Consider the following 144,179-nt stretch of genomic DNA (forward strand, 5'->3'; position numbering starts at 1 on the left):
GACAGCAATGATTTTGCTTCATTGTAGTATAAAATGAGATAATGGAATGAAGATATTTACAGTTACTTAGGGATAGAGTACGAATAGTTTCATGTCAAGACCATCAAATTTCATTTAGAAACATAAGCCAACAATTTTCATCCCATTCATCATGGTTAAAAAAGTTACATAGTCATAACTGACCAGTTACTCACTGTATTTTGAACTGAAAGCTACATCTGGGTTGAATGAACTTATTTTATTATATTCCTCAATATAAGTATTTTGTTGTGCTAGTTGTCTGATTGTGCACTTTTCACTTGATATTACTCTTAACAAAATATATATATCAATACTCATACTTTGTGTCCTAACAAGCAGTTCATAGCTTGTAACACCTATTAAGTATGGCACATGAGTATAACGGTTTTCTGATATCAGCTTAGCTGGGAGCTCTGTCAGGAATGCACCTTCATTTTCTGGTTCCACATGTGGAGCCCAGACACAGATAAAGGTATTTCTGCAGTCCTGAAAAGAAAGTATGTCTTACTTACTTGTTTAGATCAAACAACAGGAAATCCAGGGTGGAATTGTTTATGTCCATGTCTGTGGCTTAACATCTAAATTACTTATTTCTTTATTATCTATGCCTGTACATTATGTTACAAGCACACTAGCTGAACTTAACCCTTTGGCTGCTGCAGCTGCACATCAGGCTGGCTCAGTCGAGCGCACCCTTGAGGTTGCCTAATCTACACTCCTGGAAATTGAAATAAGAACACCGTGAATTCATTGTCCCAGGAAGGGGAAACTTTATTGACACATTCCTGGGGTCAGATACATCACATGATCACACTGACAGAACCACAGGCACATAGACACAGGCAACAGAGCATGCACAATGTCGGCACTAGTACAGTGTATATCCACCTTTCGCAGCAATGCAGGCTGCTATTCTCCCATGGAGACGATCGTAGAGATGCTGGATGTTGTCCTGTGGAACGGCTTGCCATGCCATTTCCACCTGGTGCCTCAGTTGGACCAGCGTTTGTGCTGGACGTGCAGACCGCATGAGACGACGCTTCATCCAGTCCCAAACATGCTCAATGGGGGACAGATCCGGAGATCTTGCTGGCCAGGGAAGTTGACTTACACCTTCTAGAGCACGTTGGGTGGCACGGGATACATGCGGATGTGCATTGTCCTGTTGGAACAGCAAGTTCCCTTGCCAGTCTAGGAATGGTAGAACGATGGGTTCGATGACGGTTTGGATGTACCGTGCACTATTCAGTGTCCCCTCGACGATCACCAGTGGTGTACGGCCAGTGTAGGAGATCGCTCCCCACACCATGATGCCGGGCGTTGGCCCTGTGTGCCTCGGTCGTATGCAGTCCTGATTGTGGTGCTCACCTGCACGGCGCCAAACACGCATACGACCATCATTGGCACCAAGGCAAAAGCGACTCTCATCGCTGAAGACGACACGTCTCCATTCGTCCCTCCATTCACGCCTGTCGCGACACCACTGGAGGCGGGCTGCACGATGTTGGGGCGTGAGCGGAAGACAGCCTAACGGTGTGCAGGACCGTAGCCCAGCTTCATGGAGACGGTTGCGAATGGTCCTCGCCGATACCCCAGGAGCAACAGTGTCCCTAATTTGCTGGGAAGTGGCGGTGCGGTCCCCTACGGCACTGCGTAGGATCCTACGATCTTGGCATGCATCCGTGCATCGCTGCGGTCCGGTCCAAGGTCGACGGGCACGTGCACCTTCCGCCGACCACTGGCGACAACATCGATGTACTGTGGAGACCTCACGCCCCACGTGTTGAGCAATTTGGCGGTACGTCCACCCGGCCTCCCACATGCCCACTATACGCCCTCGCTCAAAGTCCGTCAACTGCACATACGGTTCACGTCCACGCTGTCGCGGCATGCTACCAGTGTTAAAGACTGCGATGGAGCTGCGTATGCCACGGCAAACTGGCTGACACTGACGGCGGCGGTGCACAAATGCTGCGCAGCTAGCGCCATTCGACGGCCAACACCGTGGTTCCTGGTGTGTCCGCTGTGCCGTGCGTGTGATCATTGCTTGTACAGCCCTCTCGCAGTGTCTGGAGCAAGTATGGTGGGTCTGACACACCGGTGTCAATGTGTTCTTTTTTCCATTTCCAGGAGTGTATTTACCTGTACTAATAGCCATCTCTGCGGTGCTGTCTGTGCCTGAGCTCTTCACTCGGGTGGCCTCACCCTGTGCTGAGTATTTCTGGAGCCAGAAAAGTTGTGACTGCCTGACCATCTGACTGTGATCACCGACATTTCAAATAAACACAGTGTATCTTGATACTTGTTCCATAGTTTTGAATCTGGAGATGAACTGGTCAACGACAGACATAATGTACACTGAATCTGCTTACGGTGCTAACATGTAACTCCTCATCACAGACTTTCTTTGATTTGCTATTAGTTCTTGTGAATCATCATAAGGTCTCCGCATACATCTGAGTTTTATTTGACATACTGATAATTATCAGCTTTTTGTACGTAACACTGGAGAATCAATTGACTTTCATCTGTACTAGTGTGATAATTTGCCCACAAACAACTTTTTGGGAAGTATTTGGATGCTGAGACACACTTTCAAAACTAATCACTATATTTTGAGCTCATTAACTGAATAAATTATCCTCAGGGAAACTTCAAAATCAAAAAGCCAACGTTTCTGAATTCTTTTTGTATGGGACACAACTGTTATTAAACAGTAGAAATAAATGATGATGTATAACTTTTGTTTAAGAATTCTATAAGGAAATGCCAAAGTTTCTACACTGCCTAATTAAACATCACTTTTAATTGCTAATGACCTTTTGTGCCTCAGAAATGGGCAAGTGTGTGCAACTGACAATCACTTAATGGAGTTAACCTTTATTTTTATATATATATATATATATATATATATATATATATATATATATATATTGTGTGTGTGTGTGTGTGTGTACATAACACTCTGTATATAAAAATGAACTACTTTATGTTAGTCTCACTAAACTTAAAAATGGCTTAGCCAATTACTGCTCGATTTCCCCAACTTATAGACTTTAGTTTCTGTTGTTGTGCCTGTGTATACAATGAAATCCAAGGCTTACCCAGTTTTACAGTCTCAAAACACTAATGTTTTCATCCCAAATCTACTTCATTTCAATCGAATGAAATGTTTAAAAGATATGTGATCTTTGAACTATAACAGGCTTTTATCGACACAGAGCTTTTTATTTGGATTAAATACAAGAATGCCATGTGAACTGTATCAATTGTTTTCCTAATTTTAAGCAAACTGTCATCTCCATGACTGGAAGAGTTGTCACTAAAATCCAACATTCTCGAAATTAACATAAAACAGTCAAGGGAGATAACTTCGCCGAAAATTAGAGTGCTCAGAAGTACATCTCTGGACCAATATTCCCTTACTATCAACTTTTTGACATGTTCTGTGAGTAGAGAAATGCCGATGAATCAACACAGCTCCTCAAAACTAGTATCTTTCCAGGTGGATAGTCAAGAATGAATTGATTCTAATGTATCTGCCATGGTGAAAGTGTCCATTTCAAGTTCTATACATATGATCAGAATTTCTGACTGATATAGCATGAAGAAGGATAGAACAGTTGAATGAGATGCTAGTTGGCAATTCTGTCATGAAGAAAAGTTATGAAATGTATGTAGTACTGGACTGAAATCATGCTTTTGCCAAACAAATTTGTCACTAACGTGAGGCCTTTTACGGATTGCTTTGTCTCCACTTTCAGAAACTGAAGACCTATGCTGATGAGCTGTACTAGGTGAAGTACGTGGATGCATATTACTACGAGGTTGTTCTGAAGGATGATGATGATGATCATCATCATCACTACAGTCATTGAAGATGCCACACTCACTATCACTGTCACTCCTTGTGAGTATCTGCAGCATCTGTTTATCAGTGCAACCACACTGATGTGCCATTCTTTTGTGGAACTCAAAAGTGATAGCACTCTAAAACTCCTGATGAATAGGCAGAAAGTTAAACATTACCATACAAGCAGAGTGCAGTTGATCAGATGAACCGATTACCCTGAATGTCGAACAACAATTATGAAATCCAATGGAAACACCACTTAAAGTAAACAACACCACATAGGTGAATCCAGATGATCACACGAACCACCTAGCATGAATGTTGAACAAAACTGTGAAATCCATTGGGAATACCGCAGAACGGCTTTAGATGTCCACAGGACCACAGGTAGCAGAACTGGCTGATGGTAAAAGCCATCATTAGGACTCAGGTACCAGCTAGACCATGACTGTGAATGCCATCTGCAGCCCCCATTGGAAATACCACTGCAGCAGCTAATGACATCCGGAAGCCTCTGTGGAAAGGACGAGCATGGCAGCATTTCATGTCTGCGGTGCTCAAAGCGTTAAATCTCTATGATCTTACTCATTCCTGTCATCTATACACAAATATTAATCTTAATTTATATTCGCAAATGATTCTTGCATGAACATGAAACTATTAATAAAGACACTGCCACACTTTACAGAATCATGAGCTGTCTTATATAATACAAGCACTATAAATTTCACTATCTGAATAGCATTTTCTTAAATTTTTATGTCACTAAGTGACTTTGTGCTCAAAGTCAGTTTGCTCAACATTCTGTTGCTCATCTCATATAAATACTTGAGAAACCGGTATGTTCAAATGTAAATACACCTATCATGTTACAATTGTGAGAAACATAATTCTTGGCGGCTTACTTCTTTATCAGTGATGTTTTGCTTTATCAAAAAGCACAGTTTTGCTAAGAATAAATATCTTGGTGTATAGATATGAAGGCCCAGCTTCTGTATCTGAGAGGCCATTATCACTGCCATGTTGATGAGCAAGGTTCATCAACAGATTTTTCCATTGTTGGCAACCCTGAAGCAGTTCCATACAGCCTTATGAGACCCACTGAGGAGCTATTTGAATGAATAATAGAGCCTGAAATGCCTGCTAGACTGACAAAAGCTGAGAGAGTGTTGCGTGACTCCACCCCTTCCATTCTGCACACATATGGCGACATACATCAGAGGCTGATATTGGGGACAGTCAGTATTGCACATTTCTCTGGTCCTGGTCACAGGATGTTTAAAATATATATTAAGGACCAAGATACACTACCATTCATTAATTGAAATACACCCAATCATCTAGTTCTCTGTAGATAAGTTCTAATACCATGGGTATGGTTGAGGAAGCAAAGGAATAGTACAACAGTTGTACACATGTCATGATTTTTGTTTATGGTCATCAAGATACAATAGTGACCAAGAAACAATGTTGTGCACATAAATTTTATTATACACTCCTGGAAATGGAAAAAAGAACACATTGACACCGGTGTGTCAGACCCACCATACTTGCTCCGGACACTGCGAGAGGGCTGTACAAGCAATGATCACACGCACGGCACAGCAGACACACCAGGAACCGCGGTGTTGGCCGTCGAATGACGCTAGCTGCGCAGCATTTGTGCACCGCCGCCGTCAGTGTCAGCCAGTTTGCCGTGGCATACGGAGCTCCATCGCAGTCTTCAACACTGGTAGCATGCCGCGACAGCGTGGACGTGAACCGTATGTGCAGTTGACGGACTTTGAGCGAGGGCGTATAGTGGGCATGCGGGAGGCCGGGTGGACGTACCGCCGAATTGCTCAACACGTGGGGCGTGAGGTCTCCAAAGTACATCGATGTTGTCGCCAGTGGTCGGCGGAAGGTGCACGTGCCCGTCGACCTGGGACCGGACCGCAGCGATGCACGGATGCACGCCAAGACCGTAGGATCCTACGCAGTGCCGTAGGGGACTGCACCGCCGCTTCCCAGCAAATTAGGGACACTGTTGCTCCTGGGATATCGGCGAGGACCATTCGCAACCGTCTCCATGAAGCTGGGCTACGGTCCCGCACACCGTTAGGCCGTCTTCCGCTCACGCCCCAATATCGTGCAGCCCGCCTCCAGTGGTGTCGCGACAGGCGTGAATAGAGGGACGAATGGAGACATGTCGTCTTCATCGATGAGAGTCGCTTCTGCCTTGGTGCCAATGATGGTCGTATGCGTGTTTGGCGCCGTGCAGGTGAGCGCCGCAATCAGGACTGCATACGACCGAGGCACACGGGGCCAACACCCGGCATCATGGTGTGGGGAGTGATCTCCTACACTGGCTGTACACCACTGGTAATCATCGAGGGGACACTGAATAGTGCACGGTACATCCAAACCATCATCGAACCCATCGTTCTACCATTCCTAGACCGGCAAGGGAACTTGCTGTTCCAACAGGACAATGCACGTCCGCATGTATCCCGTGCCACCCAAAGTGCTCTAGAAGGTGTAAGTCAACTACCCTGGCCAGCAAGATCTCCGGATCTGTCCCCCATTGAGCATGTTTGGGACTGGATGAAGCGTTGTCTCACGCGGTCTGCACGTCCAGCACGAACGCTGGTCCAACTGAGGCTGGAAATGGCATGGCAAGCCGTTCCACAGGACTACATCCAGCATCTCTACGATCTTCTCCATGGGAGAATAGCAGCCTGCATTGCTGCGAAAGGTGGATATACACTGTACTAGTGCCGACATTGTGCATGCTCTGTTGCCTGTGTCTATGTGCCTGTGGTTCTGTCAGTGTGATCATGTGATGTATCTGACCCCAGGAATGTGTCAATAAAGTTTCCCCTTCCTGGGACAATGAATTCACGGTGTTCTTATTTCAATTTCCAGGAGTGTATATTATATGTTTGTTTACCTATTTGCCAATGGACGCCACATTTGGTGCACCTGTGTTGTTTCCTGTAGTGATGTGATGTCCACTGCGAATGGCAAGCATTGCTACGATACAGGACATGTGGTTGCTGCACGTCAGTTCCTTCATGACACTGAAGTGTGCACACCACTAGTATGGCTTCACAAGTGGAGATATCCATAGAAAAATGTGCTACAATTGTAGCACTTAGACAAGCAGGTTTACCTATTCACCAAATTGTGAAACAGTGTAGTGTGTCTAGAAGGGGAGTGCAATTCACCTGGGAGTGCAATTCACCCTTCACTGCCAGAAGACAACAGGTAGCAACAAGGACAAACCAAGACCAGGAAAACCTTGTAAAACAACTAAAAGTGATTATAAATATATCAGAATTAGCAGTAAGAGAAATAGATTCAAAACAGCACCCCAAATTTGTGCTGAATTGATAGTAATGAACATGACAACTATATCTGTTGCAACAGTAAAAAGGAGACTGACTGAAGCCTGCTTGAAAGGATGTGTTGCAGCAAGAAAACCCCTTCTAAGGCCAACAGAGAAACAGAAGAGACTTGAATGGGTTAGAAAACATTGTAATTGGACACCGGAAGAGTGGACAAAGGTGTTACTCATTGATAAATCAAAGTTCGACATTTTTAGAAGCAGAATGAGAATATTTGTTCGCTGATTTGTAGGGGAAAGCTGTGTGTTCTACCTATAGTTCTATTCTGGTTTGGTGATGTTTTGCCAGACATAGAGTTGGTGACATTGTGAAAATAGAAGGTTGTATGGATCAGAAGCAGTACCACTGCATACTTCAGTATCAGGCAATATGAAGTGGATTGTGTTTAGTAGGGTCTGTGTTCATCTTACAACAGGATAATGACCCAAAACATTGGTCTGCATACTGTACGAACTAAACTGCATGAAAGGAAAAACAGAAAGTACTGAATGATATGGTATGGCCATCCCAAAGACCCGACTGTAATCTCATACAAGTGGTCTGGAATGAAGTGGACAGATGTATCAGGGAAGTCAATATATCCAGCAAAGAACATCTCTGGAATATTGTTAAGGATATGTGGAATCATATAGATTCACAATACCTACAAAACTGATTGACCGCATGCCTCATTAAATCCAAAGGAGGATACTTCGATGAAAGTAAAATATAATGATTGTGATTGTATTATGTATGTGGAAGTTAATATAATTATATTTTGTGAGTAATAATGTTTGCTTTGCGTTGTAAATCTGAAATACCAATGTGTATTGAAATTAATGAGCAGTAGTGTATCAGTCCACATCTGCTCATTTTGATCTTAATAAACTTGTCAAAACATTAGAAAAGATTTAGGATTAGTCTGTTTTTCATACACTATAAGTTCAATCCAGTTTATCTACTGTAAATATATTATTTCACTTCCATAAGTGAGCATTGGACATGTCCTTTAGAAACAACTGGTTCTTTCTTATTTCTCTTTCTGGCTTGTAATGTCTTCATCTACAAATAATCTCTCCATATTAGTACCACAAGATAACTACAATTTATAAAAATAGAATCTCCCCCTCAAATATATGTTGTGATCTAGTTTTAGTTTCATTCGCAATGAAATATTTGAGTTTTCAGAATCAGAAGAAAAATTTAGAGTCTGGTTGTGATAACTGTAATGATCTCCACATCATTATAATTTCATCTGTAAGTAATTTTTCAATCTTTCATTCCATGACACTTCCATATGAAAACCAACCCTTTATTAAGCCGTAGAAACTAAATCTAAGGATTCATATGTTTTGTTTTGTAACTGAACATTTTCTGGGAATTCAGAAAGTATATATGTTATACAGTATTCCCAACTATTACAAGACAGTGTGGAAGAGGTAAACTGGAAGTACTGTATAAGCCAATGTCATCATATCAGAAGCTAGTCAGCAGATCAATCACAAATGAATTAACATGTCAAGGGTGTGATTGAATCACCTTATGTAAAGTGAGTAATAGTGACATTTCTAATGTAACTTTCAGTTTTAAAAATAAGGTAATGTGAATCGTTAATTGGTTCTCCTATTAAATAAGATAACATTCTTTCATAAATTATCCTGTATCATATTGGCTGAAGAGGTTTTAGAAATTATTCTTTGTCATTTGATTCAGTACATTTTGGACCATACTTTCTCACAAAACAGAGAATCTCTCTCTCTCTCTCTCTCTCTCTCTCTCTCTCTCTCTCTCTCTCTGCCCATCTTTTTATCAGTGTCTGGATGGACAAACACATGGAAGATAAACACAGACTGTACTAATTCAGACTACTCCTAAACAAGGTTGTTTGAATCCTTTGCTAGTTAAATATAGTGTAGGTTGTTCAGATAAGTGTAATAAATATGTTAACTTGTGCCTATTAAAACTCTCAACATCATTACCACAGGATCCAGAGCTGGCCCCCTTGCTTTCACAAATTCCTTTGCATCAACAGTCATCAAAAACTCCATAAGTTCTGAAGTGGTCTCTGCAATAAATCCCAAGTATGAAGCATAACGGAATGTTCTATCAGTAGCATTTGTAGTAACTGCCCATGGACAAAGTGCAGATCCCCTCTGTGCTATAGCTCGCTTGAAAAGACCTGTGAATATACAAAAATTGCTTATTCAGCATAAAGAAAGGAGAAAATAAGAATGTTATGTCAACTGTAGACCTTTGCTTCATATAAAAATAATTTTTGTCTTTGTTAATTCCTGTCACAGTAATTTGTTACTGCAAGCATTAATTAAAATTTTGGTATTCATTCACAATATTTGATTCACATTATACAGTGGGTAGCTGGAAAGTAGGCATGAGAGAAACATGATTATTGGTGGTGACTGAAATACAGAGCCCAGTGATTAAAAAAACTCATATTCCTGTTGCGCTTTTTTTTTCTTTTTTTTAACTATTTCCCAAGAAGTTTAATAATGATGCATATTTGCGTACACATATAGATATATACAATTACTAATTACTCTGGAATATGTATTTTGTGGCCACGAAGTACTGATTCCTGACTGAGGATAAAGAGAATAAAATAAGAAATGAAAAAGATTACGCAGTAACAGAAAGATGAAGATTTCCTTATTCAAAATTTCTTCAGTGGCATTTTAAATTACAGAACTTTAAAACTATGAGAAAAGTCAAACAGAACAGAAAGATATACTAGTTTTATAGGACTTGTTATGTCTCAAGGAAAAGCTAGAAACTTTTAGCTGTGTGCATGAACACTTAGAGGAACTGTGGCTCAGGTTTAAGAAAATAGCTGTCCATGCACTGGATTTATATGTACCTAGTACAAAAATTTATGATTGAAGGGACTCTCCCTGGTATCTGGCCTCTGTAAAAAAAATATACAGAAACAGTGATGCAGTACAGTAATTGGCATAAAAGGACAGGGCAATAGGTAGAGAAAATATGAATGAAACACATTTCTGTCAAAACAGCATGCATGACAATTTCAACAATTATCATTCTACAGCCTTAACAAAGAGCCTATTACAAAACATAAAGAAATTCTGATCATTTTTAAAGGTTATCAGCAGAGTACAAGTTTCAATTGAGACACTCATGGATGGCACAGGAACTGAAATTGAGGAAAGCAAAGAAAAGCGTAGTAATGGTAATTGTTTTCAAATGTTACTTCCCAAAGGAAGATGTAGGAATACTGTCCAAGTTTAACTCTTGCCCTACTGTTAAGAAGGGTTGTATAGATATTAACAGATGTGACAGTGTGTAAAACTTGATTGCTTTTAACCAAATATACTACAGATCCCTAGAACAGAGAAACATGGACAGTAATTGCAGGAAAACACAGGTCACATCTGTCTACCTGGAGTGTACCAGAAGTCATCTGCAGAACTAATTTTCATTATCTTTGATACCCATTGTAGAACTGTAACATATTCTGAGCTAAAGCATAATGATGTATCTCAAACGGAGTGACATTGTCCATGCCAATCAGAAAGTGTTTTTACTCACATAAGCCATGATTCAAAGTAATCAGATGGCTGCAGTATTCTTTGGTTTACAAAAAGCAGTATCCAATCAATGCTTGTTAATGAAATTACAGTCAAATGGGCTACCAAACATAATGTGTGACTATACCAAGGATTTCTTGGTAGGGTGGACACAGCATGTTATCTAGGATGGAGAGACTTGGACAGATATATGAATTATACATTATTTCATATGAGGGACAACTGCAGCCTTAAATAAATTATTTACAAGAGCAGCCCAATGATTATTATTCAAGATGTATAAATAACTTTCTGTATGGCCCAGGAAAATACATTGGGACCCCAGGTTGGTTTAAATGGTTCAAATGGCTCTGAGCACTATGCGACTTAACTGCTGAGATCATCAGTCGCCTAGAACATAGAACTTATTAAACCTAACTAACCTAAGGACATCACACACATCCATGACCGAGGCAGGATTCGAACCTGCGACCGGAGCGGTTGCTCGGTTCCAGACTGTAGCGAGACTGTAGCGCTTAGAACCGCACGGCCACTCCGGACGGTGGGACCCCAGGTATTCATGCTGTTTATTTGTGACTTGGCTAATTATGTTAATACTAATCTCAGACTTTTTGCAGATGATGCAGTTCTCTTTGCATTTTTCCATGTTTTATTGAAAACATTTAAATATAGTTTTATTTCATTCAGCTTGTTTTGTCATGCATAATACTTCACTTGAAGCTCCAGTCTCCTTTTTTAATAGTTACACATTAAAACATATTTTGTTTTCTTTTTTCTGATCCGGTTCTTTTTACACAAGTATTTTTGCTAAATAATTGGTCTTTTTATATACAACTGTATAACCTTTGTTTCTGTGGAAGTGGGTCCTACTTTTAAATTTAACCTGGTGTACCACTCTGTTTCTAAATGAATTCTCATTTTCTACTGTTTTCAGTTCTGAGTGCTGAGTTTGTTTCATTCTACATTTGTGCTTATTTTTACTCTAAATCCTACTAACCCATGTTTATTTAAAAGTTTGAATTAATTTTAAATCGTCACACTGTGTTCAATATTTTTATTAATGTGTGAACTTTGTCAAGAAAGCACACACACACACAAATTTTTGGCTTCCAATTGATTTTACATCCCTTATTATCATACTGCAGTGGGATTTACTTCCTTTATTTGTTTCTGAAATTTTCTGTAAATGTCTTCCACTTGCACATCCGTATAAAAGTAAACAGCAGAGAAAAAACATACTGGAGAGATTTATGCTAATTAACAGGAGTTACAAAAGAAGTTTTTACTCAAAAAGGTTTATTATTACTTTCTGTTACTAATTTTGACACATGGTGAAGGGGCATGGACTTTTAATTTGAAAATCATTTGACATTAAGAGCTTACACAGCAGCCGGCTCATGTGGCCAAGCGATTCTAGGCGCTTCAGTCTGGAACCGCGCGACCGCTACGGTCGCAGGTTCAAATCCTGCCTCGGGCATGGATGTGTGTGATGTCCTTAGGTTAGTTAGGTTTAAGTACTTCTAAGTTCCAGGGGACTTATGACCACAGATGTTAAGTCCCATAGTGCTCAGAGCCATTTTTTAGATTACACAGCAAATAATGCAGAGCATATGATGCATAATGCATCATGACTATGATATTACAGTGGTGACTGACATTCCAGCAGCTGTTAAAATTCTTTTTAAACATATTTGTTGTTCAGCACAATCTCATACAATTTTAGATAGAAATTAGTGATTTTGGTATTCGCTTGCCATCCTCATGTTTAAGTTATGGAGTTTTCTAGCTTTTAAAAATATTGCAGTGGAATGACAGCAAAAAATGTCTAAAGGGATAGTGCAAAACAGAGTCAAAATCATATAATTTTTCATTGTTAAGGATGTGTTCAAAAATGGCTCTGAACACTATGGGACTTAACATCTGTGGTCATCAGTCCCCTAGAACTTAGAACTACTTAAACCTAACTAACCTAAGGACATCACACACATCCATGCCCGAGGCAGGATTCGAACCTGCGACCGTAGCAGTCGTGCGGTTCCGGACTGCGCGCTTAGAACCGCTAGACCACCACACCCGGCTAAGGATGTGTAATGGAGAAGGGTAGAGGGATGCATTTCCATGGGTGGACATAACACTGAACACCTCTATGGAAAAGTTCATCTTCTACTGTGAATTAGGGTTCAGATTTCAGACAGGATGTTTTCATTTCCTGACCCATGTTTATTGGACTTTTGTTTGATGTTTTGGTGTATATCACCACTTCTCACATACTTGGGTGGCAATGTCTTATAGCTTTACAACTAAATACAGTAATACTATTTCATTTTAATGAATCTCAAATCTTAGATTTTACTCCAATACCTTTTGATAATGGTGACAGCAAGCGGTAACTTTTGATAATGGTGACAGCAAGTGGTAATGTACTACAGATCCTCCTGAACTTTGACCAGCAATAGTAACTTCATCTGGATTACCACCAAATGCCTTAATGTTTTGTTTTATGCACTTCAGTGTAAGAACTTGATCTTTCATTCCAAGATTTCCAGGAAGAAGTGAGTCACCTGTACTCATGAACCCTGTGTTCAACAAAAAGTCTTTCAGCAGGGAACAAAATACATGTCTTTTGAAAAATAAACAAAATTCCTTTGCAAATATGCTAAACAATTTAACTGGATAGATAAAAAATATACCCACCAAGCAGTGGCAGAACACACATGTAAAAGACTGTTGTAATTTGCAAGCTTTCAGAGCCAGTGGTTCCTTCTTCAGGCAGAAGGGTTGAAGGGGAAGGAAGAAGGGTGAAGGAAAAGGCCTGTAGAGGTCTAGGAAAAGGGGCAGCTTTCAGGAAAGTCACCCAGAACTGCAGGTCATGGGGACTTATGGTACGGGATGGGAAGGAAGGACATTGTTGGGGGAAGGAAGGACTGATTGTTGGGGACTGCATTGGACGTGATTTGAAAATCGGAGAGCTTAAAGGTGGAAGACATGGTAATATGCAAGACAGAGATTACTACTAAAACAAATTTGCAAATTATAACAATCTTTTATGTGTGTGTTCTGCCGCCACTTAGTGAGTAGATTTATAATCTATCCAATTAAATTATTTTGTCACTAATTGATTGTTTGCAAAAGTACTGTTACATATGGTTTAAAAAGACAGAAAATTACAGTTTTTATCAAGTGAAGTTTAAATTACATTCTACAAACATAAAAAGTAAGAAATAATTAATAGGGTGCATGAATTATTAGTTTTAAGTTGTGGAGGGAAATTTGGGAAGAAAGATTCTCTTGTACTGCTGTATTTTCCTTTTCTCCAGAGAGAGAGAGAGAGAGAGAGAGAGAGAGAGAGAGAGATGTGATGATGAATTTTTTGAATAAAGAAACTAATGCACAATTTGAAGAAGGATGTATCATCCTTAAACTGTTATATAAAGCAAATTATTTTAGTAGAATGAGATAAATTGTTAGTAAGATCATAAATATTAATATTTTAATTATAAAGATATAAATCCTGCAAAAGTGTTATCAATAATGTACTTAAATGTATTACTAGTTTGTGTGGAATTTTCTGTCCCCTTTCAGCAGATGAGGGAATAGTAGCACCAAGACACATTAACTTATTTAAGACTTATATCTGCAAATACTGAATACACAAAAACAAAGAATGGGAACCAGCCAATGCATGAAAAGAACAGGTCATTTAAACCAAAGGATATGTTCAGTTAAAGCACAAAGGTACTTTTGCATGGTCAATGGTTACCACATATGAAACAGTGTCAACATATTCGTCATGTTTGAATAAGCTTTTATATCACTGAGACCATACATTAACACTCCCACAGTAAGAACTCCATCATGAACCAACAGTATTTCTAACGATAGCATGCTGGAAATCTACATTACTTATGAATAATCTAAAATGCAATAACTTTACAATGATCATGAGGTATGGCAATTGCTGCACACCTGGTTATTATTGTAGGAAGGCTGTCTGACTACTACAATTGTTATACACAATGTGAGATTAAATGTTTACTATTAAAATAATGAGTATTTTCTTTTGACAAAAGGCATTTGACCTCTTGTTTTATGTACTCCTTTTCTGTACCATAAGTCATAGAAAAAAAATTATTCAAAAAAACATCTAATAGCTGGTAGTGGAGTGATAATTAGTTGTATCACATTACTGACACACAAAAAAGAGGCATTGTGCAACATGTAGAATTTATGACTGGTCATCATTACAGTGAATACAAAAAGAATTGTTCAAGACAGCTGTGGACTGTAACTGAAGGCAGCATAGATAGTGTCTCAGAGCACATAACACGGGAACTCAGATGCATTTGAAAGTACTCCAGAACAAAAATGAGTACTGGATATCCATGGATCATAACCTACAAAGAAAGCATGTTACATTCACTATTACCAAAAAGACTGAACTGAAAAATGAAGTGCACATCTCTCAAGGAGGCATGTGTTCTGGGAGATGCTTGTGCTGAAAATATGACTGTATGTTAATTTTTGTATGAATATTATCTGTTCTTCTTTCACTTTTTTTCATTTAAGGTTTTATAGCTACAAAAACAGGAGCTCAAGATCAGAAGTAAAGCTAGACAAGAAAGAAGTCAGGATTATAAATAAACAAAACATGACTTTGTTTTAAAAAAATGTGGGTTATGAATCAGGACTGGAGTGAAGGAACTTTGACAAACTGTGGCTGTGGGAACATTTGAAAAACATCAGACAATTAATAAGAGAACAAAAAGTCATTTCAATAAACAGATCCATAGCAAATTTATATCTTGAAAGTGAAACTGCATGAAACATAACCAACACTAAAAGATATAGTCAGAAGAAATGGTTTAAATAACAGATTCTTTAGGAAGCAAATGAGAATTGAGAACAGCATAGTTATAGATGGAATGGAAATTGCTAATGTACTCAGCAACTACTTCATAGATGCTGTACAAAATGTAAAGCAGGAAATAAATCATCAGGGATCAAAGCTATCTAGAAACTTCGCTCAACCATCCCACTCAATGTTCCTGGAATCAGAGACAAAATGGAGCTCACAAAAATAATTCAGAAATCAAAATCCGAGAAGTCTACAAGAGATAATGAAGTATCAGTTATTTCATAATGTGTGTAAATGAAGAAATAATTAAAATCTTCTGGATATAGCAAACTACTTATTTGGACCAGCAGTATTTGTATGAAAAGTGATACCGGTACCTAAGAAAGGTGAGAAAGATAACATGAATAACAGTAGACTAGTGGCTTTAACCAATGGTTACTCATAAGTACAAGAGATGGTCATGCATAGCAGGATGGCTACATTCTTAGAGGAACATAGTATTCTTATTCCAGCACAACATGGTTCCCAAAAAGGGAAATAGGCAGCAGGATACGTTATAAATGCATTAGACAAAACAAACTCTGTATCTGCAATGTTTCTTGATTGGTCTGACACTCTAGACACAATCACTCAGCAACACTAACTAAAAAACCTGAAACAGAATGCGGTGTCTGAAAAAGAGACCCTGGATGCAGATCTGAAACTGACATACTATGTGCAATGTACCTTAAGAATTTTTACTTGGCTCACTTCTGTTCAATGTTCTTATAAAAATATTGACATCAGTGAGAAGGATAAAAATTATTGTATGCTGAGTTATGACATTACTGAATGTAGAAGGAAATCTTGAAACACTGGAAAGAAGCATATTTATGTCAGCAAATAACAAAGAACACTGGCTCGTAGAGAATGACCTTACCATAAATCTAAAAGACAACAGTATTCATGGTCATTTACATTCTCGTAAATAACTAGAAAAAGCAGTACAACATCATTTGAAAAAAATGTTCTTGGTGTTCACAAATAGAGAAAGGGAGGCTCACATAGATACACTCATAGATGAAACAAGACTGAAAGAAGTTACCTCAATCAAATTTTAAGGGATTACAGTTGACAATAAACACCAATGGAGACAAAACATAAAATATGTCTGCTGTAAATAAAATATTGTGGTATTTATTATGAAATAATTTGCACATTATTTTGATAAAAAAAACTTATATGTGCAGTGTACTGTGCTCTATTTGAACCATACTTACAGAATGGAGTTACTGCTCAGGGAAACCCCAGTAGGAATAATACAAAAGCAATTTTTATTTAGAAAGAGACCATTAAGACCAGCTTGAATAAAAAGGCAGCAGATTCTTTCAGATCTGCTTTGCCTAACCTAATTGTATTGACATTTTCATCAATGTGCATATAAAGAACAATAATTTCATTAATCAAAGGAAATACATTACTAGATGAAGATGTAAACTGTCATTCATATGACAAGAAATAAAGACCAACAGTGAAGTATACCATGCAGACTGATAGCTGCTGAAAGATATCCTTAGTACCCAGGTGTGAAACCATTAAATCATCTTATCAAGAGTCTACAGGTCAGTGTAAGTGAAAAAATGTTCCATAAACTTCTAGAGAAATGTTTAATAGAAAAAGATTCCTACAGTCTAAGAGGAGTATATTTGTAAATAATGGGGAATGCTACTTTTATTTGTATGTGGATATTGTAATCACTTCCACATGTTGTAGTATGTAAACTGAATATCCAAATATTAACCAAGAGGAAAAAATCCAAATTACCATCATTGTTGACAATTTACTGTTTTTTACTGCAATACGTAGGCTAAATATTTTAAAATATTAGTGTAAACTGACTTGTCCTGTGTCAAGTAGACACTCTTTACATAATGTAAAGAAAAAGAACCAATTAATAATTAGTCAATCTTATAGTACTATTATATTTAATACGAGAATTATCATTTTGAAATAATTACTTTAAAGATTCAAGATTTTATGTTATATTGTCAATGATCTTACCTAAGGCTCCAAGATGGTACTGTATGAATACAACCACTATTCCCTGATCAGTATAATAATCTAAGTAACGTTGCTGAGCATAACCAGTTCTGAAGCAGCCAACATGTATCAGGACCAATACTGATCTTGGGACACTTGTATCACATGGTAACTACAACACAATAACAATCATACATTCTGAAATGCTTGGGCTCTGTATTTCAGTCTTTAATATTCATGTATACCAGAATTGGGAATGAGGAAGTATTGAATAGGATTGGGGCACAACTTGACCAGAAGAAGGGATCAGTTGGTAGGACATGTTCTGAGGCATCAAGGGATCACCAATTTAGTATTGGAGGGCAGCGTGGAGGGTAAAAATCGTAGGGGGAGACCAAGAGATGAATACACTAAGCAGATTCAGAAAGATGTAGGTTTGCAGTAGGTACTGGGAGATGAAGAAGCTTGCACAGGATAGAGTAGCATGGAGAGCTGCATCAAACCAGTCTCAGGACTGAAGACCACAACAACAGCAATCAGAATTATAAACAGGGAACAATCAGAAAAATGAAAATGAAAGTCCAGTATATAATTGCAAGGTTAGTGCTTATGTTCAGTATGCTACTTGGAGCTGATACGAGCTTTACTTTGTCAAATAATGCAAATCATTGAATTTAATATGACTGTAGTACTTTTCCTTTAGTTTTCATGCATTTCGTCATTTTTTCTGTATATATCATATGATTTCACAGGTTTTGTACTCACGTATGGAATATACGTGTGAAATGATTTACAAATTACAATCATACTTGCTTAGTGGTAGGCAGCATAACATGAGACATAGGCAGTTTCAGTTTCTTTGTGGTAGACGGAATGCCACTGCCTTGCACAAGAATTTTCCAGTCAGTAATTACTGACAATCGAGCAACATTTAGATATGAAATACAATTAGTGTAGTAATTAAACTAGGAACTTTATGAAACTTTAGGGAAAGAAAGGTCAACAGAAAAAAACTGGATGTAGCTCTTTTTCTCGGCACTCTCTTTTGTGCCATACCACTGAGTACATAAATGTTGTGTTTCCACATCTATTTTAAACAGTAGTTCATTTTTCTTTGTACAAATTTGTAATGTTTGCAACAGTCAATTAGACAAAAGATTTGCTCTATTTTTGAGTTAACACAAACTACAATTATTAGATAATCTCTTGTGAAATTACCTCTGGGCTGAATACATTCAGGTAGAGGCAGTTTTCATCTCCCTTTATGTTTCCCAAACCATCCATCTGTATGCATTGATTTGGTGTTTGCAAAGCATCTTTTTGCTCTGTCCAAGAAGACACAGGTACTGGTGGCTGCAAATCATGATAAAGTTACAATCAGAGTAATATACTGCATTATCAGTATGTTTACTGCTAAATGTGAAGTTCTTCTAAAACTTATAGTTACTTAGTAACCGCACTTGAGACACAAGTGTTTCATTCACAGAAAATGATATGTCAATTAACCTTTTCTTTTACTGGTCTGCAAGACGAGATGCTACTCTGACATACTTTCTCAGTCCTTAAAAGGAGCTTCTGTACTCTAAACTACCCACTTATGCATGACTCACATACCCTGCTTACATAGTAGGTTGTTTATGCATGTGTCACATGCCTGACCTCTTAAGGAGGGACCAACAGTTATTCACTTTATAAATGACATTTACGTTTGGCATCCAAAATCATCACAGAATTGTTTGAGTATCTAGTTTCAAACCTTCACTTCACACTAACCCAAAGAAAAGTAATTGTTTCTGGGAATAATGTTGCAGATTACATCCTATTTGCAAAACTAGCTGTCTTTACCAATTCAGTCACTGCCTGTAAGAACTGCTAGCAGATGCCATTCAGTCTCTCATGGGTCATTATTTGGAGCTGTCTAAGACAAGTGGAATCAATAGCCACTCCTCCGCCATACCTCACACGGATCATTCAGCTATCATCCTGAGCAGACACTGGCCTTCCTAGCCAACCTCCCTGCAATTTATTCAAGGGATTCCATCACCTGCTTAAGACTGGAGCTCTCAATAATCAAGAAATGCACTCTCTTCACTTGTCCAGAATTTTCAGTGAGACTGGCTGTGTCCCAACAGATAAGGCAATCTTTACTGGCTCACATTATGTGCAGCAATGGCCAAGGCCTCAAAACTGTTTTTAAGGCACAAAGAGCAGGATTGCAGCCAGTATCTGCTTTTATCTCCTATTCACAGATTTATGAGCCCATCACCCTTTGCTCTTCTTGCACAGCTCAATGAGAACTGCCCATATTGAATGTGTTGTAAGCCACTGTGAAATCATGTATCCCAGGCAACATTAGTCGAACAGTGCTTTCAAGTTTTCATCTAAAGTGATCAGCCTCTACCCGCTTCTGTAAATGACAAGTACAAAGGATACTCATCTTAATGAGAAATATAAAGTAACCCAAGCAATCACTAGATACAACCTAAGAACTCCAGCTATGCTGCTTCTGATTATCGTTACACAACAAGTTCACTACTCCTGAAACCAATACTAAAATGTCTTAAGGAAGAAAGTTATCTTGTAATAATAAATAAATACCTAATATTCAATTTTTCACAAAATCATCAAAGATAATGTCTAAATTAAACACCGTATAGAAACTAGGTACAGACGCATGTTAATGAAAAATATAACAATAACTGAAGCAATAACTAGACACACCCTATGTACTCCTGCTATGGTGTTTTTGGATGTCAATCCACAAGCTCATTACTTCTGAGACTAATGCTAAAACACTTTGAAAAAGAAAAAACTACCTTACAATAATAAACACACACATTAACTCTCTCACACAAGCATGAAAGATAAAGACTACAGCAAACACTGTGTACAAATTATGTATTGCCAATGCTAGTGGTTATGCATGCCTCTGCAATTGGAGAATTATTTACTATTTATGACACTATCTGCAATGATCACAAAATTCAAAGTGAATCAGATGATAGTAGCATGCGTAAGTGATTTGAAACTATACAATGAAGTCCATTCATTCAATACAAATGATCATAAAATAGGCAAACAGAAGGAAATTAATAAAAATACCCAACAGATAAATAGTCAAGTATTAATTGCAACTTCACAGAAGCATCTAAGAAAAATAATAACCGAAATGCTGTGTATGAACTAGGTACTATTGCCACTGGTGGCTGCTATCATCTTGATAACTGAAACGCTACTATGCATATGTTGAAACTGACAAATTTTCACCTTTATAAATGATAATTAGGTTGTTTCTGTATTTAAAACTCCATTGGTATAATGGTTTTTAGAGTGAAATGTAAGACTTTTCCCATGAGAACTATGAAGTCCAATTATCAGAAAGGAAAAATAGCGTTATGAGAGTGTTTACATCATCAATTAGGACCTTTCATTTTGATCTTTATAATGTGAAAGTGTTTCTAAGTTTGTTTATGTAACAGCCAAATCACAGTTATATGCATTCAGAGACTTAATTTTCAATTTAAATGGTACCAGTATTAATAGAGATGAATGTGTAATCCATTAATCTAATTATTCTTCTCATCTAGTAGTTATAGATTGTAAACTTTTCTTTTGAAGAAACTAATTTGCTAAAGTTTTGCTTATCTTCTACAGGGTGTGGTAATGCTGCCATACACTACATTATTATTGTGGGGATTCTCTAGGAGTGGATAAAATAGAGGAATAGTACATATTACTAGATGGAGTGCTCAGTTCTTAGACACATGATAAATTAAATTAACTGAGTTGTTTAAATTGGTGGGAGAGGAGGGGTACTGATGTGTGAAATTGAATAAAAGCTTCAGTACACTCAAATAAATGTAATACTTAGCATTTAATTAATGCTTTCCACTTCAGTATAAAATAACTACAAAAAATTCTGTAACACTTGTTTAATAAACCAAATGCAAACACAACACACCTGTCCCCAAAACTGTATATTATTGCAGTTGTCGTCTAAGTGTGTTGACCTAAAAGATGTTAATAAATGTTTATGTAATACAGATTAACCATGACCAACAATTATAGGTGGAAGGGTATAGTTTGCATGTGATTTCAACATCTAGGACTTGATTTGTTCACCAAGGTCTATGCTAACACTTTTGAAAATATTAAACTTTTGAAAACAATAATATAGTATTCTCTTCATTAATAAATGATAGACAGTGAGACTATTATTGATAAGATTATCATTGAAAAGTTTACTTCTTTGTATACCTATTGAAGCACTTAGCTTATTTGGTCTTAACTGAAATGAGAAACTTTCTAGTTTCCCCTCAACCTCCTCACATCTTATGTTGGAGTTTGAGTTCTCCTAACACTTCTAACCTTCCACAACCTATCCCTCTTTCTTCCTTTAGAAAGGAAGGGATAGTTTCAAAAGATATGAACAGATATTCTTCTTCTAAGTGTGCCTATTGGTAGTACTAGAATTCTACCTCTTGAAGATTTACCTCTGTCTTCATAATTTTACAGTTCTCTGAAGTGAAGTTTCATCTTGATATACAATAGTGTACAGCAAGTAGGTAACGTAGACGGTAATACTGTATTTACCACATGTGCCATGGGTTTGTCTAGTAGAAATTGTATTGATGTAAATAAATGGTATTGTGATAGAGGTATTACAAAGCATATCCCTTAGAAAAAACAATACTTTGATCTTTACATTAAAGTTGATGCTTCTGATGTAACATTCACAAGGTAAATTTTAGATACAGTGCAACGAGAGGAAATTATGCCTCTAACAGTTATAAACATTATCTATTCAACATATGAAAAAACAGTGAAAACTTATAAATATTAATTATTTATATAATATTCTATGATGTAATTGGACATATTGATGTGTATCAGACAAAGACAATGATAATTGTAAATTCCTTTTATGATCTGTGTTTGTCTTCCTTTGTTTTTACCTTTTGTTGGATGGCTTTTGTTGGTTGCGGACACATATCGAACTGCGGTCTGTTAAGAAATTGTAATTATTTGTTAATTATTACTTGAGAATAGAGTTTATTATTATTATAAATATAAGTGAATAATTATTTGTAAGTTTAATTCCTCTCTCAGTAAGCATTATCTGTGTTAATTATTTCTTTCCGCTGCAAGCAGCACAGCCATTGGTGATAGCGATTTGTATCACGTTTTTGTCTGTGTTTTTCTTAGAAACAAATCAAATGTTTGCTTGATGAAGTCTAAATAGTGCACAATATGAAAGTAGATTTTATAGTGTTTAATAAGCATTTTAAATATTTACTTATTGGCTCTAACAATAGAAAGTCTCTATCAATTGTCTGCCGCCATCTTAACAATTATCTCAGCAGCAAATTGAAATTACGCAACTCTGCAGACATAAATGCCGAACGTAATACAAATGTGTAAAAATAAATGTGCACCAGTGGTTCTGAACTCATTTTAATGAAAATAGTTCGAATCAGATTGGTTCTTTAAAAACAGTGCTCATAGCACGATCCTTATAAGAAACTTTTCTAGCTGACGTATGGAGCTGAAATTAACTACGCACGAGTTGCAAAGAATATTGTTTCAGGTAACATATGTCAGTCTTGTGCGCGGCTGATATTCGGTGGTTTTAATGATCATTTTTCTGAAGATAACTGCTTCCATCTTAATCAATAGTTGTATTGAATCTGTTGTATGAACTGTGATTTAGTGACACTTATACAACTTACAGACAACACTTTAACATGACGTTAACTTGGAGTTCTTTAGCAACTTGATCAAATCTTTAGCCGGGAGAAAAATTATTTAGTAATTACTCAATGTAATGAAATAAGATTATCATTTCCATTTACAAATTAGTTAAATACCAAACCACTGAATAACCCAGCGAACACCACACTGACATGGTTTCATTAGGAAAGCAAGGTACTAATAAATGTACATTTGTCAAGAAACAGTCTGTATCAAAATAAAATGAAACAATAAATGGTAGTGCTAGAATGAGAAATGTTTTATATGTCCCCATCTAAGTGTTCATTTGTTCTCAGCCAGAGCAGCTGCATGTAACAGCTATGATATAACGTTTGACAGAAAAAGTGTTAGGATTCAGGAAAAAGCCAGTGACAACATCGTCATGAGAGGCTATGTGGAAAATGAGGTGTTTGTTTTGAATGCCCTTGTTGTTATGAGAGAAGAAAGTAATCAAGTGAACTTAGTGACATCTTCTGAAACATTACACATGTACCACAAAAGATTCAATCACCATAATAAACAACACTTCAACAACATCTTCAAAAATGTAGCATCAATATAGAAGGTTGTACAGCCGAATTTTGTAAGTGTTGTGCATTAGGAAAGATGCCTAGACTACCATTCAGACAACAAGAAAATCACTGCACAGTTACTGGCAAATTAATTCATGCAATTGTCAATGGAAAAATGAGTACAGAGTCATTTAGAGGTGCTCAATATTTTGTATGTTTTACAAACAGTTTCAATCAATTTCGTCAAATTTTCTTTTTGAGATACAAAAATGAGTGTATGACATGCTTAAACAATTTTCAAATGAAGCTCAAACGCAAGGTCATACTGTTAAACAGTTCATATGAGATGGAGGTAAAGAATTTAATAACAACAGAGTTGAGGAATTGCTCATAGATAAGGGAACAGAGTTACTGAGTCCTGCACATAATACATCTGACCAAAATAGCTTGGCTGAACATGGAAACAGAACAATTGTTGAAGCTGTATGTTCAGTGCTGAATGTAAGCAAACTACGAAGGGGATTGTGGTCAGAAGCTTGCAATACGGGACCCAATATTTTAAATCACACTGAAAGGTGTTTTTTTGCAGACAATTTTCCTTATGAGCTGTGGTACTATCGACCAGTTGGAAAACTTGATCACCTTATAATTTTTGGGATGAGTCGCTAGGTTCACTTAAACAAATATTTTCATTCAAATTTTGATGAGAAGGCTCTGTTTGGTCAATTTACTGGGTATGTCAGTGACAAAGTGGATTTAAAGCCTGGATTCCTTCCAAAAAGAAAGTGGTCTGAGTCATGATGTAAAATTTAAGCTAGAAATAGTTTGTAATTTACATAGTGATCGCATCAAATATGACATTCTACTTCCAGAGGATCAAAGTGAAGAAAAATTTAACACACTTCATTCTAGTGGAAGTCAGAAATAATCAATAGTATAGTATCAACAGGATTCATGAATGCTGAAACACATGAATTATTTGATGAAGATAAATTGGAGAGTAGAAGACAAAAGAAGAAAACCAGGCTGGATACAAAGTGGCGACTTCTTGAAACAGAAAAGTTAGTGTTGGCTAACATAAGGATACAAACTGTTTTACTGACGTATTGCAGTCAAATGAAAAGGAAAAATTGATGCAAGCTATTAAATAAATAGAAATAGAAACACCAAAGGGAACCAATGCATGTGTGTTGGGTGGATGTCCCACGAATGTCAAAGTATTGTAAAATTGCTGGGTTCTTCGTTGAAAAGTAGCAGCTCATGGAAACACTCTCTAAAAAGCCAATTAGCTGCTAAAGAGTATATTTAGCAAGCAGGAACTGATTATGAAGAAGCACATAGTCCTATTGCACATTATGATGCAGTTCAAGTTTTGCTAGCAGTAGCTGTTTCAAAGAAGATGGTGTTGAAACAATTTGATGTGAGGATGACCTTTTTGAATGGAATATTCAAGATGAAGAAGTCTTCAAAGATAGTACATGTTGAGCATGTCTCTTGAAATGGAGTCTCTATGGACTCAGAGAAGCACTGCATTGCTGGAACAAATGTAGATGGGAGTCATGAATAAGGCATGTTTTCAAAACAGTGCTGCAAATCCTTGTTTGCTTTATCATCCATACAATGTTAACAGACTTTATGTAATTTACATTGATGATGATCTAATTGTTGGCAACAACAAAGAAGAAATTACAGCTTTCCTGGCAGTTTGCAATGTGAAACTGACATAACAATGGGGACCCTTCACAATTTCCTTAGGGTAAAATAATGCGAAATGAAGATGAACCAATTATGATAAGTCAAGAAAAATACATATAACAAATATTGGAAAGATTTTGAATGGCAGAATTGAATATGATTTCCACCCTCATTGGTTATGAAGAAAGTGATCAAAATGAAGCAGTTTCGTTCTCTGTCCCCTATTGTGCAGCAACTGGATGTCTCATTTATCTCTCAATAGCAATGGATCCACTTTTGCAGTGAATAAAGCTGCTGGAGCTATGTAAAAACCAACCACAGAGGACTGGAATCGAATGAAATGTGTATTCCAGTATCTGAAAGGTACAGTTATTAATGGCATTATCTATGTAAGGGGAGGAAATTTGAGAATTATAGTGATGCTGATTCACTTGGGACAAGTGAACAAGATGTGCAACAACTGGCATTATGGCGGTTTAATATGGAGGGGCAATGTCATGGACAAGTCAGCTGCAGAAAGTTGAGGGCTACATTTACAACCGCAGCAGAAATTATTTCAGCAACTGAAGAAACTAAAGAATTAATTTGGTTATGTCGTTGATTAAGCAAATTGGTTGAAATGGTGAGACAACACCCAACACTTTGTATTGACAATGCCAGTGCATCAAAATTAGCAAGAAACCCTGAATATCATTGTCAACTTGTTGCCTTGATCTACTCAATCACCAGATCTGTCTCCAATCAAACACGTACAGGACATCATCGGGTAACTCCAGTGTCATCCACAACCCGCATTAACTTTCCCCATATTAACTGACCAAGTGCAACAGTCATAGAATTCCATCCCACATACTAGCACAAGACACCTTTACACAACAATGCATCTAAATTTGCATGCTTGCATTCGATATTCTGGCTGTTACACTGGCTATTAAATAATGGACCAGCATTTCACATTTGTAATGTCTTATCTCATGCATCTTAAAGTGTTCTTACTGTGTTAATAATTTTAATATGTTATCTAGAAAAATGAAGTCCCAAAATTTCATTACTATGAATTAATTATGTTTTGGTGTTCCAATGTTTCTCCCATCAGTATATTTCTATTTTTTTTTTTTTTTATTGTGCCTATCTGTGGCTCAGCACCTCCTGTATATGATGATTAGCAGTCTGTCCTTTCCATATTGTTGTCATTCCATTCTGGACGTTTCATGATTTGATTTAGATCCTAAAAGTACTAGAAGAGTTTGTTCTTTAGGCGGCAAAATAACAAATGTTGGCCAAAATAGAGGAGCTGTAAAATGCAGACTGACTATAGCATGAAAATCACTTTTCAAAGGGAGGAATTTGTTGACGTCCAACATCAGTTTAAGTATTAGGAAGTCCTTTCTGAAGGTATTTGTGTGGAGTGTAGCCTTCTTTGGATGAGCAGTTCAGACAAGAAGTGAATAGACGCTTTTGAAATGTGATGCTACAGAGGAATGCTGAAGATTAAATGACCAGATTGAGTAAGTAATGACGTACTAAATCAACAATGGGAAAAGAAATTTATGGCAGAACTTTACTAAAAGAAGGGTTCAGTTGATAGGACATGTCATGAGGCGTGAAGAAAAGAGTTGATTGTTTCAGGGCCATACACTCGAATGGACATATGTCCGATGGACCACAAAGCATTATTCATCTGAAAAAGGCCACCTGTCCCTACTCTGTGGACATCCAGTTGACATGTGACACATTTGTGCTTGTGAAAGTTTTTTGAACGGTGAAATTATGTTGGGACATATTAATGGAAAGAACCAGTTGGCTGATCTTCTGACAAAGCCACCTTAAATTGCTGCATGCTGATTGGGTGCAGGAAGTCAAGCAATAACTTGACCGATTTTTTTTATTTTTCCTCTTGGAGGAAGTGTTGTGACAAAAGGAAAATATTTTAGCGCACACTGTAAAGTGTTATTACTTGCCATTTTCTGAAATATTCTTATTTTTATATAATCTCTTTGAAGTTCATTTAAGTTATGAAGTAAAGCTGTATTCTGAGAAAATATACAGTTCACAAACAGAATTGTGCTGTTCAGATTTTATAACTTGCAACAGATTAAATCAGCAAACCAGATCAAGGGTATCGTCCTGTGTTTACTCTAGCACTCTAGCAGATAGAAGGCCTAAATTCTAAATTCTGCTTTCCAAAGTTTTGTTTTCAAAATGGCTCAAATGGCTCTGAGCACTATGGGACTTAACTTCTAAGGTCATCAGTCCCCTAGAACATAGAACTACTTAAACCTAACTAACCTAAGGACATCACACACATCCATGCCCGAGGCAGGATTCGAACCTGTGACCATAGCGGTCACGCAGTTCCAGACTGCAGTGCTAGAACCACTCGGCCACCCTGGCAGGTGTTTTGTTTTCATTAAGGAACATTATAGTATGGTACTTCATTTTAAAGATGACAAATAAGTGATAACAGCAAGGAAAATCATCTACAGTTGTTCAACAGAAAAAGGGTTACTGAACTTAATGGGATGGCTACAAAAATCTGAAAGTACTTTCTGCCCTTCTAGTGTCAATCTATAATAGGTTACTAGCAGAACCATGTGTTGCAAGAGATTAGAAATATTGTAGATCATTCACATACTCAAAAAGTATCATGAAATGGATGCACACAATTACAGTCCTACATCACTGACTTCTGTAGGATTTTTGAACATGTTTTATAACCACATGTTATAATGATTCTGCAATCCAGTAGAATACTTGGTAGAAATCAATGTACTGATTCAACAAGCAAACATTGTGTAAAACACAGCTCAGCCTGTTAGTACGTAACACATAGAAGGTAGCACATATCAGTGCCCAAGTTGATGCTTTGTTCATTGATTTCTGGAAAAAATGTGTTAACCTATAGATATTCATGATGAAATACAAGCGAATGGAACATCAGATCCGGTTTGTAAAAGGATTGAGTACTTCAAAGAATGTGATTTGTACCATTATATTCTTAATGAACATAAATCAACTGAGTCAAAAATAGCTTAGAACGCACCACAGGAGATTGTTATAGCCACTACTGATTACAAAATACATACAAGGTGGTTATAAAACAGTATTCAAAGCTTGTAAGGGAGTTGCAGAATAGAATGTACTGAGAAATGATTGTCAGTAAAATAATTTGAAATGTTACACCACTGAATTAATTAGTCTTTAAGTTAGCCAATAAGGCCACTGTATGAACAAATTCAAGTGGACCACCAGAGATGGTGTCATGGAATGTGTTCTATGTTTGTTTTCCTAAAACTGAAGAAGAGAGAGATACAAAAATTGGACATGGAAAGGTAGTAAGGACTTAACCTGAGCCAAAGGCTGAGCAGTATTGTGGTCTATTATCTATGAACAAATTCAAGTGGACCACCAGAGATGGTGTCGTGAAATGTGTTCTATGTTTGTTTTCCTAAAACTGAAGAAAAGAGAGATACAAAAATTGGACACAGAAAGGTAGTAAGGACTTAATCTGAGCCAAAGGCCGAGCAGACTTGTGGGCTGTCATTGATACTAATTGTATATGGCACACCACTCGAAATTGTATACACAATGGCCTGATTGCCTAAATTCAACGCTAATTAGCTCAAGGTGCAACATAACAAATTTTGTTCTTTACAGTTATTTCTCAACACAACCTACTCTCCAACACACTTACATGCTTCTCTGACTGTTCTGTATATGAGGAACCTGAAATGGTAGAAAACTGTAGTGACATGCAGGAAGACCTGCAGAGGACTGACACCTGCTCCAAAGATTCACCATCAGCTAATTTAATATATTCTACATAATAGAAAGAAGAAACATTTACTGTTCAATGACACTATGAACAGTCACATCTATTAAATATATGGGAGTGCATGTACAGGGAAATTTATAGTAGAATCACCAACTAAGTCTAATTACAGGAAATAGAATAGGTGTCCACACACCAAGCAGATAGCTTACAGATTCTTCTTTTGACCAATAGTTGATTATTTTTCCTCGTTCTTGAACCTATAGCAGGTAGAATTGATAGAAGAAGTAGAGGTCATCCAAAGAAGAGATGTAGATGACTGCATTACATCAAGTGTTAATTTAGTAGGTAAACATGAAAGTGTCACATAGATTCACATCAATCTCAGGTGTCAGATACTACAAGAGGGGTGTTGTGTGTCTTCGTACCCTTTACTGTTGAAATTCTGAGAGAATAAGTTCCTAGGACAGTTAACCAATATGTTATTTTTTGCTACAGATATCTCATAAAAAGACCATGAAGCTAAAATCATAGAGCTCTGAGCCTAAATGGTTGGTTACAAAATGACATTCTCCCTGCAGTCAGTTTCCAACTAAAACAAGAAATTAGGGAAATGACCAAAGAATGTAAAGTGTCTTGTGGGATATGAAGGTAGATGTACATGTAGAAGCAAATATGCAACAAATACAGAATTGAAAAGTTGCATATTATGTTTTAATGACAATATTTACAAAAAGGATAGATTGCTACTTCCAACAACAAACACACACACACACACACACACACACACACACACACACACACACACACACACACACATTTATGCAGGCACAACTGACACATTATATTTTATGAGTCTTAATCTTGGGTATTTTGCTATAACATAGTTAGTTCCAAAGTAAAAAGTAAACAATTTTAGCCATTTTAAATTAATTGAATTTACTTCTTGCAAACGAATATTCAACACTGGTATAATACTGCTCTTGTACTACTTAATAATACTGTTATATTATACACATATAAAAAATTAAAGTATTTTGAAGAATATTTCTACTTTCCTGAAAACGTAGTGATCTAACTCGTGGTTCAGCATATGGAATTCCTTTAAAGGTATAAACAAGATTGCTAGTTGTGGTATTAAGTTGGCAACCTCTTATGGGACCCAGGGGTGTGACAACTGTTTTGTATATTCGTTCTGCACCCTACACAAAATATTAATTTCAAGTTTGTTAGGAAAGTAGATGCATATTTCAAATAATTAATCAAAAGAAATTACTATTGTTCCATGAATTCTACAACCTTTGTTGTGACTTAGCTCCAAAAAGCAGTTGAAAACTAATGACACAAGAATATACATAGTCATTAATAGAGTACCATGAAGTTACTATTTATTTTTATTTTTTTATTTTTTATTTTTTTATTTTATTTATCCATCTGTTGATAATAAATATTGTATGGATGTTGTCAAGGGTACATGTAAGCCATTTCAAAGAAATGGGACACAAACAATATATACGTAAAAAAAGTACAAAACAAAATAATACAATGAAGTTAATAATAATACAATGAAATTAATATAGCCTATATACATCCCTGCTTGTTATTTTAAATGCATAGTCTGTTTTTCATAAGGCTTTAGTTTTGTCCTCCCTATACGGCAAGTCCTTATATACACAACACTGGTTAAGTATATATTTACATCACACAACAGCTGTCCTTTAAGTATGTAAATTTAATGAATGATTAGGTACAGATAGAGTATTTTCCATTTTTCCTTTATAAATATCATCAGAAAAAATTTATTGACCTACATAGTCACTTACAGAATAAAAACATTGTTCTACTAGAATTTTTTTAAATTCTGTTTTAAACTTGTTATCATCTTCTAACTGCCTGATGTTGACTGGCAGTGCATTGTACAGTTTTGCACCGATATGGCTCACATGCCTTTGTGTATTCGTTCTTTTTGTTCGCTGAGTGTGGAGTGCTGCGCTATTACAAGTATTGTAGTTATGAAAGTTGGCATTTGTCCGAAAATCTGCAATGTGGGTCCTGATATACAATACACATTTGTATATGTATAATGATGGTATAGTAAGTATTCTAAGCTTTTTGAATATGGGTTTGCAAAATGTCTGTGGATGACTGTGTGTTATTATTCGGATGGCCCTCTTCTGCAACAAAAAAATTTGTTTTAGGCGCCCTGTTGTGGAACCCCAAAATATTATTCCGTATGTGGCAAGAGATTGAAAATAGCCGAAATATGGCATTCTGGCACCCTATGAGGTACAAACATTTGCAATAATTCTGAGGGCAAAACAGGTTGAATTAAGTTTCTGTGCAAGTTTTATTACATGGTCATTAAAATTTAAGTTTTCATCCACATGAATCCCCAGCAATTTTGTGGATGTCACTCTGTATAAGGCTTTGTCACCCCACACCAGATCGAGATTTACATTTTGACATCTTTTCCCAAACTGCATATAATTTGTTTTATTTACATTCAATGTCAACCTGTTTGCCTTGAGCCAAGAGTGGATGTAATTTAGTACTTTATCAGCAATTGTTGGTAGCAATTGCTTTGATGCACTTATTATCACACTAGTATCATATGCAAATATTATTGCTTTGGCTGCATCATCTGAGGTGTGCAAATCATTTATATAGACAAGAAACAATATGGGCTCTATGGTGCTGCCTTGTGGTACTCCTATTTCTACATTTTTTGCCTCTGATACCGAATTTATTTTGTGGTTGGAGTATGTTGATGTCAGTCCTACAACCTGTGTTCTGTTTTTTAGGTATGATTCAAACCATTTCTTTCCTATCCCATGTATACCCAACACTTCCAATTTTTCTAAAAGAATGTCCTGGTTCACAGTGTCAAAAGCTTTGGAGAGGTCTAAATTTACTCCTACTACACTATAATCTTTTTCTAGATTTTTTTATTATTTGTTCAGTGTAGCACATTACTGCTGTTTTGGTATTTTTATGTGCTTGGAAGCCATGCTGATTTCTGTTAAGTAAATTATGGTCATTTAGATATTTGTTGATTTGGTGCTTCATCAGTTTTTCTAACATTTTTGAAAATGCTGGGAGGAGAGATATTGGGCGATAGTTTTCCACCTTATACTTGTCGCCGTTTTTAAATAATGGCTTCACTTTTGAAATTTTCAGCCTTTCTGGAAAACCTCCTTCACTGAATGATAAATTGGCTATGTGTACAAAGGGCTTTGTGATTTGTGGTGCTGTCCTTGTTATGATTGACACAGGCACCTCATCTATGCCAGCCGACACTTTGGGTTTCAAGTTTTGTATCACTTTCAACACTTCACCCTCATTTGTTGGCTCTATCCTCATCCTCCAAGCTGTTTTTGGATATTCAGGTTTTTCTTCGTTTGTAAATTTTAAGCTTAATGAAGTTGTTGCATTTACGAAATAATTGTTAATATAATTTGCCAAATCTTGTTTATTAATATTGACATTTTTTAGATTTTTTTGGCTAATGTCCTGGTTTTCACAACTCTTCCCCATTTCAGTCTTCACAATACCCATATGGCTATTGATTTGCTTTCAGACTGTCTTATAAAACTATCATTACTCATGAATTTTGCTTTAGCAATTACTTTTCTATATACCCTCTTGTAATTCCTGACATATTCTATGAATTGTGGGTCTGTGGATGTTTTCATTTAAGATATTAGTCTCTTTAGAGTTCCACAGGAAGTTTTGATGCCAGCTGTGATCCAAGAACTTGGCTTTGTATTGCCATTTGACCTGATTTTTGACAGCTTTTTTGGAAAACACATTTCAAAATATCCCATGAAAATGGAAGAAAATGTGTTGTATGCATCATTTGTATTTGTTCGGGATAGTACTTCTGCCCAAGCCTCATTAGTTAGCATATTTATGAATTCTACACAGTTTTGTGTAGAAAAATTTCTTTTATACATGAAGTGTGTTTTTTTTCTCTTTCAATGGGCTTGAAGGAATTTTGAGGGCAAGAGCATTATGGTCTGATAATCCCAAATCGGTATTTGTTACTTCAACTTCGGTGTGTCCTACATTTGAAAATATATTATCAATAAGACTGACTGTATTATTTGGATGTGAAACAAATACTAACAAAGAGATAGAGGGGTTGGCCAGTACTTATCTCAGCTCAGTACAGCCGATAGATACACCAAAAACAGAACCAAAAATTTATGTTCCTAGCTTTCGGAACAAATGTTCCTTCATCAGGGAGGAGAGAGAGGAAAGAAAGGGAAAGTGGATTCAGTTACTCACAACCCAGGTTATGAAGCAACAGGGAAAGGAAAACAGGAAGGGTAGCAAGGATGGAGGCAGGGTTGTCAGAGGGAAGCCAAAGATATTCTACTGTAAGTACTGTGCCAGCTTCAAACCAAAGAGGATGCATACAGAAGTAAAGAGGTATATAGTATAAAGATAAACACAACTATGTAGGATGAAAAGATGCATGCATGGCTAAAGAGGAAAGGGAAAGAGGAGAAGACTGAAGAGTAAATGGGAGTGAGGTTGTTTAACGTAGGTTCAGTCCAGGGGGATGGCAGGATGAAAGGATGTGTTGGAGTACAAGTTCCCATCTCCGCAGTTCAGAAGGACTGGTGTTGGGTGAGAGAAGCCAAATGGTTCCTAGGTCCCTAGAATTATGCTGGAGGGCATGCTCCGCTACTGGGTATTGGACATCTCCTAGCTGGACAGTTCGTCTGTGTCTGTTCATGCACTCAGCCAGTTTAGTTGTTGTCATACTGATGTAAAACGCTGTGCAGTGCAGGCATGTCAGCTGATAAATGACATGTGTAGTTTCAGACGTGGCCCTGCCTTGAATTGTGTATGTTTTACCAGTAGTGGGGCTGGAGTAGATGGTTGTGGGGGGATGCATGGGGCAGGTTTTGCAGCGGGGTCGGTTACAGGGGTAGGAACCGCTGGGTAGAGAAGGTAGTCTGGGAATATTGTAGGGTTTAACAAGGATGTTACGGAGGTTAGGGGGGCGACAAAAGGAACTCTGGGAGGTGTGGGGAGAATTTTGTCAAGGGATGATCTCATTTCAGGGGTTGACTTGAGAAAGTCATATCCCTGGTGGAGTAATTTGTTGATGTATTCGAGGCCAGGATAATATTGGGTGACAAGGGGGATGCTTCTGTGTGGTCTGGGGGTAGGAACATTGTTGTTGGATGGGGAGGAATGTATTGCTCGGGAGATCTGTTTGTGGGGAAGGTCTGCAGGATAGTTGCGGAAGAGGAAAGCACTGGTCAGGTTATTGGTGTAGTTGTTGAGGGATTCGTCACTGGAGCAGATACGTTTGCCACGAATACCTAGGCTGTAGGGAAGGGAGCGTTTGATGTGGAATGGATGGCAGCTATCAAAGTGAAGGTACTGTTGTTTGTTTGTGGGTTTGATATGGACAGAGGTGTAGATGTGAGCTTCAACAAGATGAAGGTCAACATCCAGGAAGGTGGCTTGGGTTTTGGAGAAGGACCAGGTGAAATTCAGATTCGAAAAGGAGTTGAGGTTATGGAGGAAATTAGGGAGTGTTTCTTCACCATGAGTCCAGACCACAAAGATGTCATCTATAAACCTATACCAGGCCATGGGAAGCAGCTGTTGGGTCTTCAGGAAAGCCTCCTCCATGCGGCCCATGAAGAGGTTGGCATAGGATGGAGCCATCCTGGTTCCCATGGCCGTTCCCCTGATTTGTTTGTATGTCTGGCCTTCAAAAGTGAAGTAATTATGGGTGAGGATGAAGTTGGTAAGTGTGATAAGGAACAAGGTTTTTGGAAGATCTTCGGGTGGGCATTGGGAGAGGTAGTGCTCAAGGGCAAGGAGACCATGGGTATGTGGGATGTTTGTGTAAAGGGATGTAGCATCTATGGTGACAAGAAAGGTTTCAGGTGGGAGAGGAGTGGGAATGGATTTGAGGCATTCTAGGAAGTGGTTTGTGTCTTTGATGTAGGATGGGAGTCTGCGGGTGATAGGTTGGAGGTGTTGGTCAACGAGAGCTGAGATACGTTCTGTTGGGGCTTTGAAGCCTGCTACAATGGGACGGCCAGGATGGTTCTCTTTGTGGATTTTGGGTAATAGGTAGAAGGTAGCGGTACATGGCTCAGGTGGAGTGAGTAAGTCTATGGAAGCTGTTCTGAGGCCATGTGAGGGACCTTGGATTTTTAGGATTTTCTGCAGCTCAGTCACTCCAACACATCCTTTCATCCCGCACTGAACCTACGTTAAACAACCTCACTCCCATTTACTCTTCGATCTTCTCCTCTTTCCCTTTCCTCTTTAGCCATTCACGCATCTTTTCATCCTACATAGTTGTGTTTATCTTTATACTATATACCTCTTTACTTCTGTATGCATCCTCTTTGGTTTGAAGCTGGCACAGTACTTACAGTAGAGTATCTTTGGCTTCCCTCTGACAACCATGCCTCCATCCTTGCTACCCTCCCTGTTTTCCTTTCCCTGTTGCTTCATAACCTGGGTTGTGAGTAACTGAATCCACTTTCCCTTCTTCCCTTTCTTTCCCCTCTCTCCTCCCTGATTAAGGAACTGGCCAGCCCCTCTATCTCTTTGTTAGTATTTGTTTCACATCTTTATATGAGATTTTCCATTAATCATTTAGATCACCTATATGGTCCACATCCTTCATTGTTTTGTCCCTTTTGTTAGCTATCACTTACATCTGTCATCTAAACAATTTCTCTTCTTCAGTGTTTATATATATATATATATATATATATATATATATATATATATATATATATATATATATATATATATATATATATATATATAGTTATTTTCGTCACCAACTGTGCTAGTTTCATTTTCCTCCTATTATCTTTTTCCGTTTATAGTCCACTTCTGTTTTTTTATTTATTGATTGATTTATTTAATATTCCATAGTTTTAACGTTCGTTAGTCGCTGTTTTCCAGCCAACAATCACTGCCAACAATCTCATCCACACCTACCAGTATCATCCATTTCCGTCGATTTCGTGTTGCTGGCGATATTTTTGTACCAGTGGCCATCTTTCTCTGCCACAGAAAAAATTTTTTGGGACATTTCTGCGCCATCCGCGAACTTTTTTGGGGCACGCACGATCTTTTTTGTGGCACGCGCGATCTTTTTTCGCCACTCGCTATCTCTGTTTTTGAGCAATGTGTGTTCTTTTCCCCTGATCTGGACACACTTGTTTCGTCTGGTCAACTTTCTCCGTATTTTTCTTATTTAGTGGATCTTTTTTGCGGCATGCGCGATCTTTTTTCGCCACTCGCTATCTCTGTTTTTGAGCAATGTGTGTTCTTTTCCCCTGATCTGGACACACTTGCTTCGTCTGGTCAACTTTTTCCGTATTTTTCTTATTTAGTGGTCTTCCTTTGGTATTGAACATTACCAACACAATTTCTTTCTTTCTCGTCCTTCCCTCTGTGTTTTATTCCTTCTTATGATTACTATTTTAACTTTAGTTATTTAATTTCCCTACCCACCAGTTACCCACTATGTACCCTAATCCTATACCACATTATTTACATTCATTCCGGAAACATGCATTCACCGTAGTCAAACTGCAATCCCACATACTTTTCCTCCGGTCCTGCTTAACCTTTGGAATTACCCCTAAAGGACTTACCTTAAAAGTTCCCATCTCTGGGTGCAATTCCTCCTTTCACCAGTCTCTCCTGGACTTCCAGAACCTTCAATCCTTAGCTCTTACCCAACTTGTCCTGAATCTCTACACTACTTCATGTAACCACCACTCCCAACAGCTCCTACCTCTCTTCAAAGTCCTCCACCTCTCGAACCCTTGCCTGGAGAACACACTCAGGAACATCATCCTAGAAGCCATCTGCAAACTTGAGTTCCATGCCACACACCACCTGAAAAAACTATCCACAGTGCTAGTGCAACACCTAAGAAGTGGGGTCCCACTCCCTATCCCTCACAAACACCAACCACAACAGAACCTTCAACAAACCCGCCTCATAGCCAAAAAACCTAGCCTAGCCACCCTACTCAATCTCCCCATCCCAGCACATACCCCACACAGACCAAACCTCAACTATAACCACAGTCAAATGCCATGTATCACCAGTCCCAATTCAGTTCTAAACCTCTCATCCAGATCCCTCTCTCCTCCAGAGACATCTGTTCTATCAAAAGGCTTAACCTTTAGCCCCACGCCTAAATTCAACCACACTGCCCTGGTTAAAGGTCTCCCTTCATTCACCCGGAACCTCAACTGTAAATATCACTTCACTACCCAAACACAGCCCCCAAATAGTAGACCCAGTGTTGAACCCTGTCTAGAACAGTTTCGACTGCCTTCTCAAAGGTATCCTCCTCCCCTCCACCAAAACCATCCCTTGCAGACATTTCAGGAATTCCTCAGGTCCAGTGTTGCCTCCCAGCCCTTCTTGAAGAACAATCCGACAACCCCCAACATCACCCCAGCTGAATCCCGTGCCATTAAGGAGCTGAAAACAGATCGCTCTATTGTCATCCTCCCGGCGGATAAAGACTCCACAACTGTGGTACTTGACCGTGTGGAGTATGTGGCAGAAGGACTGCGTCAACTCTGCAACACCTCAACCTACAAACCTGTTACCCAGGATCCCATTCCCTCCATCCAGACCGAGCTGCAGAAAATCCTAAAAATCCAAGGTCCCTCACATGGCCTCACAACGGCTTCCATAGACTTACTCACTCCACCTGAGCCATGTACCACTACCTTCTACCTATTACCCAAAATCCACAAAGAGAACCATCCTGGCCATCCCATTGTAGCAGGCTTCAAAGCCCCAACAGAACGTATCTCAGCTCTCGTTGACCAACACCTCCAACCTATCACCCGCAGACTCCCATCCTACATCAAAGACACAAACCACTTCCTAGAATGCCTCAAATCCATTCCCACTCCTCTCCCACCTGAAACCTTTCTTGTCACCATAGATGCTACATCCCTTTACACAAACACCCCACATACCCATGGTCTCTCTGCCCTTGAGCACTACCTCTCCCAATGCCCACCCGAAGATCTTCCAAAAACCTAGTTCCTTATCACACTTACCAACTTCATCCTCACCCATAATTACTTCACTTTTGAAGGCCAGACCTACAAACAAATCAGGGGAACGGCCATGGGAACCAGGATGGCTCCATCCTATGCCAACCTCTTCATGGGCCGCATGGAGGAGGCTTTCCTGAAGACCCAACAGCTGCTTCCCCTGGCCTGGTATAGGTTTATAGATGACATCTTTGTGGTTTGGACTCATGGTGAAGAAACACTCCTTAATTTCCTCCATAACCTCAACTCCTTTTCGAATCTGAATTTCACCTGGTCCTTCTCCAAAACCCAAGCCCCCTTCCTGGATGTTGACCTTCATCTTGTTGAAGCTCACATCCACACCTCTGTCCATATCAAACCCACAAACAAACAACAGTACCTTCACTTTGATAACTGCCATCCATTCCACATCAAACGCTCCCTTCCCTACAGCCTAGGTATTCGTGGCAAACGTATCTGCTCCAGTGACGAATCCCTCAACAACTACACCAATCACCTGACCAGTGCTTTCCTCTCCCGCAACTATCCTGCAGACCTTCCCCACAAACAGATCTCCCAAGCAATACATTCCTCCCCATCCAACAACAATGTTCCTACCCCCAGACCACACAGAAGCATCCCCCTTGTCACCCAATATTATCCTGGCCTCGAATACATCAACAAATTACTCCACCAGGGATATGACTTTCTCAAGTCAACCCCTGAAATGAGATCATCCCTTGACAAAATTCTCCCCACACCTCCCAGAGTTGCCTTTCGTCGCCCCCCTAACCTCCATAATACCCTTGTTAAATCCTACAATATTCCCAGACTACCTTCTCTACCCAGCGGTTCCTACCCCTGTAACTGACCCTGCTGCAAAACCTGCCCCATGCATCCCCCCACAACCACCTACTCCAGCCCCACTACTGGTAAAACATACACAATTCAAGGCAGGGCCACATCTGAAACGACACATGTCATTTATCAGCTGACATGCCTGCACTGAACAGTGTTTTACATCAGTATGACAACAACTAAACTGGCTGAGCGCGTGAACGTACACAGACGAACTGTCCGCCTGGGAGATGTCCAATACCCAGTAGCGGAGCATGCCCTCCAGCATAATTCTAGGGACCTAGGAACTTGCTACACTGTATGTGCCATTTGGCTTCTCCCACCCAACACCAGTCCTTCTGAACTGCGGAGATGGGAACTTGCACTCCAACACATCCTTTCATCCCGCCATCCCCCTGGACTGAACCTACGTTAAACAACCTCACTCCCATTTACTCTTCAGTCTTCTCCTCTTTCCCTTTCCTCTTTAGCCATGCATGCATCTTTTCATCCTACATAGTTGTGTTTATCTTTATACTATATACCTCTTTACTTCTGTATGCATCCTCTTTGGTTTGAAGCTGGCACAGTACTTACAGTAGAATATCTTTGGCTTCCCTCTGACAACCCTGCATCCATCCTTGCTACCCTCCCTGTTTTCCTTTCCCTGTTGCTTCATAACCTGGGTTGTGAGTAACTGAACCCACTTTCCCTTCTTCCCTTTCTTTCCCCTCTCTCCTCCCTGATGAAGGAACATTTGTTCCGAAAGCTAGGAACATAAATTTTTGGTTCTGTTTTTGGTGTATCTATCGGCTGTACTGAGCTGAGGTAAGTACTGGTCAGCCCCTCTGTCTCTTTGTTAGTATTTGTTTCACATCTTTATATGAGATTTTCCATTAATCGTTTTGACTGTATTATTTGTTATTCTTGTGGGTGTGTGTATGTGCGGAAGCAGGTTGAAACTGCATAACAGAGTTAGGAACTGGTCTTTTAACCTACTTTCACTCATAAGATTAATATTGAAGTCCCCACACAACACTACAGTGGCTCTATTGGTGAACAGAGTGTTAAGCAATATTTCTAATTGGTTGAAGAATATGTCTGCATCACCAGTAGGTGGTCTGTATATCGCTATGACTATGATTTTTCTTTGTATTTCATTCAACTGCACAGCTGCTGCTTCACAATGATTTCCACACTCAATGATTCAGCTTCACACTTTCTTTTACAGCTGATACATGGTTTGGTAAATATACATACACCATTTTTGGTATTTTTTCTACAATATGGGCTTGCCAACTTAAACGGATGAATATTAATGCTACTTAGTTCAAAACTTCTGCACCAATGCTCCACAATGCACATGCAGTCAATATTTGCACTTTTCATAGCTACCTCAAATTCTAATGATTTATTTCTAAGACACTGAATGTTTTAGCTTAGAATCTGCAGGTGATGAGGATGAGAACTGGTTACATTTGTATTTACATTTTGTGGTGTCATACTCCGGAGTGAAGCTGAAAATTACAGATCACATAAAAGGCCTGATATATTTCAGTTGTTATAAAACAATACATAACTTTCTCAAGGCATGATATACATTAGCTGATCGCTATCTTAGCTCAGTTTGCTTCACTAAACCAAAAATGAAAAGAGTAAAAGCTAGATACACAATTTTTATATGAGACATTTCTGTGTGTGACAAAATGTTAAGCACAGACCTAGGTAGAGAGGTGTACCACTCAACGTCTACATATACAGATGGATATCAGTGGTTACAATTTTACTCTAAGATAAAATAAACATCAAAAACCCATGTGTGAATCTGCTCTGCTCACTCAAATGCTAAATTATTCAAATGCATTTTTGTAAGATAAGACTTGTGATAAAACAATGCTTGAGTTCTGCAGGAAATTATCTGTTACAACTAAGATAATTTTCCACTTCAGAAGCAGATGAATTAATAATAAGTGCCTGGGTATTTGCTGATTTAAAAGAATCAGTTCTTAAGATTAAGATAATGACATTCCTTTATTCTTAATGCACAAGCAATTATATCTCAAAATAGATTAACTGATGATGAATTGTTCATTTGACTTAAGAAGACACATATTAGCCTAATGATAAATCTGAAGTAGGTAGATAAGTACCTGAAAATATCTTGATTCCAGAAAGTGTCATCACCTCATATTATTCTTGTTGTAAAGACAATTAATTCTCCTCAGAAACTGGTTTGTGCATAAAAAAACAGATATTAAAAAGCTTAACCAAACTGATGAAATTTTTGCTATGATTGTCATTCACAAAAACGCAATTTTATTTCAGAAGGCCTTTCATAAGAATAGAAACAGAGAAAATAACTGTGCAAGAATGTAGACACTCATAATACTATGAAGAGCATACAACCATAATGTATAGGTACAGTGTCTTGTAGCTACACTCGTGAGTCTGTATATTATGACCAGCTAAACAGCAGTGATTCTACATGACATGATATCAACAAATGCTTGGTAAGTTCCCAGTAACATGTAGCACCGTATGTCTACACATATGTTATGCAATTTATGTAAGTTTGTCTCTGGTCTCTGGTCCTCTTGTATACTTTCATTATTATGCCACATGCCTGTAACACCACCAGATAGCTTTTAGTCTAATGTTGGACAGTGGCCATCGTGTCTTAGCACTGGCCCAGATATTATGTAGAATTCGGTTAACTATGTGTTGGTCATCTAGTTTTTATTTGATTTCTTCATCTTTCACGTTAAGTGAAACTGAATATAAAGTGCATTGATGACTGCGGACCTTTGGTACAGAGCCAAGTGGAGGGTCTGAATCAGAGGCTGAGACGGTTCTGCAACTGTGGGCTGCAGATTCCTCAACTTGCGCCATAGGGTGGTGGGGTTTCGGGTTCCGCTGGATAGGTCAGGAGTCCACTACTTGCAACAAGCGGCTACACGGGTAGCAGGGGTTGTGTGGCATGGGCTGGCCGGTTTTTTAGGTTAGATGGCCTTGGGCAAGTACAGAAAGGGCAACAGCCTCAAGGGGTGTGGGGCAAAGTCAGGACATGCGGGGAACAAGCAGCAATCGGTATTGTAATTGTAAACTGTCAAAGCTGCATTGGTAAAGTACCGGAACTTCAAGCACTGATAGAAAGTACCGAAGCTGAAATCGTTATAGGTACAGAAAGCTGGCTGAAGTCAGAGACAAATTCTGCCGAAATTTTTACAAAGGTACAGACAGTGTTTAGAAAGGATAGATTGCATGCAACCGGTGGTGGAGTATTCGTCGCTGTTAGTAGTAGTTTATCCTGTAGTGAAGTAGAAGTGGATAGTTCCTGTGAATTATTATGGGTGGAGGTTACACTCAACAACTGAGCTAGGTTAATAATTGGCTCCTTTTACTGACCTCCCGACTCAGCAGCATTAGTGGCAGAACAACTGAGGGAAAATTTGGAAGACATTTCACATGTGGCTTAGGTGGAGATTTCAATTTACCAGATATAGACTGGGACACTCAGATGTTTAGGATGGGTGGTAGGGACAGAGTATCGAGTGACATTATACTGAGTGCACTCTCCGAAAATTACCTCGAGCAATTAAACAGAGAACCGACTCGTGGAGATAACATCTTGGACCTACTGATAACAAACAGACCCAAACTTTTCGACTCTGTATGTGCAGAACAGGGAATCAGTGATCATAAGGCCGTTGCAGCATCCCTGAATATGGAAGTTAATAGGAATATAAAAAAAGGGAGGAAGGTTTATCTGTTTAGCAAGAGTAATAGAAGGCAGATTTCAGACTACCTAACGGTTCAAAATGAAAATTTCTGTTCCGACACTGACAATGTTGAGTGTTTGTGGAAAAAGTTCAAGGCAATCGTAAAATGCGTTTTAGACAGGTACGTGCCGAGTAAAACTGTGAGGGACGGGAAAAACCCACCGTGGTACAACAACAAAGTTAGGAAACTACTGCGAAAGCAAAGAGAGCTTCACTCCAAGTTTAAATGCAGCCAAAACCTCTCAGACAAACAGAAGCTAAACGATGTCATAGTTAGCATAAGGAGGGCTATGCGTGAAGCATTCAGTGAATTCGAAAGTAAAATTCTATGTACCGACTTGACAGAAAATCCTAGAAAGTTCTGGTCTTATGTTAAATCAGTAAGTGGCTCGAAACAGCATATCCAGACACTCCGGGATGATGATGGCATTGAAACAGAGGATGACATGCGTAAAGCTGAAATACTAAACACCTTTTTCCAAAGCTGTTTCACAGAGGAAGACCGCACTGCAGTTCCTTCTCTAAATCCTCGCACAAACGAAAAAATGGCTGACATCGAAATAAGTGTCCAAGGAATAGAAAAGCAACTGGAATCACTCAACAGAGGAAAGTCCACTGGACCTGACGGGATACCAATTCGATTCTACACAGATTAGGCGAAAGAACTTGCCCCTCTTCTAACAGCCGTGTACCGCAAGTCTCTAGAGTAACGGAAGGTTCCAAATGATTGGAAAAGAGCACAGGTAGTTCCAGTCTTCAAGAAGGGTCGTCGAGCAGATGCGCAAAACTATAGACCTATATCTCTGACGTCGATCTGTTGTAGAATTTTAGAACATTTTTTTGCTCGAGTATCATGTCGTTTTTGGAAACCCAGAATCTAATCTGTAGTAATCAACATGGATTCCGGAAAAAGCGATCATGTGAGACCCAACTCGCTTTATTTGTTCATGAGACCCAGAAAATATTAGATACAGGCTCCCAGGTAGATGCTATTTTTCTCAACTTCCGGAAGGCGTTCGATACAGTTCCGCATTGTCGCCTGATAAACAAAGTAAGAGCCTGCGGAATATCAGACCAGCTGTGTGGCTGGATTGAAGAGTTTTTAGCAAACAGAACACAGCATGTTGTTATCAATGGCGAGACGTCTACAGACATTAAAGTGCTTTTCACAATATATATAAATGACCTAGTAGATAGTGTCGGAAATTCCATGTGGCTTTTCGCAGATGATGCTGTAGCTTACAGAGAAGTTGCAGCATTAGAAAATTGTAGCACAATGCAGGAAGATCTGCAGCGGATAGGCACTTGGTGCAGGGAGTGGCAACTGACCCTTAACATAGACAAATGTAATGTATTGCGAATACATAGAAAGAAGGATCCTTTATTGTATGATTATATGATAGCGGAAGAAACACTGGTAGCAGTTACTTCTGTAAAATATCTGGGAGTATGTGTGCGGAACGATTTGAAGTCGAATGATCATATAAAATTAATTGTTGGTAAGGCGGGTACCAGGTTGAGATTCATTGGGGGAGTCCTTAGAAAATGTAGTCCATCAACAAAGGAGGTGGCTTACAAAACACTCATTCGACCTATACTTGAGTATTGCTCATCAGTGTGGGATCCGTACCAGATCGGGTTGACGGAGGAGATAGAGAAGATCCAAAGAAGAGTGGCGCGTTTCATCACAGGGTTATTTGGTAACCGTGATAGCATTACGGAGATGTTTAACAAACTCAAGTGGCAGACTCTGCAAGAGAGGTGCTCTGCATCGCGGTGTAGCTTGCTTGACAGGTTTCGAGAGGGTGCGTTTCTGGATGAGGTATCGAATATATTGTTTCCCCCTACTTATACCTCCCGAGGAGATCACGAATGTAAAATTAGAGGGATTAGAACGCGCACGGAGGCTTTCAGACAGTCGTTCTTCCTGCGAACCATATGCGACTGGAACAGGAAAGGGAGGTAATGACAATGGCACGTAAAGTGCCCTCCACCACACACCATTGGGTGGCTTGCTGAGTATAAATGTAGTTGTAGATGCAGATGATGTGAGGATGCCATCAATCATACCTAGTCACCAGGAAGTTTCAACCTCCTGAGGATGTCAGACAGTTGAAGGCTAATTACAAAACTGAATGAAGCATGTTTTACAGAAAGGCCATTTATCTATTACACTTCACAATGTCTCCAAATTCATTTCTTAGTGACACCACAAGTTTGTCTAAAGAAATATCAATGAAAATCGTAGTGTCATAAGCAAAGATGGTAAATTTGCAATAATCCATTGAAAGAGTTTGATTGTTAATATAATTGATAAAAACAAGTCATGCATAAATAAGCCATGAGGCTGACCATTTGCAGTGGTACCATACTGTGATGCTGCTGGACACCTTCTCAGCTAACTCATACAACTTTCAGCTTTCTGTTAAAAGGATACAATAGAAGCCATTTCCTTGCTGCACCACTTGTACCTAGGTATGTAGTTTTGTGTAAAATATTTGATGACTGACACATATGAAGACCTCTGTTATGTTGCTAAATTTTTAAAGTATATTCACTTTGTATTGATAGACAACAAATTTTATGTTAGTATACCCTGTTTTTTATTATTCGTGGATTTTCAGTTTTGTGTCTGATGACTACTGGCAATCTGTTATCAAACTTTTAAATCAGATTATGAAACTCCTTTCTGAACCATACAAAGCGATGCCTCATCTGTATATAAATTATATGTACTTCTGGTACTGTGGTTGTGAACTGCTGAGTTCATCCTAAATTCAGTATCGTTATTAACCATTAACACTATTGGGGAGTAAATGTATTGACATATAAGTGTAATAATCCCTAAGTCCCTAAAGAGACAGGATGTTCTGCCAGTAACTTTAGACAATATTCTCTTTGTACAGTCTGTGGAATATATGCATTTTCGTTTTAATTACAAATCCCCAGAATATTATGCTGTGGGAAAGAACTGAATCAAGGTATGGTAGCAATCCTCTGTGCAGGTCAACACAATGAGACCAATTTCTGAGTGTAAGCAGGCAGAATTGAGCTTTTTAGTTATTCACATGCTGCAGCGCCCTCAGTTTGTCATCCATCTAGGCACTCAACAATGTAACAAATGAGGCCTCATGCAGTGTAGGCCCTTTGTTTCTTACCTCTGGTGTCTGTGAGGCAATTTCATTTGTTTGAAATTGAATTATATGGATTTTTGTACGACTAGGGGCTAAGCTTTCGGTTTTTAGTTAGCTGTAGGATCAAATTATTATTTCCCAGCTATGTCTGGTATGGATTTTTTCAGTGCTTTATTGATTGATTGATTGATTCATTGATTTATCAATAGACTTGGGTCACCAGCAAACATTCTAGATGGTACAGAAATTACAAAGCTTTATTTTGGGAGACATGAATATCTTTACTCATTTAATATTTCTGAACTATTGGCATTACTTATGAATGAGCAACTATACTACATTGTGGCACTGTGTGAATATTGTATTGTTAAGTGCAACATGCACAAGATGTGCATTGTTGATGTTGCACATTTTAGCGATATTGCCTGAGATAAACTCACTCTGCAGTGTTCTTTTTCGGCTCGCCAGTGTAGAAGTGCTTTCAGAATCAGCGAAGCGAAAAATCTGTGCAATACGCATGTTTATTTATACATCAAAGCCTTCTTAAGAATTTTCCTTTGTTTGAGGCAGCGTCTACAAAATCTGTGTGGCGATTTGAAGTTCTAGATGCACTATTTTACATTTTGCATTGCTTCAGGACAATCTTTGATTGATTGTATCAAGCGTTTGTATTGTGATATATTGTGACATTTCTAACATTCGTGAATGCCGCGATAAACTCTTATCATTATCGTCAGTTACAGACATGAATATAAATGTGGTCGTTTAAAATTTTAGAAAAAACAGTGTGCCCATCATCGTTATAGAAAACCGTTCTATAGTTTCATTGGACAATTACATGAGGAACAGGTCATTTTTGAAAATTTTTCCAAGCTTACAAAACTATATTTTTGGAAGTTACCAGTCGAGTGTTTTGCATACATAATTTATTTTGTAGAAAATCAGCGTTCCTGGTTTACAGTTCTGCTACAGAATACATCACTCACTGAATTTCATTGTTCATTAACGCAAATAATCAGGCGTTTTTGAGCATTTTCGGAAGCTACCGTCATCCTTTGCATAATCTGGTTAATCAACGTTTGTGATTTAGTTACTATAGCAGATTTTCTAGCTAACATGTAGTGTTACATCTAGTTTTCCCTTCAAGAGGAGTAACCGTATATTAACGGGTCAGTTCTAGTGTCCAATACCACCCGTCGGCTTTGACCAATGACGTAATATGTGATGTTGTTTTGTTTGTGCCGCAGATTGCTGTCAATGAACATTAAATGATTTCTCTGGATTTCCTCGTTGTGATTGTATATTAAAAATTTGATGTAGATTGTTTTGTTTTCATCTCATAATTTGTTTTCGGCATCTTTTGTTAATGAAAGTAGTCGTGATTTATAAGTAGTCGTGATTTATAAGGTCTTGATTTCTCACGCTGTTCGTTATGGATGAGTCAGTTGTTTTTACTGCGAAAATTCTGCTTCAGAAAATGAGTGACCGTAAATCAACTATAAAATTTTTGCAATCATTGGGCGTCATTGCGGGGAAAGGATTTCAGTGTTGCAGGGCCATTTAGATGAATACTGTTGGAGGGAGAATATTCCTAAAGGTTATTGTTTATTTCTTGCATTTATGAAAGTAGTCAGCAAAATGTACAGGTCTTGTTTTGTTAGTTAGGTGTTGGTGGGTCTGATACTTTTTTCTTGTTTTACGTTGCGTTTTTTTATATTACTGTATTGTGCGAGTGCTACTTTTCTGGTTTCTCTGGAGGGAGGTTTTTCTGTAGTTTTAATATTTTCTGGTTACAGTGGTGGGCCGAGGGGTATTGCTGTGTCTTTGCTGAAGGGTTTATGTGATTGACTCGAGGTTTCATGCTTTTTATTATTTTAAAATTTTGCGTCTGATTGACGGCGGAAGAACTGATTTGAGTGGTACCCCATTCGTGCCTGGACTTTGTGTTTCTCATTATTTTTTCATTAGTTCTTCTGGATTTTGCTTCTTTTGTTATAGTTTGACCTTCTAACATTATTGTTGCTTATTATGTTCTTATTTCATTCTTGTCAGCCCCGATCTTTGACTCCTTTGGAAGTTCATATGCGGTAAGTTTCTTTTTATGTAGCCACTATTATGTTTTCATTTTTGTGTTTTTGCTACACTTGTCTTATTTTTACTGTCACTCCTGGTGTATCGATTTTACTGAGTGTTATTTGGAGCTACTGCAGCTGGTGTTATTTTGTGTAGTATATCGGTTGCAAGGTTTGGTCTTTTTTGCATTTTATTTCTTTGCGTGTGCAGTAATGTGTGTAAAGATTTTCATTTTTTTTAAAGTCTAGTCGTATTCTGTAGTTCACTAACAAGATCATTTTTGACGCACGTTTCAGATACGTTATAAGGTTTTTGCGCAACAAACTGTAATATTGGAATCGGTAACTAGAAATGACCTCCCACATAGTTTGCTTCTAGTTACCGATCCCAACTATTCGACGATTAATTATTTAGATCGTTTTTGCAGTACATGTGGAAAATATAATAGGACAGGCTCTGCTAACGGTATACTGTGCCTTCCACATTGCTGGCAACAGGTTCTATACAACGCTGTTCTATTATATTACATAATATATGCACTCGTAATTGCTCTCGTGTTCTTATTTATTTCAGTCATCTTCAACTCGTTTAAATGAAATTAGCGCATAAATAATAGTCGCATTAAATGTATTATTTTATGGCATACTAAATTCATTTGTTTACGAGTATAATCATTTCCGTTCATAGATTGTCCATTGCAGTATGTTTGCCTTACGTATGACATCATTGGTCAAAGCCGACGGGTGGTATCGGACTACAGAAAAACCTCCCTCCAGAGAAACCAGAAAAGTAGCACTCACACAATACAGTAATATAAAAAAACGCAACATAAAACAAGAAAAAAGTATCAGACCCACCAACAACTAACTAACAAAACGAGGCCTGTACATTTTGCTGACTACTTTCATAAATGCAAGAAATAAACAATAACCTTTAGGAATATTCTCCCTCCAACAGTATTCTTCTAAATGGCCCTGCAACACTGAAATCCTTTCCCCGCAATGACGCCCAATGATTGCAAAAATTTTATAGTTGATTTACGGTCACTCATTTTCTGAAGCAGAATTTTCGCAGTAAAAACAACTGACTCATCCATAACGAACAGCGTGAGAAATCAAGACCTTATAAATCACGACTACTTATAAATCACGACTACTTTCATTAACAAAAGATGCCGAAAACAAATTACGAGATGAAAACAAAACAATCTACATCCAATTTTTAATATACAGTCGCAACGAGGAAATCCAGAGAAATCATTTAACGTTCATTGACAGCAATCTGTGGCACAAACAAAACAACATCACACATTACGTCATTGGTCAAAGCCGACGGGTGGTATCGGACACTAGAATTTATCCATATTAACTCAAGGAAATTAACTCTGTTGTCGATTGTAATTAACCTCAAAACGTTTTAGAAAACTAGTAATTTTTACCACAGGTTTTTGTGTTGATTTAATAGAAACCTTGGTTTTTGTACTTGCTTCATTTCTCATAGGAAAATTATCAACTTTTTAGCTCAACAGATCAAAAGATAACTAGCAGGCTTAATCTGAACTTATCTGCTTTGTAATACCTGTACACTGCACCAGCCAAAAATGCAACCCCTCTGAAAATGCTGCTCTCAAACAAGCGATGAGTTGGTTGAAGTTCGTAAGCAGGTAGAAATCTCCCTGACTACTGTCAAACGATTGGCAGCTGCTGCAAATCGGTCTGTTGGAAGGGTTCCTGAGAGTTGTGTGTTGTGATACAGGTTCCTCAAGTACTGTCCTCTCCTGTGGATTCTTTCTCCTCTGCAGGAAGTACAATATCTGTCATTGTTCACTCACTTGATGTTGAGTGGCATGTGAGTGAGAGGCCTAGACATCATGTACAGAGTGGATGGGGACCATGGAGGTGGTGTACCGATCCACCTAACCAAAGAGTATGAGGTGCTGTGTTTCACTAAATCTGAGCCAGTGGGACCCACTTCAGCTGTTTTGGGAAAACCTGTTTTGTCTGGTGTCAAGAGGGGGAAAACGCAGAAGAGTAACGGTTTATTAATCATTGGCAGTTCAGATATATGGCAAATGATGGTAGCCATTAAGGAAATGGTAGCCAGGGATAGTAAAGGACACCAGGTGTACTCAGTCTGTATGCCTGAGGGCCTTATTCAACATGTTGAAGATGATATTCTGGCAGCCACTGGGGGAACAGGGTGCAACCAATTGTACATTGTGGCACATGTTGGAGCAAATGATGCCTGTCATCTGGGCATCGAGGTCGTACTTAGGTCATTACAGTGTCAGGTACAGGAGGTTTAGAAAACCAGCCTTGTGTATGGAATTTCAACAAAGCTCACAATTTGAGCATTGTGTGCAGAATTGATTTTGGCTCTTTGGTTCTGAATCGAGGAGAAGGACTGAACCAGAGACTTTGAATGTTCTGTAACATGCTGTACTGTGGCATTCATCAAAGACACCAACCACTTTCTCGAACGCCTGGAATCCTTACCCAATCTATTACCCCCAGAAACCATCCTTGTAACCATTGATGCCACTTCCTTATACACAAATATTCTGCACGTCCAGGGCCTCGCTGCGATGGAGCACTTCCTTTCACGCTGATCACCTGCCACCCTACCTAAAACCTCTTCCCTCATTACCTTAGCCAGCTTCATCCTGACCCACAACTTCTTCACTTTTGAAGGCCAGACATACCAACAATTAAAGGGAACAGCCATGGGTACCAGGATGGCCCCCTCGTACGCCAACCTATTCATGGGTCGCTTAGAGGAAGCCTTCTTGGTTACCCAGGCCTGCCAACCCAAAGTTTGGTACAGATTTATTGATGACATCTTCATGATCTGGACTCACAGTGAAGAAGAACTCCAGAATTTCCTCTCCAACCTCAACTCCTTTGGTTCCATCAGATTCACCTGGTCCTACTCCAAATCCCATGCCACTTTCCTTGACATTGACCTCCATCTGTCCAATGGCCAGCTTCACACGTCCGTCCACATCAAACCCACCAACAAGCAACAGTACCTCCATTATGAAAGCTGCCACCCATTCCACATCAAACGGTCCCTTCCCTACAGCCTAGATCTTCGTGGCAAACGAATCTGCTCCAGTCCGGAATCCCTGATCCATTACACCAACAACCTGAAAACAGCTTTCACATCCCACAACTACCCTCCCGACCTGGTACAGAAGCAAATAACCAGAGCCACTTCCTCATCCCCTCAAACCCAGAACCTCCCACAGAAGAATCACAAAAGTGCCCCACTTGTGACAAGATACTTTCCGGGACTGGATCAGACTCTGAATGTGGCTCTCCAGCAGGGATACGACTTCCTCAAATCCTGCCCTGAAATGAGATCCATCCTTCATGAAATCCTCCCCACTCCACCAAGAGTGTCTTTCCGCCGTCCACCTAACCTTCATAACCTCTTAGTTCATCCCTATGAAATCCCCAAACCACCTTCCCTACCCTCTGGCTCCTACCCTTGTAACTGCCCCCGGTGTAAAACCTGTCCCATGCACCCTCCCAGCACCACCTACTCCAGTCCTGTAACCTGGAAGGTGTACACGATCAAAGGCAGAGCCACGTGTGAAAGCACCCCGTGATTTACCAACTGACCTGCCTACACTGTGAAGCTTTCTATGTGGGAATGACCAGCAACAAACTGACCATTCGCATGAATGGACACAGGCAGACAGTGTTTGTTGGTAATGAGGATCACCCTGTGGCTAAACATGCCTTGGTGAACGGTCAGCACATCTTGGCACAGTGTTACACCGTCCGGGTTATCTGGATACTTCCCACTAACACCAACCTGTCAGAACTCCGGAGATGGGAACTTGCCCTTCAGTATACCCTCTCTTCTCGTTATCCGCCTGGCCTCAACCTCCATTAATTTCAAGTTGCCACTGCTCATACCTCACCTGTCTTTCAACAACATCTTTGCCTCTGTACTTCCGCCTCGACTGACATCTCTGCCCAAACTCTTTGCCTTTACAAATGTCTGCTTGTGTCTGTGTATGTGCGGATGGATGTGTGTGTGTGTGTGTGTGTGTGTGTGTGTGTGTGTGTGTGTGTGTGTGTGTGTGTGTGTGAGTGTATACCTGTCCTTTTTTCCCCCTAAGGTAAGTCTTTCCGCTCCCGGGATTGGAATGACTCCTTACCCTCTCCCAAAACTCACATCCTTTCGTCTTTCCCTCTCCTTCCCTCTTTCCTGAAGAAGCAACCATTGGTTGCGAAAGCTAGAATTTTGTGTGTATGTATGTGTTTGTTTGTGTTTCTATCGACCTGCCAGCGCTTTCATATGGTAAGTCACATCATCTTTGTTTTTAAATATATTTTTCCCACGTGGAATGTTTCCCTCTGTTATATTCATATCGAAAATTATTATTATTTTGAAATAAAATTATTATAAAAGTACTTACTTATAATCTTACTACGTAGCTTTCAAACAGTAAATGTATACCATGCATCTTTGATAGCAAAGCATGGTGAGTAGTTTTCACTACCTTAAACATATTTTGTTATCCCTAATTCAGAAAATGCTACTCAAGAAAAGAAAAAATGTTTACAATCAGAAGTTTTGGGATGACAGAAATACATTTGTAATTATTGTAGGGATTTCAAATTAAACAAGCTCTTCACATAATAAAATAAATTTTTATGTAACTCATTTACATTGTAATTCTGCCAGAGACAGCAAAGGACTTGAAATAGCAGTTGAACAGAATGGACAGTGTCTTGAAAGGAAGATATAAGATGAACATCAACAAAAGCAAAATGAGGATAACGGAATGTAGTCGAATTAAGTTGGGTGATGCTGAGGGAATTAGATTAGGAAATGAGACACTTGAAGTAGTAAAGGAGTTTTGCTATTTGGGAAGCAAAATAACTGATGATGGTCGAAGTAGAGAGGATATAAAATGTAGACTGGCAATGGCAAGGAAAGTGTTTCTGAAGATGAGAAATTTGTTAACATCGAGTATAGATTTAAGTGTCAGGAAGTCATTTCTGAAAGTATTTGTATGGAGTGCAGCCATGTATGGAAGTGAAACATGGATGATAAATAGTTTGGACAAGAAGAGAATAGAAGCTTTCAAAATGTGGTGCTACAGAAGAATGCTGAAGATTTGATGGGTAGATCACATAATGAATGAGGAAGTAATGAATAGGATTGGGGAGAAGAGAAGTTTGTGGCACAACTTGACTAGAAGAAGGGATCAGTTGGTAGGACATCAGTGTATCACCTATTTAGTATCGGAGGGCAGTGTGGAGGGTAAAAATCGTAGAGGGAGACCAAGAGCTGAATACACTAAGCAGATTCAGAAGGATGTAGGTTGTGGTAGGTACTGGGAGATGAAAAAGCTTGCACAGGATAGAGTAGCATGGAGAGCTGCATCAAACGAGTCTCAGGACTGAAGACCACAACAACAACAACAACAACAACAACAACATGTAACTTATACATTGTGCAGTTATCATGTACTGAAACAATCTAAATCTGATCTGTGAAAGTCATTTGCATGACAGTTTCAATGAAACTGCATGCTGATAATGGAGTCTTCAGGTTTATAATTTACTGTTGCATACTTCACATGTACACTGAAATTAACATTGCTGTTTTTTTATATATGGAGCTTGATAGTGCTATTGACAGAATTTTCTGATGGAGTGAAGTCTTCTCTCGAGCAGGATGAATCTACTTCTTCCTCAGTTACGTATCCATCAGAAATTTGAACGCAGGTATACTTTTCGCAGTCCAGTAGTTGCCAGTACAGCTTGATATACAGCAGTAATTCACCAGTGTGATGGAATGTAAATACTAGATGGTGGTGAAAGAGATGTATAGAAATAAGAACACTTTCACCAACTCATAGATTGGCAGCAAACCATTCACAGTAAAACGTCATTGCTGTATTACCAATATACTCTCTATCTGTGGGCCATTTGTCATAATTTCATGGAGACATTGCAAAACTGTTGGTTGGCTTTGTTTTCTCAGAGTTGTCTCTTCAGTTCACTTTAGCATTTGTCAAAACAACAGCAGAGATCATTTAAAAGGGGAACCACTTAATGAGCTGCATGATCTTTGGCTTACCAGAGGCATTACCAAGAAACAGAAATGAGATTATTATTTGGCTAAATGCCTAACATACGCTTATAGTAAATGTTTATAACAGCCTCATAAAGAGGTATAATGTAATGCTCCATGACTGAAATGTAAATATAACCTTTTCTAGATCCACATGAAAGTATGATCCCAAGCAGTTGTCTCACTTCTACAGTGTTATAGAATCATAAGCAATTAGTTCATGGTGTGTTCAGCATGGTCTTTGAATCTGACAGATACGTCAATACCTGAACCAACATCATATCCTTCCCATTAACCTGTGTGTCCTCTGTTCCAATTTCTCCTCTGACGAGCAGCTCTCGCACTTCACCCTTGTGCCTGTTCCAGCAGCTCAAATCCTGTAAATCCACGATTTTTGTCTCCCTCAGTGTAGAGAAAGTTTACGACTGTATATGGCATTCTTGTCTCCTTTCCAAATTAAAGACATACACACTTCCAAACAACTATATCCACCCTATTGTGTCCTTCCTGTTTAATTGCTCATATTTTGTCATGATTAACAATGACAACTACTGTACCATCCATCCCAGTGCTGGAGTGCTCCAAAGCTCTGTGCTCTCTCATCTTCTTTATATCCTCTACACTGCTGATATGGCCAAACCAAGTCCACCAGTCCGATAATGAAAACCATAGTATTTTTAAATGATTGTTGAGGTTTTGAACAATGTTCATAATTGAATTTAGCAGATTCGCAAAACATTCTCATATACAGACACAGCTCTATGATCCTGACTCTCAGCACTGATCTGGCACTGCAGTCCAACTAGAAGTGTGTAAACTGGACTGAGGAAGAGGAACAGTGGTGAAGAGGCTGGAGGAATGTTTGGAGGAGACACCTGGGGAGAGCAAATGCAACAAAATGGACTAGGAATGTGTCATCGCCTTGGTTATGCCATGCAATGAAATGGAGGAGTGGTTTCATATAAGAGACAGAGTAAAGAAAGAAGGAGATTGTGCAGATTATACTCTGAACATAGATTAATGCAGTGAAGGGGGGGGGGGGTGGAAGGAGTATAGGAGCAATTACAAGTATAGATGTGGGACAAAGCTAGTGGAGATTGAACCAGGAGAATTGTAAGTTTGGAGGAGAAGTTATTAAGACGATGCAAATGTGAAATGTTGTCACTGAGACCAGACAATGAAGGATCTCTTAATGAATGTGTTTTAAGATCATTGATGATTAGGAACCATTCCTCCAGATGTTTTATATATTTGTCACTCAAAGGAGAAGGAGTTGCAGTCATGTGTATAAGGACTGAGTTTGTGGATGTGGAGTGTATAGAATGTTGGAAGAGATAGTGTTCATTGGCAGCAAGGTTATTGTAGCAGTGTTGTGTGTATGTGTTGAGATATCAGTCTGTTACTTCAAAGAATGATATGATCCTTAAGCATATGGTTGATGACTCTGTTCATCATACTACTAACTGGCATTGGTGTTAAAGGAATTACAGTGTAACTATAGTGATATCATTCTTAGATAGTGATAATGTTTTATTGACTACAAGATTCAAATCATGTGCAATGGGCCACAAAACCAATACAAGTAAAAAGTGGTGGCTTTTATTGTATCTTAGAACCTAGTCATAAAACACAAATGTAAGAAACTGGTAATGAGTAAACTGGATAATGGAAGTAAAGACTTCTTGATGATGCCTCAAAATACTGATTTCATTTCAACACAAAAATATTTCCAGTAATGTTTGTAGGTCAATATCAAAACTAATTGTCTACTTAATTACCCACTTACACCACAAAGTAAATAAAATATTCATAGATTTAAGATGATGGAAACAGCCACGGAATAATAAATCCAATATTTATTGTGCATCATTTCTTTATTTATTTTCCATTGTCCTTACATAGTTGGTTTTCATTAATTGTTCTTGTAACAAAATGTTGATCACATATAAATAACTTCCATGCTTTACTGTGCCTAATCTATGGCATAACTCTGTGCCAGAAATCCATGCGATCCTTGTTAGGTGATGTACCAGGTTGAATAGTGCAGCCAACTTCTAGATAATTAGGGTTGTCTGGCTTATACGCATTCCAGTCTACAGTAACTTTTCCACCAGTGTAGGGAGAAGGATCACTGAAAGGAGATAATTCAGAATTATAGACACTCTACAAAATCTGATGGCTTCTTAATATATTAATGCAGCTTGCCTAACAAAAAATGAAAAGTATGTGGAAGGTTAAATGTTGCAACACTGATGTGGAACTTTTTAGAAATCCTGTATCCTCTTAAAAAAAAGGGTACATTGGACTGAGACGATGGGACACCCACTTCACTTATTTTATTCACTCTCACCTTACAGAAAATTGATAGGATATTTATTAAAACTAATAAACAAGGGATTCAACTGCAAGGGCTGGTCATTACTGGACTTGACTATGCAGATGTTGTAGCATTAATGAGCAATTCCAAAACAGAAGTAATCAAAATTATTCAAAAATATTACAAAATTGCTGGAAAACAGGCTAATTGTTACCAGAAAAAAAGACAGAATATCTAGTTATAAGTAAGAAAATCTGAAGTGATACAGGGTTGGTTGTAGATGAATTCACTTTCGAAACAGTAGAGTGCCTCAATTACTTAGAATGTCTTATAAGTAACAACAATAGAACAGATTCCCATCAAACAATGCTTATGTTGTTGTTGTTGTTGTTGTTGTGGTCTTCAGTCCTGAGACTGGTTTGATGCAGCTCTCTATGCTACTCTATCCTGTGCAAGCTTATTCATCTCCCAGTAGCTAGTGCAGCCTACATCCTTCTGAATCTGCTTAGTGTATCCATCTCTTGGTCTCCCTCTACGATTTTTACCCTCCACGCTGTCCTCCAATACTAAATTGGTGATCCCTCGATGTTTCGCAACATGTCCTACCAACCGATCCCTTCTTCTAGTCAAGTTGTGCCACAAGCCCCTCTTCTCACCAATTCTATTCAATACCTCCTCATTAGTTATGTGATCTACCCATCTAATCTTCAGCATTCTTCTGTAGCACCATATTTCGAAAGCTTCTATTCTCTTCTTGTCTAAGCTATTTATCATCCACGTTTCACTTCCATACATGGCTGCACTCCATACAAATACTTTCAGAAACGACTTCCTGACATTTAAATCGATACTCAATGTTAACAAATTTTTCTTCTTCAGAAACACTCTCCTTGCCATTGCCAGTCTACATTTTACATCCTCTCTACTTTGACCATCATCAGTTATTTTGCTCCCCAAATAGCAAAACTCCTTTACTACTTCAAGTGTCTCATTTCCTAATCTAATTCCCTCAGCACCACCCGACTAAATTCGACTACATTCCATTATCCTCGTTCTGCTTTTGTTGAAGTTCATCTTATACCCTCCTTTCAAGACACTGTCCATTCTGTTCAAGTGCTCTTCCAAGTCCTTTGCTGTCTCTGTCAGAATTACAATGTCATCGATGAACCTCAAAGTTTTTATTTCTTCTCCATGGATTTTAATACCTACTCCGAACTTTTCTTTTGTTTCCTTTATTGCTTGCTCAATATACAGATTGAATAACATCGGGGATAGGCTACAACACTGTCTCACTCCATTCCCAACCACTGCTTCCTTTTCATACCCCTCAACTCTTATAACTGCCATCTGCTTTCTGTACAAATTGTAAATAGCCTTTCGCTCTCTGTATTTTACCCCTGCCACCTTCAGAATTTGAAAGAGAGTATTTCAATCAACATTGTCAAAAGCTTTCTCTAAGTCTACAAGTGCTAGAAATGTAGGTTTGCCTTTCCTTAATCTTTCTTCTAAGATAAGTCATAGGGTCAGTATTGCCTCACGTGTTCCAACATTTCTACAGAATCCAAACTGATCTTCCCTGAGGTCGGCTTCTATCAGTTTTTCCATTCGTCTATAAAGAATTCATGTTAGTAGTTTGCAGCTGTGACTTATTAAACTGATAATTCGGTAATGTTCACATCTGTCAACAGCTGCTTTCTTTGGGATTGGAATTATTAAATTCTTCTTGAAGTCTGAGGGTATTTCGCCTGTCTCATACATCTTGCTCACCAGATGGTAGAGTTTTGTCAGGACTGGCTCTCCCAAGGCTGTCAGTAGTTCTCATGGAATGTTGTCCACTCTGGGGGCCTTGTTTCGACTCAGGTCTTTCAGTGCTCTGTCAAACTCTTCACGCAATATCATATCTCCCATTTCATCTTTGTCTACATCCTCTTCCATTTCCATAATATTGTCCTCAAGTACAACAATGCATATAAAAACCTAAATTTTATTGATATCTTACAGAGAAACACACTTAGTACTAACTTAAAAATTCACTTATGTTAATTGTATGTTATAGTAGTATTGTGGTACTGATGTGAAACGTTAATATTTGGAAAGAAAGATGACGAGGAACTGTTAATATGAGAAGGAAAAATGCTAAGTATAATTTTTGGACATGTATGTGATGAAAGTAACACAGAATGAAGGATAACAGAAAACGAATTACAAGACTGTGCAAACACTATAACATCATAATAATGCTAAAGAAGAGAAGGCTGAACCAGCCTGGCCATGTAGCAAGAATGATGGGGAACATATTTCCTGAAATAGCTATCAGCAGGACAATAGACAGAATGAAAGCAAAAGGAAGATGCATAATCACATAATGAAAGAATATGTGGGAGAATATGGCTACGATGAATATCAACATTAAATGGACAAACATTGCACTCAACAGATACAAATGGAAGAGAGTTGTAGGGCAAGTATCTTCACAATAAGGCTCTTGCCACTCACAGATCATGACAATGATGATCCCTCTGAAAAAAGTTATGTAATTAATAATAACTAGTTGGCCCTTAAGAATTCTTTGCATATGATGCTAATCTGTTAGACACCTATATGACAAAAACGAAGGTTATCAATCTAACTGGATCTTCAGAACATGTGAAGCAATAGATGGAATAGAATGAATTTCTTTACCTGTATTTGATAAAATTTGTCCACATCTGTAGCAGCTGCACTGCAGTTAGATATCCTGGTGAACATGTTTCAAGAGATTCATAATACCACATGTATCTCCTGTCATCTCCATGGCTAGCTCCTGTGAACGTTAGATGGCATAATTAATTAATGTTTTATGGAAGTGGAATTACAGATAATTTACTACTACTAAATGACTTTTATCAAGCTTTGAAAATTGAAAAAGAATGAATTGATAGTTGATCAGTATTTATATGAATGTAAAACAATTACCTGGGAAATCAGGGAATGTATTGAGTGGTCCATTGAATGAAAACTGATAATAGTAAACAGGCTCTGAAGAATCCCTACTCATGTTGCGTACAGTGGTGTCTATTCCTTCCACAATAAGGAGATCTGATATCATCTGTAAAAAAATTTAAACTTTATGTGCCATTATGTGTTGAAGCGATTAATTGTAGTCACCAAGACAGTGTCATTTTAGAAGTTACAATATTCATTGATATAATTTGTTGTAAGCTATTACTAGAGATTAACCTAATAGGCCAACATTGTGACTGTGGGAAGAAATACACTTAATAAAAGTTCATCCTGAAAACATGTTCCTTTCTGTAATTCACTGATAAACTTTCAAACGTTTTTATGGATGTGTTATGTATTAGTTCACTCATAAATATTGTGGTCTGTAATGGATTTTGTCAGAATAAATTTGATTTGATGTCTCGTATATATGATCTCAGAAATGTAACAGATGTATTCTTGTATTAAAAATAAGTCATTAACTATTCATTTGTCTTCTTGACTGTTCATAGTATTGTGTTTAATTGTATACAAAACAAGAACTCTCAAAATAAGATATATATATATATATATATATATATATATATATATATATATATATATATATATATATAGTGCTGGCAGGTCGACAGACACACAAACAAACACAAACATACACACAAAATTCAAGCTTTTGCAACAAACTGTTGTCTCATCAGGAAAGAGGGAAGGAGACGGAAAGACGAAAGGATGTGGGTTTTAAGGGAGAGGGTAAGGAGTCATTCCAATCCCGGGAGCGGAAAGACTTACCTTAGGGGGAAAAAAGGACGGGTATACACTCGCACACACACACACACATATCCATCCACACATATACAGACACAAGCAGACATATTTAAAGACCAGAAAGAGAAAATAAGACGACAGGAAAGATTTCGAGATGCAACAGCGACAATAACAAACGTAATTGTTGGGTTCAAATAAATGATATGGTTATAATAGAGGGAAACATTCCACGTAGGAAATATATATCTAAAAACAAGTTGTTTTTAGATATATATTTCCTACGTGGAATGTTTCCCTCTATTATATATATATATATATATATATATATATATATATATATATATATATATATATATATATATATATATATGCACGAACACAAAGTAAGACAAAGCTTTGGTTACACTACTGTTTTGTTAGAATATGATCACACTCAGAATGGATAATATCATGTAGGATATGTCTACAAACAGTTGTCTTGTTTCACACCTTTTTTACACAGGTTAGTCACTCTACTAATCAATCAGAAAAAATCACCCCTCTCATTACCCAACTATATGACATACTGAAAAAAATTATCTGATATCTTTGGCAGAAATCAAAATCATTGCCACCCTGCACTCAAAATCATTGCCATCCATTCCTAAGTGATACTTTGAATCTCATCAAATGATGAAGTAGCCTAGTTCTACAGGTGCTTCCAAAACCTTCCTTCCTGTCCTTGTGAATGAACCCTCCCACCACATACTATTTCAGTAATGCCATGGTATATTTCATCAGAGGCAGATTCGTCTGTGAAATGATCTGCTCTTCTTTCACACCTAATTTCAGCTTCAGTTATACACTAGCTAACAGTGGAAACATAACTGGGATGAAATAAATGTTTGTTAACTATATTGACTGCATGATAATGATAACAATAGTGAAAAACATGAATTAGCTCTCATTTCCAAGTTAAAAGGGGTGCATTTAATTATATTTTGTTAGCATTTGTTGTCAATCCTTCCCAACTGATCTTCAAACCCACTAATGGTAGATAGACTGATGAAGTTTAGGAAACAATAGCTGCGTTTGTTTTGTCACCATTTTCAGCCCAGTCTAGTAGCAATAAGGGGCAGGGGAGAGGGAGGAGTGGAGCATGTGTCATTTGAGCATAGTTTCAGCCTGTTACAAGCTGTGTTCCATTTCTGTGCTGGGAGAACATGTTGCTGATGTGTAATTAGTGTGAGTGCTCATTGTAATTCCTGTGACACAGTATGCCTCACAAATGCATAAACAAAGCTGACAATTTTTGCTACATTTGCAGACAGGCGCCGATATTGCCATGGATTAGGAAGGCATTCCGACTGTGCTTTGGCTGTGAAATCAGGGACTAGGACAAGCCCTAGGCTCCTCATGTATGTTGCATATCTTCAGTCTCAAGTTTTCATTCATGGTTGAATCATAAAATATGTTCCAAGGGCTTTGCTGTACACATGATCTGTGAGGACCATCAAAACATGTGAATAATTCTTACTTTTTTATGACAACTTCTTTAACACATGGTATTTCCAAGCAGAAAGTCTTCCTTGACATATCCTAAAATACCATGAGCCAAGTGATCAGTGCCTCACACAAAGGGACTCACTGTTCCTGTCCCATGTGATTAAGATAGTGACAAGGGCAGTAGTGAAACTAGTGCTGCACCTTCAAAACCCTGTTCTTCAAAAGATCCTGATTTTGTGTGTACCAGTGAGTGAACAGAGGTTAAGAAATTACTACTGTGTTTATTTCATGGTCCAGTGAGGGATCTACATTGCCGAAAGATAAAGCAAACTGTTGGTCTCAAGACAACAACAGTGGACTTACCTTGATAAGATGGTAAATGTGACTTTGTTATGTAACTGACATATGCCATTCCCTCCATTTTTCGAAATTTAAAAGAACTTGGTATTTTGTAGTGATGTACAGGGACTAATGGCAGCTATGAGTATTGACTATAAAACTGATCAGTGGAGGTTTTTCATTGACTCCTTCAAAGTAACTCTCAAGTGTGTGCTACAGCCTAATGACAACATATTATCATCAATTCTGATTGGATATGCACCATACATGAAAGAAATATAATAACATGAAACAATTGTTTTTGTGAATGAACTAGGGATCTGAAAGTCACAGGCGTATTACTTGGGCTACAACCTGGCTACACCATATTCTACTGCCTCCTGTGCCTCTGGGACAGCTGCACAAAAGCACTTCATTATAAAAAGAAAGACTGATGTCAGTCACTTGAACCTAAATCTCATAATGTTATGCACAAAGTGCTTGTTGTAACCAAAGACAAAATTTTCTTTGCTCTTCATATAATAGTCAGCCTAATGAAAAACTTTATTAAGACAATGTTCAAAACTAGGTAAATATTTTTCTGTTTGCTTGAGAAATTTCCATGTCTTAGCAAGGCAAAATTAAAGGAGGGGACTTTTATAGGTCCTAAAATACACAAACTGTATGACAATGAGCATTTAAGCATCATCCTTACAGGTGATGAAATGTTTGCTTGGGATGCCCTTGTTCAAGTGCAACAAACTTTCTAGGAAATAAGAGGGGATGAAGCTGTAAGGATATTGTTGCAACTCTTCTGCATTACTGCAATAGATTGGGGTGTAACATGTTCTTAAATTTAGATTTCCTAGATTATCAGTTGGACTTCTTCCCTGACAGCTGTGGTACTGTAACCAATCAGTGTTGAGAGTGCTTCTATCAGCAAATTTCAGACATGGAAATGAGATACCAGGGAAAGTGGAGTGAATCATTGTTAGCCAATTACTGGTGAACACTAATTATTAAATTACTAGCAGAACTCTCGAAACATCTTGCAAAGCAGTTGTGCATTCAGTGACCTTCCTTTGAGGAAGTTTATACAGGCTATATTGTAAAGGTATCGTTAACTTCAAAATGAGAGTTAATCGTTCATTTTAATTAACATTTTCACTATCAGAACATCCTAAAAATAAAGATTTACTGTTTTCATTACACTTACAGAAAGAAGTACAATTCTGTTGGCTAGATTTGTCTGTACATACACACCCTCCATAAATATGTGATAGGAGATAATACTTCAGTTAAAATATTAAATACTGAATTCAAAAACAAACAGTTGTACTAATAATTTTATTGAAGACAACCAATTTTGGTACAACATTAGACCATCTTTGAGTGTGGTGCAATAAAAGCAAGCATGTGCAGGAGAAAACAAGAAACAAGTGGTGCAGGAGATTTGAAGACCGTTTGAAGTTGGACCAAAATCATTTCTCTTCAATAAAAATAGCAAAACAGCTGTGAATTTTACAATGCAATTCCTAATCTTCCTAGAACCTGTTCAGTACCTCCTTCTCAGAATAGTAATGAAAGGAAATTTTCATCTCCTTAAAGCCAAATTTTAAAGATTGGCTCTTACAGTTGCAGTTGAGTCATTCATTGCTGGAGTGATCTCGTTGTCTTCATAGTAAAACTGCCGGACCTCTTCTGCTACTTTCAGCTGTTGTTCTTCACTTGAGAAGCGAAGTTCATCAGCAACATAGAGATCAAAGTTGTCATTCAAATTCTTTGCTCCTTCTTCAGTTGCAAATAGCCCATCAGCTGGAAGTAAAAATTTAGTTAGTTTGTATAGCCACTGGCTATATTAGCAGATATCATTACTCTGAATATGACATTTTACATATAATATTTCATTTCCATACAAGACTTCAGTATAAAAAGAAAGTAATGTTCCTCTCTTGTTTTGAAGATAATTTATTAGATTTTTTAAGTGTGTGAGAATGTTCCTATTTGGAACAGACAGAAGTATCAATTGCAAGGGCAGGAGGCACTGCTAAGGTTATACAGAGAATGGTCTGAATTAAACAGTACTATTAGAAAAATAGTTTTGGTCATATGTAAAATCGGTAAGCGGATCTAAATCCCCTATTCAGTCACTTGTTGACCACGATGGCACCGAAACAGAGGACGACCGAAGAAAGGCAGAAATACTGAATTCAGTGTTCCGAAACTGTTTCACTGCGGAAAATCGTAACACGGTCCCTGACTTCAGCCGTCGCACGGACGCCAAAATGGAAAATATTGAAATAAATGATATCGGAATTGAAAAACAACTGCTATCACTTAGTAGCGGAAAAGCATCCGGACCAGACGAGATACCCTTAAGATTCTACAGTGATTATGCTAAAGAACTTGCCCCCTTTCTATCAGCAATTTATCGTAGATCGCTGGAAGAACGTAAATTACCTAGCGACTGGAAGAAAGCGCAGGTCGTTCCCATTTTCAAGAAGGGTCATAAATCAGATGCGAATAATTATAGGCCTATTTCGCTTACGTCAATCTGTTGTAGAATAATGGAACATGTTTTGTGTTCTCGTATTATGACGTTCTTAGATAATACAAATCTCCTTCATCATAACCAACATGGATTCCGCAAACAGAGATCATGTGAAACTCAGCTCGCCCTATTTGCCCAAGAAATTCACAGTGCCGTAGACACTGGCGAGCAGATTGATGCCGTATTCCTGGACTTCAGGAAGGCATTTGATACGGTTCCGCACTTACGTTTAGTGAAAAAAATACGAGCTTACGGAATATCTGACCAGGTTTGTGATTGGATTCAGGATTTCCTAGAAGAAAGAACACAACATGTCATTCTTAACGGTTCAAAATCTGCAGATGTAGAGGTAATTTCGGGAGTACCGCAGGGAAGCGTGATAGGACCTTTATTGTTTACAATATACATAAATGACTTAGTTGACAACATCGGTAGCTCCGTGAGGCTATTTGCAGATGACACGGTTGTCTACAAGAAAGTAGCAACATCAGAAGACTCGTACGTACTCCAGGAGGACCTGCAGAGGATTAATGCATGGTGCGACAGCTGGCAGCTTTCCCTAAACGTAGATAAATGTAATATAATGCGCATACATAGGGGCAGAAATCCATTCCAGTACGATTATGCCATAGGTGGTAAATCATTGGAAGCGGTAACGACCGTAAAATACTTAGGAGTTACTATCCGGAGCGATCTGAAGTGGAATGATCACATAAAACAAATAGTGGGAAAAGCAGGCGCCAGGTTGAGATTCATAGGAAGAATTCTAAGAAAATGTGACTCATCGACGAAAGAAGTAGCTTACAAAACGCTTGTTCGTCCGATTCTTGAGTATTGCTCATCAGTATGGGACCCTTACCAGGTTGGATTAATAGAAGAGATAGACATGATCCAGCGAAAAGCAGCGCGATTCGTCATGGGGACATTTAGTCAGCGCGAGAGCGTTACGGAGATGCTGAACAAGCTCCAGTGGCGGACACTTCAAGAAAGGCATTACGCAATACGGAGAGGTTTATTATCGAAATTACGAGAGAGCACATTCCGGGAAGAGATGGGCAACATATTACTACCGCCCACATATATCTCGCGTAATGATCACAACGAAAAGATCCGAGAAATTAGAGCAAATACGGAGACTTACAAGCAGTCGTTCTTCCCACGCACAATTCGTGAATGGAACAGGGAAGGGGGGATCAGATAGTGGTACAATAAGTACCCTCCGCCACACACCGTAAGGTGGCTCGCGGAGTATAGATGTAGATGTAGATAATTTTACTTGAGACAGGTTGTAACTGTTAGCTGCAGGCCATGTTCATTTTTGTGAGTATTTTTATGGGGAGGTGCATAGAAGTTTGCTGTCAGTGATACATTAAATAAAATGCAAGTAAGTGGCACCACTGTCAAAAAAGACACCTTTGATAAAACATTATACTATACTCAAATATTGACCAGTTGGGATTGAAAATATATTTTGGTCATTACAAAACTGCGAAAGTATAGCCACTACACTACACAAAAAATTGTTTTGTCTGTTAATAATTTGTAAAATTTGGTTCTCTGTTGTTGATCAACTAAATTGGACAGAAATTTATCTCTGAAATTTTTGTTTTACTCTTGTATGCATCTTTCTGAAGTTACTTATTACAGTCCTTTAAGAGTTAGAAGTTACTGCATCAAATAGATACACTGTTGGTGCAGTAGCTCATTTGTTATGATCAAAAATTTTTGTATTTGCTCTCACACGTACTCTGTCTCTGATTTTCTCTGTCCACCCGCTCATTTGCTTTACGTCACAGTGAATATCTTCATAGTTTTTCATTGCAATTTTATTTTTTAGTACAATTCCTCTTATATTAACTATTATACTTACTGCTTTTAAGCATAGTGAATCAAAACATTAACAGATTCTCTTCTGTTATAAAAAGTTCATGCCAGTTACATTAACTGCTTTTACATCTAGATCTTCCTCCATATTTACATCCTTACTCTGCATAAAGCTGTCAAGATCATGGCAGTGAGTACCTTATAGCAATGGTAACACCTTGTGTACTTTGTGACATATTATCCACAGTTGTTTTTAACACTTTGTTGTATTTTACCATTTACATTTTTTGTTATATTTTTAATTTTGTGAATGCATCCTGCTCCAAGTCTTCATCAGACATATAGATCATGTATTATTAGTTAATATTTTCATAACTTCTGAGGTCTCATTCATTCACAATAATATTGATATTATTGGGTACTACCTACTTTCCATTTGTCCACTTTATGGACGGGGTGGACAAAAATAGAGAAATACCAAAAGTACAACACACTAACATGCGTAATACATTGTAGGCAAATGTTGGCATTTAAAACAGCTTCCAGTCATCTCATAATGGATAAATACTGGTCCCATATAGTTTTCAAGGGAATTGTGTACTAATTTTCCTGCAAAATAGTGGATAGTGATCACACAACCTTCCCTCAAAAGCAGCTGCAAAAGGCTAAATAATACTGAGATCTGGTGACTGTGGTGGCTGGAAGAGACCTGAAGACACTTCATCCTTGTATCACAAAACTGGTCCTGGCTGGTGCATGCTGTGTGAACAGGGGCCCTGCCACCTTGAAACACAGCATCACCATTGGGGAAAAGCACTGAACCATGAGATGGGTCTGATCTGCAAAACTGCTGATGTAATCCGTGACAGTGTTACAGAGTGACCACAGGGTCAAGCAATAGTACAATATGGCAGCCCAAATCATGATCACACTCTCACCTTGTTTCACTCTTGGGACATAAACATGACCACAAGTTGAAAACAGTGTGAAACAAAACACATCTGACCAAATGATATTCTTCCATTGCTCCATATTCCATTTTTTATATCTTTGACACCACATTTTCCTATGCTTGGACATTTTCATTAATGATGAGTGGTTTTCACATTAAACTTTACCCTCAAATTGCTGCTTTTGGAGGTCTCTTCATTTTGATTTAGTGCTGACAGTGCTTCCAAGTGCAACATTCAGTTCTGTTGTAGCTTTTAGAGCCCTTGTCCTCTTATTTCTTCATCACAGTCCCGTTCAGTGACTGACTGTAACAGTCACTCGATACACACATTCATCCACATCGTGAATTAGCAGGAGAGGTTTTTCTGCTTTTCCTATGTGTGGTATAAACCTTCAAAATGGTGTCTCTTGTAACACCAAATGCTTCTGTTACCTTGGTTACTATGCAGAACAGTATTCTAATCATGAAAGATACTTGCAACATATCGAGGACACTGCACAGCTCACACCTGTGGTCAAATACAGCATCCAACCAGGCGGTTTGGCTAGCTCCTTTATTTATGTTGAAGGTTAGGTGGACGGCGGAAAGACACTCTTGGTGGAGAGGGGAGGATTTCATGAAGGATGGATCTGATTTCAGGGGAGGATTTGAGGAACTCGTATCCCTGCTGGAAAGCCACATCCAGCCTTCATGAAATCCTCCCCACTCCACCAAGAGTGTCTTTCCGCTGTCCACCTAACCTTCGTAACCTCTTAGTTCATCCCCATGAAATCCCCAAACCACCTTCCCTACCCTCTGGCTCCTACCCTTGTAACTGCCCCCGGTGTAAAACCTGTCCCACACACCCTCCCACCACCACCTACTCCAGTCCTGTAACCCGGAAGGTTTACACGATCAAAGGCAGAGCCACGTGTGAAAGCACCCACGTGATTTACCAACTGACCTGCCTACACTGTGAAGCTTTCTATGTGGGAATGACCAGCAACAAACTGTCCATTTGCATGAATGGACACAGGCGGACAGTGTTTGTTGATAATGAGGATCACCCTGTGGCTAAACATGCCTTGGTGCACGGCCAGCACATCTTGGCACAGTGTTACACCTTCCGGGTTATCTGGATACTTCCCACTAACACCAACCTGTTAGAACTCCAGAGATGGGAACTTGCCCTTCAGTATATCCTCTCTTCTCATTATCCGTCAGGCCTCAACCTCCGCTAATTTCAAGTTGCCGCCACTCATATCTCACCTGTCTTTCAACAACATCTTTGCCTCTGTACTTCCGCCTTGACTGACATCTCTGCCCAAACTCTTTGCCTTTACAAATGTCTGCTTGTGTCTGTGTATGTGCAGATGGATATGTGTGTGTGTGCGAGTGTATACCTGTCCTTTTTTCCCCCTCAGGTAAGTCTTTCCGCTCCCGGGATTGGAATGACTCCTTACCCTCTCCCTTAAAACCCACATCCTTTCGTCTTTCCCTCTCCTTCCCTCTTTCCTGATGAAGCAACCGTTGGTTGCGAAAGCTTGAATTTTGTGTGTATGTTTGTGTTTGTTTGTGTGTCTATCAACCTGCCGGCGCTTTTGTTTGGTAAGTCACATCATCTTTGTTTTTAGATATATATTTCCCACATGGAATGTTTCCCTCTATTATATTTGTATTTATTTCAATTATATATGAGCTACACAAAAATAAGTTTTCAAGATGATGAATTAGAATCTGTGTATTTGCGTTATTTTGAGAATTTGTAGATGGCCAATGCTTGAAAAGCTAAGACAGCAATGATTTTGCTTCATTACAGAATAAAATGAGATACTGGAATGTATCTATTTAATGTTGCTTAAAGATAGAGTACAAAAAGTTTCATTTCATTGTATACAAATATAATACTATAAGCTAACAACTTTTATTGCATTCGTCATGGTTAAAAAAATTTACGTAGTCATAACTGATCTGGTGATCATCATATAATCAAGTGAAACATGCATCTGAGGCTGATGAAGTTATTTTTTTACAGTCCTCAGTATAAACTTAATATTGTGGTAGTGGTAGAATTGTGCACTTTTCTCTCGAAACTACTCTTAAAAAATATATTGCAAGTTCACTTTATCCATATCTCTGAAGCAGCTGTTATCTTGAGTGTTAAATCTGCTCATTCCATGAATAAATATATGTATAATCTATAATCATACCTTGTGTCCTAACAAGCAGTTCATAGCTTGTAACACCTGTTAAGTATGGCACATGCGTATAGCGGTTTTCTGATATCAGTTTAGCTGGATGCTCAGTCAGGAATGCACCTTCATTTTCTGGTTCCACATGTGGAGCCCAAACACAGATAAGGGCATTTTTACGGTCCTGGAATGAAAGAAAATCTTGCTTATTTGTTTAAGTCAAACAATGGAAAATCCAGCATAGAATTTTTGTTGTACCTATTTGTGACTCAACATCTTCATTGCTTATGTGTTTATTATCTACTCCTGCACATTATGCTACAAGTACGTTTGCTGAACTTAAATCTCTGTGGTCTTACTCGTTCAAATCATCTGTACACAAATATTAATATCAACTTACATAAATTCATGTCACTAAATGACTTTGTGCTCAAAGGGGATTTGTTCAACATTTTGTTGTGCATCTCATATAAATATCTGAGACAGCGGTTTGTCTAAATGGAAATAACAGTATGTCTTCTTTCCTTATACTATCATGTAACAATTGAGGGAAACATAATTCTTAGTGGCTTACTTTTTTATCAGTGATGTTTTGCTATATTAAAAGGCAAAATTTTACTAAGAAAAAAATGTCATAGTGCATTGGTATGAAGGCATCTATAGCTGAGAGGTCATCAGCAGTGCAATGTTGATGAGCAGGCTTCAACACTCGTGGTTTGAGAGATTTTTCCATTGGTGGTAGCACTAGAACAGCTCCATACAGCCGTATGAGACTCACTGAGGAGCTGCTTGGAAGGATAATACAGCCAACAGTATTTGCAACCCTGGCAGAAGCTGAGTGTTGCGTGGTTCTATCCCCTTCCATACTGCATCTAAATGGCACCATATTTCACAATGCTGAAATTGTGGACAGTAACCTCTGCACATTTCTCTGGGCCTGACCACAGAATTTTTGAAATATATGTTAAGAACTAAGATATCAGTCCACATCTGCTCATTTTGATCTTTTAACAAACTTGTCAAAACTTATTGGTGTATTTTTCATACACTATAAGTTCAATCCAGTTTACCTACTGCAATAAAATTTTTTTCAGTTCCATAAAAGAGCCTTGGGCATGTTCCTACGAACAACTGCTTCTTTCATATTTCATTTCTTGGCTTGCAATTTCTTCATCTACAAACAACCTCTTGATATGTAGTACAGGCAGATAACTAATTTTTTAAAAAAAGAACTGAATCTCCTTCTCTAATACACATTGTGATCTAGTTTTAGTCACATTCACAAAGAAAAATTTGAAATTCAAATTTGGAAGAAAAGTGCAAATCAGGTCATGAAAACTGTAATGAACTTCACACCATTACAATTTCATTTGTAACTAATTTTTCTGCCCTTCATTCCATGACACTTCTCCATTTAAAACAATGCTTTATTAAGCTCTAGCAACTAAACACAAAGATTCATAATCTATGTTTTCTTTTGTAACAGAACATTTGCTGGGAATTCATGAAGTATATATGTTATACAGTATTCCCAATGATTACAAGACAGTGTGGAAAAGGTAAAGTGGAAGTACGGTATAAACCAATGTCAACATGTCAGAAGCTAGTCAAGGGATCGATCCATCATAAATGAATTAACACGTCAAGGGTGTGAGCAAATCATCTTGTGTAAAGTGAGTAGTAGTGACAGAATATGTTAGGAGAACTTCCAGTGACATTTCTAATGTAACTTTCAGTTTTAAATATAAGGTAATGTGAATCATTAATTTAATCTCCTATTAAATAAGACAATATTCTTTAATAAAGTATCCTGTAATCATGTTGACTGAAGAGCTTTGAAAATTATTGTTTGTCATTTGATTCAGTATGTTTTGGACCATAATTTTTCACAAAATAGAGAATATAGCGAATCTCTCTCTCTCTCTGCCTATCTTTTTAACAGTGTCTGGTTGGACAAATACATGGAAAATAAAAACAGACTGTGCTAATTCAGACTCCTCTTAAACAAGGTGTGTTTAAATCCTTTGACAGTTAAATATATTGTAGGTTGTTCAGATTAGTATCATAAATCTGTTAACTTCTGTGTATTAAATCTCTCAACACTTGACAAATCTGGAATCATTACCTTTGGATCCAAAGCTGGCCCTCTTGCTTTGACAAATTCCTTTGCATCAACAGTCATCAAAAACTCCATAAGTTCTGAAGTGGTCTCTCCAATAAATCCCAAATATGATGCATAACGGAATGTTCTGTCAGTAGCATTTGTAGTAAATGCCCAAGGACTAAGTGCAGATCCACTCTGTGCTATAGCTCGTTTGAAAAGACCTGTGAGCACACAAAGATTGTTTATTCAACACAAAGAAAGGAGAAAATAAGTACATTATGTCAACTTAAGATCTTTGCTTGACATGAAATTATGTTTTTGGCTTTGCTAATTTTTGTCACAATGATTTCCTCCAGCAATGTTCAATATTTTTACTAATATGACACTGGTCATTTATGCATTTCACTCAAATTCCTAATATTTACTTTATTTTGCATTTACATCCCTCATTATCATACTGTAATGGGATTTACTGCCATTTATTTGTTTCTGAAATATGCTGTAAATGTCTTCTACCTTCCCATGAGTAAAAAAGTAAACAGCAGAGAAAAATTATAATAGAGAAGTTTATACTAACTAACAGGAGTTACAAAACAAGTTTATGTATAAAAACAATTTATTATTACTTTCTATTACTAATTTTGAAACATATTGAAGGGGTATGGACTTTGCATCTCAAAACTGTTCGACATTATGAGACTACACAGTGAATAATGCAGGGACATCTTCTTGGAAATGCCAATATTTCAGTGGTAATTGAGATTTCAGTGGCTGATAAAATTCCTTTTAAATATGTCTGTTATTCAGTACAATCTCATACAATTTCAATTGGAAATTAGTGATATTTGTAATCACTTTGCATTCTTACATTTCAATTCTGGAGTTTTTTGCCCTTTGAAAATATTTCAGTGCAAAGCCATCACAAAATCTCTGATTTTCTAGTGTTAAAAGAAGTAAAAATCATAGAGGGAGGATTGTCATGGGTGACTTTAACAATGAACACAACTATGGAAAAATGTTGTAGGTGGTCATTATGTTCAGCTTCTCCTATGAATTAAGATTCAGGTTTCAGATATGATGATTGCATTTCCTGACACATGTCTATTGGACTTGTGTTGATGTTTTGGTATGTACCATCACTTCTCAACACATTTGGAATGGTAATATCTTATAGCTTTTTAAGTAAGAATTGAATCTTATTTCTTTTTAACTCCCAGAATACTTCAGATTATTTTCTGCCAAAGGAGTGAGTAAATTAGTTTTCTCAGCTTCTCATGAAGTGGGACAGTAATTGCAATGGGTAATATAAAGTCTTTTGCAGCTTAAGAAATGACGGTATTGATGATGTGCACGTCATAAATGATCTATTTGGTTGACCTAGTATGCTGCTCCACAATTTATTACATTATATTATACGATTTTATTGCTATACCTTTTGATAATGGTGACAGCATGTGGTAATGTACAGCAGATCCTCCTGAACTCTGACCGGAAATAGTAACTTCATCTGGATTACCACCAAATGCTCTAATGTTTTGCTTTATCCACTTCAGTGCAAGGACCTGATCTTTCATTCCAAGATTTCCAGGAAGGAGAGAGTCACCTGTGCTCATGAATCCTGTATTCAACAAAAATTCTTTCAGCATGGAACAGAAGACATGTCATTTGAAAACAAAAATTTCTTTGCAGATACTCTTTTGTATATAATTTGTAATAGACAAAAAAAATTGCAATTTGAATAAAAGTAAAGTTTTAATTATCTGAAAAAGTAATAAATGATTAGACAGTATGAATGTACTATTTTTATTAGTTTAAAGGTTGTTGATATTAGGAAGGAAGATTCTCCGATGTGCTATATTTTCCTTTTCTAGTTTGAAAAAGAGAGAGATTATAAGGGAGGGGGGGGGGGGGGGGGATGATGAGGAGTATGATGTAATTCTGAAAAAAGAAAGAAATGCACAACTTGAATATGGATGTATTGTTCTTCAGTTACATAAAACAGATCAATTTTAGCAACATAACATAAATTGTTAGTATGATCTAAAATATTAATACTTTAATGATCTTTAGGACATACATGCTCCAAAAGTATTGTCACTAATCTACTGAGGTGTGTTACTGATATGTGTGGTAACTTCTGTCCCCTTGCAATAGGCAATAGATGAGGGAATAGTAGCACCAAAACAAATTATCTTATTGAACAAATTTTATTTGCAAATATCAGACACACAAGAACACAGAAGGTGAATCAGCCAGTGCATGAAAACAAGAGTGAAATTAAGCCAGTATGTTGGGTGGTCGATGGTTAGCACATATGCAAGAGTGTGAACATATTCATCATGTTTGAATAAACATTTATATCACTGACACGACACACTGGCTCTCTGGTATGAAGTAATCCATCGTGGGCCAATAGTTTTTCTAATGATGGCATGCTGGAAATCTACATTACTTGTCAATCATCTAAAATGCAACCACTTTCCAATCAAAATGTGATGTAGAAATAGCTGCACACCTGGTCATAGTGTAGGAAGGCTGTCTAACTACAGAAACTGTGCCTCTCAATGTGAGATTAAAGTGTTTACTATTAAAATATTGAGTATCTTCTGTTGAAAGAACCGAGTGAGGTAATGCAGTGGTAAGCCCACTGGACTTGCATCTGGGAGGATGTCAGTTCAAACTTGTATCTTGCCATCCAGATTTAAGTTGTTTGTGATTTTATTGTAAATCACTTAAAGCAAACACTGGGATTGTTCCTTTGAAAGAGCATGGCCATTTTATTTTATTTTATTTTTTATTTATTTTTTTTCCCATTCCTTCCCTACTCTGAATTGGTGCTCTCTCTGTAATGACCTTGTTGCAGATGGGACATCAAACACTAATCTCCTTCTCCCTCGTCCTCCTTCTCTTGACAAGGGACATGTGACCTCTTGTTTCATATACTCCTACTTTGAACTGTAAGTCATAGGACAAATTCATTCAAAAAATTCACTACAACTAATATAATTGTTGTGGTGTGTTAGCTATCAGTAGCATGTTGCATCAAAATACCGACATGTAGAGTTTATGGCTGGAAATGGCATGATGTGTCAAAATATTGATATCTAGAGTTTATGGCTGCTTATCATTACTGCAAATCCAAGAGGCTTGTTTCAATACAGCTGTGGATTGTAACTAAGAAGGCATAGATAATATATCAGAGCACATAGTACTTTAACTCTGATGAACTTGAGAAGTCTCCAGCACACAAATGAATACTGGACATTTGTGGATCATGACCTACAGAGAAATAACTATACATTATGTACCAGCAAAAAAGACTGAACTGAAAAATGAAGTGCACATCTCTCCAGGAGGCATGCCTCCTGCTGGTGCATGTGCAGAAATTATGTCTGTATGTCAATTTTCCTATGAATGTTTTCTATTCTTCTTTCAGTAAGTTTTCTTCATTTAAAAGTTTATAGCTATAAAAACAAGAGGTCAAAAACAGAATAAAACTATGCAATAGAGAATTCAGGATTATTAATCAACAAAACACCAATATTTTATATAACTGAGAGAAAAGAAGATTCGACAGGGAAAACACAAATACAGGGCACGAATGAGAAGTGTAATGTGTTTCTTAATGCACTAATGCACCATTTTCATGCAGACTTCCACAAAACCACCATTATTATTATTATTATTATTATTATTATTATTTTAATGAGAAGTGAGAACAGCATAATTACAGATGGAATGGAAATTGCTAATGTACTCAACAACAGTTTTATAGAATTCTGTAAAAATTTAAAGGGGAAAAGAAGTCACCAAGGATCAAAGCAGTCTAGAACACTTGGACAACCATCCCACTTAATTTTCCTGGAACCAGTGATGTAACCAGAACTCATAAAAAGAATTCATAGATTGAAACCCAAGAAGTCTGCAAAAGATAATGAATTATCAAATTATTTCATAAAGTGCATAAATGAAGAAATAATTAATCTCCTTTGGATATAGTAAACTGGTCACTTAGAAAAGGAGTAATTCTAGAAAAAGTAACAATAACATATAAGAAAGGTGACAAGGATAATGTGAATAACTGCAGACTGGTGTCTTTAACCACTGGTTACTCATAAACAAAAGAGATGCTCAATGCATGCGATGCTCCCAGAGGAACATAGTATTCTGATTCCAGAACAACATGGTTCCCATAAAGGGAAATATACAGAAACCACTATCTCCAGCCTAACAAAATCTGTTATACATGCATTAGGCAATACAATCTCTGTATCTGCTATGTTTCTGGATTGGTCTAAATCTCTTGACATTATCACATATACAGCACTAACTGAAAAACTTGAAAGCTACAACATACATGGACATGCAGCACAATGGGTAAAACCATATGTCAGTATGTTCAAAAGAGAATTTGGATGCAGATCTCAATTTGGCATATTAAGTGCAATGTACCTCAAGAATTTCTACTAGGGTTACTTGACTTCAACCTTCTTATAAAACTGATGATGTCAGTCATAAAGATCAAAGACTATGGAATGCTGAGACATGACATTAGTGAATCTAGAAGAAACACTTTAAAGAAGCATGTTCATATCAACAAGTAACAAAGTATAATGGCTCATACAGAATGAATTTATTATAAATCTGGAAAAAGCAGTATTCATGGTGATTTACTTTCTTGTAAGTAACTGTAAAAAGGAATATAACATCATTTTAAAGAATGTTCATAGTGTTCACAAATAGAGACAAGGAAACTTACAGAGACATATTCATCAATGAATCAAGACTTTAAGAAGGTACCTCTACCAAATTTTAAGGGATTACAGTTCACAATAAACTACAATGGAGACAAGACATAGACAATGTCTGCTGTGTTTTTTAACAGTGTGATATTTTTTATGAAATAGCTTGCACACTATGTTGACAAACAACTTCTATGAACAGTGTACCATGCTGTGTTTGAACCATACTGACAAAATGGAATTACTATTTTAGGAAACGCCAGCAGCAATAATACCAAATGAATTTTGTGTTGAAAAAGGCCATTAGGACTGTCTTGTATAAAAAACCGACAGATTCTTGCAGAATTGTCTTTCATAATCTAAAAATACTGACATTTTCATAGGACATTTAACAACAATAAGTCAACTAATCAAGGGCAATAAATTGCTTGACGAAGATGTAGATTATCATTCATATGACACAAGAAACAGAAACTAGCAGATATGTGTACCACACAGAACTTTTAGCTGTTGATAGAGATCCTTGATACTTAATAGTGAAATTGATAATGTATTTTCTTAGGATCTACAGGACAGTACAAGTAAAAGCATGTTCCACAAACTTCTAAAGAACTATTTAACAAAAATGATTTTTGTAGTCTAGAGGAGTATATGTGTAAAGAATGAGTAATGCTATTGTTACTTCTAAGTGTGTCCTGTAATCACTTGAATGTATTGTAGTATGTAAATTGAAGACCCAAATATTAATTGAGAGAAAAAAAAACATGCAACGCAACTATCATTGTTGCTAATTTACTATTTTACACTGAAATTTGAAGGCCAAATATTTTTAAATACTGAGGTAAGTTGACTTGTCCCAAATTCAAAACAGACACTCTGTGCATAATGTAAACAAACAAGACCAATTAAAAATCAATCAATCTAGTTGTAATATTATATTTAATAAGTGAATTATCATTTGTAAATAATTACTTTTAACAGTCAAGATTCTGCTTGTATTGTCAAGTTTCTTACCTAAAGCTCCAAGACGATACTGTATGGATACAACCACTATTCCATGATCAATATAATAATCTAAATAACGTTGCTGAGCATAGCCAGTTCTGAAGCAGCCAACATGTATCAGGACCAGAACTGGTCTTGGGACACTTGTATCAGATGGCAACTGCAATTTAATAACAATCACACATTATTAAATGTTCAGGCTCTGTACTTCAATTTTTAATATCCAACTATATCAAAATTGTGAATGAAGAGCAATCAGAAAAAAGAAAATGAAAATCCAGTGTATAACTGTAAGGATAGTGTTTATTTTTGGTATGCTACTTTGTACTGACACAAGCTTTACTTCAGCAAATAACAGAAAACCGTTGAATTTATTATGTAGTAGTGTTTTTCATTTAGTTTTTATATATTTCATCATCCTTTCTCTTTGTATCCTATAATATTATAGGTTTTGTAGACACATATGAAAAATGTATGTGAAATGATTTTCATATTAAGATCATACTTGCTGAGATGTTATGTATTTTAGTGAGAGGTAGTAAAATATGAAACATATGTAGTTTCTTTTTTTTATTTATTTACATTTTCTTTGGGTGGAGCTATCGTAATGATGGCTTTTGCAAACATCAGACTTAATACCATGGTTATATTTACACTTATAAAATACACTATATTCTGTAGCTGTTGCTTCTTATGTCTATTTTTTACGTTTATCACATTAGAACTGATCTGCTAATGCCTCATGTTACAATCATTACAAAATTTGTTGAAAGAATATAAACATTTTTCTATTAAAAAACATTTTAATTTTGTTTTAAAAACATGTTCCGTGTATGTTCTTAGAGCATTTGGTAGCTTGTTATACCAAAAACAGAAATAGTTACACTTTACACTTTGTTCTAGTGTTGTGATCATGTACATCACTGCCCTGGGTAGCTTCTGTAGGTCAACTTATAAAAAATATGACTATTTTGAAGTTGTACAGGGAATATATTGTCAGATGTTTGTACTGCACAAGCACTTCACGACATGAATCTCTATGTCCCATTCCATGTAAATGTCTTATTGCTCTTTACTGTAATAGTAGTATTCTTTTTAAAAGTACATCAGCTGCACAGCCCTATAGTTCACTTCCGTAATTGAGAAAGGTGTAAAGTGTTCCATAATATACTAATTTCCGTGCTTAGCTAGGAAGTATCTTTGCAAGGTGGCTGAGGAGATATATGGCACTACTGACTTTTCCGCATACGAAAATAATGTGGTATGTCCACCACAAATTTTCATCAACATACACACCCAGGAATTTACAGTTGCTATTTTCTGTTGCAGAGATATTACACACACTATTCATATTCTTGTGGTGAGAACTGCCTGTTTTAAATGTCAGTGGTTGAGATTTGGTGACATTCACCTAGAGTCCCTGATCATTGTAGTATTTTGTTACTTCTGTTACACCACTAGTAGCAACAGATTCTAGCACATTATATTCACCCCCATAGAATAAGATTGACATGTCATCTGCATAGCTTACAATATGGGAGTTAATGGGTTGTGCAATGTCGTTAATATACACTCCTGGAAATGGAAAAAAGAACACATTGACACCGGTGTGTCAGACCCACCATACTTGCTCTGGACACTGCGAGAGGGCTGTACAAGCAATGATCACACGCACGGCACAGCGGACACACCAGGAACCGTGGTGTTGGCCGTCGAATGGCGCTAGCTGCGCAGCATTTGTGCACCGCCGCCGTCAGTGTCAGCCAGTTTGCCGTGGCATACGGAGCTCCATCGCAGTCTTTAACACTGGTAGCATGCCGCGACAGCGTGGACGTGAACCGTATGTGCAGTTGACGGACTTTGAGCGACGGCGTATAGTGGGCATGCGGGAGGCCGGGTGGACGTACCGCCGAATTGCTCAACACGTGGGGCGTGAGGTCTCCACAGTACATCGATGTTGTCGCCAGTGGTCGGCGGAAGGTGCACGTGCCCGTCGACCTGGGACCGGACCGCAGCGATGCACGGATGCACGCCAGGACTGTAGGATCCTACGCAGTGCCGTAGGGGACCGCACCGCCACTTCCCATCAAATTAGGGACACTGTTGCTCCTGGGGTATCGGCGAGGACCATTCGCAACCGTCTCCATGAAGCTGGGCTACGGTCCCGCACACCGTTAGGCCGTCTTCCGCTCACGCCCCAACATCGTGCAGCCCGCCTCCAGTGGTGTCGCGACAGGCGTGAATGGAGGGACGAATGGAGACGTGTCGTCTTCAGCGATGAGAGTCGCTTCTGCCTTGGTGCCAATGATGGTCGTATGCGTGTTTGGCGCCGTGCAGGTGAGCGCCACAATCAGGACTGCATACGACCGAGACACACAGGGCCAACACCCGGCATCATGGTGTGGGGAGCGATCTCCTACACTGGCCGTACACCACTGGTGATCGTCGAGGGGACACTGAATAGTGCACGGTACATCCAAACCGTCATCGAACCCATCGTTCTACCATTCCTAGACCGGCAAGGGAACTTGCTGTTCCAACAGGACAATGCACGTCCGGATGTATCCCGTGCCACCCAACGTGCTCTAGAAGGTGTAAGTCAACTACCCTGACCAGCAAGATCTCCGGATCTGTCCCCCATTGAGCATGTTTGGGACTGGATGAAGCGTCGTCTCACGCGGTCTGCATGTCCAGCCCGAACGCTGGTCCAACTGAGGCGCCAGGTGGAAATGGCATGGCAAACCGTTCCACGGGACTACATCCAGCATCTCTACGATCGTCTCCATGGGAGAATAGCAGCCTGCATTGCTGCGAAAGGTGGATATACACTGTACTAGTGCCGACATTGGGCATGCTCTGTTGCCTGTGTCTATGTGCCTGTGGTTCTGTCAGTGTGATCATGTGATGTATCTGACCCCAGGAATGTGTCAATAAAGTTTCCCCTTCCTGGGACAATGAATTCACGGTGTTCTTATTTCAATTTCCAGGAGTGTATATATGGAAGGGAAAGGGTCCAAGGATTGAGCCCTGTGGTATTCCTTGTAATACAAGTTCACTGGTGGACTGGGAGTCCATTATTTTATTACCTAGTTTGTATGAAAATTTAGTGCTTTGCTTACGGTGCAGCAGCTATGTGGTTAGAAGATTCATAGCTTGATCCCCAATACTATAAGATTTTAGCTTTTTAAGAAATACCCGATGGTTTACCGAATCAAATGCTCTTGTAAGGTCCAAAAATATACCTGCAGTCTACATCTTCTGGTCCAACAGACAGTAAACTTTGTGGATGAACTATGTAATTGCTGTGGTTGTACTTAGCTCTGTTTCTGTCTGGTAGATGAAATGTCACTATCTTGAAAAAGTATTTTCCACTTAGCAAATCACTGACGGTGAAACAGCATTTAGGTGTGAGATACAGTTAATGTGCTAATGAACTAGTAACTATATATAACTATAGAGAAAGAAAAAACAACAGAAGAAAACTGGATGTATCTCTTTTTCTGTGCTCTCTCTTATGCATCATAATACTGAGTACATAAATATTGTGTTTCTGTGTTTATTTCATCTGTTAGTTCATTTCTATCTTTAAAGATTTGCAACATTTGGATCAGTCCATTAGACTAATTTTTGCTCTATTTCTGAAGTTGAGAGTAACTACATCTATTAGAAAATCTCTTGTGAAATTACCTCTGGGCTAAAGACATTCAGGTAGAGACAGTCCTCATCTCCCTTTATGTTTCCCAAACCATCCATCTGTATGCATCGGTTTGGTGTTTGCAGAGCATCTTTTTCTTCTGTCCAAGAAGACACAGGTACTGGTGGCTGCAAATCACGGCAAATTTACAATCACATTGTTATGCAACTGCTAATTGTACAGTTCTTCTAAAACCGTATTATTATTTAGTTATTATAATTGAGATACAAGTGTTTTATTCACAGAAAATGATGTGTCAGTGAATTTTTAATGGATAAAAATTGCATTATTATCATGTAAAAGTGGACACATGTCATTACAAAAAAATATCAAAATGAAATTTCACTTGGGGAAAACAGTAAAATTATGAAGAGACAGGCAAACCTTCAGGAGGAAAAATTGTAGTACTACCAATAGGCACACATAGAAGTTGAAAATTTATTCATAGCTTTTGAAATGATCACTACCTTTCTAAGGGAGGAAAGAGGGAGAGACTGTGGAAGGTTAGAAGGGGTTAGGAGAACTCATGTTCCAGGATGAGAGCAAACCATGTTAGGAGGTTGAGGGGAAACTAGGAAGTTTCTCATTTCAGTGAAGAACAAATAAGCTAGGTGCTTCAATAGTTATGCAGACAAGCAAACTGTTTGACAATAATCTTATCAATAATAGTCTCATTCTGTACCATTTATTAATGAGGAGAGTATTATACTATCACTTTCAAAAGTTTAATATTTTTAAAAACATTAGGGTAGACCTTGGTGAACAAATCAATGCCTAAATGTTGAAATCACACTCAGAATTCTCTCTTCCATCTATAACTGTTGGTATTGGTGATTCCTATTAGATAAACATTTATTAAAAACTTTTAGATCAACACATTTTGACAACAAGTGCCATAACATACATTATCAAGGTCAGGTATGCTGTGTTTGCGTTTGGTGTACCAGATGAGTTTTAAGGAATTTTTCCTAAGTATTGCAGTATGGATGGAGAAAGAACCTCTCACATTCTGTGTATACAGTGATACCAAATACGTGCGGGGAAGCCAACTTCAGTAATGAAAATGTACAAAGAGATGTGTTGTCATAATCTGTACAGATACTTTACATTGTAATGAGCTATCTATTAATTCAGTCAGAATAAAATCATGCACTGATTATTTCACTAGTTCAATATCTTAGCAAGAACATGTTACTGACTATGTGAAATATTTGATAATGTTTGTTTCTTCAAAAATATAATTAATATTTACGCCATGTTTCTCTTCAAATAAATATAACTCAAAGAGTGATTTTCAAACAAATGCAGAGAAAGTTTAGTTTCTGTATCTCATTTTTCATTTATAACTGAAATGAAAAGTATTAATAAATTTCTAAGTATTACATTTATTTCAGTGTACTGAACTTTTTATTCAATTTCACACATCTATACCCCATCCCCACTTCCACCAACTCAACCACTTCAGTTACTTTAATTTCTCATATTTATATGCACTGAGCAATTCATCTAGTAATATTTACTATTCCTCTATTTTATCCATTCCTTGATAATGCTCACATTAATAACATAGTGTATGGTAGTATTACCACATGTCATAAAATATAAGCAAACTATTAGCAAATTACATTCTTCAGAAGGAGAGTTTATAATCTGTAAGTATTACATGAAAAGGATAATGAGATTAATGGATTACACTCTTCATCCCTATTTATACTGAAAATTAAGTCACTGAGTAGATACAACTATGATTTCGCTGATACGTAAGGTAACTTAGAGACATGTAAATAATGACGATCAAAAAGAAAGGCATTAGTTGATGATCTGAATATTCATATAATGCAGTTTTTACCTTCTGATAAATTAACTTCTTAGTTCTCATATGAAAAGTCTTACATTCCATTATAAAAAGCATTATACCCTTGGAGTTTTTACAGAAGCAACCTAACTATTGTTTCTAAAGGTGAAACATTGTCAGTTTCATTACATGCAAAGCAGTGTTCAGTTATTAAGATTGTAACAGCCACATGTAGCAGTAGTACCTAGTCTGTACACAGCATTTCCTTCACTACTTTCCTTAGACTCTTCTGTGAAGAAGCAATTAATATTTGTCTATTTATCTGTTTCATAGTGTTTACTAATTTCTTTCTGTTTGCTTATGTTATGGCCATTTGTATTAAATGAATAGACTTCATTACTGCAGTTAAAAATCACTTCAGCATTCAACTGTTTTCTGATTCATTTTGAATTTTGTAGCCATTGGAAATAGTATCATAAAAAGTAAACAATGCTCCAGTTGTTGCAGCATGAGTAATCACTAGCAATGATAGTATCTATTTTGTACACAATGTTTGCCTTAGTCTTTATCTTTCATGCTTCTGCAAAAAAAAAATGAATATTAGGTGTGTTTTTATTATTGTAAGGTAGTTTTTTTAAAGTGTTTTATCAATTGTCACAGGAGTAGTGAGTTTTTTTTTGTGAATTTATACCCAGGAGGAGTGTAGCAGGAGTACTTAGGTTGTGTCTGTTGGTTTCATGGGTTAGTATTATATTTCTCATGTAGATGGATAGGTACTGCTCCTATCAAGGTGAAGACTGATCACTTTCAGTGAAAACTTGAACATGCTGTTGGGACTAACATTGTCTGTGATACATGATTTTTCAGCGATTTATGATTCATTTGATGTGGCCAGTTCTCACTGAGCTAAGGAAGAAGAACTAAGAGTGACAGGCTCAAAAATCTATGGAGAGGGGGTACGCATTGCACTACTGCTCTATATGCCTTAAAACTGCTTTGAGTATGGCCATTGGTGTGTATGCATATGAGTCACCACAAATTGCCTTACAGTTGGGACCAACATCAGTGAAAATTCTGAACAAGTGCAGAGTGTGGGTTTTCTGACCATTAACAGCTCCAATGTTAGACAGGTGATGGAATCACTTGGAGAAATAACGTGTAGGTTGGGTAGGAATACCAGTGTCCACTCAGGATGAAAATTTAGTGGTCTGGTGTGAGGTACAGAGGAGGAGCTTCCAGTGGCCCTACTGACTACACTTGGCTTGGCCACTGGAAAATAATCAGCCATGAGAGCCTGAATGACATCTGCTACCTGTGTTCAAAGAATACCACCATTTCTTACAGGCAGCTTAGTGAACTGGTCGAGACAGCTAGCCTTGCAAATAGGATGGAATCTGCAAAATTACTCCCAGAAACAATTCATTTTCTTTGATTTAGTGTGAAGTGTATGACTGAAACTAGAGAGTCATACAATTCTGTGATCATTTTGGATATCAAAATAAACCTCAGTTATAAAGTGAATAATTGCAGAAAGGATTTAGCACACTGGACTCGCATTCGAGAGGACAATGGTTCAATCCCATCTCCGGCCATCCTGATTTAGGTTTTCCGTGATTTTCCTAAATCGTTTCAGGCAAATGCTGGGATGGTTCCTTTGAAAGGGCATGGCCAATTTCCTTCCCAATCCTTCCCTAACCCGAGCTTGCGCTCCGTCTTTAATGACCTCGTTGTCGACGGGACGTTAAACACTAACCACCACCACCACCAGAAAGGATTAACTATGTCAGCAGGGTATGTGTGTCATCTACAAGTGGGTATTTTAGAGTACAGATACCACTTTAAAGGACTGCCAAATATGTCAGAATCTATGATCTATTACTTACAAAGGGTAGTATCTAATCTTGTAGACAGGTGAAAGAAAATGTTAATATAATATTAAATTACTGCATCAGAATCTATGGAAAGATTCCAGAATTTGTCTTGCTTACAAATAGTAAAGACATTCACATATTGCTAGTAACAGAAAGCAAGCTGAAACCACAAATTAATGGCAAATCAGATTCTGATTTTGAATGCTTACATATTGTTAAGATACACTGTATGATGATGGTTCATGTCTGTTTACAACTGTGAATAATATGGTAGTAAACCTATTTAATCATGTTAGTGCAGATGTTGATAACAAAATAAGCTGGTTGAGGACAAGTGTTAATGAGGGACTGCATTTGTAACCAGTTGCTTTTATGTACTGTACCCTCTGCCTCAAAAACTGTAATGGCATGACATGTCACAGAAAATTTTTAACGAATTGCATGTAAGTTTCCCAAACATGTTACAGAATTAGGAGTAGATTTCATCATATCAGCTGTAGACTGGGGAGACTTGAGAGATTAAGGCAGTTGTTGTGAATAGCAATTTAGTGATATTGTTCTCTATGCCTTCTCTGTAAACTTAACAGAGAACTTGTAAGAGGAACATCTTAGATATTTTGGTTAGTAACAGGCTGAATCTTTTCATTCACTTAATGTACGGCAGGAAAACATGAGTGTAAGACCCTTACACTCTTACAGACCAATTGTGTCAATATAAATAATAAAAAACCTAGGCATGGCTTTTCCATGTAAGTGTAAAAAAAAAACAGATTTCGTATTAAGTTAGCAGTGTGTTGTAATCTAGTCACGTACTTTATATGTATCCATTAATACCACTGCATAGTGGTAAATACAGTGAAAAAGTAAAATTTTGGATTACATAATTTTGATAACTTGTTAACTGAAAATAAAGCTATGTAAAGAAGACTATAACTTGTAGTAATATATCCTTTAACTTACATTTTCATGCAAAATTTACAGAAAAGTAAATCAAGTACTTTATTTACTGATAATGTAAATGTAATTACTTTTGGTTTTGCTTGTAATGATTAATTTTACAGTTAATTGTAGTGAAATGATGGTTGTAAAAGAGTTCATTGTGTGAACAATGTGTATTTTCATACCAGTTTTGGTATAAGAGCAGTTCAAGTTGTTATTAGACACTTGAGTGTATTTTTTTATTTTTTTATTTTGTAATAAAATTGTAAGGTTATCATTGTGAAGACTAAATACATTGTCATTTAGAAGATTATTTTCCAGGCAAAATACAGAAGAGAGAAACCAAACTAAAATTTTGTTAAGATTATTTAATAACTTTTGCTACCTGAATTATTCACTTCATTTATTAAGGTATTTACACGTTCTTCATACTTAAAAACCAGAACTAAAATTCGGCTCCCTTGATGATGATAACAAGGCCATTATATAATGAGATAAGTATTAGACGACCAAATTATTAATGTGATCATGCTCTTTTTACAGTCTACAATGAAATCACAAAAAACTCAATACTGAAACCTGAACACTGATTGTGTATTACACCATAGTAAGAAAAGTGTTAGAACAGTCAACATCATAACATAATGGAAATGTTGCGTGTAAACTGAAAAACCTCAAAAGCATTGTAAAATTTGTCTTAGGCAGGTTTGTGAGCAATAGGAGAGACCTGGTGTGGTTCAGAAATTATGTTAGAAAGTAGCTATGTAACAAAAGAAAGCTTTACCATATATTTGAATGTAACCAGCTTTCATAGAAACAAAACACTAAATGAAGAAAAAATGTGCAACAAGGAGAGATTTTCTAGAAGTATTCATCAAATTGAAAAGTAAAATATTATCCTCTCATCTTTCAGAAAATTCTAGGAGAGTTTGGTCTTAGGCAAAATTAGTAAACAGTCAAAGGCATCTGTCCAGTGTTTACCTTAGCATCAAGATGTAGGATGACAAAGGGAAGACCTAAATACTAAATTCAACTTCCCAAAATTGTTTCAGTTAGAAACACTATACTATGTTTCTTCACTTTTATCATCACTTAAACATGAAGATGACAGATATTGAAATATGTGATCGTAGGAAAGATAATCATCTACAGTTGCATAACAGAGAGAATAGTGACTGTAGTTGATGGGATGGATACAGAAATATGAAAGAACTCGATCCTGTTCTATTGATAATATATAATACATTACTATCAGAACAATGGGTTTCTAGAGATAAAAAAAAAACCGCAGCTCATTCATGTACTCATAAAGAGTCATCAAATAGATCCACACAATTACAGGCCAACATCATTGAAGTCAGTCAGTTATAGGATATTTGGACATGTTTTATGATCACATATTAAGGTGATTCTACATTCCAATGGAATACTTTGTGAAAATCAACATACTCATTTAAAAAACAAATATTACGTGAAACCCAGCTCAATTTTTGTACATAACATACATAGGTAGTACATATCAATGTGCAGATTGATGCTGTGTTAATTGATTTCTGGAAAATATTTTATAAAGTTATTCATTGTCATCTAATGAGAAAATATAAGAGTATGTAAGATCATATCACTTTTGTCAATGGGTTGAGGATTTCCAAACAAATGAATTAGGCATGATATTATTAATGAAAATAAATCAATGGAGTCAAAAGGAGATTGTTATAGAACCATTATTGACTAGAAAATGTTTACTAGGTTGTTATAAATATACCTGAAAAGTTTGCGAGGATGTTGCGGGTTATGATGTGCTGAGAAATAATTGTTAAAAAATAATTTGGTATGTTGCACCATTTCTGAGTTAATTAGCACTGAAGTTAGCCAGTAATGCTGTTGCGTGGGCAAATCAAGTAGCCCACCAGAGATGATGTCACCAAATGCTCTTAGGTTTGGTTTTCTACATCTGAAGAGGAGAGTGATGCAAGAATTACAGATGGGAAGGATCAAACACTGAATCACATATAAGGGCTGAGCAACCTTATGGGCTATTATCTACACCATGAGAACAACTGGCACTAACTGTATCTGGCAAGCCACTTGACTTTGCATCGATAGCGACCTGATACACTAACTTCAATGCTAATTAACTCATGGTGCAGCATATTGATTTTTTTCTTAACAATTACTTCCCAGCACAACCTACCCTCCAACATGCTTACAAGATTTTTGTAGTGTTTCTGTCTACACTGTGTAGTGGTTGGTGCCATTGCCTATGGGGAAGTTGCAATAGTAGATAAGTATAGTAAAATGCAAGAAGACCTGCAAAGGATTAACACCTGTTCCAAAAATTTACAATCAACCATTTTAATACATTCTACGTAATAGAAAGAAGAAAAATTTACTGTTCAGTGACACTATGAACAGTCACATCTATTAAATATATGGGAGTATATGTACAGGGAAATTTATAGTAGAATCACCAACTAACTCTAATTACAGGAAATAGAATAGGTGTCCACACACCAAGCAGGTAGCTTACATATTCTTCTTTTCACCAATAGTTGATTATTTTTCCTAACAAACAGCACTACTTATATTCTGACAGTTGCCACCCTTTCCATGTCAAACGATTCCTCCTATACAGTCTTCACATTTGAGCAAACTTTTTTTTTTTTTCGGATGAAGTCTCTTTACATAATACACCACCATTATCACCTCCACCTTCATTGGACATAATTACTCCACCAGCCTATTTCAAAAGCAGATTTCCTGGGCCATCATATCCAATCCTGGTACTGCTGATCCCTCCAAAAGACAACTTTGAAGCACTGCACTTGTCACTCATATTATCTTGGTCTGGAATGTATTAATCAGCTACTTCAACAGAGCTATGACTTCCTAAAATGATGCCTTGAAACCAGATCCATTCTGCTCCGATGCTCCCACCACACCTAGAATAGCTGCTTTTCGCTCTCGCAATCTCCACAATGTTCTTGTCAGACCTTATGTTCCTTCTGCACCCAGCATCCTACCCTATTACCCATACCCCTGTAACCATTTCCATTGCAATACTTGATCTATGTATCCTCCTACCACCACCTACACCATCCCAGTAACTGTCAAAACATGTACTATCAATGAGAGAGCCACCTGAGAAACAACACATCATATGCTAGCATTCTGCATACACTGATTGGCCTTTTACATTGCCATGATTACTATCACCAAATTATCAGCTAGAATGAATGGTCATAGGCAGAGGGTGTATACTGGCAGCTCAACATATCCTGTTGCAGGCATGCTCTACAACATGGCAGTTATGATATAGGTGCCTGTTTCACCACATGCACTATTTGGATTCTTGCCACAGAGATCACTTTTTCAGACCTCTACAGGTGCGAACTTGTGCTACAACATATCATTGGTTCTCGCCACCCTCCTGGCCTTAATTTGTGCTAGCTTCTTAAATCTTGGCATTTATTTGTTGTAACTGCTCCTGTCTTCACTGAATTTTAGTTTTCTACATCTTTCATTTCCTTACCTGTCTGTTTTTCACCATCCACTTCTAACTCTGTTACATACAATGCATTCAGTTTTTCAGTCTACTTAATCTTGTATCAGTAATCTCTGTCTTGCATATTACCCTGTCTTCCACCTTTAAGCTCTAACATTTTCAAATTTTGTCCAGTGCAGTCCCAAAAATAAGTCTTTCCTTCCCATCCTGCCCAGTGAATCTCCCCTGACCTGCAATTATGGGTGAATTTTCGAAAACTACTCCTTTTCCTATACCTCTCCAGTCATTTTCCTTCACCCCTCTTTCTTCCCCTTCACCCTTCACCCCTTCTGCCAGAAGAAGGACCCATTGGCCTCAAAAGTTTGCATAACTGTAACCTTTTTTTCATGAAGGTTCCGCTGCTGCTTGCTGACCGCTACTACTCACCATGCAGAGTCACAGACAGGCACAACAAAAAGACTGCTGAACAAAAGAGCTTTCAGCCGAAGGGCCTTCTTCTAAAGTGGACAACTCACATACACATTCACATAACCACAGCTCACACACATTATGATATATGAAAATTAATTATGGGTATTTTGTTGCAACATAGTTGTTTGAGAATACATTAAACTAACACAACAAATACATTTGAAAAGAAAAATTGAACAACATTACCAAATTGACATTTATTTAACTTGCTTCTTGCAAAAAAACTGTAACCTGCTATAATAGTGCCGTTGCACAACTTTATAATAGCATTTCATTATACATCCACAAAATATTAAACTATTTCAAACAATATTTCTGCTCACCTTAAAACGTAATGATCCAATTGGTGGTTCAGCATACGGAATTCCTTTGAAGGTATAAACAGGGTTGCCAGTTGTGGTATTAAGTTGACGACCTCTTATGGGACCCAGAGGTGTGTCTACTGTTACGTATATTCGTGATGCACCCTATGAAAAAAAATTAATGTCACCTTTATTAGGATAGGAGATACACATTGCAAATAATTAATCCAAAGAAGTTACTATTGTTTCATAAACTGTATAAACTTTCTTGTGAAGTTAGTTTCGAAAAGTAGATAAAAACTAATGACAAAGGAATGAACATAATCATTACTAAGGTACTACCAAAAAACTGGAGGTAAGCTCAAAATTACTGATTGTATAAAAGTGCTGATATATTTCAGTTGTTATAAAACAGAATGTTGCTTTCTCAAAACATAGTATATATTAGCTAAGTGCTGTATTACCTCAGTTTGCTTCACTAAACCATATACGAAAAGAGCAAAGGCAAGATACACAATTTTTATGTGAGGCATTGCTGTCTGTGAGAAAATGTCAAAGCACAGACTTACTAGGCAGAGAGGTGTTCCCCTCAACTACTATATATACAGATGTATATCAGCAATTATAATTTTATTGTAAGATAAAATATCCATCAAATACTCACGTGTGAACTTGCTCTGCTTGCTCATATGCTAAATTACTGTAATGCACTTTCGTGAGATAAGACTTGTGATAAAACAAAGTTCAAGTTTTGCAGGGAGTTACCTACTACATACGAGATAATTTACCACTTGTGAAACAGATAAACTGATAATTAGTGCCTGGGTGTGTGCTGATTTGAGAGCATCAGTTTTTAATACAAAGGTGATGAAATTACATTATTCTTACTGTGAAGGCAGTTATCTCACAGAATAAATTAATTGATGATAAATTGTTTGTATGACCTATGAAAGCACATATTAATGAGCAGTCTGAATTAGGTAGATTATTATATGAGAAAGTCTTGATTTAAGCAAATGTCTTGTGGCCAAGACAATTAATTCTCATCAGAAACTGTTTTATGAGGCACAAAAACTAGTCATAAAAAGTGTAACTGGACTGTCAAGTTATTGTACTACTTGTTATTCATAATAACATAATTTTATTTCAAAAGTCCTGCTCATAAGGAAAGAACGGGAAGAAATAATTGTCCAGAAATGTGGGCAACCATAATACTATGAACAATATAAAATAATATAAAACCTATGCATTGGTGCAGTACAAACTTGAGGATTTCATAGGAATCTCTTACTTAAATTCGGTTACAATAGAGAAGGAGGAAAAAGTCTTAATTTAAATGTAGTTCTCCAGTGGGATTAAAGCCGACGGTTACAATTTTAGTGGCATCCAGCTACAGAGGAATCACGTATTTGAACATTCCTTACTCGGTGCAGTTCAAACTAAGGAGAGAGATGCCGATTGAGAATTTATTTTATGTTTAACACATTATGATGCATTTGAACATGCTGTGCTCATCATCAGGTGCTTATGCATACAGAAAACTGATCCATAAAGATAAATCATCTTAATCTAAATTAACATAGAACTGATTTACTCACTGTTCGCTGCTGGAGTGGCTATAGTGGTATTTGGGAATGTCAGTGGGTGGCAAGAAATCAATGTCCAGTATGGCCTTCTACTAGTGTGCATCTGAGTCTCACTGAGAACACCACGGCCTGTGTGGGAAGCAAAAAGTTTTGCAACAGATATTGAAATGTGGTATCGAGTGATACATATTTTCCTTCAGAAACTAGACAGTGCATTCTGCAGACTTAAGGCCAATAAGAAAAAGCTAATAGCATGTGGCGACTTCAAGATAAATTTCCAGAAAAACTCAAATGTAAAACAAAATCTCATAAACATTTTTTCAACGTATAATTTACAGCCCACAATAAACTCTCCCACAAGAATCACCAAAACGACCCGTACATGTACCACTATTGACCAAATATTCACATATGCAGAAAAAAAAGACTTCCTGGCTGGAACCATAAGAACAGGATTAAGTGACCATAATGGACAGTATATTGATTTCCATACAATACTGATACCTAAAACCACAATGCCAACGAAACTAGCCAAAGAAGAATGGACCCTAAGCAAACAGAATACAGGCACCTTAAGACAACTGTAAGCTAAGGAAACATGGAATGCAGTATATGAGCATGGAAGTACAAGTGAAAAGTTCAACAGATTTATGGAAATATTTAAAAAGTACTAAGAAACTGCATTCCCAATAAAGAAACGTAAACAAAGGTCTAATAATTGAGACAAATCTGGACAACTGGAATAAAGATCTTAAGCAAGAAAAAGAGAAAACTATATGATATCCTAAAGGCACAGGTAGGTGAGGGATTTCATGCTTATTACAGAAAATACAAGGGATGAGTGGTCTTTTTGTGTGTACATTTTGTTTTAAATACATTATATTTTCAAATATATATATATACAATGAAGAGGCAGGATCATCACTTTTTGAAATAGTGGCCTAAATGATTTGTGATTATCTACTGCTTTCATTACTCTTACATTTTTAAAAAAAATTTGAATATTTTGATAGCACCTCCAGAATTTCCCCAGAACATAATACCATACTGGAGATGAGATTTTATGACTGCATAGTATTAATATACACACTGAAGAGTGTTGTAGGTGGTAGATTTTTGTAATGTATGTGACACAAAACAAGAAGTACTTAAGTTTTTGTTCATTTGCCCAATATGTGCTCTTGTGCTCTCCATTTCAAGTTGTCTTGTAGATGATGTCCAAGAAATTTGGTACTGGCAATTATGGTAATTTTTTGTCTATATAGCTCTAGATTGGGCAATATGAGATTTTTTGTTTGTGCTGTGTGTGTATCCATAGCTACAGATTTTCCAGTGTTTATTATGAAGTCCTTATTATCAGAGTAGCGACTGTAACTACATAATGGCGGCAAGTGTACACGTAACTTTAAACCGCTCTGCAGTTTTTGAGGACTTAATTTCAATCAAGTGTGTTGTTTGTGACGAAACAGTGCTAAATGGAGTTAGAATATGCGTGTTTAAACATAAATGGTGCCATTCACGCTGTTATGCTCAAGAAGATTTACAAATACAGTGTAAATGTGACATAGAGTGTAACGGCCGCGAGATCGCGAGTGAAAAGTGCTACGCGGGAATAGAAGATAGCGTGCATGACGAACTTCAAAAAGAACTTGACATTATAAAAAAATATATAAAAACAATGGAAAATTTGGTACTAACCATACGGGAACTGTCTGAATCGTCAAGGCAACAAGATCTCATTAATGCTAGCCATAAAATTCGTAGGTATGCACAACCAAATGTACAAAGTGTAAACAGTACGACTGTAACTAGAAATATGAACGAACTGATCACTCTAAAAGACACAAGTGAATTAAACGCAAGAAAAGAAAGTGTTAATAGTGCATCTATGGATAAAAATATGAACAAACTATCCACACAAAAATATACAAGTGGATTAAACGGAGAAAAACACAAGGTAAATATTCGTAAGGAAAAAAAAGTAAACAACCACGTTATGCATAAGCAAGGATACAAGCAACAGACATATATTTTTGCAGATAGTCATGGGAGAGGAGTTACGGAAATTATGAGAAGAAATCACCCAGACCTTAATGTAACAGGCATCATCAAACCAGGCGCGCCATTACGCGAAATTCTGAAAAACAGTGACAACATATTAACGACGGGTAACAGCTGCATCATAATAGGAGGCGCAAATGATGTTTACTGTAATGAAACTTGGCGTGCAACGAGAATCCTAAAGGAAACAATCAAAAGGATGCCTCAAGTGCATTTCTACATTGTTAGTATCCCCAGGAGGCACGATCTGATGGAAAACTCGTGCGTAAACATCGAGATTGTTACAGCAAACAGGCTATTTGAGAAAATATGTCGAGGTTTCCAGAATACGACTTTTGTAGAGATAAACAGTGTTCACAGAGAGCACTTCACAAGACATGGTCTCCACATGAACGTAAAAGGGAAAAAGATTATTAGTGCCGAAATACTTAAATTTATTAATGAGTCATCTGTAATGGAAGTGTCTCCAATCCCAATTCCGCCAAAACAAGAGTTGTCTGTAACAGTGGAACCATCATTATCTGCAGTAGAGCTACAACAAACACCAGCAGCAGCAGCAAAGGCTCAGATGTTCTCAGCAGCAGTGTCTGATAAACCAATAGCAGCAGAATCACCACAATCATCAGCAGAGCTGTCGTCATCAGCAGCAGCATCCAGAACAGCAGACCACATAATACTACCTCAAGGCAATGAAAATGCATGTGAGGAAAACATACGAAGGTCATTAGCTGCAGCAGCTAACAAAGAAGGGCAGTCACCAAGTCGGCGAGCACAGGAGCCACCAGCAACAGCAACCACACAGAAGAGGTGCCTGAGGCCTGGGAGATCAACAGCAGAAGCAGCTTCCAATCAAGACAGATGCCTGAGAACTAGGAGATCTGCTACACTAAGTGACAATTTTTTATGGTACCGAGTAAGCAGAAAGAGAACATGGAAAAAGATGTAAGTAAAACTGTCCATTTTAAATACCAGTGTGACAATAGTGAGAGGAATATAAACACCGGACAAAGATACGTTCCAGGTTTAATGACACAAACTGAAAAAAATCACTGCATAGTACCAGAAGCAAAGGGAGCAAGTGAAGTGCTTAGTATATTACAGGAAGGGGAACTATTACATTTAAAGCCAACTGTTAGAATACTTCACCAAAATGTTCAATACATAAACAATAAAACAGAGGAACTAGAGATAATATTACAGGAGTATAGGCCAAACATTCTAGTAGCTACAGAACATGGGCTAAAAGAAAATCACATAGGAATGTACAACTTGAAGAATTATGTGAAAGTAGCCAGTTTTTGCAGAACTTCCTATAAAGGTGGTGGGGTTGCTATTTTTTCTAACTACAAATCAACTAAAGCCATAAATATAACAAAATATGCTATAGAATTGAGCTTTGAAGCTACAGCACTGGAAACTAAAATTGCTGGGAATTTATGTTGTGTATTAGGTTTGTATCGATCACCAAATGGTATAATTAAAACCTTCTTTGAACAGCTGGAAGATATAATCCAACACCTCTCAAAAACATATGCTTATTTGATCATTATAGGAGATCTGAACATAGACACGAGTAAAAATACAGACAATACTAAGACCCTACTGGACTTATTGTGCATATACAATCTAAAAATAAAAATAGATAAACCAACCAGAGTAACAAAGCATAGTGAAACTATTATTGATCATGTAATAACAAATATTCCTAAATGCTATTGTGACACACAGGTAATAAACTCCACATTAGCAGACCATTTTGCAATCATGATAGACATAAATATAAAGACTAGTGATTCAGTGCAGAAGATATGGGAGATGAGAAGACAGAACTACCCACATAACATAAATCTGCTGAAAAAGATGTTAGAGGCAGAAAACTGGGAAACAATATATGCAGCTAAAGATGCAAACACCAAATGGAACCAGTTTTATTCTTTATTCAATTATTATTATGATGTTACATGTCCTGTTAGTAAAAGGCTTGTCAAACAGCAACAAAAAAAGAAAAGCTGGGTGACTGGAGAAGTAATCCATGCCAGAAATAATCTGAGAGTGTATTATGACCTCTCCAAACAAAAAAATAATGAGGCCTACAACACACTGTATAAAATAAAAAAGAAAGAGTACTGTAGTTTTATCAGAGAAACTAAAGCATCATTCATCAGGATATCTATAGATAAGGGAAAGAACTACTCAAAAGGTTTATGGTCGTTCATTAATGGAGAGAGAGGAAAAGTAACAAATCGGGCAGAGGACATCTGCCCACTGATGAGTGGGAAAAGCAACGCAAACCCTCTAGAAGTAGCCAATACTTTTAACAGATATTATATTACTGTAGCAGACGAATTAATAAGTCAAAATAAAACAAATGCAGTAAGTAAATTGTTAAACCCCCCACATACAAATCATACTATGGTTTTCATACCTACAACAGATGCAGAAGTGTCAAACCTAATAAAACAACTTAAAATTAAACATTCTTCTGGCTTGGATGGTGTCACATCACATCTCATAAAGGAATGCAGAGAATGTATATTAAAACCATTGACACACATGCTGAATGCTGCGATAGAAGAAGGTATATTTCCAGATTCACTGAAAGTAAGTAAAGTGAAGCCAATATTTAAGAAAGGGAACAGGGATGAATTAGGAAATTACAGGCCAATATCATTGATCTCAACATTTGCTAAAATCTATGAAATGATAATAAAGAATAGAATTGTAAGTTTTATAACAAAGTACAGTATACTGCATTCATCACAACATGGTTTCAGAGAAGGGAAGTCAACAAAAACAGCATCAACAGATATAATTGAGCACATTCTTAATTTACTTGACAGGCAACAAAAGACTTGTGGGATTTTTATGGACCTATCTAAGGCATTTGATTGTGTGAACCACTCAAAATTAATGATGAAATTACATCAGTATGGAATTAGAGGAAAATGCTATGACATACTTAAATCATACATTACAAATAGGAAACAATGCACAGAAATCAGACATACTAGTGGGGGAAACATAACAAACTACATATCAGAATTACAAACAGTTAAACACGGTGTACCGCAAGGGTCTGTGCTTGGGCCAATACTATTCATACTCTACGTAAATGACTTCTCTAACTATATAAATCAGAAACTTATAATGTATGCTGATGACACAACAATCATTTGCACAGCTGACACAAAGGAGGAGCTTGAGAAGGAAGCACTCCTGACTATTGAAAATGCAAATAAATATTTAACACAAAACAACCTGTTTATGAATCAGTCTAAAACAATGAATGTAGTATTTCAGACCAAGCGTAGTGAAAATTATAATATAAATGTTAATATAAATGGAAACACTATTAAAGAAGTAACCAGCACAAATTTTCTAGGAACTATAATAGACAAACATTTGGCATGGGGGGAGCACATAGATGCACTGTGTAAAAAGATAAACAAACAGATCTTCATCATGCATAAAACAGCTAAGACTGTGGATGATAAAGTCCTCAGATCAATGTATTATGGACTTGTCTTCCCACATTTGTCTTATTCGGTTCATATATGGGGAAATGCACAAGCTGGCTACCTAAAAAGAATATTCACAATTCAGAAAAGGGCAGTGAGATGCATTGCAAAAATACCACCAAGACAGACCTGTAGGCAAGCTTTTGTACACTATAATATTATGACAGTATATTCACTGTATATATACCAAAGCATAATGGTGGTAAGGTCAAGTGATAAACACCTCCTAAATAAAGATGTACACAAACACGGTACAAGAGGAAATGAAAATTACTACATGATAAACAGAAATCTAAAACTGTCTATGACTGCCCCAGAAGAAGCAGGCAAAAGGTTTTTTAATAAACTCCCCAAAATCATTAAAAAAGAAACAGATCTAAAATGTTTTAAAAATCATTTGAAACTATATCTCACAGAGAAATGTATATACAGTTTGAGTGAATACTAAGATGTGTTTAAATATATCATTACTGAAATGTACCTGTAAAAATTATCATTTCTGTATGTTTTTTTTGATTTGTGTGTACATATAATGTGAAACATGTAAAACCTTTGTATGATTATGGACTATTTCTGTTTAATCATTTGTTTCATTTATATATATATTGAAATCAAGTTTGATGTTAATAGGCTATTGTATGACACACCCAATACTCTCAGCTGGATTTTCAGCTGGAGTCCATGGGCAAAGAATAAATAAATAAATAAATAAATAAATAAAGCATGTTAGTCTGTCAGTGTCTTCTCTTATGTTTTTTGCATGGGTTTCTTCTCAGATTCCTGTAATTAAAACGGTTGCATAATCAGCAAATTGAAATATTTTAGTTCTGTCATTGCTTATGTTTAGGTCATTTACATAGAGTAAGAACAGAACAAGACCCATTGCTTATCCTTGTGGCACACCATATTCAATAGTCAGTAGCTTGGAATTATATTTCATAATGATAGTATTCCTTTCCAGATCTATTTCCACATATTGTTCCACATTCTTAAGAACAGAGTTGAGCCAGTTGTTAGCTTTTCTTCTGGTGTCAAGATTTTCTAACTTGTGTGGCAATTTGTCATGATTAATGGTGTCAAAAGCATTTGAAAAATCTAAAAATATGCCCATTGTAAGTTTTTTGTTGTCTTATGATAATAGTGCCTCTAATAGAAAAGAGTGAACTGCTGATTCGGTTGAATGGTTTACTCCAAATTCATGTTCAGATTCTGACAGAATGCCAATATCATCTAAGAAGTCTGTTAGACTCTTATGCAAGAGCCTTTCTAATATTTCTGAGAAAACAGACACAAGTGCCAATGGTCTGTAGTTGGAAATATCATCTTTGTCTCCTTTCTTGAACAATGGCTTTACTTTTGCTATTTTGAAACATGAAGGAAAAGTTCCTATAGCAAAAGATAGGTTACATAGGTGAGTTAAGGACTCAGTAATCAGGTCCCCACATTTCTTTATAATGAAATCAGGTATATCATCTACTCCTGCAGAGTGTTTCATTTTGAGACTTTTTATTGTATTCTGTGCTTCTTCTACATATGTTGGGTAAAGGAACATTGATTTGCTTGAGACAATTCACCCCAGTTTCTGTATGCTGTTTTCTATTGGAGGTCTGTTTTAGTAGTTTCTCTGTTACTTTTATAAATTAGTTATTAAACATATTAGCTACTTCCTCTGGGTTATTAATGTTTTCCAAGCCGGACTTTAATATAATATTATTAATTCTATTTTTTTCAAGGAAGCAAAACTGAAGGCAAATGCTCTATAAATTCAATCTGAGCAGATGGTATACCTGATAAAATAATAAAAAGATATAGTGAATGGATTATGAAATCACTAATATATGTATGCAATAGTTCACTGGCATCAGAGACTTTCCCTTCTTGTCTAAAAATTGCAAAATTGAAACCAATGTACCAAAAAGGAAAAACAGCAGAAGCTGGAAATTACATGCCAATTGCCCTATTGTCTGGCTTCTCAAAAATTATAGAGAAAGTCTTCCACAAAAGACTTACAGCCTTTATGGAAAATAAATGTACAAAGGAAAGAAAATTTCATTTGGAAAAACTTTAGGATTATAAACGAACACACCACTGAAAGCTTTAATCAGCAATTACAGCTAGTGAGCAGGTCTCCTGTGCATGCTGAAATTAATGTTAACTCAAAATTTAATATATTTATCAATGAAGTTACAAGTCTTTTCGAAGAAACCTTTCCAAAAAAGTCAGTGAGAAAAAACCTGTTAAAGTCTGGAAACAAGCCTTGGATTACTAAAGGCATCAAATTTCTTGTAATACAAGAAGAGAACTATATGCAGCAGCCAACAGATCAAATGACCCCAGTAGAAGTATGCACTATAAACTCTACAATAAAGTTCGGAATAAGACCATACAAGCAGCAAAGAAGATGTTCTCAGAGGCAGAAATGGATTACTCAAGCAATAGAGTAAAAACTACTTGGAATTTTGTAAAGAAGGAAATAAGGAAAATTGCCATTTGTAGTGAAAATATCAAAATAAAAAGTGAGGGTCATCTTGTTAGCAATCGAGAAATAGTTGCAGATACATTAAACAAACATTTTTAACAGTAACAGAAAAAATAGGTTTACAAAGCTCCATAAACCAAGCTATAAATCTTTTTAAAGCCAGAGTACCTAGCTCAGTACAACACATGAAGGTAGCAACAGACACTGTTCAAGAAATTGAAAGAGTTATTAAATCCCTGAAAAATAAAAACTCTATTGGAATTTACAATATTTCTAAGAAATTATTAAATTACTGCTTTGGCCATGTAAGTAAAGCCCTTTGCACATTTTTGATGCATTACTTAAGCAAGGAATAGTTCCTGAGAGGCTTAATTATGCAGTTGTAAAACTGCTGTATAAGAAAGAAGATAACACAGATGCTGCTCACTATCAGCAATATCACCACTGACAAACTTTTCAAAGCTTTTAGAGAAACTAATATGTGCCAGGAAAGTTAAGCATCTCAGGCATCAAAATATCTTCAGCAAAAGTCAGTTTGAATTTCAGAAAGGTTTGTCAACAGAATACGCAATATTTGCATTTGATGACGAGTCTTGAAATCTATCAACAAAAAATTGAAGGTGGTTGGGATTTTTTGTGGCCTAATAAAAGCGTTTGACCATGTCAGTCACCACATTCTTTAACAGTAAGCTGCACATCTCGGTATAATTGGTTCGTAAATGAAATGGCTTGTCTTGTACCTGTAAAAGCTGTAGTGGATGGTCAAAATGGAGTCCCATTATCTTCAGAATGGGGTACCATCACATTTGGAGTGCCCCAAGTCTCAGTTATGAGCCCCCCCCCCAGTTTTTATTATCTTTTAAATGATCTGTCTCTGTATACAGAATATTGTAAATTCTCCATTTCTGCTGATTACACTACAATTCTTATTCATAATTCAGTAAACAAATTTGAGGAAACAGCAAATAAGATTTATCTGAAACAGTCAACTGGATTAATTGAAATTACACTAATACAAACTATGTTCAGTTCCATTCAATACTCAAAGACGAAGAAATAGTAATAGAAATAGGCGAGCAGGTGGATAACCAGGGTGCATACCTCAAAATACTTAGGCATGCGTTTTGACAGCAAACTAATTGATCAAACCACATCCTGGATGTATGCAAAAGACTGAGTTCAGTAACTTACGCATTATGCTTTGCTTCCTCTTATAGAAGTATGGAAACTATGAAGTCAGTCAATTACGGCTATTTTCACGCCATTATGGCATGTGGGTAAAAAGTTATTATATGCACAAAAAAGAGCCATTAGGATCATGTGTGGAATCCATCCTAAAGCCACATGCAGGAGTCTTTTTAAGAAACTTGCAATCTTTACATCCATTGTGCAATATATATTCTCTTTTATGTGTTACATGAGGAAAGAAAAATCCATTTTGAAACTGAATAATGAGTATCATATTCACAAGATGAGAAGAAAACGTGATAACCACTATGAACAGACAAATCTAAGTACCGGTAAGGTACAGAAAGGAGTCCATGTCACTGGCTGTAAAATTTTGAATGCCCTCCCTTCACGAATTAAGAGTTTAGTAGAATATGAGCTCTTGTTTAAGAAAGCTTTAGGGCAGTTCCTACTGCAAGGATCATTTTATACGATAGAAGAGTTCCTGAACTACAGTGTTTAGCATTTCTTGTGCTGTTAACTGCAAATATATGGCCAAATCTACATTTGTAATCCTGAATATACATATTTTGCAATTTACATTTTCTGTTACACTTATTATTTTGTAATATTTATTTATCTCTCAAAATTGATTTTCTTTAGTAGAACCTAAGTTACAGTTTACTGTATTATGAAATCATTTTGTTTGTATGTGCTACCATACATTTGTGACACGTTCCATTGCCTGTGATACTGTCACAACAAGGATCACCAGAAGAAGAAATAATTAATTAAATAATTAAATAAATATCAAATCCCATCCTCAGCACAACACGAGTTTAGGAAGAACTGCTCAGCCAACAGTGCTATCTATAAATTCCTAAGTGAAATTTTCCAGAAACCGGTGTATGCCTTCACTTGTCAAAAGCATTCAATATTATACATCATGAAGCACTGCTACAGAATTTAAATCAACTAGGTGTCAGAAGTACACCTAATGACTGAATCAGGTCATACCTTTACAAACGGAAACAAACAGTGGAAATACAACACACTGACTGCAACAAAATCACAAACTATTACTCAGATTTCCAAGACATGAAATATGATGTTCCCTAAGGATGAGTACTGGGACCAGAGATCTTCATCCTATTCGCAAATGACCTGCAAATAAATATGCAATGGCAAAACGCTTACCAGTTTGCTGACGACACAAGCTTTCTCATTGCTGCAAAAACAGAAAACTACTACAAGAAAACATAACAAAGACAAGGGATAACGTAACAGAATGGTAAACATACAATAAGTTAATCATAAATGATAGAAAAACTGTAGCAATCCGTTTCCATAATGTCAAGAGAAGGTTCCACAAACTATAAATACCCTGTTGTCTAACAAAGCTGTAAACAGAGTTTATTTGATGAAGTTACTCAGGATGTGGATCCAGGATAATGTCAGGTGGGGAACTCATATTGACAATCTCAGCAAAAAACCTGTAAGATGTTGTAGTAAAGACTGCCTAAAAAGTGTCTGCTATGTGAGTGTCCAATCAATCCTGACGTATAGAGTCATTTACTGAAGAGCTTTTCCAAATACCATCAAGCTATTTAGAATCAAGAAAAGAATCACAGAAGGGGTCAAACACAGAAAATCTTGCAAGCCACTCTTCAGAAAAGTGCAAATCCTCCCGCTTCCATACCTTTATATATATGAGACCATAGTATTCATACAACAGCATGGAACTGAAAATCCCACGGTCTTCCTCAAAAATGAAGATGTACACACAACATGGCAAAAAATGTATCTCCATATAGACAATAAAACAACAAAGCTCTGCCAAAATGAAGTTCTACACCTTGAAAAAACGATATTTGGTAACTACCAAGTGATATATAATTAATAAACAACATAGCAGGTTTCAAAGATGCAGTAAAGGCATTTCTAGTTGATTACTGCATCTACAGTCTGAGAGAGTATTCTGGCAAATAATAATGTGCCAGTATGGATAATAATGTACCAGTCTTATCCACTGAAATCATAGTAACATGGTAAATACAAATAATGTACCAATTATAAGTAGTGTGGCCATAAGAGATTAATGATGTTGAAATGATAGAAACAATATTGTACTCAATGATATCCAACATGTTATGAACATTCTATGTGGCAACATTGTCTCATGGACAAATAAATAAATAGAAATTAAGTATGATCTATAATTTTATTTAATAGTAGATTGGCATTATGATCCAGTAGCATATGGATAGTCTCTGCAAATACTAGAACCGTCTGCCCATCTGTGCTGGCAGTAATTCTCATATGGCTATTGTGGTAGCCTATAGACATTGTGAATATTAAAACACCAGGGGGAAAATTAATAACATTCTGTGTGCATAGAACCTCAGCACCACACTCAGCTTGGTGAACCTTTTGTTATTTCAGCTTCTCTCTGTATAAAAGAACATTGGATGTCAAAAAGCTTTTCAACATAGATGCTTCTCATTTTTATAATCACTCCAGCAGCTGATACAGTTAATCATAATGAATAGATGATGCGTATTTTTCTTTTAGTATTTATGGAATGAATGACTGTTTTACTCAATGCTGACTTATTCTAGGCTTTAATCTCAATGTTTTGTGTTCCTTCTCAACTTTCTGGTAACAACTGCTTTACGTTTCACGTCAGCAGGAGTTGAAATCGAAGTTTCGCTGCATACATTCATCCACCAGTTTCATTCTCAACAGACTTCTGATCCTGCATTTTTTATCATTACTTTTGGTTTCATTCCTAGCAGTCTTCCCTGATTTGGAACTTCATGGCGTCCATAGTTTACAAAGTCTCACTATGGATGTACGCACTCACAACACATGACAAAAAATGGATCTCCATATAACCCATAATTGCTGTGTTGCTGTCTCTTCATTTGTGTGCCTGTCTTTCATGGACATTGGCATCCACATTATAAAAAATATTGATGCCTACTCATAACATTAACAGCATATCTACTGAGTGTTATTAGTGGATATGCTCTAATCCCTAAACCCAAATACAGAAATGCAAATGAGACTCATTGATATATATACATTGGCTATTTCGGTGCTTGGCTCCATTTCTTTGAGACCTGAATAGTAGTCACTGAATCTTGGCAACAATGCAAGATAGGCATGTCAATCCTGTGATCGATGATTTTTTTCTGTTTGACACAGAATTAGCCTACACATTTCACTTTATATATTTATATAATTTCCATTAAATGATCGTAATGGTTTCCAAATACGGTGTTTACCCGCGATCACTGGCGCTAAGACATTTTGCTCACACAAATTTCAAAACAATTGGCATTTTGTAAACAACGCCTTCATAGTTCTCGGCATTTTGTAAACAACGCCTTCATAGTTCTCGGCATTTTGTAAACAACGCCTTCATAGTTCTCGGTAGCTGGGTTTTGTACTTCCCCCAAACAGCGCAAACTGTTGTCATTGCGCCAGTACGTGTGTGTCGGTCTCAGATATGTTTTCGTTGGGCCAATCATCGCCATGCCGCATTTTGCTCATCGTGCGAGTGTCGACGTAAGTACAGATTTTGTTATTCATATTTCTTAAAATATCATTTTATGTGCATTTCTTTTTTATTATTTGCGATCGCTACGTATCTACGTAATGCTTAAACTAACATTATTTTGTATTTTTATAGACAGATAGACTAAAAGAAAGAATTTTGGCGTTGCTGGAAGAAGACGAGCCACAAGATATTACAGTAGCATCTGTTAGAACCGATAACACCGAAAGTGACCTAGGCAGTGAACACAGCGACCACCGTACAGAAACGGAACAGTCATCAGATGAAGTACAGGTGGAAATGTCTTCCTTCGAAGCACAAGGTCAGTTATTTTACTTAGACAAAGATAAACAACCGAAGTGCGGTTATAACCTAGGACGTTCCAACGTGAGGGCAAGATCTTATCATATTATTATTGTTAGATGAGAGACAAAAGCTGTGGCAAAAGGTGCCAAAGATATTGTAGACTGTTTTCTTCTTACTGTAAGTGAAGAAATGTTGACTGACATGGTAACAAATACTAATATTCATATTAGAAATATCAAGGCTCGATTTTCAAGAGAGTGAGATCATTAACAGACTGATGCTATAGAACAGAAAGTGTTTATTGGCATTTTATACATGGCTGGTACAAAACATGCCACATTTGAACGTGCAGGAAATGTGAGACAAATACGGCACTGCTCCTGATATTTTTCGAGTCGTTATGAGCGATACTAGATTTCCTTTTCTACCGACAACTGTAAGGTTCAACGGTATTCAGACACGCTCAGAGAGGTCTAAGTATGACAATCTCGCCCCAGTTCCCGAAAGATTTGATTCATTTGTCGAAAAGTATATCTATCGAATTATCAGATAGGAGAAAATGTAAGGATTGATGATGTGTTAGAAGCATTTCGTGGCCATTGTAAATTCCGTATGTACACAGCAAGTAAATTGGTAAGGACGGAATCAAGGTATATGCTTAGTGTGTCTCAAATTCGTTTTACACAACTAAATTTACACAAATTTTCCCAGGCCAGCAACCAAATGGCCCATACAAACTCGATAACACTGGATATGCTATCGTGAATCGCTTATCACAAGATATATTATACACTAATAGAAATAGAACGACTGATAATTATTTCACCTGGGTACCATTGGCTGACGAATTGATGAGCAAACGAACAACTGTAGTTATACAGTCAGAAATAATAAAAAAGAAAGCCCTCCTATGTTCCTAGTAGTGGTGGGCAGGAAATCGCGTATCTGTTAGAAATCGCAGTGACTGAGAAGTCACAGATATCACAGTAGCAACTTTACAGAATCTAACTGCGATTTCAGTCACAGTTAGCAGTCGCAAGTAGTAGTTCACATTCAAAGACGTGAGCCATCTATTGGTCGAATTTAGCACTGCTTTCTGCGATTTCAGTGAAAAGTCGCAACTAAGAGTCGCAAGTAGCAACTAAAAAGCGATGTTAACAGTGGCATCTGTTGGCCGAAGTTCGTACTACGTCCATATCTGCGGTACGCTATGGAGTCTAACTGCGATTTCCGTGACAAGTCGCAACTAAGAGTCGCAAGTAGCAACTAGAAAGCGCGGTTAACAGTGCCATCTGTGGGTCAAAGTTCGTACTACGTCCATCTCTGCGGTACGCTATGGAGTCTAACTGCGATTTCCGTGACAAGTCGCAACTAAGAGTCGCAAGTAGCAACTAAAAAGCGCAGTTAGCACTGCCATCTGTTGAGCAAAGTTCATACTACGCTATTCGCTACCGAGTCAAACTGCGATTTCTGTGACAAATCGCAACTAAGAGTCGCAAGTAGCAACTAAAAAGCGCAGTTAACATACTTTTCCTAGTGTCATCTGTTGACCGACGTACGTACTTCGTTATGAGAGCCTTGTGCCTCACGAGATCGATGTGCTGTGTGTGCATATGAAGGGCTTATTTCAATAGTGGTACAAGTCCATTTTTGTTAATTTTGAGATATAGAGTCGTAAAGTTAAATGAGTGCTGAAAAATCTGCAGTTGAGATACCAGAAATATTCAAGCATATGGCTTCTTGCTAGAGATGAACCTTTATTTATGTTTGTTTGGATCGCTAACTTCAGAAGCATTATAGACAGAAAAGTGTAGGTAATGGACTTGTACCACTATTGAAATAAGCCCTTCATATTATATGACGACATGCACATTCAGCATCAGTTATGGTTGGTCAAATACTGCTGTGACTCTGAATGTATTATATTAATAAGAAGCAACATTGCCTTTTTCTCCTGAAAATATCAAGTAACGTAACAAATGTGTTTGATTCTGCTTCCAATATGACAGTTTTGGTTAATACTCCACATGCCTACAGGAATTTGCAATGTTAACACAGCAGAACTCAGACATCTGTATAAGTGTAGAGAAATGAAAACAGTCATATGAATGCCTCACTTTTGTTCCGACACAGTTCAAGACTCGGGAGAAAAGTTTTACACCTGGTGTTCTACATGGCAACTTCACACACAAGAACTTTTTGCCGACACTACTACCACCTACATAAGTAAGCTTTTCCTGTGTCACTTTCAAGGAATGCACTTAAGCTATTCCTGATTTAACTGGAAGATCTGTACTTCCCACTTTCATATCAACAGCCTCAAAATGCATATTGTAGACTTCGGGATATGTTACAGGTCAGTGTCACACCAAGATTGGTGAGAAAGGGTTGGGGGGGGGGGGGGCGGCACGTCGGTATCCAACAAGTGTTTACCAATAAATAAGTGGCGGAAAATTACGGGTATAGGACGGCTTAACATGTGGAAAATGAGATTTTTATTATTCACTCAATGTATTTAACATTTATTATTCCTTTAAAATTGCACAACAACTTCAATAAAACACTTTAATCAGTCACACACTTATTTCATAATTATTTCACTTTTAAACTCCAAATCCTCTAAGAGCTGTCTTGAATCTTCACGAGTCTCTCTCAACAACCTTGAAGTGGATAGATATGTACAGCAAGCAGTAATCAGTCAGAACTGCGTCTGCAAAAACACAAGGATTATTAAACAATTTTTGCTGTCTCTTTACTAGCAATATAATTGACAGAGTAGATTGCTAATATTTGCTATATCACATTTGCTAATATTTGCTATATCACATTCGCAAGAACGATCTCACTGAAGTAATTAAGTCCATCAAAATGCTTAGAAACTAACCTCTCGTCTGACGAAAACGGTCTAAAGACTGACAATTTCTTCAGCTCTGTTGACAATGATATTTTGAATTATCACTTTACTGAGTGACTGAAATGTAGTTCAGGTACCTCTGAACATAACAATATGTTAGAATTCATTTTCTAAACACGAACTATTACGGTACTGTGCGGCTACTTACATATTAATTACACTATTAATATTTTCACAGTTGTTTCTTTAATACAAAATTAAAGCCAACGGAAGAATAAACGTAAAACATACTTACCAATGACAGATTTGTTGAGATGCAATTTTCTGTGTGGACAGATGTAACTTTTTCATACGGTGGTACGTCGCAGAAATCGCAGGAGTCACAGAAATCGCAGAAGTCACAGAAATCGCAGAAGTAGCAGAAGTCGCAGAAATTGCGGAAGTAGCAGAAATAGCAGTGGCGGAGGGATACGCGACTTAGGTTCCTTAACTGCGACTCTTAACTGTGATAAATCACAGTTAAGAATAACCGATACTGAAAAGTAGCATTCACAGAAATCACTGATATCGGAAAATCGCAGTTTAGCCCATCACTAGTTCCTAGATACTAAACTAAGATCACCACCCCGCATTATCTTTGGTTTTCGTGAGAACAAGGTTCTGGTTTCCCAAACATCAAAGAAAAAAAAAGAAAAAAGTACACTACATGACAATGATCAGATTGATCCAACAACTGGGGAACATGCAAAACCCGAAATCATCATGTGTTATAATCAGACAAAGGTGTCGATGTGGCGGATCGACTAAAAGAAGAATGTTCCATGGCTCAAAGAGCATGTAGGTAGCCACTGAAATATTTCTTTTCGATTTTAAATGTTACTGACATAGACACTCAAATAATATATAAAGAGAATACAAATATGATTATTGCTAGGAGACACTACTCTAGAACTAACATGGCAACAAAATGAGGGTAGGAGTACAATGGAAAACCTACATAATTCTCTACAGCAAGTCATAAATTGATTTACTAATGAAACTGAAGTTACAGACGCTGACAAACCCAGTGGTATATGTCAAGTCCGTCCAAGACGCAAAAATCGGAAGACAAAAATGGCTTGTATGCACTGTCAAAAATTTTTGTGTAATGAACATGCTGCATTTTATGTGATATGTGGACAGCTCACATATATGATGAATTAAGTCACAAAAGTAAAATAAAAAGAATTATCTGTTTTCTTTGTTTTTTATTTCAATTTTTTTATAAGTGCCTGAGAAGAATGGCGACTGTAATTGTCCTAAGATTATTACCAAAAATATAAATAAATTCATTGTTGTGTACTGCAAATAAACATATTAAAAACTAAAATATGAGTGCTTTATTGTAAAAATAACAAAAAAACATACTAATTTAAACATTTTAGGTACATTTTATACTGCTTGTTGAGTATAAGCAAAATGCCTGACATGTGAGCAATCGCTTATCTTTTAAGGGCGCAATTTCTCACCGGTTAAATAAAGTTATCAATTTGAACCTGGGAAAGTCGTTCAGTGTGAAAACTGCAGTTAATCTTATCTCTTATGCTGCAAGTTTAATCTATTCTGGCCAGCACTGGAGCAATAAGGGAACGCTCGATCCTGTAGTATCCTGCTTGCTGTGAGGCAACATGGTTGCCTGTAAAAATAGGACTGCTTTCGTTCCCAGTTTCAGTCTTGGTGTAAGATATATTTTTAGCTGTTTTGTGATAGAGCTACAAGAAGTCAGATCAAAAACCAGTAAAGAACTTTTGTTTATTTTATTTTCATACCATTTCATTGTGACACAGGACTGCGAGTAAACTGATACCGTTTTGGAGCCCAGAATGAGTAATGCCTTACTAATTTTCCTGGATTAGGCAAACTCCAGTTACAGATAGTTTATGTTTCATTAAAATAGACATTTGTCAGAAGGATATTGTGGTAATATGAATTCCATTCGACTTAGTACAATGCATATTTTAATAGAGTTGTTGATTATTTTAAACAACACAACAGTAAACATCAGAGAGAAATTAAGCAGCAACAGTATATTGTCTCATGTTATTGAAAACAGTCTGAGACTAATCAGGTAGTTTATTGATCTTCTTGTTTTCTTTATTCAGTATGAAAATGTCCAGAATGAAATTCAATGACTAAATCAAGACAGAAGCTCTACATTATAAGCCCTCTCACAACTTACATTCAGTATATTCTAGAAGTGACCAGAAGTGACTGTGTTGGAAATACTGAGTTACTTCACAAGAAAGGCTCAGAAATTGCTCTGAGGAACCATTAATGCTGGTAATTTGTGTGTTGTTTGTCATTTACGGAATCATCATCCAAAACAATGATTGTGGAACCAATGAACATACTGAGGTAAATCTGAAGAAGATAAATGTATTGTACATCAGAGTTGCATGCTTTTGTATACATTTTGGTAAGCATGTGATATACTTGAATCAGTTCAGAACTTTGATTAAAACAAACAGTTGCCTTTCAACATGTCAAACTTTCGTCGTAAGAGATATATGATAAGTGTGTAAGTCAACTGCATTTCCTAATACATTTCAATCAGGGTGATAGAATATATGCTTCAAAGATTCTCAAGTTAATTTCTACACAACTTTTTCATCACTGTGTCGAAATTTTATGACACCATTTTATAAGTGTAGTGTACACGTCTGATTGAATTGTGCAGTAGTTAAGGTGATCAGTTTCAAATCTGATGCAAGGACGTTTAAATTCTGCCACAGTGATGAATTTTAATTCATGGTAAAAGTTGTAAATTTATGAGAGCAACACCAGTTATTAAGTATTCGTAATTATAAAGTAATAATAAGTATATAACTGGGTCTGTAGTGAACTGAAACACCCAGGTGTCCAATATTAACTTGAGAAGTATTCCTTAGACAAGGAAAGAACAACACAACTACTTCTTATGGTCCAGCTGCTACAGAGTGTGGCAACAGTTTTCTGTGAACTAAATACCGTACTTACCAATACTTGTTTTTGGGAAGCCGCTTCTAAAAATGATCAAGAAGCGTTAAATGCTTCCTTCTAGCACTCAGGTAGCAGCAGCAGCGGAATGGAGAAGTTTACAGTGACAATGGCAGTAATAATCGGATTATCTGAAAACTCCGTACTATGCAATGGTATTTCTCAATGTGAGAAATTTCTTGAAATAGTGAAACTTTCAAAATGGCTTAGAGTCAAGCTTATCATGGCTAAAAGTGCCTTTATATGCACTGACATGACACCAGCCGAATTCCCATGTCTGAAGGCTGCTCGTTATTAACCAGTTGATAGGGAATTGAATTTTTTTCACCATGCCTAATTAATAATCTAAGTAAAACATAAGTTACAAGACAATCATGAATGTAACAAATTTTGGCTTCAGTGGTCTGATGGATTGATTCTAGGTATGGGTTCAATTCCTACTTCTGACAGGTATTCTAAGCACACACAAACAGATCTCCTTGAACCAACTGAAAAATATCAAGCTGAATTGTAGTTCAGGATCCACATTATAAACATCACATCTTTTCACTACCAAGTGGAGCAGAGCCAATTTAGGTTTGTCCATAACAGAGGCAAACAAAAACTGTGTAGCCACTGAGCTTCCTACAGTAGAAAATTTCTTTTACTTAATGAGGCAATGATCATTTAAGATCCCACTGCTCTTATTTTAGTTGAACTTATTACGCTGCAAAATTTAGTGCTGGACTGGAATTCGAATTGGGATATCCTCTTTCGTTGTATCTGACCCATACCGAATGATACAGTTCGATCATTTCATAGTTTTTCGCAAGACTACAGACTCCTCTAGGTCTCTACAAAAGGCACATATGTGGGCTTAAATCCTGGCTCGACACAAAAATATGCATGGTTTCATTTCAAGCTCTAGCATATGCACACTGAACTACTAGTGATAAATAATTTTCGTTTTGAATGTCTTTTCACATGTTGTCGAAAATAGTAATAGATGTCATTATTTCTAGTCAAACATGCACGTATCTGACTACTGATGAGAAAATAATTCATGTATTATAGGGCATGGGAAATGATGCTGCGATAGTATCTATCTTCATAAATCGCAAGAATTCCTTGAGCTGTGACATTTCGCAGGTAGGAACCTACTGACAAGTTGGGACGAAACAAAGAGTGATTCAAGACAGAGGACAGTTCCTTCACCTCAGAAGTACATCGGCCGTAGGTGCCAGGTTCGATTCCAACTCACAAAAAAAATCATATCCTCATTTCAAGTTCAAACATCTCGGTATTGATGAAAAAAAAATTGATATATAACTGGGCCCTGATCTGTGGGGAGAGGGGGTGAGAGAAAACTGGGGTATCTGACTCAGTCAGCAATTTCAGGGTACGCCAAATTCATGTTCTTGAAGAAAAAAATCCTTTTTCACAAAGCACCTACCATCCAGCACATGTTAGTCTGTCGATTATTCATATGATTTCGAAATGCATCCCAGTTGGTTTTTGAACAGTTTCGAACACATTCTAAGTTGATTTCTGAATTAATAATTACGTTACTTTTGAATGTGTGCATAGTGTAGTGATGTCTCTGTCTAGTGAACCCCTGTCGCATCTCGCATCTGGAAATAAAAAAACTTTACCACAGACAAAAGGGGACAGGGCTATATGAGCAGAGCCGAATAAACCAAAACACGTGAACGCCAATCCCTGTTTGTCTCTGTGGTTGACTGGGTGTGCAAATGATCAGCTTTGTCATAATTATTAGCGAAAGCCATAGACTCAACTACCAGAGCGGAAATAAACGACTAACAGGAATAACATATCATCAGTGTATCAAAGAAAATAAAATTTTTACAAAATTTTCGCTAGATCGCTACCCTGTCAGTTGTACAGTTACCGTTTAGCAGCTGCTTTAAGTTCTATTCTCGGAATAGCGCCGAAAACGCGTTGTACGGACACATAATAAAGCTTAAACGGAGAAAAAACGCGTGATAACTGAATCTGTTATCCTGGGAAGGTTACCAAAGTTAACTAGAGAATAAGTTTTGACAATGGCAGGAATAGTTACAGAATTAGTGATGACAAGATTGTTTGTTGGAATGAGGAGGGAGAAGAAACAGGGAGATCACATAAATTATATGGAAGAATATGACGATTCCAAATTTATATAAAAATTTTGCAATACTACTTCTTTTCGATCTCATGCTTAAAAATCTCGAACACATGACTGAAAAGTGAAACTATTTCCTAAAATAAAACGTTTTGCTTGTAGTAGGCCCAATAGGCATTTCGTATTGGTACATCATGAATTATATGCTCTCTTGTTACTTATGTAAAGCAAGAATACAAAAATGACCACTTGTACCAAAACAGACTCTCTTATTTGGCGTCTGTTACAATGGCTGCAACATTAGAAAGGCCTATTTCGTTTTATGTAGCAGGCAGTGACAAAATAGACGTAATCACTTAGATAAAACACACCATGTTTGGGTACTATTCGTATTAACAGCTTTTTTCAGAATTAGAAAACGACATTTCGATTTTTCATGTAGTAAACGTTTGACGAACTTTGATGAGATAATAAATTCTTTCGAAGAAAGAAAAGCGCGCAATGTAAAGCTGCAGCAAGCTTAGAGAGGAAAAAATGCCAGGACTTCAAGATTAAAGAAATGTGTATGGTCTTGCTTGTTTCTTGTATTTACTGTTTTTTTTCTATATTTAATTTTGTCACACAAAGAGAAAGTTATTAGCTAATAGGCAATTAAGAGTACAAATTTTCTGAAGAGTTCTTCATCTGCGTGTCATTAGTAATCTCATCCAAAATCGAGCTTTCTTTTTTTCTTTTCAAGAAGGATAGGATGTCAGTCTGGCCGACTGGGAGCAGGACAGGCACCATGGTATATTTTAATTCCCAGTCTCCTGAGTATAGGTCTGATGGTTTCTATTACAAAATATACTCGTTTGAATTCCACAGAGCGAAATATAGTGACCTTCAATACAAAAACGCTGTGTGAAGACGCGTGACAATGCAGTTTGCCACACTTAAGACCGAATAACATGTCTTACATTTCCTTGAACATATATGTTTTATATATCAAACTCCTCAGAAAGATGTGCGCTACAAAAGAAATGTATTTTGAAAAATCGAGATTTTTCTAAATTTTTTAGATCAAAACTCAAACACTCAAGGGTGGGTGCCACTATGAAGTTTTTGCACCTGTTCAGAAATATCATAGATCTGGGGCTGTATCTAACATCTGACTTTAATTAGTTAAAAATCTGATTACATGCTGGATTGAAGTCCCTGTCACAAAACTTTACATTACGGCACTTCTATTTTAAACATATACAAACTTTCTTACTTTAATTTGTATTAAACGTTTTTCATAGTTAAATAACATGACAACACTCCATTCAGAGCACAAAAATTATCAAGTTTACGTTTAATAACAGAGAATGGTGAAAATTTCAGTATTCCATGACTGTTTGTGCATAGTCATCAACGACATATATTGTAGCTATTGAGTCCTGGTGAGGCCCAAAACAATTGCTTAGCGATAATGGCTACAGGTGCTTGGTTTCAATGCAGAGACAGAACAAAAATGTTTGTCATGTTGTTTGAAGTTAGCCAATTGCACAAATAATTGCTCCATGAGTTCGGAGGAATCACTGGTGATACAATATTAATTTTGTGATTTTCATAGAGCACTTACTACTGCTTATTGCATTGCTTTTACCTGGTTCATTCAACATCCAGTTTATGACAAACTATTCCTACCAGGAATGATTTTTCACAGTTGTGGGAAAACCTTTTAAAGAGTGAAAATGCTTCGAAACGTCATGGAAGTTGAGGAGTCCAGAAATTGTTTCAAAATCTCCTGTTCATAGAAATATTTAGTTTTATCTAAAGACTGCAGGTAGCACTAAAGCAAGTTTTTGAATACCTGCATATGGAATGCAGAATTAAAGTACCTGCACACACAGGCAGCAGAGGCAACAGTTATGATAGAAATAGACTGCTAATCATCGTAAATATGACACACAGACTTGCAGACATTCACAACAGAAACACTGTTGCACACTAAGTTTTCAGCCAAAGTCTCCATCAGCAAAGAAATAAGAATGTACACACATTCACACAAGCAGGCACACTTCATGCCACCTGACTACTACTCCACTCTGGCCAGAGATATTGGTCATAAGTATGTGAAGTGTGGCTGCTTATATGAGAATGTGCGTGTGTGTTTTCCTTTCGTTCCCAAAAAAGATTTTGACCAAACGCTTAAAGCATAATCATCTTTACATTGTGCCTGTCAGAAATTAACGTGTCACTTTTTAGGTGAATATTGATTTATCATTTGCATAATTGATGGTATTCTAACCTGGTCTTCCCATTGTTTGATTGCAGAAGTAAAGCTGTTTATGTTTTTGATTATCTGTCACAGAAGTGAGGACTCAATTTCCTGTCAATAATTTCCTTGTTTCTGCTTCTAGTGTGATATTGTGAGGAGTGACCATGGATGAAGGACCTGCAAGGTCATCAAAGCCACAGTGTGAATGAAGAGGAATGAAAAATTCTTAGCAACTGAAGAAGAGCTAACCAGACCTACAAGAAGAAAAATGGATAGAACTACTGCAAGAGGACCACCATGTTGTATATGCTTAGCTCCAACCAGATGTGCGTTAGTATCTGGTGTAGATGATAAATATTGGTTTTCAGGGTGATATTTTGTGTCTTGCTTCTCCATTTGTGTAGTCTACTAGATGTGGTCACAGTACCCAGGAAAAAGTATCAAGAAAACAGGATCATAAATGGGATAATAATGTGTAATTTATTTGATTCTTCTTTGTTGCATGCTAGCATGTATATAGTCTGATTGCAATGGTTCAGAAGGATTAATCTGTGATGATGCGTTTCTGTATTGGTGTGCTTCGTTGATAATGTGACACTGAGAGACAAACTAACTCAGAATGTGCTGCATTTAATAGAAGGCAAGCTTAGAAATCACATAGAGTGGCTTATAAAGGAGCTTTATTAATCCACCTCCTTTGCAATATGTAACACATACATATGGAAGACAAAAAAGAATCAAATAAGAAACAACAAAAAACATGAGTAATGAAAACAATAAAAGCTCTTTATAGTAATAAGTACATCAGGTTAAAAGTTACAGACCATGAAAAACAACATTGTAAGAGAAAAAACGACATTTTACCAGAAACAACTCAAGATAATAGTACTTTAAAATAAAGCAAAATACATATGGGCATAATACGACTTATATTAATGTTGCAAAAGACTGTAGCTGACCTATATAACTTCTATATGTGGGACAGTGGAAAAAAGTTGCTAAAAAGAAAGACCACATTTACTAAACGAACAAAGTTGACACTCGGTGTGGTGGCTGATGGGAGAAACCATTAAGGCATTTCCCATTTGCAGTTACACATTTCGTGGAGGCCTTCAAGTGATGTACCAGAACATCCAACTCATTCTTCATCAAATGATTCTGCACATCAATTTTAATAAATACTGTAAATTTCATAACCTTCTACATAATTATGTGACTGTAATAGTAAGAAACAGTTCACATGCAACAGGAGGCAAGATGGCAGCAAACATGGAGAATCGTGTGTAGCCAAGGGCTTAATTTTGGCCAGGACGTGTTCTGGCACTTCCCAGAGACCATTTTCATTTTTAAATTTTTTTTAAAAAATTTAGCACCGGAGATTTGAAATAGTACAAGTGTGTTAAATCATAACGTAACTATAATTTGCTGCTGCGCCAGCCCAAGTGAACGTGACAATGGGTCGCCAACGTGATGTGATGGGCAGGAGGTAATGTGTGTGTGTGTGTGTGTGTGTGTGTGTGTGTGTGTGTATACGCACGTACAGTATACCCAAGAACATTGAATACACGTTCATAGAGCAGCTACAAAGCAACCGTTCGAACATTGCGGCTAGCAGCATTTGAAAACATGATGTCATAGTCACAAAGACAACCGACTTGCGCCAATACGTGTGAAGCAGAACTATGGAGCAAAAGTGAAGTAACTACTGTGACTAATAAGGGTTTTTTCTTGTACTGCTTGGAGTATCTAATGACTTTTATAGAAATAAGACTTACAACGCAAGCACAACACTAAGGAAATGTTTAAATAATTTAACTCGTACAAATGTACTCTTTGTGAATGTCCTGTAACGTCCTGATTTACCGATTTGGTCATGTGTGAACCGTGAAATTAATGTCGTAAGCACGAGTTTTAGGGAAATATGTAATAATTTCCAGAATGTCGATGTCACAGGCATAAACATTTTGGAACGTAGGTTTTATACAACCCAGGACCTTCATTTAAACTTATCAGGAAAGGAGGTATTTGCTATAAAATATTTACTTTTATTTCGTGGAGGACAATAAAGAAACTAGGACAAGTGGCAACCTAATGCTAACCACACAGCGTTCTTAGCTAGCATTAAAGAGTAAAGCCATCATCCAGTTACCATACACATTACGAAGTGGGCTATGTGGTATTATCTTTGACCTTTTTTTTACGTCTTTTTTACTACATGCTGTTCAGTGCCGGTTTGTTCATATTGATTGTGTGTAATATTATAATAAATCACCGAACATGTACATGTTTATTAAGTTCTCAGTATCCACGGAACATCAACAGGTTATGGGCCCAGGTACCCAAATAACCGATCGTTAAAAGTATCAGGAATCGCTGTTTAGAGACCCACATGTCGTGCTTCAAAGTCCAGTGTGTGCTGCTGTTCACATAGAAGAATTGTTTGAGTCGACAAATATGCCAACGTATTATCTGAATGTCACGAAACTGAAAGAATATGAGAAGTACGGATGTCGGGCGTTCGTTATCGAAAACGTGCTTATTCTTGAAGGATTAGCGAAATGTGTCTCAGAATAGTTTCATTAGAAGATTCAGAGACCATAGCAAAGATAATTCTTACGAATGATCAATCTTTATATGTTCACTTAAGACATGCAAAAACAACAGTGGACTTAGGGGAAGAAACTAACATCAGAGTTCGACGACACTGGGCTGCGAGAAGGATAAATTTATTGAGAACACTGATATCAAACAGGTCTAGAAAAATGTGATTCAATGACGAGCTATGTGAACCAGATAGTAGATAATGCTCAGAGATTACGTGGAACAGGTTTTGCTGTTAATGATGAATGGATTGGTTCGTTTTTGCTAGCAGAATTTGAATGGTTTCGAGAGTAATAAAATGTAATATCTATTGGAAACTGATTAAAAATTGCTGCCTAAATAATTTAAAGTGGAAATTTTGAAAGAATAACTGGTAGAAACTGGAAGGTACACATATCCTGAGTGAACTTTAACTGGCACTAATATCAACAGACCTTCAATACCGTATTCAATACATTTAAGATCAACATTCACCATTTAAATTTATGTACTTCCCGTTATCGCCCTTATGCATAGAGCTCGTTATGATGCTCACGCAAATTCGTCTTGTTTGCTTCAGTACTCTTTATGCAGGATTCTCGGCGTGTCACGGAATAATGAATAGATGGTTATTAATAAACTTCGTCTCCCATATAACTTTTATAACATTTCCTTAATGTCCAGTTAGAATACACATTTTTGAACAATAATAATGCTGGGGAACTCTTCATACGTCCACCCGCTACCACTTATAGAGAAACAAGATTTTTTAACAATATTAACTCTGTGGAACTCGTAATACGTCGGCCCACTATCACTTATAGTGACGAACAGATGTTTTAACAATATTAACTCTCTGGAACTCGTAAACGTCAGCCCGCTATCACTTATAGAGATGAACAGCTGATTACAAAGACATTAAAAAATTTAAGAACGTATCTCTACTTGTATTGTTTCTATGCCAATGTTATCTATGGTACAAAATTATATATAGTCCATTGATAGTGACCGGGCCAAATATCTCACGAAATAAGCATCAAACGAAAAAACTACAAAGAACGAAACTCGTCAAGCTTGAAGGGGGAAACCAGATGGCGCTATGGTTGGTCCGCTAAATGGCGCTGCCATAGGTCAAACGGATATCAACTGCGTTTTTTTAGAAATAGGAACCCAAATTTCTTTATTACATATACGTGTAGTGCATAAAGAAATACGAATGTTTTAGTTGGAGCACTTTTTTCGCTTTGTGATAGATGGCGCTGTAATAGTCACAAATGTATAAGTACGTGGTATCACGTAACATTCCGCCAGTGAGGACGGTATTTGCTTCATGGTACATTACCCGTGTTAAAATGGACCGTTTACCAAAAGAGGAATAGGTCGATATCGTGTTGATGTATAACTATTGTGATCAAAATGCCCAATGGGCGTGTGCTATGTATGCTGCTCGGTATCCTGGACGACATCATCCAAGTGTCCAGATGTTGGTCGGATAGTTGCGTTATTTAAGGAAACAGGAAGTGTTCAGCTACATGCGAAACGTCAACCATGACCTGCAACAAATGATGATGTCCAAGTAGGTGTTTTAGCTGCTGTTGCGTCTAATCCGCACATCAGTAGCAGACAACTTGCGCGAGAATCGGAAATCTCAAAAACGTCGGTGTTGAGAATGCTACATCAACATCGATTGCACCCGTACTATATTCCCATGCACCAGGAATTGCATTGCGACGACTCTGAACGTGGTGTACAGTTCTGCCACTGGGCACAAGAGAAATTATGGGACGATGACAGATTTTTTGCACACGTTCTATTTAGCGATGAATCGTCATTCAGCAACAGCGGTAACTTAAACCGGCATAATATGCACTGTTGGGCAACGGAAAATCCATGATGGCTGCGACAAGTGGAACATCAGCGACCGTGGTGGGTTAATGTATGGTGCAGCATTATGGGAGGAAGGATAATTGGCCCCCATTTTATCGATGGCAATCTAAATGGTGCAATGTATGCTGATTTCCTACATAATGTTCTACCGATGTTACTACAAGACATTTCACTGCATGACAGAATGGCAATGTACTTCCAACATGATGGATGTCCGGCACATAGCTCACATGCAGTTGAAGCGGTATAGAATAGCATGTTTCATGAGAGGTGGATTGGTCCGCGAAACACCGTACCATGTCCCACACTTTCACCCGATCTGACGTCCCCAGATTTCTTTCTGTAGGGAAAGTTGAAGGATATTTGCTAACGTGATCCACCGACAACGCTTGACAACATGTGTCAGCGCATTGTCAATGCATGTGCGAACAGTACGGAAGGCGAACTACTCGCTTGTGAGAGAAATGTCGTTACACGTATTGCCAAATGCATTGAGGTTGACGGACTTCATTTTGAGCATTTGTTGCATTAATGTGGTAGTTACAGGTAATCACACTGTAATAGCATGCGTTCTTGGAAATGATAAGTTCACAAAGGTTACACGTATCACATTGGAACAACCGAAATAAAATATTCAAACCTTCCTATGTCCTGTATTTTAATTTATAAAACTTACCTGTTACCAACTGCTCATCTAAAATTGTGAGCCATATGTTTGTGACTATTACAGTGCCATCTATCACAAAGCGAAAAGTGGTCCAACTAAAACATTCATATTTCTTTACGTACTACACGAGTATGTAATAAAAAATTGGGGTTCCTATTTTTAAAAAACGCAGTTGATATCCGTTTGACCTATGGCAGCGCCATCTAGCGAGCAAATCTTAGCGCCATCTGGTTTCCCCCTACAAACTAGACAAGTTTCGTTCTTTGTAGTTTTTTCGTTTGACACTTATTTCGTGAGACATTTGGCCCAGTTACGATCAATGGACCACCATGTTTTTATATATATATATATATATATATATATGTGTGTGTGTGTGTGTGTGTGTGTGTGTGTGTGTGTGTGTGTGTGTGTGTGTGTGTGTGTGTTTGAAAAGCAAAGAACGAGGGAGAAAAGAAAAGAAAAACAATTTGATACATTGCCCCCTATGTGCACTGACGTCATACGGAGATGCACTGTATCCAAGCTTATTTCTCTTTTTATGGGTTGATAACTCTGGCCAGTATGGGCACAGTCTTTATATTTCGGCCATTTGAGTTGTCCTATATGGTTACAAATTTATAAGTCCATCCCCATCACACGACCAGTTTATATAGGCATGTCAGCTTGCTTAACACACACATACATAAGTTTTGCTTCATAACAAAGTGCTTGCTGTAAGCGCATAGTCGCATCATTGTCAGTCAGCATCTGCCCAGTGTTTAGCTTTTGAAGCATGCACACACAGCTCGACACCGTTTCCGTCCCTGCTCACTATCACGTGTTTAATACAAACTCAGAGTGCCCGTTTCATGCGTTCACATAGTCTTCCCTGCACAAATTCGTGAAGCTCGTGTACTTGGCGTAATCCTTTGTGAAATCTTCTATGTGGTGACGAATTGGTTTCCATATCAGCGGCCTGAGGAATGTATTTCACCTCGTTGCTCGCACCTATCCAGTCGGGGATACCAGCCGTACATCCGACATGTGCGGTTTGGTTGCTGCTTCTACGATTTTGTCAAGCACAGGAAATTCTTGTTTTTACGACGTTGTCGAGCACAGGAAATTCATGTTACACGAAGTATTGTCATTCTTAGTTCCTCACGCGCACACCCACATATCTAACATACACACTTAACACTTGCAGTTAGGTTTTTGCGCTTTGTTTATGAATGTCTTTCATACCGTTGCATTAACAAAACTTCTGTAGTGTCTTTTCCACTTACTATACACATGACAATAAATAAATAAAAATACAACTACAAAAATAAACTTATCCTATTTATTCCCTGACATGCCATTTTCGCTGCATATATACATTGTAGTCTCATTGTCATTTTGCTTAGTACGTTTTGTTAAATTACAATTTCGTTACATTGTTCCATTATAACTATATGAGGAAACTTTTTGCTCTCTTTTGGTTTTACATTTTTTACATAACATTTATACAATAATAGATTCGTTTTTCCTTTATGGCATAAACTGACATACATTTCATTTCAGTTTACAGTGACTTCTTGTTGGAGCATATTTATCAAGTTCAAAGAATTAAAGAAATAAACAATAGTCATTACAACAGATTCTATGTGCTGGTTAAATAACTATGTGTGCCTCTCTAGCATTTTCCAGGAATGATCTACACACTACAGGGTTGAGGAAATTTCACAGAAAGGCACTTATGCACTCAGTTATGTCTATTTACTAGACTTAATTGCCATCCTCTAGCAAAATAGTTTCTTGTTTATGAACAAAACATGAACCTGATGATACCAATCATATCGAATACTTATTCATTGTTTAAAGTGCAGCTCAATATTTACTTGTTATGTTAATTGTATTAAAGATAACCATTCCATATGCTGAGAAATAGAGTTGTGTCATCAATACTATAGGTTATTTACAATGAGCGTAAAACAGTGTTTACATTGGTAGCAAACGTGTATAAAAATTTCAGTGTAAATCAGGTGTTTGACGCTTTCACGAACAGTTGACGCCCACAGTCGTTAGGTTCGATCCCCTGATCATTTGGTAGTACTCCACCTTCATTCAGCGTCGTGATATGTGATGTACTGCAACTGTATTCATCTACACATATTTTCACACTATCACATTCTTTAAGCACTCTGTCTTCAGGCCACGAGTGGCCTACCGGGACCATCCGACCGCCGTGTCATCCTCAGTGGAGTATGCGGATAGGAGGGGCGTGGGGTCAGCACACCGCTCTCCCGGTCATTATGATGGTATTCTTGACCGAAACCGCTACTACTCGGTCGAGTAGCTCCTCAATTGGCATCACGAGGCTGAGTGCACCCCGAAAAATGGCAACAGCACATGGCAGCCTGGATGGTCACCCATCCAATGCCAACCACGCCTGACAGCACTTAACTTTGCTGATCTCACGGGAACCGGTGTAACCACTGTGGCAAGGCCATTACCCCTATCACATTCATACATACAATAAACTTACAACTATATTTACTTTCAGTCCGGCCCTTTCTGATGTTCATATTGTACCTAACACTCGACAAGCAATTATCTTTCTTCACTTTAGGACATGTTGATGCATCATTCCCTGGAAGAAAAACTTATCTTAAAACTAGATATTCATAGATAAGCATACAGAATCTAAATGGTCACTAATACCTCTTTCAAATATTCAGCCATGTATTCATTTACTTCAGTGTGCAATCGTGCTATCACAACCTCATTTAGTGTCATGTGTGCGTCTCTACCTACTTACTTTATAAATCTGAAAGATAAAGTGTATTATAGGCGTTGTGCGACCTCTTATTCAGTTTGTCACTTATATTGTACTCACTTGTTTACCTGCAGCATGGGTTTTCTGGTCCCTCAATTAGTGCATGACCTTTCAATATTTAAATTTGTAAATATATAGATCTAAATTATATACTATCGTAACTTCAGTAAATATTTAGTAGTTTAGGATCCCTTTACATGTATATAATCCCCTAGCTTATCTTTCTTTGTGTGTTGTCTAGATAGTCGTAGTTGTAGTATAGACTCTCCTTTAGTTTTCTATGTCCCCGTTTATGCAGTAGGCTCTAAAAATGCTAGTTCAGGCCATAGCTCATTAGGTTTGTTCATTTTGCGTGCTTCAGCACTTTCAGCTGTGTCTGGCACTCATGCACTTGCGGTTTGTTGAATAGCTTTCTCCCCAATGCGCATGTGCTGTGTCACTCTGTTACCACTAATATCGCGGCAAGTTGTGTATTACATTGCATGCTACCATGCATTTCAAAAGTTCATTTATTCATTTAAAACTGGGCTACGCGCAAGGTGAAGCGTTGTGTTTACAGTATCGTCATATCTAGACACATAAAAGTAAAATTCTTGCTTGTAACATCAACTTACCTTATCATTTACACATTTGACATATAAGAAAAAACATTAAAAAAAATTTTCCTTATCAACTAACAACATAAATTCTGGAATGTGATTTTCCAGCATCCTAAGACTAATATTATTGTACATATTTACAACTTAGAGGTATACCTATCATGATTGTATCTAATAAAGTATGTGTTGATCAAGCTCATGCTCCCACTCACCTTCAAGGTCACAGAATGGGGGCCTACCATGACCAGTTCAAGTTTTCCGGCATCATGGTGGCATAGATCTCTTCGTAAGGCTTAAATTCCATTATGTTGACCATTGGTGTTTGGTTACACCAATTAGTGTCCTGAGAGGCTCTCGACTGAAATTCTCTTTTCCTCTGCGTGTTATTCGGCCTATGTGTGTACTCTGCTGCCCGAATTCCGTTGTCTGTGGGTTATTCGGTTGTCTGTTATTGTTTTACATTTGTCAAGTGATTGGCTGATTATTGCCGGTAGCTGGTGTCTGTACATATTGTGCATGCTGTGACCATTGTCATTGTTTTAGCTAAACTTTTGCCAATTCTTTTATATCCACCTTTGTATTTACGACTTTTTCCATTGCCATTGCGATTTCCGTTACCATTCCCAAAGGTTTGTGTGGGGTAAAGTTGCCATCAGTGTTTTGCTACGAATCCTTAGTTTTCTTGTTGGTCCGTAAATCTTTGTGTCGCTAACGGTGTATTAACAGGCTTGGGTTGTACTGGTCTCTCTTCGTAAATTAAATCTATTGAGCCCAGTACAGATAGAAAGTATTCGATGTCGTGTTCCGGGATGGTAATGAGTTTTTCCCTAATGTGGGCAGGAAGATGGCTCTTTAAAATTTTCAGCACGTCTACTTGAGATACTGGCTTCGTCCAGTACCTGGTTTTGTTTAAATATTTTTCAAAATAGCAACTTAAGCTCCCATAGTTGCTATTGAACGGAGCTGGGTTGAACACTTCACGTTTGAGCCTCTCTTGTACGGCCTCAGACCAATACTTATCCAGAAATGCTCTCTCAAACAGTTCACAATAATGGCAACGTTCCACCATGTCCGTAGCCCATAGCAGAACCTCACCCTGTATGTATCCAATAACAAATCTAATTTTCTGGGCTTCGGTCCAGGTACGAGGTAAAATATTTCGAAATGCTCTGATAAAGAGCACAGGATATGTTCTTTTCCCTTCAGAAGTAAATATCGAAAATTGTCGAGGTCTAAGTAATCCCTCATTTGCAAGTAATGTTGACAAACACGCCGCGCTGTCAGTGACAGGCGTGTTTATGTTCGCTGGAGGGGTAGCGCATGGCAACTGCGCTTGCTCGACAGGTGCAACTGCCCGCAAGGGTTGTTGCATTGTGCAACATTCGCTATTTTCCTTCAATAGGCTAGCCCCACATTGTGGGTAACCAGTGAAGGCATCTAACTTCTCTAAAAGCAGGGGTTTGTTTTCTGCCATATGTTGTTTTGGAATGTCAGTAGTTTTGGCAACACTGCCTCAGAACCATTCCTCTACTTCCTTTAAAACAGAGTCTATTTTAGTTAGAAGTTGACTTTCTTTCTCTTTAACAGCTTCTTCTACAGTATCTACATAAATTTTGAATTCTGAAACTACCTTTTCAGCAAGGGTGCCGCCCTTATCCAGCATCCCAGCTTCAGCTTTTTCAGTTATTTCCTTTAGGCCTACATCTGCACATAACTTATCTCTCTGTTTTTTGGCAAATTTTGACTCTAAAGTTAACTGATCTACTCTTAGACCCAACTTGTGTATTTCTGCAGGTAGATTTTTGCATACGCCTTGCAGCCTGCTGACTGCATTCGTCACATTTTTTACGAAGGCATCCACTTGGGATTGCGTCTCCTGAATTTGAGAATATTTTTCACTAAGATTATGTAACTCACTTGCAAGATGTTCGTCTTTATAGTCTACTGATGTTACATTTTCCGTTAATGTATTTATATTGCGGGACTTGTCTGTAATTATTTCTTGTTTTAGCTGTTTACCATGCTCTGTGAACTTATCAGATAATTTGTCAGATAATTCAGAGCGAATAGTTTTGTTGACTAATGCTATTCTTGAAATCGTTAAATGCCTGATTTTGCTGTGCACACTGTTTTCGTATATTTTCCTGAAATTCCTGTTGTTTTGTAAGCTGTTGTGTTATTAGTTGAATGAGTTGTGTAAAATTGTGGGTGTCACTAATATTTATATTGCTTTTTTTGAACTTTTTCCTGCTCTTGCGTTCACGACGTAGTCAACAAATAGTCAGAGGAAGTTCGTTGTCGCGCTGCTTCAGTTTCACTGTTTGGAAAATGTTGCCTGGTGAGAATTGAGAAATTGTCGCATTGAGTGTCATAAAAGTGACATCATGATTAGTTATATAACCAGTGCCATCATTTTTTAATTATGACCGCCAACCTGTTTTGCTAGCCATCAGCCAGTTCACGATTTGGCATATCATTTTCAGCTGTTGCCAAGATCCGATTTAGGCATCTTGGCATATTGCATTTTGTAATGAGTTTTCAACAACGGCCATTTCCTTTGACTCCATTGTGAACAATGTTCAACAAAATTATTAAAAAAAGATTTTCACAAAACGAAATTTTGCTTGTATCGGTACCTTTCAATTAAAGCAGCTTTATATGCATATTCATTAATGAACCTGATTATTCTCTGATGCAGTCTTATAGAATTTGGATGTACTACTTTGCACTTTAATGTTGACTTTATACATATTTTCGTCTTTCCTGTAGAAAAGCACTTTCTGTAAAGGATATTAATTGGAAGGAAAAGCACAGCCATATAAGTATACAGCGTAGCAGCTTCCTACCTTCACCACTGAAATCCGCATTCCTGGCGCGTCTCGTTTGTAGGCAGTATTTAATTTTATTTTGCTCCTTCAAGTTTTTAATACTTCCAATTTCATGGACACGTAACAAATTCAACAGAGCCCTCATTAGTTTCTTGTAACGATAAAAAATTATCTCAGCAATTGAAAGGTCTGTTCATATTCCACTTGGCGCCGTCTATTGAATAGTGATGGTGAGAATAAAATGTAATATCTGTAAGAAACTGATTAAAACTGCTGTTTAAATAATTTAAAAGGGAAATTTTGAAAGAATAGTTGAAAGAAATTGGAAGGTACACACATCCTGAGTGAACTTTAACTGGGATTAATATCAAGAGACCTTCAAAATTCAACACATTTAAGGGCAACATTCATCATTTAAATTTATGTATTTCTCGTTATCGCTTTACGCATAGAGCTGGTTATGAATCTCGCCCCTCCTCTGCTCACGCAAATCCTCTTGTTGGCTTCGATCCTCTTGATGCAGGATTCTTGGCACGTTGCGGAATAATGAAGAGATGGTTTTCTAAGAAACTTCATCTCCCAAATAACTTTTATAACACTTCTTGAATGTCCAGTTAGAATACTCATTTTTGAACAACATTAATGCGGCGGAACTCTTCATACGTCCGACCGCTACCACTTATAGAAATAAAAGGTTTCTTAACAATAATAATTCTGTGGAACTTGTAACACGTACATCCGCTATCACTCATAGAGACGAACAGTTGTTTTAACTATATTAACTCAGCTAAGAACTAGAGAAAAGAGAAAAGAAATATAATATGATACATTACAAACTGCCAGAAAAATATTCTCTCGTGATAATGGCAATTGAGCATTCAGGAATTCCAATCACAATAGATGCAATCAACAGTAAGCATTTTGACATGGAAGAAGAGCTAGTGTTTTAGGGCCTAAAGCTGCCAAAGTAAACCAAAGTTTTCTCACCAAAGTGAAAATACAATGTGAAACTGAAACAAGAAGGACATTGTTTAAAAGTAAGTGCCCGAATAGTAACAATGATACAAGACAAAACAAAACTTTAAATGTTTTCAGTGCATTGTTTATAAGTGGCTCTTTTGAGTGACCTGTATGTTGTTTCAGGTGCTAGTTTGCATGTCACAGCAAATGAAGAATGGATGAAAAACAAAGTAAATGATGTTAACATACATAAAATGATGGCTGCAAATTGGACAGAAATCCCAGTGTTTTGCTCTGGAGGAGTTGGTTTAACAACAGTAGTGGGAAAGAACTCTTTCGATATCACTCCAAAAATTTTGTATGTGCTCCAGAACTAACTACAAATTTGCTCTCTGTGAGCAGGTTGATTGAACAAGGAACTTTTGTTCAATTTGATAGTGATCAGTGCAATATTTATAACAAGCATAAAGAACTATCTGCAACTGCAGAACTGATCAATGGTTGTGTACAAACTGAACAGTGACAGAGGAAGTGTTTTTTTGGGGAATGATTACAGCATCTGATTGGCATAGAAGATTAGGTCACCTAAATGCAAAGAAACTTATTAAAATGAAAATGGTGCTGTATAAGGAATGGTATGTGAAGACACTAACATTAACATTAGCAGGCATAACTATGTAATATGCAATGAAGGCCAGCAAACAAGACAGTGTTTTCCACTTGGAGACACTAGAGCCTCTAAACCACTTGAAGTAGTAATTCAGATCTGTGTGGGCCAATTAAAGTTACATCATTAGGTGGTGCAAAGTGTTTTATCGTTTTGTAAGATGATTAAACCTCATTAAGATTTGTGAATTTTCTTAAGACAAAGAATAAGACTTAAGAAGAATTTCAAGAAAATGCTGGAGAATTACCAAGAAAGGAAAATAAAGACAGTAAGAATATGTAATGGAAAAGAATTCTGTTGTGTGAATTTTGAATATTTGTGAAAAAGTATGGTATTATACATCAGTTATCCAATGCCTATACATCAGAACAAAACGGTTTGGCAGAAAGCTCGAATAGTACTGTTGTAGAAAAGCCAATATGTCTATCTGATAGCAAACAGGATAAAAGGTTTTGAGCTGAAGCTGTTAATAGTGCAGTATATTTGCAGAATGGATCAGTGAATTCAAGTTTGTGAAAAAAACGCCCTATGAACTATGGACCAGAGAACCCAACATTAGTCATCTCAGAATAACAGGAAGCTAGGTCATGATGCATATTCCCAAAGTCACGGGAATAAAATGAGATAAAAAGGCAAAACAAGTGATCATAGTGGGATACAGCAATACCACAAAAGGCTATGGACTCTGTGATTCTGAAACAAATGATGTACTGATGAATCAAGATGTGACCATAATGGGAAATATTAATGATGAAGAAACTGAAACAATGAATAATGAAGAAATCACTAATTCAGTAGGGGATGATGAAGAAAACGAGAAGTTTGATACAGTATTAAGAAAGGACGTACAAGGTGTCTCAAAAGAAGCAGGTACATTAGAGTAAGAAACTGATGATAAAAAATGTCTTACATAAGAAGATGAAGGAAAAAATTAGAAGATCGCGAACCAAATAGAATACTTGATGATTGTGAGATTCATTTTTCTGCCAGAATGTCAGTTCAACTCGAGAACCCAACAACTGTGCAGGAGGCCCTTAGCAGACATGATGCAGAAGAATGGAAACATGCTATGTCTGAAGAGACACAAGCGTTTCAAGATAAGAATGCTTGGGAGATGATAAATGTTCCAGAAAGTGGAAGTATTGTGTGTTGTAAGTGGGTGTTTAAGAAAACAATCAACAGTGAAGGTGAAGTGCAGCATCATGCTAGGCTAGTAGCAAGAGAATTCATTCAGAAACCTGAAGTTGATTATGATGAGATCTTTTCTCCTGTAGTAAGACATTCAACACTTAGACTTCTGATGGCTTTATCCATTGAACTAGATTTGAATATCACATATCTTGATGTCATGCTGCTTTGTTAAATGATAATCTCAAAGACCATATTTACTTACAGCAACCTGAAGTATGAAATCTTTGAAATGATAAAAGAAAAATTTTGAAGTTAAAAAGGGCTATCCATGGCTTAAAGTAAACATCCAGAGTGGGCAATCAAAGAGTAAATGCTTTCTTAAGCTGTCTAGGACACAAAAGATGTGATTTAGACCCTTGCTTGTGTACTAAACATAAAGATAAAGGCTTTGTTACTATGATAGCTTTATATGTTGATGACTTTTATACTTTTTCAAATGACTCAAGTGAGACTCAATTTTCGAACAATAAGTCAAGTTTGGAGTTCGAAATGAAGGATTTAGGAATGACTAAAATTTGTTTGGGAATGGAAATCAGATATGATAAAGCTAATGGAGTGTTAGCTGTAAGTCAAGAGAACTATACTGTTCAATACTGAAAAGGTTCAATATGATAGAGTGTAAAATTGTAAAGATTCCTTTTGAAACTAAATCTGATTTTCTAAATGAAAGGGAAACTGAAACTAATGATGTATCTTATCAAGCCCTAATAGGTAGCTTAATGTATTTATCAGTACTCACAAGACATGACATCTCTTTCAGTGTGAGGTAGTTAAGACAGTTTAGTAGTCCTTATCCTGAAAAACATTGGATATGTGCTAAGCAAATTTTGAAATATCTGAAGGGAACTAAGAATTATGTTCTAAAGTTTAGGAAAGAAGATCTGGGGGGGAAGGGGGGAGGGGGTTATTTATGTAGAGGCAGATTGGGCAAATTGTTCTTTGGACATAAAATCATACATTGGTTTTACTTTTAAGCTATATGGTCCTGTAGTGTCATGGCAGAGTGTTAAGCAAAAGACTGTTGCTCTTTCAAAGACAGAGGCTGAGTACATAGCTCTTTGTGAAGCTTGTCAGGAGGCCAGTTATTTAAGGAACTTTATACATGAACTGATAAGCTATTATAAGTGTGTCAATATGTATAATGATAAGCAGAGTGCCCTGAATTTGTTTGTTGATCCTTCAGATCATAAAAGTTCGAAGCACATTAATGACTGACATCATTATGTAAGGGAAGCTGTGTCCAATAAAGTGGTAAAAACTCTTTACTTACGAAAAGCTGATATGCCTGCAGTTATAGTGACGAAAGGATTGAGAAAAGAAAAACATCATGATCTTCTGAACTGTATGGGTCTAGGTACTTTTTAAGAAAATCATTTAAATGTTCTGAAGTGGGGGTTTTAAGCTGATCAAAGCCATTTAAATGATATTGATATTTGGTGAGCTATGTAAGTACTATCTTTGACTTTTTTTATATCGTTGCATATACATGCTGCTCTGTTCAGTTCTGGATCATCCATATTGATTGTGTGTGAGCTAACAGGTAGTAAACGGTATCAATGTGTAATTTTATAATAAATCACCGAGTGTGTACATTTGTATCATGTTCTCAATATCCACAGAACCTCAAGACAATAAAATAGTAACACAATGCAAATTACTAAATGGTTCAAGCCATTAAGGATTGAGATGAATGAAGCACAAATTTTGCAGGCTCCAAAAATAGCTTCACCACTTTATCATCACTAGGAAGCAGAATCCACACTCAACAAATACATCAAGAATATTTTAGCCATAACATCACTTGCAGAAGAGGAAGAAGAAAACGAAGTACCAGCAGCAACAGAAGTAAACACAATGGCCAAGCAGAGTGCACAAGGCACAAGAAGCAGATAGAAAGTAGTGCACCCATCTCGTCTGAAAGAATACTTAACTACAGATATAAAGAACAAGAAGCACCCAAGCTAGGTGATATCTCTACAAACAAGTCTAACCTCTCTATCCGTCATCAAAACGTTAGGGGTCGTAGCAGCAAAGTCGATGAGCTATCAGTTAATATAAATGATAGAAATTGTATAAACAATGCTTTACTAAACATCATATCATATCACAAATGGCATTAACTTGTTACAGTTAGATTCTAACTACAACACTGCAAGATACTACTCTAGGGACAATACATATATAGATGGTGTAGCTACCTTTGTTAAAAATGTCATATTTAGGTCTATAGATCTAAGGAAATACTGTTCAAAACAACTATTTGAAGCATGTGCAATAGAAATTACAGTAGATAGCTCTCCAATAATGGTGGTAGCAATTTACTGGGTACTTGGAACAAACTTCAGGTACTTTGTGGTTCAAATAGAATTATTGTCATCTGCTTTATTTTCTAAAAATAATGAAAGTATGATTCTGAGGGATTTTAATGTAGGGAACAAAGTAGAGCTCTAAAACCTGGTGAATTCACGTAATCTTTTTCCAATAGATGACCTTCCTCATAGGATAACGCTTAGAGTCAGACTTAAATAAACAATATAGTTACAGATATAAGTAGGTTCCATAACTTCATTGTCACCCCTGTCCTGAATTGATTGTCTGACCATGATGGACAGCTCCTCACTCTGCATGACAATACACCCATTGAGAAATTAATCCCCACCTGGAAATGTATTAGGTCAATGACTAGTGATGCACTGGAAGTCTTTAGACACAGCAAATGCAACAGATGGACTGGAGCCCAGTATGCAGGGTGGATGAGGTTAATGCTAAATTTACTATATTCATAAATGAGTTCTCAGCCATCTTCGAAGAGATATTCCCAAAAATGTTTGTTAGAGCAATACTGGTACATCACAGAAAAAACCTTGAATCAATAAGGGAATTAAACAATCACATAAAACAAAGAGAGAACTCTATATTGCAGTGCACTATATATGAATATCAGATCTGAAGAATATGTCACAAATTGTAAATTTCCTTTATTTATGTACTTATTTCTTAATTATGTATTGCAATAGCAAATTGTTTTTATGTATAGTCAACATATGTAACATTGCTCTCTCAATTAAATTTAGAAAAAATCTTTATATAATAATACACTCCTGGAAATTGAAATAAGAACACCGTGAATTCATTGTCCCAGGAAGGTGAAACTTTATTGACACATTCCTGGGGTCAGATACATCACATGATCACACTGACAGAACCACAGGCACATAGACACAGGCAACAGAGCATGCACAATGTCGGCACTAGTACAGTGTATATCCACCTTTCGCAGCAATGCGGGCTGCTATTCTCCCATGGAGACGATCGTAGAGATGCTGGATGTAGTCCTGTGGAATGGCTTGCCATGCCATTTCCACCTGGCACCTCAGTTGGACCAGCGTTCGGGCTGGACGTGCAGACCACGTGAGACGACGCTTCATCCAGTCCCAAACATGCTCAATGGGGGACAGATCCGGAGATCTTGCTGGCCAGGGTAGTTGACTTACACCTTCTAGAGCACGTTGGGTGGCACGGGATACATGCGGACGTGCATTGTCCTGTTGGAACAGCAAGTTCCCTTGCCGGTCTAGGAATGGTAGAACGATGGGTTCGATGACAGTTTGGATGTACCGTGCACTATTCAGTGTCCCCTCGACGATCACCAGTGGTGTACGGCCAGTGTAGGAGATCGCTCCCCACACCATGATGCCGGGTGTTGGCCCTGTGTGCCTCAGTCGTATGCAGTCCTGATTGTGGCGCTCACCTGCACGGCGCCAAACACGCATACGACCATCATTGGCACCAAGGCAGAAGCGACTCTCATCGCTGAAGACGACACGTCTCCATTCGTCCCTCCATTCACGCCTGTCGCGACACCACTGGAGGCGGGCTGCACGATGTCGGGGCGTGAGCGGAAGACGGCCTAACGGTGTGTGGGACCGTAGCCCAGCTTCATGGAGATGGTTGTGAATGGTCCTCGCCGATACCCCAGGAGCAACAGTGTCCCTAATTTGCTGGGAAGTGGCGGTGCGGTCCCCTACGGCACTGCGTAGGATCCTACAGTCTTGGCGTGCATCCGTGTGTCACTGCAGTCCGGTCCCAGGTCGACGGGCACGTGCAGCTTCCGCCGACCACTGGCGACAACATCGATGTACTGTGGAGACCTCACACCCCACGTGTTGAGCAATTCGGCGGTACGTCCACCCGACCTCCCGCATGCCCACTATACGCCCTCGCTCAAAGTCCGTCAACTGCACATATGGTTCACGTCCACGCTGTTGCGGCATGCTACCAGTGTTAAAGACTGCGATGGAGCTCCGTATGCCACGGCAAACTGGCTGACACTGACGGTGGCGGTGCACAAATGCTGCGCAGCTAGCGCCATTCGACGGCCAACACCGCGGTTCCTGGTGTGTCCGCTGTGCCGTGCGAGTGATCATTGCTTGTACAGCCCTCTCGCAGTGTCCGGAGCAAGTATGGTGGGTCTGACACACCGGTGTCAGTGTGTTCTTTTTTCCATTTCCAGGAGTGTATGAGGCAATAACATGTAACTCTAGTAAGTAAGGCTCTGACTTATCCAGAAGACTGGAAGAAAAAAATTTTTGTAATCAGTTGATGTTGAATCAAAATAAATAAATAAAAGTCAGAATGTCTAAGGACACAGGAAAAAATCTATATAATAATATGAGGCAATAACATGTAACTCTAGTAAGTAAGGCTCTGACTTATCCAGAAGACTGGAAGAAAAAATTTTTGTAATCAGTTGATGTTGAATCAAAATAAATAAATAAAAGTCAGAATGTCTAAGGACACAACGAAACCTGGTCACTATAAAATGTATGGTAAGATACCAAAGAAGGTAATACACAGGTAAAGGGAATACAATGTAAAGAAGGTAATACAAAAATCAAAGGAATTGTATAGTGAGCAGGAAATTGATAACTCTCATAACAAAATGAAGACCATTTCGAATATTATTAGAAGGGGGACCGGGAAAAACCATAAGAAATTTTGAAAAACTAAAAAAAAAGTATGGAAAATCTACACAATCCTGAAAACAAAGCCAATATTCTCAACAACCACTTCTTTTCAGTTTCAGAACAAATAGGCTGCAAGGGCTCTGTTAATGAAGTTCTGACTCATATTCGAAAGACTATACCCAAACATACAAGTAAAATTCGTATCAGATTTGTCGCAGTATCTGAAATTTAAAGGACAATCATCTTTCTCAAAAATACATATTCCACTGGGATTCGATAACATAACCTAGCCCACCCAGGTGTTCGAGCCACCACACAACTTGTGTCAGAACATTATGTTTGGAAGAATATCAAATGGGACTGTCAAACCTGGGCATGCAGCTGTGTTGCTTGCCAGCACAACTAGATCAGTCGCTACACCTCCCCGCCTATGGGCAAGTTCGACATTCCTGCAGGATGATTCCGTCATGTATGTATTGATCTGATCAAGCCTCTTCCTCCTTCAGAGGGCTATAGATATATCTTATCAACTATTGACCTTTTGTCTCGCTGGGTCAAGGCTGTCCCACTCCCTAACATTACTGCCGAGATGATAGCCAAAGCCTTCATTGGCTCGTGGATCGCTCGTTCCGGGTGCCTGACCACTATCACCACCGATCAGGGTCGACAGTAAGAATCCTCCATTTTCAGCATCCTCTGCAATATCTGTGGTATTAAAATATACACACCACCACCTACCATCACCCACAAAGCAATGGGTTGGTGGAGAGATGGCACTGCTTCCTCAAGATGGCCCTTCAATGCCATGACTGTCTCTGATCAGAAGCTCTCCCGTTGGTGCTACTTGGTCTATGCTCGACCTATAAACCTGACGTACAGGGGACTATATCCGAATTTGTTTTCGGCAAGAATCTGGTCCTACTGGGGGAACTTATTCTTCCCCAGGTTAGCGATAATCTTCCCCCCTCGCCAGATTTCATTAGCCGGATGCACACGCATTTTCAACAAACGCGTTTGCTCCTGCCCATCAGTCACACCGCCCGAGACTTATGCTCCCACTGCACTCTCGGACTGCTCCCACGTCATGCTGCATGATGATGCGGTTAGGCACCCTCTTCAACCTCCTTATCTTGGCCCCTACATGGTCATGCGGCAGGGGGACACGATTTTTGATATCATGATTAAAGACCGCACACAGGCAGTCTCTCTGCATCGCCTGAAACCGGCTTTCATAGACCCTGATGGTCTCACACCGCCTCAGTCGGTCTCTGCAGACGATCCATCCTTGATCGACCACGAAGATGTGCTCCCATCAACCTTACCGCACACCTCTTCCACCAAAGACTGTTTGCCACCGTTCACTGGGATCCCAACCTCGCCCCCTGTTTCACCCTGTGCAGGTTTCGCGCTCTCACCTCCACAGTTGGAGACACACACACCTACTATCAGTTTGTCCTGCTGCGTGCCGCCACACAGAGTGAACGACGTTTGTATAGTGTCGTTCGACGACCGAGTGCTCATCTTTTCGACAGATACTGAGGTCCCTCCATCAGACAGTCCCTTACACGTCATCATTGCACACAACCTAGCATCTCTGCTTGCTTTCATTTCTACGGAAGGCTCGATCCACTTAAGGGCCTCACATGCCTCCACCACGCCGTCGACTGCCCCGTCCACTTACTCCCAGACTGGCCGCTGTCTCATGCAGCCACGGTGACTGACTGACTATGAAGTGGACCTGCCTCTCGCCGCTCCGCCTGCACAACCCACCTCGTTCGAGATTGTGCGCCTGCCTACGCGAACGATTTCCACTGACGTCGACGCCTGCACGCCCTTAACCTTGGACATCTGTACTGCGGGGGCTGGGGATTATGTAGTGTCGATAGTTCGTATCGACCACGAAACTAAATATCTGTGAACTTTAAGTGCTATGTCGAGCCTCTATCTTAACTTTACTTTAGTCAGTTCTTTGTTATACTTCATTCTGTACAGAAGCAGTGTCAAGCGTAAATACAAACGAGCTATGACATATATGCGAATTAAAATTTTCTATATCCCGATTACTGTTCCTGTCCCCATAAAAGTAATTCCTCCTGATTCAAATTTGAAAAGAAACATCTTTTAACAGATTCAAATGTTGTTCCACTGTCTTTCCTTTGACCAGAATGTCATCAACATCCACAATTAATTTCACTTCCCAGGACAGAATCCAGAGCTCTAATGAATTTGGCTACAGTACATTTAGTCCAAATGGCACCACACAATATTGAAAACACTTACCTCCATATAAAAATGCTGTATACTTTCTAGAATTAATTTCAAGAGGGATCTGGTGAAATCCAGAGATCAAGTCCAAACTACTCATGTATTTTACATAATCAAATTTGTGTAACAGCTAGTCCATGTTCTCAGGATGGTCATTCTCTCTGATAAGAAATTTATTAAGATGTCCAGAGACCAAAACAATTCTCACTCCACAATTTATCTTACTTAGCTCAATTAACGGATTATTGTAAGCACTCTTACTCCTCGCAATTACACCCCATGTTTCCATTTTCTGAATTTCTTTCTCTACATCTTTCCTTTTTGAAAATGGTATATTATATGGCTTGAGAAAGAAAGGTTGATGATCTGTAAGGTAAAGCATGCTCTGATAGCCTTCACTTTTCCTGATTTTTCACTGAACACATTTCTAAACTCCAATAACAAATTCCAAAGTTGTTCCTTTTGTAAGTCTTTAAGTGTTGTGGCTTCCCTTACTTTAGAATCTATTACACTATCAAAATCTTGATCCTCAATCTCATCGAAATCTATATCATCATCAAACACCTGGAACTCACCTTGGTTCACAACGCTTTGCAAATAGTTACAACTTTTCCCACAGTTTAAGATTCAGAAATTAGTTTTCACACAACTATTACTTTTAGGTTCCAAAATAAACAACTCTTTAGCATTCCATCTGAAACAAGCCTCAACTTTCTTTATCCAATCCATACTGATAATTGTATTTTCTTCTAGACCAGGGATCGCTAAGCATCCATGTTCTAAGATCTTGCCTTTTGTACTAAATGTTACATGTACCTGAGATTTTACCAATTTGCTTTGCTTACCTGTAGCTCTTCTTATCTTTGCACCTACAATGGGCATTTCCACAAAATTCTTACAATATTTAATCTCGTCTCTAAATAGTTCAGATATACCACAAATTGGGCTTCCTGTATCAGTCAATCAGTTCCCTTCCCACTGTTCAATCTTAATCTAAATTTAAGGACATCCAAAATCTGAATCATCATCTCTGTTATTAGACACTGCATGCAAAATATCACTTTCAATTTCATCAAATGCTATGTCTACACTGTTCTTACATGGTTTTATCAACCTTAGTGGTATCATAGCATTACTTTGGTCAAACATGTTATCAGATAAAGATTGAGCACACTAAATGGGTTCCATAGCACAATTAACATCACTTGCTACAGAAGGAACACAAAATTTATTACTGTCAAAATTACATTTCCTACTTAGATCTTCTTTCCCTTCATTCCACCAATCCAGATATAAATTTTGACAAACCACAGCTAATATATTCCAGAACGCACATTCATCTATTTTATCATCAATCTGGTCCCAAACAAATTTCAAAAAGTTTTCACCTTTATTCTTTTGGCTTAAAGATAACTCACCTTTATTTTTTGGATCATTTCTCTGCATGACATTATTGAAAAACTGCTTTGACAGGACTGATATCACATGACTCTCACTTACATCATCACATACATCACTCAGCTTACCTTTATTCACAAATAACTCTGAAACGTTATTATTCTAAACCCCACAAAAACCTGATACCCATCATCATCCTTACCACCATCATCAAAGTCCTCCAAAATTAATTCATCAACAACACCATTAACAATGCAAGTCTCATTACCATCAAAGTCACACACCTCACCTACATCCATTTGCAATAATCTACCAGTCTCAGACTTACAAGCCTCAGTCATTTCACAGCTCTCATTCACATCTACATAAAAAATGCCAACTAATTCAGATCCAGTACAGTCATTACCTGTGTTAAAAATTCGAGCTTAATTGATCCCTTCAGAGAACGTTGACATGAGGAAGGAATTTCAGATAGAGATGGGAAGGCAGTGCCATTTCAGTAGACATGAGCCATTTCAGGCCATTGCCTTGAAATGGCATACTGTCATGGGACATCACATGACTAATTTCTAGTTTTAGATGATTGTCAGATGCACTCTATGCCATTCTCTAATTTTAGTCTTGACTTCTGTAAAATGTGATACAAGCATGAAAGTCATCAAATGAGGATCTTTGGAGAGACCATATATGATTAATATATTTCACTGTTTATGTATTAGTACTTGCTCTTATATCAGTATGGTGGTTCAAAGAAAAGTTGCATTAAAGATTTTTCACAAAAATGACACTCTTGATATGTTTTGTTATAATTAAATGTCAGTTAATATTATATTGTTGGTAAAAGCCTTCAGAATATTGTTAAGATAAAAGTTAATGTAACATTCCGTATGGTGTCAAAGTGTAGCATAGTGAACAGATGCATAATGGCATTAGACAGAAAGAAGTAGATTCACATCCCATCATATCCTAAAATCATTTCTTCAGATTCAAATTTCTAAAACATTCTAGAACTTTCACAGTATTGAAAGAAAAGTATATTCTGCAATGTTTGATGTTTAGTTTTTTTCAGTTTTGTGCCTTTTTTGTAGTTAAAAAACTAAAGATTAAATTTCTATGAATGAAACAAGCAGGAATGATGTTTATGTTCTTACTTGTCACAAATATTTGGCCGTTTGCTTCTGAATACATCATAATATCCATGGGTGTGTATATACACATAATATACATGAAAACACTCACCTGAAACTTACCCATTATCTAAGTTATCTAAGATAGGTTCTCAGAATTTACTTTCAGTTTTAGTTTTTATGATGAAAGATGAATGTGGAAAATTACATTAAACATCACATGAGCATAAACATTGTTATGCTTGTAGAGGGACACCCCCCCCCCCCCCCTAGAATTACTTCTCCTGAAGTAGTCAGTTAAAGAACTATTTTCCAATTTTGAACAGGTTAATATTATCTCACATGTTTTCTAAAAAATTCTTATGATTTTCTACACAAGGTGTTATATTACAAGCTAAACTCTATACTTTAATTTCGTTCAATATCTACTAGCACTAAATGTACAGTTAAAATAATTTTTTATAAACATTTGAAACTACAAAATATTTAGCACACAAAAATTTCTATTATTAATTATGCAACTTTGTGCTATTTATTATATTCCTTTCTGGATTCATTTCTGAAATAATGATATAAATTCATAGAAATTGATTTGTCAAGAAAATTTGTAAAACCTTTGTAAAATTGTTATTATCATGGAGTTAAGTAGTAGTGGGCATGCCTCTGATGTGATTGGACGTTTTTATGTATTTCAGAAGAACAATGAAATTTTGGCTTTGTTAATGTGAAAATTCAAAAGGCAATGTGATATCATAATATGTGAGACAATAAATTATTGTGAAAACAAAAAAAAATTGCTCATGCATTCTTCAGAGTTAATTATGTTAACTAGAACCATGACAACCAAAAATGTGAAAAATTTCTGCTTCAAGAATCAGCCCCTAGAGATAAAGAACTGTGCTCAACTACAAGAAAAGAAGATATGTAAAAAGTTTATTATAAATCTCACTCCTCTCATATTTTTCAAAAAAGATACTCTACTATCGACAATAGAGGTTGTGGGAGGGGTAGATTGCATGCTATAGGTAAATCTGTTGTCACAACCTTTATTTAGCATTCATATTCACCAGCTTCACCAACTCACAACCAAAGTATTACCTTCCAACCTCACACAAAAATCAGGCTATACTACATAACAGTCTGCCAGTACAGCCAATCTTTCTGAAAGGGCAAAGTAGGTGCTCTTGGGGTACAAGTGCTTAAGTAACAACCATTCGCCCCTCAAATTCAACACTGTTTTGGTATAGTCAGGATGATAGATTCTATTTTAATACCTTCTTTTCGGAAATGGTATTTATTTGGAGTTGCAAGTTATCCAAGTGAAAAAATTTGTGCAAACATTGTTGTACAGAAAAGGTGCATTTCAGAATTCTGAACAGCTTAAATTGTTTTCTTGCACCTATGGTTTCATTAATCTGCAAAAATTATTACCAGCATGTTTGATCATGGTGGCATCACTACAAAGACATCTACTGGTTTTTCAGCAGTCCAGGGTTCCTATGGATAGTTACCATTCCAACGAATCATGATAGTGTGACCTCAGAAATCTCTGTTCCTTGGCTCGGCAGTGAGGCATTGCCACAGAAAAGGAATTGGAATTTATTATTAGGCAAAGTTCTTAACATATCTTTATAATATATGCTTGTGGCGGTTATCGACTGCAAGAGTCGACCGCCTCATCTTTGAGAACGAACTTCTTTGAAAACTGTTGATGTCAGCGTGTTCCGAACTCTGTATTCGAGCGGATGTGTTTGTACCGACATGATAAAAATAAAGTTAATTCATTATCAACGAGCGAATACTTAATGTTGGGTTCGATATTACTGTACATAACATCTCTATCCCAATACTGGTGACCCTGACGCTCACGAACACCGCTTACGACGCCAGAAATGTGTACTGGAACATCGCCATGGACAAACAATGCAGCAACCCTTTGTCGGATTTCTACGTCCATCGACTTCGCATCACGCCACATCTGGATGCAGTGTACAGGAAGTGTAATTAGTGTGTAAATTCCCGACTCTTGTGTGAATCGTGCTTTTTGGTAACTTTCATCATCTTCTCACACACCGACAATGCGACCAAGGCCCACACGGTGTCCGTTGATCCCCGCTCAATGCGTCTCTAATTTCACTACTGGCCAGTGCAGTGCCCCTTCGCCGATTAATTAGAACAATTTTGACTTGTTTTTGTGTGATAATTATTACAGTGACATTCGTCAGTGCAGGGCTTCGACACCGGACAATCATGCCAAACAATGGACTGCAACAAACGGGGACTGTGTTGCAAATCCCAGTTCGCAAGAACTCCGAACTACGGCTAAATCGCATGCCTGGACGAATTCACAAACGCCCATCACGGATACCGCGTCTTCCGCATCACGTGCAAACACGTTCGACCTGGTTTACCCTCTGCCCGTCTTCCAGAGTTCGAATGTTCGCGCCAACTTTTCCGCCGCTTCTCCGCGGTTGTCCCTCATTTGCAGCATTCAACTACCAACATTTCACTCGGGCCAACTTCCGATGTAGTTCATGGCCGCAGAGTATATATTCTCCTCTTATGGCATCACCGACGAAAGTGAAAAATACCTCGTACTCTTCAGGCACCTAAAGGACTATTTGAGTGACAAGTACACCAGAGCAAAAGCCGCTTTAATTCAGAGCCTGTCACCAACGTCACAGGACAATTTCGTCAAGGACATCCTACCGATAAACGACAATGCACCAATTACACCGACGACAATGCCACCTGTTTCTCAGTACAACACTGGATGTGCCACGCCTCCCACTACGCAGCACCCGAGCCGCACCGACTCTGCTCGACCGCTACCGACAGCGACGTCACGGCCGCTGCCTGCTGGCTCACTGACCTCGATCCAGTCAAAACAAACAGTTGCACGATATACAATCCCGCCACGGCTACCGCACCCGCATATCGTCAACAACTCGCCGACACTACGCACGCTTACCGCCCGGCCGTTCACTACTCGATCGCGCCCGCAACTTGTTCACCCACCCCAGAAGACTATTTCAGCCGTATCAATGCTTCGTACAGCAGTGAACATGTTCTCACTTCGCCACCGGCGAGTACTGAGTTTCACATTCGCGATCGCACGTACTATCTCTTCTACTCGATTTGTTACGTCAATACTGTCCCGCTGACCTTATCTTGTACGCCAAGTTAGCCTTTGATAGAGACAGATCCTGATTTCGACCCCATCTTACTCAGTTATACACAGTAGACTACTTCACGACATACACTTTCGCCTGAACAAATGCAACAGCTACGTGAGCAAATTGCGACATACAACTTGTTGGTACAAGATCAGTTAGACATGCTGCAGCCGACACCAAATGAGCACGACATGCAACGAGATGTTCCTGTCATTGTTCCGCCTGCGACTGCTGACGATCCTTCGCCGTTACTACCAGCTACAACTAATACCCTGACGACCATGCTACATGGATCTATGTCCCAGACGTCACAACTGTCGTCATCACGCCGCCTCAAATGGAAATTCTACGTTACTGATGTGATACAAGCAACTTATTTACGCTGCTGCCACCTTTCCTTGGTAGTTCCAGACACTTTGTTTCTGTACCACGGCATAACCAGCCGCATTCAAGTGCCGCTTGCTTTGCCGCCCTCTTCACTACCTCCACAAAGTACGACCAACACATTTGCCTCTTCTGCTTCGACGAGTGAGCATCTTTCCGCTCCGACACACGACCGTGCAGCAGTTTCGCGAGAGCAACTTGCAGCCTTACTACTCGACTGCAGCGACAGCACACACGCAGCTCCAGTTCCATTGAAATGTGTCGCCTCTCCGCCACGGACCAGTAGTTCATTTGCCCATTCGACTTCTTCACATTCACATTACGTCTCATCGCCTTCCTGCTCTACCATGGTTTTGCCGACCACGTCCGCCTTCCACCACCTCTCGCAGTCGCCATGCCTCTTGCACAGGGCTCATGGCCACAAGGCTGTTTCGCACATCAAAACACCGACACTGTCAACTCCGCTTGGAACATCCTGCCATCTACCGCTGTAACACACTCACTGACCACGGACTCTGAGGTGGTGCTTCCGTCTACACCGAAGTCATCCGCCGCCAAGGTCAGTCATGTGCAGTTTGCTGTTTTCTCCCCTGCTGCAACATCAAGGGCCTCTATAGCTCCGTCATTACCGCGAGTGTTGCTCATCTGGCATCTCTTATGCAACCTGTTAAGCCACAGCACGCTTGCTCCTTTATGACATATGGCCAATAACAAACTGTTACCGGACACGTTGCACTTACCGTGGCGCTTGCTGTCAAATACTTTGGCAATATATCGCATCACATCTTCAATGCACTCAGTGTCTTTGATCAGATCAAAACCCCTCTGCGCCGCACGGCCCCGGAATGACGATGTTCTCCCCACCGACACGCTGCCGCCTTCTGCTTCCAATGTGCCATTAGCAGCATGGCACAGTCAACCTGTGGACGCCTTCTGCGCCTCCTTCCCTCCGCTGGTCGCGCCTACCAAGACATCGAGAAACAGTTCGGTCGCGCCTCACACTAGTGCCTTCCACGACACGATCGGTCATGCGCACCATCAGCTGGCTGGGTGCACACACGCCTCTCATCATCCTTACTGTGCTCCGCACTACCGGCGGGGGTCTCTGTGGTGGTTATCGACTGCAAGAGTCGACCACCTCATCAATGAGAACAAACTTTTTTGAAAACTGTTGATGTCAGTGTGTTCCGAAATCTGTATTCGAGCAGATATGTTTGTACCGACATGATCCAAATAAAGTTAATTCATTATAAACGAGCAAATACTTAATGTTGGGTTCAATATTACCATACATAGCATTTCGTTCCCCATATGCTTATAACAGCCTCTTACATACATGCATTCTCAAAGTGTAAATGTAACTATTTTAGATGCACAACAAAATATGCTCTCCAAAAATAATTACCCCTATGTAATGTTATAGAATTGTAACCATCTAATTTCTTGTGATATAGATAAAAGAAAGCACACACATGCAGCTATGTGGAAGATGGGAGGATGCAGGATGTGAAAGAAATATGGGCTGAATGGTGGTGGTTTGGGGGGGGGGGAGAGGGGGAGGAGAGGGTTGGGGGAGAGGAGAGAGTTTCCCACCTTCCTCTCACCCATTCATCCTCTCCCT

The 144,179-nt window shown here is 37.8% G+C and overlaps 1 protein-coding gene and 1 long non-coding RNA gene across 2 annotated transcripts; both read right to left on the reverse strand.

Moving 5' to 3' along the window:
• Positions 1-56,254: 56,254 nt before the first annotated feature.
• Positions 56,255-105,791, reverse strand: LOC126457560 (esterase FE4-like). The gene is made up of 12 exons (XM_050093973.1): positions 105,683-105,791; positions 91,779-91,895; positions 90,202-90,345; positions 81,291-81,425; positions 77,613-77,763; positions 73,289-73,474; positions 71,878-72,077; positions 69,771-69,936; positions 63,888-64,069; positions 59,660-59,792; positions 59,387-59,507; positions 56,255-56,518 (listed from the first exon to the last, which is right to left on the reverse strand). Exons 4-12 carry the CDS (start codon positions 81,354-81,356, stop codon positions 56,365-56,367), a joined length of 1,359 nt encoding a protein of 452 aa, XP_049949930.1. The 5' UTR covers positions 81,357-81,425; positions 90,202-90,345; positions 91,779-91,895; positions 105,683-105,791; the 3' UTR covers positions 56,255-56,364.
• A 1,695-nt stretch (positions 105,792-107,486) lies between these two features.
• LOC126457561 (uncharacterized) lies at positions 107,487-108,096 on the reverse strand. The gene is made up of 3 exons (XR_007585488.1): positions 108,006-108,096; positions 107,741-107,847; positions 107,487-107,566 (listed from the first exon to the last, which is right to left on the reverse strand). It is a non-coding gene; the product is annotated as an uncharacterized LOC126457561 (long non-coding RNA).
• Positions 108,097-144,179: the final 36,083 nt, after the last annotated feature.

The sequence above is a fragment of the Schistocerca serialis genome, chromosome 2 (assembly GCF_023864345.2).
Source record: "Schistocerca serialis cubense isolate TAMUIC-IGC-003099 chromosome 2, iqSchSeri2.2, whole genome shotgun sequence".
Taxonomy (NCBI): Eukaryota; Metazoa; Arthropoda; class Insecta; order Orthoptera; family Acrididae; genus Schistocerca; species Schistocerca serialis.

Excerpts from the sequence above, each read along its gene's own strand:
- LOC126457560 (XM_050093973.1), bottom strand. The coding sequence starts at position 81,356 with ATGGATGGTTTGGGAAACATAAAGGGAGATGAGGACTGTCTCTACCTG. Across the intron at positions 64,070-69,770 it reads ACTGCTTGTTAGGACACAAG|CTGATGGGCTATTTGCAACT; the intron begins GTATGATTATAG and ends TTTTACTTCCAG. Across the intron at positions 59,793-63,887 it reads TGAATGACTCAACTGCAACT|ATGATATCAGATCTCCTTAT; the intron begins GTAAGAGCCAAT and ends ATTTTTTTACAG.